Raw genomic sequence first — 144,179 nt, 5'->3', positions numbered from 1 at the left:
ACAAGTGCAAAGTGCAAAAAATATCGTAAAAGTAGAATCTCCAAGATTTGACAATTGATTGGCTATGATATGGGGTGAGGTATGGAGGCAATGAGAGATATAGAAAAATGGGAAATAATAATTTCAAAGTTGTTGTCCTGAACAAAAATAGGGAAGTCCAGAGACAGGGAAAATCTCATGAGAAAAAAAAAATAGTTATGTTGCAGACACTGTAAAATGTGTGTGTGTACATAGAGTGTTTACGTGTATGTGTGTATGAATGCATGTGTATATGTTTATATATATATATATATGTATAAAATACATATATATGCATATATGTACACATACAGGTAGAGGTAGAGCTATCCAACAGGCAATTGGTAATGTAGCACTGGAGTTTAGAGTGCAGTTGGAAGTGCGATCTTGGAGTCATCCATCAAGAGTTCATAATGGAATCTATGGGAGCTGATGTTATCAAGAGAAAAGGTGTAGAGAGAGCAGCGAAGAAGGACCAGTACAGAGACCTGAAAAGCACTCCAAGACTGCTAAGGAGTGGTAGGAAGGGAACCAGGAGAGAGCAGATTCAGGAAAACTCAAAGAGAAAAGTGTATTTAAATCAGAGTAAGGGCTAGTCAATAATGTTAAAAAGACAGAGCAGTTACAGTTGAATGGTGATATCTGACACCAGATCGAAAAGTGTTGAGATGTGAGTGGGAGGAGAGGAAATAGATGCAAGGAGTGAAGACAGATTTTGCTAAAAGTTTGGCTGTGACTAAGAGGGGAGATATAAGGCTATAGCTTCCTATTTGCATTATTTTTACTAGCTGGGCTGTTAGTTCGGCTATGTTTTACCCATCTAGTATAGACTGGGAGGAATGATACCAATATCTTCTCCACATGTCTCCTCCACAATTTCCATTCCTGTTTGCCTTCAGTCACATCACTTTTGGTACCTCTCCTTCCCTCCCTCTCTCTCCTCTCCTCATGCTCCTTTCATTTCCCTCCTCTCCTTTCTTCTTCTCTTCTCTCTCTCCCCTCTCTCTTCCTCTCCCCTTCCTTCTCTTCCTTCTCTCTTCCTTTTCTTTTTCTTCTTTTTTTCCTTCTTTCTTCCTTTATTCTTCTTTTTCTTCCCTTCTTTTCTTCTCTTTTTTTCCTTCTTTCCTTCTTTTTCTCCTCCTCCTCCTTCTCTCTCTGTCCCTCTGTGTGTATCTTTCTCTCTCTCTCTCTCTGTCTCTTTCTCTCCTCTTTTTTCCACTGATAGTGAATGAAACTCATTTCCAAGCTAGGGACTCTGTACTAAGATGAGATAGCAGTAAAAGTTGGAACTTACCTGTCAACCTGTCCCAAACCAAGCAGATTTGTGATGAAGTGGTCTTGCCTGTCAAATGAGATAGTTGCAAAGAGACATTATATTCAATCCAATCTGTGATTGTAGATAGCTTGGACCTGTTCTCCTAGTCTTAAAGGGAATGCTAGTTACATGGGAAAAGAAACTAAATATTAAAAGGGTTACATTGATAAATTTAGATCTCGAAGAAGTCATAGAGGTCATTGAGTTTGAGCTGGTTTTTGTTTTGTCTTGTTTTGTTTTTCATTTTACAGATGAGAAAACTGAGAAAGATAAAGCAACATGCCCCAAATCATATAGACACTAAATGACAGAACTGCAATTTGGAGCCAGGTCCTTGATTCCAAACCTCATTCATCTTCCTGAGACAATTCAGAAATAGAAGAGGAAAATACTGTCCCCATGTCTTTCTACCAGCTTCCAGTAACAATCTATGAAGAATCCGTATGGGATCTCTGGTCAAAGTCCCTCGACCACCTAGGAAAGCAGAAGGGACAGTGAGCCAAGTTTGCAGAACACCAGAGTCTTGATGAAGTCCAGTGATTGAGGATGAGGCAACTCTATGTTGCCCTAGATCCCTACTCCCTTCCCTGCATCCAAGTATTCAGTTTATCCTCTACAACCTCATCTTGAGTGGAAAGTGCCCAGAACTTTGAATCCTGTGTGACTTGAAAAATGGAGCTTTTTGCCTTCATAAGTCTTGACAAAAGGGTGGAGCCCATAGTGTTGATAGATCAACCATCTTCCATTACCTTCTATATGTTGAACCCCTAATCCCCAAACCCAAACCTCTCCTATCAATATGGTGGCCTTGAAATTAAATCAGAAAGAAGCCTATTTATTATTCCACATGGATTATGATTTTTCTGACAGGCCATTGGCCTTAATAGCCAGCACATGTTAGCCTCCCAATAAATACTTGTTGACTGGTTGATTCTTTACATTATAGTCTAATTACAAGGAGGATACTTAAGACCTAAAGAAGCGAATCGTCCAATTGGTAAAATAAAATTGTAATAATGAGTCTTTTTAGGTACTTTAGCAACTAAACTATTTCAGAGAGAGCCAAGAATAGACGTATCTTCCACACTGAATGCCATACATTTTTAGAAAGTTCCAATATATTTACCATCCAACATCTTTTATGACAGTCATTTAAAATTTGTAATATTATGAAGTCAAAAACACAACACTGATGTGTCACTTGGTATTGAACTATCTAAAGGAGATATTTCTCTCTTTCCTCTATCTAAATTATTCTACAATCAAAGGAAGACTTTAGACCATCTAGAGAATAAACAATCCAACAAAATTTCTATTGACATCTGAAGACTCAATCTGTAGCAACAAGTTATTGGATAAGAAAATACTAAAGAAGACTCTGTGGGTCTTGTGGTAACAGTATCAGCTTTTACATCCTGTCTACTACATTGGGAATTTCTTCAAGATAGTGATGGACGCCCAGGGTGATTTATGTAAATAAAAACTCTAGTCTGAGACCAGATTATACTGAGCTGCAAAAAAAGGATGATTTCTAAATGGTACATGGCATTAGGCAAAAGGAAGGAAAAGGAAGGGAAGGGAAGAAAAGGAGAGGAAAGAAGAGGGGAGGGGAGAGGAAGAGAAAGAAGGAAAAGGAAAGAAAGAAAGAAAAGGAGAGGAGAGAAGAAGAAATAAGGGAAGAAAAAGGAGGGGAAGGAAGGAGAGGGGAAGAGAAGAGAGGGGAAGATGGGGAGGCCAGGCCAGGTGAGACCAGGGGGAGGGAATTAAAGACTTTCTCCTGCCAATCTAACCCAATAAATATTTATTAAGAGCTTTTGTTATTTATTTGGTTTGGTTTTGGTTTATTTTTTTATGGAGGAGATGAAAGGCATTGTGGTACAGTAAACAGAAGACTAGCATCAGTCGGGCCTATCAGGGTTCAAGTTATACCTTTAATATATACATATTAGCTGTGTGATTTGGGGCAAGTCAGTTAAAACAATCCTCTAAAACAATAAATTAAAGAACAACTGATGACTTGCTCTACCAAAAAAAAAAAAAAAAAAAAAAAAAGCATTTCCACACATGAAGCTCCCCACTTAAACCAATGAAACCATCATTTTCCTATTCTCAAAAAAAAAAAAAAACTGCATAGTTAGATATGCTAGTCACTGTGGCAGCCAGGTGATACACCAGACAGAATACTAAACTTAGAGTCAGGAAGGCCTTTAGTTCAAATCCTGTTCCATACACTTACTAGATGTGTAATCCTGAGCAAGTCACTTAACTTCTCCTAGCCTCAGTTTATTCATCTGTAAAATAGGAATAAACATAATACCTACCTCACAGGATTATTGAGAATCAAATGAGATAATATATGTAAAACATTTTGGAAAATTTAAATGCTATGTAAATGTTATCTCCTATACGAAGACAAAATGAAAACCAGTTCCTGCCTTACCCCTCAAGAAAGGCAGCATGGTATACTTGAAAGTAGATGAGATTTGAAGCTAGAGCATCTGGGTTCAAGCCTCTCCTCTCTTGCTTACTATCTAATTGAATTATTACTTTGGAAATACTCAGTTTTCTCATCTCCAAAATGAGCGGGTGGAGTAAATGCCTTCTCAGGCTCCTTCTGGTGCTAACTAGATGCTTCTACATAGGAGTTCTTGAAATGTTTTGATTTTAACAGTGGCACCCCATACCAGATCATGGTACTAAGAAAGCAAACATGATAGTAGTAAAAGAGCCACAACATCATACAACAAATACTATTAAGATGGTTTAAAATCAGGGTCATTTCATTTCACTGGAGAAGCAGACTCACAGAACTATAATCCTCTATTGGGAGGTTATGTGCTTAATTAAAGTCTGAATTGTTCAGTATTCAATATGATGATTATGTGCTTAAGAAAACTGATTCTAATTTTTAATTTTTCCCCACTCTCTGTTGGATATAGTACCTTCTGTATGTATAATACTATAACCAAGGAGTATAAAAATATTTGCTCATTGGCCCTGTTAGTCAAGTCAGATCAGTTGTGTAGCTAATATAACATTTGGCTGAATAACAACCAAAACATATCAGGGCCTCTTCTCCATTTATGTCAGCAGTTTCCAAGCCCATCACTGAATCTTCATCTGAAATAACCATCTCTTTCTTTCATCTAAATAATTCTTATTTGCCACCAAGAAAAGTATTTCTCTTAAAGAATTCTGGGACCTAGAATCAGTCCCTCTTCTCAGTGAAATGTCTCATGGAATAGGAAGCTGGCCCTCAGAGACTCAAATTCCTTATCTCTAGTCTAGACGGTGACTTTGGGAAATTCCAGGAAGTCTGCTATCAAAACTCTCCAAAGTATGATTTAAAAATAAGCATGAATATGAAAATGGAATTCTGGAATGATTTTCTGTGAAATGTACTTCAGTTGGGCTAGAATGATCACAAATTTAAAAAATTCTTCATTATACATGTCATTCATTTTTTAACATGAGTCTGCAAGGGGCATTTGGTTTGGAATTGGAGGGTATGAGTTTACATCCCATCTCTGCTAGTTCCTATCTACGTAATTTGAATTCATCATTATCTTCCCAGTTTCCTTCCCTTCACTGGAAACCTGTGTGTCATCCTGAATTCCTCCTTCTCTCACCCCACCTACTCCATCCGTTTCCAAAGTTCATCGGTTTCCCCTTTATAAGGTCTTTAAAATGTATACCCTTCTTTCTTCTGACACTATTGCTCACTCTAGTACAGACCCTCTTCAGTTCATGGGTGTTATATATTGTTTTTGGCTGAGGCAATTGGGGATAAGTGATTTGCCCAGGGTCACACAGCTAGGAAGTGGTAAGTGTCCTAGGTCAGATTTGAACTCAGGTCCTCCTGACTTCAGGGCTAGTGCTCTATCCACTGCATCACCTAGCTATCCCCCCTATAATATATTATTATAGTTTGCTATCTGAAGGACACAAAACACAAGTTTTCCTAAAACACAAGTTCTGTCAGTCACTACCTTCCTCCATCTAGTCCAGTGGCTTCCTATTCTATCCAAGATAAAATACAAAGTTAATTTCTTCATAATTTAGTCATTCCACCCACTTCCCAGCCTTATTTATTTAGTGATGCAATTGGGGTTAAGTGGCTCACCTGGGTCACACAAGTTAGTAAGTGTTAAGTGTCTAAGGTGGGATGAATTCAGGTCTTTTTGGCTGCAGTCAGTGCTCTATCCTTGGCTCCTCCACCTAGTTGTCTCACCTCTAGTTTCATTATATCTCCTTCCTTCCTGTCCTCTTTGCACTCTTCAGATCTACGGGCCACTTCTGCACAGGACATTCTAGCACAATTCCAAGCATTTCTACTGTGTCCCTAAAGCTCAGGATCTCTCCTTTTCTTGTTTACCTTTTGGCATCCCTGACTTCAAGTTCTAGTTAAAATGCCATTTTCTATAGTCATTCCCAATCCTTCTTAAATTTGATGCCTTCTCTGTTGGTTATTTCCTTTTTATCCTGTATATAGTTTATTTGAGCATAGTTGTTTACATATTGTCTTTCCCCTAGTAGATTGTAGACTCCTTGAGTGCAGAGACTATTTTTTGCCTGTCTGTATTCCTAATGCCTGGTACATATGGGGTGCTTATAAATGTTTAGTAACTTATTGACTTCATCTCCCTAAGACTCAGTCTCCTTATCTGTACACTGACTAGATGATCTCTGAGATGCTTTCTAGCGGCTATTATGCTGTTAAATGTTTAACAACCTACCCTACAAGAAAAAAAAATGTATATACCCAGGAAATACTTTTGTGTTTAATCTGTATAATTAACACTTTCTCTATCACTTTCCTTTTTTTTTTAAAGTGAGTCATTTGGGGTTAAGCGACTTGCCCAGGGTCACACAGTTAGGAAGTATTAAGTTTCTGAGGTCAGATTTGAACTCAGGTTCTCCTGACTTCAGGACTCGTGCTCTATCCACTGTGCTACCTAGTTGCCCCTATCACTTTCTTAAGTCTAGAAATCACCAAAACAATAAATCAAAGTTACAAAGTTGTAGCCTTTTCCAGTCAGGAATATAAATGCCCACACTGAAAATTTAACAACTGGTTTTCATTGAGATGATAAACATTAGCTCAAGCACACCCCCACTTCTAGCTCTAACTGCTGTGTTCATATAGAACTTCCTTTAAAGTTTCCTCTGTGAATTTTTGGACATTTTATACCTGAAGCAGGCAAACAAAGGAAGAAAAATCACTTGAACTTTTCTTAAATGCTCATTCCAAGCTGTTATATGAGAAGATGGATACTAAAGAAATCTGGCTTTTTCTCATAGTAAATTGCATTATTTTAGAAATGAAGTGAGGAATAATGAAAAGTTCACTCTGCCATTTTTTATAGGAAACTTTGATAAGTTATTTAAATTCTCTTAAATAAAGTTTCCTCTCTTGTGAATTGGGGCTAATCATACTTGTACTACTTTACTAGGTTGTTGTAAAATTGCATTATGAATTCTAGGGCTGTGAGAATCAAGTTGAGACTATATAGCACAATAGCTGGCACATAGTGGGCACTTAATAAATGATGTTATTTTTGATCATCTCCGATGCTATCCAAAACGACATGGTCTTTAATACTATTGCCATAAACCACAAACTTTTAGAAACAAAATGCAAATCTAGGTTTGCTGGTTTGCTTGTTAATGTAGCAAGGATTCCCAGACACTTGTGTGGGAGATCTATCATTGATCTTTCTGATTGTGTGAGAATTCAGGCTTAAGTCAGGGAGGAGAATTCTAGTGCCAGAAGAATCCTTCTGGCTGAAAAGAAAGGGAAATTCTAGATTAGGAAGGAGGGTGAGATGGGGTCAACTCAAGAGCCAAGTCATCCAGATATAAAGAGAAGCAGGAAAAGAGAAAGAATGTGGGAAACTGGGCACAGAAAGCAATGGAGCTGGCAATATGAATTAAGTAATAGATTACCTGTGAGAAAAAGAAAAAAGTCTTGCTAGAAAATGAATGGTACCATGGAGGAGGTACTAGGGAGCACAGCCAGCAAAAGAACAAATCTCAAACATCTCCACTGTTGGGGCCCCACTTAATGGCAGTCCTTCTTTTGGCTTGTCTGCCCCTAACACAGGTGAACTCTGGGAACTTCAGTATCTGACTCATGATTCTTCCAGTAGCAATCGATCAGTCTTTCTACAAGCATTCAGACTAACAAGGCATCAAAAACAGAATAGAACTTGATTGAGGAATGGGGCATTGGAAAAGAAATAGTAGGCTCAGGATGGGATACTTTCTGTTTTCTTTAAAGTGTATATAAAAACTCTTCTATGCCTGATACTTTGTTAGCCTAAATGGTTGCAAAGAAGGTGATAGTCACTCTTCAAGGGCAAAATGGGCCAGATAATAAAATTCTCAAGTTTCACCTGGGAAGAGGAAGACCAACTAGGAAAAGAAGGGAAAGGTCCTCAATTTGACTCTCTGACATTATGGTTGCAGTAATATTTGCACTGAGAAATATTGGAACAAACTTTGTAATCCAGGATAAATTCAAGGACAAGATAGAGAATTTTTAAGTTGTTTTCAAAAGACAGAATACAAGAAATTCCAGGATAAATAATATTCAGAAGAAGCATTTTTTAAAAACCCTCAATTAGACCATATGGAATTCATCACCTGATATAGATTACTAGGAGAACTACTAGGAAAAATTTGATATCTAGAAAAGCAGAAAGGAGAAACACACTGGGGTAAAGGCAAAGAAGAATTATTACTCAGGGTGTCTGAGGTTTATTTGGAGTACATTTCAAACTTATTGAGAATGCAGACAAAAAGGATCTTGCTTCCACATTGACCAGCCATGATCATCAGTGACCTTTATTTGATCTGGGGCTAGAAATATAAAATTAGGAAGTAGAACCCAGCCTGAGTTCTGCTTTACAAGTTAATTTTCCATTTAGGTTTGCTGTTTTGTTAGGAGAGATTCTATTGCTTTAAGGAAAAAATAATCTATTTGTAAATCAGTTGGTGGGAGTTGCTATGACAAACTGTTAGTTGGTCATTAAATCAGTAACTTTAGTCATCTGTATGAAGATTAAGAAACAGGAAGCAGAGAGAATGAGAATTCTTACTCTTAAAAGGAACTTTTTTTTAAAAAGGTAGTTTTAAAAAAAAAACCAACCCATGACTCAATAATCTTAGAGACTGTTTCTAAAGCTTTCTAATATGTTTATCTGGAAGCTATTTTTGTCTTAGCAGAAGCCCACTCTGGAGAAAGAGAATAGCTGCTTTCTATAGTGCTATAGAAAGCATGGTGGTCCTGAAGTCAGAACTAAAAAAAAGTCCCATCCTGTTTTTGCCAGGATCCCCTGTAGGAAAAGATTAATAAGTAATTGAATATACAGATTAAAAAATCTAAGAGGACTGTCTACCATAGATTCTCTCCCCTAACTCTTTTTAAGGGGTACTAAGAATACAATGACTAATTTTTTTTTGTTTTATTCAAAAACTGAGACATAAGGTCTGGCAAGGGACAACGTTTTCTGTGATGGGTCAATGAGGAAAAAATTGAAACTGGGGATATATTCATGTCATCTATTTTTATCTTACCAGAAGCCCACTCTAGAGAACAGAGAGAGGTACTTTTTATAATGTCATAGAAAGCATGGTGGTCCTGAAATCAAAAATGAAAAACATTCATCCTACTTGTGCTAGGATCTCCTGTAAGAAAAAACTAATAGTAATTGAACATACACATTAGAAAATAGAAGAGGACTGTCTACAACAAATTCTTTTTAAGAGGTACTAAGAATACAAAGTCTATTTTTATTATTTTAGCCAAAAATTAAGACATATGTTCTGACAATTTAAGGAAAAATAATCTATATGTAAACCAGTTAGTTTTGTGTATAGGTCAATGGGGAAAAAATGAAACTGGGTCTATATTCAAGTCAGGTAAACAAACCTGTAATAAGTTTCAATTCTGTGCCAGGAACTGTGCTAGGGTATGGGAGGTACAAAGAAAAAACATTTCCTTCCCTCAAAGAGCTCACTTTCATAAGTGTAATGTAAGAAGTACAGCAGCCTCCCTTACAGACCCTGAAAAAGATAAAAACAAACAAACAAACAAAAAACAAAAAACAAGCCCGAGTTAATCTATTAGAGTAAGACAAGCAAGAAGGACCCCAAACCACTCAAAGTATTAATAAGCCACCAAGTTCCTCCCAAGCTCTCTCAATACCAGTCTTCAACCTTGATCTCCATCCCAAGTCCCAGCTGTCCTGACCCCCAGCCCACCACTTCGTCCTGCTTAATCCAGCTAAGAACTCCACAAAAATCCATACTTTCCCCACATTGGGCACCTAAACTATCCAGGACCTCAATGTATGCATTGTTCCTCACTGACCATATCTGCACTGATATAAAGCTGGCTTGTGGGATTTTCTCTCTTGGCCTTATCTTTTTTCTATCTGCATTTGTTTTATTTTTCTAGGGGAGAAAGGGGGACCAGGTCTTTCAGTCACAACAGTTCTCTTTTTAGAAGTTTAAACCATTGTCCAGGGTTGGCAATTTGAGAAGTCGCATCTGATTTCCAAGTCTTTTTATTTAGGAAACACAGAGAATAAGGACAGAATCGGAAATCACAGATCAGGACCCCCTCCTTTTCTCTGACACCAGAGCTGTGACTAGATAGGTACTCTGCCCTGAACCACATTCCACTTAGGATTTTCCCCTAAAGTGACAGATAAAGGAGAAAGGCACTCATCCCCTAGATGAGTTTTTAATATTTCAAACCTTCTCAAGTCTCTGTATTAAGACAGTTAGCCTTGGGATGTCTAATGTGAAGAAGTGATTAAGCAGAAGCAAAATGATGTAAACAAAAAAAGCTCTGAATTCCAAATCAGAGACAACCCAGATTCCTATCTGTCCTGGGTTTTGTTGTTCAATCATGTCTGACTCTTTGTGATAATATTTGGGGTTTCCTTGGCAAAGATAGCAAAGAGAAACTGAGACAAAGAAGACTAAGTGACTTGCCCAGGGTCACACAAGTAGTAAGTGTTTTGAGGCCAGATTTGAACTCAGGGAAATGAGTCTTCCTGGCTGTTCCTACTACCTGTGTAACATAGGTCCAATTATTTAACTTCTCTGGACCTCAATCTCATCTATAAAATGAGATTAGACCAGTAAAGTCCTTTTCTATTATTAATACTATAATGCTACAACATAAGATCAAATGCTGATTCTGATACTTAATTTTTCTACAGAGCAAAAAAAAAAAAAAAAAAAAAAGACAACCGTTCTAAATAAATAGGTTTAAGTAGTTTTAATCAACATATTTATTTAATTAATATATTTCAACATCTTTATAAGGGAAAAGGGCATGCTAAGCTCTGATTTCCAATGAGCCTAAACCTTTAAATGACACTGTACCATACAAATGTGACTCTTTGCCTGTAACTTGAAGATGGAGTGATAGGAAGAGTATGGGAAGATATGCAATTATTGAAGTGAATTAAGTCTTTAAATATCTATATTTACCACATTAGTAATGTGTCAACTGGGGGCAGCTAGGTGGTACAGTGGATAGAGCACCAGCCCTGAAGGCAGGAGGACCTGAGTTCTAATCTAGTCTCAGAAACTTAATACTTCCTTAGCTGGGTGACCCTGGGCAAGTCACTTAAATCCAATTGCTTCAGAAAAAAATAAAAGTGACAACTTAAAGAAAAACTTTAATCTTGAATTAACTCTTTAAATGTCAAAATTGACTATCTATATTTACCATATTAGAAATGTGACAACTTAGTGAAAAACTTTCATCTTGAACTATGCCAAGCAAGTTGAAGTAAAGAGAAATGAGTATAGAACATTTGGGTACCCCCTACCCCACAACTGGCAGAATGGTTCTAAAGGCTGCCCTGGATTTAAATTATTCTTTTGCTCAGAACCATAGCTCATGAGCACCCCTCCTTGGATTAACCTTTTCCATTTGGCCAGATAACATAATTAATTTAAAGCAAATGTGTTTAATGAAAGATTATAATAACAATAGTTACAATAAAACATGTCACCTTTAGAATTTTCACATAAATGCATACATAATCAAAGGAAAGTGTTCCTATACATAGGAAATCCATGTAGAAAGGTACACACCTAGGATATGTCACATACATGGCCAGGGAATCCATGACAAAAGGGACAATGGATGGAGAAGGGATAACTCAAATACGTGATCCATCAGGGCCATGGGTGATGTCTGTTTGATCTTCTGATTGTATTATCACCACACTTCTTACTTATCTTGTATGTCAAGCTGTCTTTCTGGACATGTACTGTGTGTCAACTTCATAATCTCTACAGGGTTTTGCTCTCTATTGGTCTCATGTAGCAGATGCTCAATGTTGCTCCAACGGGTCCATGTCCTCAGCTAATCACTATCAGGTGCAGCTGCAACAAGGATGAGGTTATAGGAGCTTTTCTCTGCTTCCAGTTTATGGCTTCAGCTGCCTGTAATCCTTAGTTGGGATGTAATCTCTTCCTCATAATGGGGAGGAGTAGGTTCTGATATGATTCATTTACCTTAAAGCCTTGAGGCTTTCTATTCCATAACTCTTTTAGAAAGCTGAAGCCCTAATATACCCAATTGTTTGGTAGGAGTTCAGATTGGATGGACACACTGAACACCAGAGGATTTGGAAGCAAATGTATATTACTTACAACTCAGGAGAGTAGAATGCATTGAACCCTCCTCCCACCAGTGTCCAACTCGGTCCCACTGGGCAAGCATGCTAGTGGGAGTCTGGATGCACAATGGGATAAACATGCTCTGATATTTGGGTTTTATGGCTAGTACGGGGAATAGGAATAGGATCGGCTAACATTAATGTAGGTCAATCAGCAAGGGAAGAGTGTCCATATTTAGAGAATTTTAATTGTGTCACAGCAAGCTATCCAGAAGGGAAAATTACAACATGCTGAGTGCTTTAGACAAACATGTATAGAAAAACAAAAACAACAACAAATTCTATAGGCCAGGAAGGAAAGTGCTACAACTGACCTCTGACTTATAGTAACTCACAAACTCCTTGCCTAAGGGGCAAAATAATCTTCTTTTAAAGAAAACATCTGGTTTGGATCTGTCTCTTTATTTTGAGATTTTGCTGGAATGGAGATTTTTCACCCTAACCTAAGACAGAGAGACTCTTGATAATCCTAATCATATGTTTTTGACCCATTTTTCCTGATCACTGAGGCCTACATCTCCATCATATCTATATAATTAATTGCTTAATATTAGCTTGCTAAATGATAGTCAAATAATTGCTATTGTAGAGATTGCTTGGTTACTACTTAGCAAGAGCTCTTGAGGTTCTCAAATTCTCAATTCCAAAACTCTTTTATTTTCCCAGTCAGGTAAGTAGAAAATGGAAGGGCCCTTGCCTAAAAATACTTTTGATCTTCACATGTTTATGAACCAGCAATATCCTTTTTAGGCTTTAAAAAAAAAAGTCACTTCTCAGTATATAGTTCTTGAAGCAATGTGGGATAGAATCTAGAGCTTTAGATCTAAAGGCAGACTACTTATATTTTAAAAAAGAACATCTACTACTTACTAGCTATGTAATGGAAAAAGTCATTTCACATCTCTGACCATAACTTCCTTAACTGGGAAAATCAAGAGAGAACATGTCTAGTTCTAAGAGCCTATGCTCTTCAGACATTGTAGTGAAATATTTTATACATGATAACCTGCCAAGGAGGTATTGCATTTAAGTCATTATTGGAAGGATAACAGGGAATGGAGGAGAAAGAAAAAGGAAGTCAAAGTCCATGGTCTCTAGATGAAAAATCCACTTTATTTCTTTGAATGGTGCAAGCAAAATGTATACCAGTGGTAACCAAAAAAGTGTCCAAATCCAATTTTATGACTAAAGTCCCGAGATTTGACAGCTGTATGATAGTTGGCTATAAATACTCTTTTAATCCCAAGAAGTTATCTAATTATAATTGTACTAGCAAATGCTTCCTTTTCATCCCTAAAGAATGAGAGTTTCTAATAAAAATCATTAATAAGACAATGATTGGAAAGATGCCACAAACTGAATGATTTCAGTAAATTTGGATTGAGTTTATAGTCCCCTGATACAAAGGGGTTCCCATTACAATGAATTAACTCCCAATGACTATTAACATTCCTCAACTTGGCAGAATTTCCTTAAACTTAAAATTGCCTGCACATCAGATATGACATATCGATCTGTTTGCTAAATGGAGATTTTCATGATTATGATATTTGTTATAATAGAATATGATGTGTACTTTATTTCCCTTGTGGAACAAATAGAACACAGTCTGAAAAGGGTATAAAAGAAGAACAAAGAAATGAATGTGTGTGTCTCCTGTCTAGCACCCTGGCCAGAGTCTGGAGGTAATGTTAATTTCTCATTTGTGTCAAAGAGGAAACTTTCAGACTAAGAACTACATGTTTCCCTTCTATTTATTTTTCTGGTAACCTGATTACTCAGAGATTATTTACTCTAAGACAATCCCTTTGCTCCTGGGATAAACCAGAATATTTAAAATTCTCTGGGAATAGAGCTCACTGTGTGAAAAGAAGTGACAATCCCCTATCATGAGATTCTCTCAAATCCAGACAAAAAGTGCAAATACTTGAGCATATCTCATCATAGTATTTATATAACATCTTAAGGTTTATAAAATACTCTGTACATATTATAAAATCTGATCCTCACCAAAACACTGCGAAGATAAGGAAACTGGGACAGAGAGATTAGGTGATTACTCAGGATCACATAGTTAGAAAGTGTCTGAGGGAATATTTGAACCCAGGTCATTCTGATTCCAATTCTGACACTTTTCCTGCCATTTACATCTACATAAATGTGGATATATGAGTCAATATGGCATAGCAGATAGAAGACAGGCTCTGTAGTGAAGAAAATGATTCAGGTTCTACTATACATTCTTGCTCTGTGATCATGGGCTTGTTAATTGAACTCTCAAGGACCAAGGTATTGTATAAGACTATTGATGGAGAATAAGTTACAATCTATGTAAGAGAAGAAAATTTCCACACTAGGAGTTTCTCTAGTGTCTAGACGGGGGGGAGAAAAATTATATATATGGAGATCACATATATAAAATACATTAGTTTTCCCTTTTTGTCCTTTCCCGTTACCATTGATAGAGTAATCCATGTGACTTTTGGGTCCTTTTCCATATGTCTATTATGAAATATAATTTCCTGGAGAGCAGGAATAGTGTTTGTTTAACTTTATTCACTCTCAGTACAGGGCTCCTGACAAATTTCTTTGTTTCATGTCTTGATTAGCACCTAATAAATACCATTCTGTGATGATGAAGATGGTAATTATGTCTCTATAATCACTAAGGTACCATTAAATGCCAGGGGAAAGGTAATTTAACAAATAATACCTCTGCTCTCTTTAACCTCCAACATGGAAACCAAAGTATCTATTAAAACAGCAAAATGAAAAGAAAGAGACCAATTTTTACTCCCACGGCCTCCACAGGTTCATGACATGACAATGAACAAGTTCCAAGAGCTCACTACCCATGATTCTCTTTCCTCCTGAAGTGGAGTCGAGATGAAAAACTCCCACCTAGCAGCCTAAATGCCAAAAAAAGTGCCAAAAAAAGACTCATCATGTTCTTTACCAGGAAGATAGTGTCTGGAACTCAGATACTATTTTCCCCCAGGTTCTTTATAGTTTGACATAATCTTTTCACTGAAACAATAGTCTGATATTTTTATTATAGTTCCTATCCTGAAGCATCCCTTCTTCAGGGCCCAGGAAAGTCAGCAGCATAATCAAACACAGTACTTCTAAAAGAGGGGATAAAAACTATGCTGGATGAGTAAAAAACAAAGTCTTAATGGAATCATTTTGTAGGCCCAGAGGCCTCAGCAGCTTTGAGCATAAAACTTAATTAGCAGCCACAAACACTTAACAATGAGCAATCAGAATGTCACCTCCCAAAAAACCTACTGGCCTTTAAAAATATTTATTGTAATTGTATCCATTATGCAAGGCTGCCTGAGAAAAATCCTGGCAACATCTGGAATTCAAATACATCTGCCCCAGGTGAACAAACAAGACAGCCAGAAAACCACTGGAGAAGACAAAAATGTTTCTCATTGGGTTGTGTGGCATTTTTATAAATGGCCTGTTCGGATTAGAGTCTTTGCTAAGACTCCCACACTCACTATCTGCAGTTCTCCTTAATAGGAAAGAAGATGAGCCGAGAATGAGCCATCCTCTCCCAAGTGGCTTTTGGTGATCCATTCTCTATGAACTCAGACAGACAGCAAATATTTGCCAAGGCAGGAGATGAAGCAGGTGCAATATTTGGAGAATCAGGTAGCTCTGTTCTGAGTCATGTGTAGCATAGTCAGGTCAGTGAATTCCCAGCTCATTAAGTGTTTTTGATCCTTATACAAGTAGGAAGCCTTTTATTTTGTCTTTTCCTACCTCCCTCAACACTCCCCAACACTCCCCCCCAAACACACACACACACACACACACACACACACACACACACACACACTCTTACATACACACAAACCATTCATACATCAGAGATCCATTACCTTCACAAACCACACCATTATAAATATAGAAAAAAACCAGGTGGGACTCACAGATTACAACTTGGGAAGGCTAGCAGAGTTGGATGATTCTGGGACTGTGGTTGGTGGCTTTGCTTCCAGTAGTTGAGGGATACAGTGTCTAGCATCTAACCATCAGATTTTTATGTAATCTCAGATTTACAAAATGCCCAGAGTTTGGAAGTGAAAATTTGAATTGGTCTGCTTTGCAAATATCTCAGCTTATGAGTAAGCTCATCGGGTTAAGTTCTTAAGTCCCAAATATGATCGTCCTCCAAAAAACGTGACAGCAACAGAGATAAGATTCTCAGTTGATAAGGAACATAAGACTTATAGACAAATAGCTTTAATACAAGGCAGAAAAGAATCATTGTCAGAGTGGAGGCTTAAACAGAGGGAATGTGGGATTGGGAATACAGAAAAGAGATACATCACATTGTAAAAGAGGAAAAGAAAGGCTTTATCAATATTTTGATGGCATTTGAATGGGTCTTGAACAGAAATGAACATGTTGAGTAGGTAGGATTGGTGAGGGAGGCTTTTCTGGTGGAACAACAAGGGCAAAGATGTAGAGGGAAAGGAAAAAGTGATACTTTTATTCATTGTCTCTCATGTCAATCTTTTGTGAGCTCTTTCAGGACAAGGACAATATTTCTGCCTCTCTTTGAATCACCAGTATTTAGCATAGGTCCTTGTATATAGTGTGATACTACTAAGTGGATAGAGCATTGGATGTGGAAACAAGAAAACCTGAGTTCACATTCTGGCTCAGACATCAGATGTATCCATAGTTTTGATATAAGCAATTATAACCAAATAATTCCCTGGAAGCATAAATTTGTTTTTTTCTTTCTGAAAAGGAAGAAAAGGATCATTACCATGTTTTAGCTGGAATGGAAAGAAGGCACTTGAAGTTAGCAGGGACTGTGTAAAAGTTCCTCTACAAACATCAGAAGAACTGGGTCTAGCAGCAGCTAGGTAGTACAGTGGGTAGAGCACCAATCCTGGAGTTAAAAGGACTTGAGTTCAAAGTTGACCTCAGATACTTGACACTTAGCTGTGTGACTCTGGGCAAGTCACTTACCTCTGTTTGCCTCAGTTTCCTTAACTGTAAAATAAGTTAGAGAGTGAAATGGCAAACCACTCCAGTATCTCTGTTAAATAAATCCCAAATGGTAACATGAAGAGTCGGACAGCTCAACAACAACCACCATCGATAAACATGGAATAACTTTTGCATTGGTAACTCAAGAAATTGTCCCTCAAGGTGTAGTCTGGGGGTTTAAGCAGATGAAGAAAATGTGGAGAGGACAATAGCATCCAATTTGAATTACTAGTTCTTGTGCAATCTATTTTCACTTCATTTGTTTTCTAGAAGCAGATAATTTTTGACTCAATTTTTATGCTGATTGAATTGTGTTTGCCTATTTGTCAGGATTCATTTGGCAGTGAAGTGCCTTTCATCTTGTTTATTTTCAATAAATTTATATTGGGCAACCAGGACTAGCCCTGGATAGAGCTGAAGAGCAATCAAAGTTTGTTTTGGGGCCCCTTCTCTTTCTTTCCTGTGTTCTCCCCCTGTCCTTCCAATACCCATCTTTCCTCACTGTTTCTTATTCTAGAAGTCTTTTATCCTTGCCCTAAATACTGCTATTATGAGAAGAATAACATCTAGATAATTGTTTTATCTGTTACCTCCCTTTGGCATATTCACATTTTAAAATAAAAAGCAGGGGGAAGCTAGGTGGTGCAGTGGATAGAGCACGGGCACTGACCCTGAAATCAAGAGACATGAGTTCAAATCCGATCTTGAATATTTAACACTTCCTAGCTGTGTGATCCTGGGCAAGTGACTTAACCCCAATTGCCTCAGCAAAAAGTAAATAAATAAATAGAAAGCCAGAAGGATGAATGGGGAATTTCAGGCAGTCTGGTGGGTAATTCTTTTCAATCTGTAGGGTCACATGAAGGTGGTGTGGTTTAATGGAAAAAAGCACTGGACCCATAACCAGCAGTATGAATCCTGGCTTATCAGCTATGAGAACATCAACAAGGTGCTAAAGTTCTCTGATTCTCAGTTTTCTCATCAGTAAAATGGGGGTAATAATACTCATACTATCGACTTCACTCGGCTAGTGGAAGGAAAGCTCAGACTTAGTAGCACATATTAATGTGAGTCATTCTTATTCCAGACCTCTTAAATCAGTTGATATAGGTGACTATCTCTTCTGCTGACACACAAGGACAAGTTTATTGTTAATCCCAGTCAGTTTTTTTTTTCTCAAATATGGTGATAAACACTCAAATATGGGTGCTGAACATTAGGTCAACCTATGAGCAACAGACAGACTGCATTCGTTCAGCCAGCTGCTGTCTACTAAATACCTCCCACCAAATCAATGAGCTAAGCCAGAGGCTTTCTCTGGTTCTTTAATCTTTAAGCTATGTGTGCCCAGCAATTGTCAAACAACATGCTATTAGACAGTCTGAAAAGAGTTTAAAGGTGTAGATCTGAGGCTCTTAACCTGGGCTCCACTGGTTCCTGAGGGATATAGGGATAGATTTATTTCTAGGGGTCCAGAATTTGAATAAGAAAAAAAATACATCTTTGTTTTCACTAATCTCTAATGTAAATTTGATACTTCCTTTGATTATTTTTTTTAAAAAACCATCACACAATATTCTGTCAGGGGTCCATAGGCTTCACCACACTGCCAGAGGGATCCATAATATATGCAGAAAAAAAGTTAAGCATCCTTGATGTAGATTTTTTGAATTATCCCAACTCCTTTCATTATTCATTTGTCACAGAACTTTCAGAGCACAGATGCTAGATTAAAGTTTTACCATCTTGATCACTATTTGCCCACATCTCATAGTTCAAGGAGATTCTCAGTGGGGAAAGGAACCCATGGAAAAGCAACCTTTACATTTTCCATGCCCTAACCCACTACTGTGACTGATCAAACGACTTCTTGGAAATCATCTCATCTTAGATGAGAGTTTGATGGCTCCCCTCCCATGTTGAAAGCTAAGGAGAAAGTGTTAACACAATTCACGAGTCTATTACCACCTCTGCTCTATTCAGATAAATCAAATGTGGTTCTGGTCAATTAAAAATGAATGGCTTGAAACCATGAGCAAATCTAGCCCATGGGACAGGTGCAGCTCATTGCTAGGGGAAAAAATAATTGATTCAGAGCACAGGACAGGACCTGACCTCTCTCCATTCCCCAAACTCTTCAGATTATGCTTTCATTCACCACCAACTGTGAAGATGACTTGATTGGCAAAGCAGTTAAAGCTTTGGCATTCTTATTTTCATATGTTCTGAGAGGAAAGTAGGTTTCCCAGGAATGCCAAGACTAAAGGAAAAAATACACAGCCTGGAAACTTCAGCTTCCTTCCAATCTGAAGCATGGAAAAACATACATCCTATTCACCAGGTGCATGGACATCCATGACACGTAAACTCTGGAGCCAGTGTTTGCTCTTGACCAGTGCTGAGTACCTAGGATTATCTTCTGTATATTGAGTATCTATGGAACCAAGTAAAGGGTACATATCATCAACAAACTCTCCTTTGAAAGGCTGTCTGCACTGTCCTCTGGAAGACTGCTTGCTCAAGACTGGGGCAACTCCCAATTTATTTCAAATGACTCCTTGTTTGCATGAAGCCCAGAGGCCCCCTGAACAAATTTGTTTAAACCCTCAAGCTCTGTTCCAAAGTTGCAAGGCAAAGGGATTTATGAGAAGTGGTGTCTGGAGACAAGAGGAAAATATTGAGTAATTAGAGCAGCAGCTTTAAGAAGCTGGCTATGTTTTCTGGCTAGACATCCGCCTTCACACAGGGCAGACAGCTGGATCATGTCACCCAACCACAGCATGCCCTCAGTCACAGAAACATCACCCTGGACCCCGAGAGCTGTAAGAGAAAACATTGCTGACTGCATCTTTTCCAGCAAAGACCCTTTGTTTCCCTGCGAGTGATGTCAGCCTGATGTGTAATCCAAGGTGAGGCAGGCCCTGCTTTATGGAGAGAAGATGAAAATGTTGATGTTGGAAGGGATCTAGAAGATCATTCAGGTGAACATCCCATCTAGTGCAAGATTCCCCACTATGGTATCCCTGACTAGTGGACTTCCACTTATACTCCTACGAATAATATTTAAGATAGTCAGCTGTAGTCATTCTGTTTTTATTGACTCCTTTCATTTGCTTGTTTTAACAGTCGTAATAATTTCTCGTTCTCTATGAGAAAGAAATCTCAGGCACAGATCCTGTCCCTACTAAGTCACAAGCTCTATTCCAGTTACTGAGGATTTAGATTTCCAACTCCCCAAAGAGGTCTGGGGAAGGATCCAAACTCTGATCTTACTGACTCAGGTTCAGCACCCTCTCCCACTTTTCATTCTAGCTGCTTACTATACCACCTTGCTACTCAAATAGATAACACAATTTCTGAGTGTGAGAGAGCACTAGCAATAGAGACAAATTAAATAGAAAAGACCCATGCAGGAAAAAGCATTGAATTAAGCTTTGAAAGAAGCTAGGGATTCCAGTAAGAGAATCTTTTATTCTAGGAGAAAAAAAAATTCCTATGAAGGGAAGCAGCAGGAGATGGACTAGGAATATTATGAACTAATTCCTAGTTCCTAGTCTTGAACTAGGAACAAGGGAATCAGTCTCACTGGAAAATACAACACGGAAAGGATAGTAGCATGCAAAAGCCTAGGAAAATAAGAGAAAACCCAAATTGTTTGTTTGTTTGCTGACTTTGCATTTTTTTCTCAGCAACAAGAGGGATTCACTGGAACTTTTTAAATATGAGGTTAACATCATCAGCCCATGTTTCAGGGATGTCAAGTTGGCTGTTGTGTGGAAGATACATTGAGGCAGGGAAACTAATTAGGATGCTTTTGTAATAGTAAATGTTGCCACCAACCTTCCCCCTACTGACTTAGAAAATCACAAATTAACATTAGGTTGTATTGTATGTTTTATTATGTTGCATTTTTATTTGCTAAACATTTTCATTTATATTTTGAGCAGCATTTGGGAGTTTACATTTGACACCTTTGGTTTTTAGATGAGAAGCAATTCCTGAACTGTAGTGATTGCAACAATAGAAACAAAGGGACAGATTTGAGAGATTATGGAGGCAGAATCAACAAAAACTAGCAACTAGTTGAAACTGAGGATCCACATTATACACTTCAACAACAATGCTATATGAGGATATATTCTGATGGAAGTGGATATCTTCGACAGTGATCAATAATGGACAGAATCAGCTACACCCAGAGAAGGCACACTGGGAAATGAATGTGGACTACCTGCTTTTTGTTTTTCTTCCCAGGTTATTTTTACCTTCTGAATCCATTTTTTCTTGTGCAACAAGAGAACTGTACGGATCTGCATACATATATTGTATCTAAGATATACTTGCTTAACACGTATGGGATTACCTACCATCTAGGGGAGGGGGTGGAGGGAGGGAAGGGAAAAGTTGGAACAGAAATGATACAAGGGACAATGCTGAAAAATTACCCGTGCATATGTTCTGGCAATAAAAAGCTATAATTAAAAAGAAAAGAAAAGAAAGAAATTGAGGATCCAGTGAAAATAGAGAATAGAGGATATCTCCAAAATTTGAAATCTGTGAATGGAAGGATGATAATGCCCTTGACAGAAATGGGAAGATTAGGAAGAGGAGAAAGTTTGAGAGAGATGGAAAGTAATAATGCACATTTTAAACATGTTGAGTTTAAATTATCTCTTGGACATTCAGTTAGAGCTCTACAATAGGCAATTATTGATACAGAGCTAATGTTCAGAAGAGAGTAGGGCTGATATAGAGATCTGAATGACAACTGCATAGGGAGCAATAGAACCTCTAGGAGCTAATGAATTTACCAAGAAAAAGGGAAATAGGACAAGACAAGATAGAGCCATGAGGTATTTTCATACCCCTGTGCTGAATGGGAATGGACACTTAGATTGAAAAGGGAAAAGACAGGGTTAGCCAGCATATTGCCTGACTGCAAGTCTTAAAGATCTCAGTTCTTTCTTTTTCTTTTGGTATTTGATATTTGTATGCTTTCAGTGCATCTAGATTTATGTAAAGGAAAGCTTTAGGGGAGCAAAATTACTAAACCATCTCTTTATCAGTAAACAAGAAATCTAGGCATCGGTGGGTGAAAACTTAGGTAGGAAATTAAATGTAGTTTTTCTCGCATGATTGCTTTGTTAGAATCAAAGCCTTCAGTGACCAAGGAGGTTAAGATTGAAGTAAATCTCTTTTTTAAAAATAGCTGTGGGAACTGGGGGTAAGGGTGGAGGTGGAATATTACAACAGATGAGCTATTCATTTGTTCTATTTCCATTTGGGTGATAGAGTTGGGAAATGAACAAATAGACCAATCTTGGTCCCTATCTCACCCAAGGCACCTGTCTGGTTTCTAAACAGAATTACCTACTTTAAGGCATTCCTCCCTCCGTCTGCTTTTTATAGTCATGGTGTCTGGTTTTTTGATTCCATACTTCCTCTGGCTCATTTCAGCTTCCCCCACTGCAAGCCCCTCACTTCTATTTTCACCTTCTTAACCATACATACCAGTCCTCTAGCTTCCTGACAAATGCTCTTACCCTTCTACATCTGAGGTTCTACTGATAAAAACCAGAAAAAACACCGCCCCCAAACTCCCCCATAATATTGAGGTATAGGTTGGTGGAGTTACTCTATTACTATTTTGAAGGACTTCTGTGCTTCTCTCTTGTGACTGAAGAGCACAACTAAATTAGACCAAGATTATGAATAGGTCTCTCCGGAATGAAATATAATCTTCCTGGCTCCAGATCCACTGTGTCACCTTACTTTGGACATGTTCTAATCAGAAGAAGGACACCAGCAAAGTAAATAAACTATCTTCTCCATCTTGAGACCAAGCCTTCTTCTTGATGCATATTTGTCCCTTTCATCTTCCTGTTATCTTTAATTCCTCTGATAATGTTTGTATGTTTAAAATAAGGAAACAAAGCCAAAGTTTTAACATTCCAGCTAGGTCTTGATCAGAGCAAATAATGAATCCCATGAAGTGTTTGCCCATACTTGAATTCTTTCTATTCCAACTTATATTACATAAAATATGGTCATTGGTTTCAGACCAATGGAAATACACAGTGTAAATTTGAATACAGCCATTATTTATTACTTGCATTAATTTGGACCTGCCTATATATTAGATTAGGCTGCCTGGATCCTCCCAAGTTCATTAAGTTCTCAGGCCAAACATTTGCATATTCTCATTTTCCTTTTTCAGTACCTGTTTCCAATGACAAAATTGGTTCCGTCACTTAGAGAGGTCTGTTTAGTTCATTTGTTCTGCCACCAGAAGACTTCCTTTGTTATAACAGTCAGATTTAAAAGGCCCAGCCAAAGGCCCATAAAACATTCCCCACCCCCACCCTCCAATACTTTACACTTTGCTGCAGGGAACATCTGCTTTTCTCAGCCACCTGAGTTGACGACTTTCCCTTGGAGCCAGCCTGAGGTGCAGGTGTCAAGTGAGGACCCAGACAGTTCCTTCCCACCACACCTCAAGAGAAGTCTGAGTTTATAGCCCATTTCCCCTGCAAGAGGTTACAGTGATATGACGCCAAATAAGAGCGAGGAAACTATTGCAGCTGTGGCTCATTATAACCAATCAAAGACCATTATTCTTAAAAAAGGAAAGGTTGCATTTTTGCTCTTGTTAATTGAGTCTGTGGCCACAACCATATGGAAAGAAGAAAGTTAGTCTAAACCTGGATAAGGAAATCCTGCTCTTTCTTCAGCAAGGAGCTCCCCTTTCCATTGCTTCAAAATAATTCAATTCTTCCAAATGCTAAGTGCTTGCCCAGACTACTAGATGGGGTTTTTTGACTTCTCTGGGTCAGAGGTTCTTTTTCTGTTATGTTCCATACATAGAATAAATGTCAGGGAATTTAAATAGTGATGACTCCTATTTATGAAGTATTTGGAGATTCTTGTAAATAAATAAAGCATAGAAGAAATTGAGTGTTCCTTTGTCTAACTAACTCTTTCCTATTGAAGAAGAATGGAAGCCCAGAGAGAAAGTTACTTACCCAAGACTATACATGATGATGGTGGTGACAGTGATCATAGCAGCAGCAGCAACAGTAGTAGTAGTAGTAGTGGTGGTGGTGGTGGTGGTGGTAGTAGTACTAGTAGGAGGAAAAAGAAGAGGTAGTAGTAATAATAGTGGGAAGAGGAGGAAGAATGGGAGTAGTAACAGTGATGTTGGTAGTAGTAGTAGTAGTAGTAGTAGTAGTAGTAGTAGTAGTAGTAGTAGTAGTAGTAGCAGTAGAAGTGGTAATAGCAGTAGCAGCAAATGAGAACTCGTATTTGCAGAGCACTTTAAAATTTGTAAAGAGTGTTACAAATTTGATACTCACATATCCCTGTCAGGTACATACTATTTTATAAAATAGGAAAATGAGACTAAATAGGTTAAGCTACTTCCCCACAGATCCTTAACTAGTAATATCTGAAGCTGGATTTGATCCTAGGTCTTTAAGTCCAGGATCCAGAGCTGGAATTTAAATCCAGTCCCCAAATTCAGTTCTCTTTTCATTCTACAATGCTGTTTTGTACACAGTAGGTATTCAATAAATGTCCACTGAAATTCTTACTGAAATTGAAGTGCCCATTAAACTTTTTGGAGCTGCCATTCATGTAAGGATCTAGTTAGCATCTTTTCAATATAACAAAGAGATTTTCTTGGCCCCAGAATCAGTCTTCACTTTTTACCTCTCATCTTTCCCAGTATCTAACCCCCTCCCCCCCCATTCGATAACTGATCTTTTCTAAATAGAAATAAAATCAATAAAGGAGAAACACATGGAGTTGGAGAGAGGAAATCTGTGTACTTTCCCAATGGCTAACCTGTCAAGATTTCTATCTGTCCTTTTTGTCAACAGTAAGATCATAAGATTTAGAAAAGAAAGGACCCCAGAGGTCATCTGCATTGAAACCTGGAGAAAGGAAACCCTTTTCTCTCTGAGACATAAAGGAACCTTTGGGGGCCCAAGTCTGCTCCCAGAAATGATCCAAGATGAATTGCAGCTGCTCTCTAATGGAATTGCATAGACACACACAATGAACAAGATAGTGCTTTTCCCAGTTTCTTTGTCTAACAATACAGGGGTTTGCATAGCTCCTTAATGCCCCAGGGAACAATAGTACAAATGGAAAATGGATCAAGAAAACAAGCTTTACATTCTTTCCTGGAATGGGATTTGCACACAGGGTGCTGTCTGACTCTGAGTCACTTGTATTGCTGGTCAGCCTGTAATTTTCCAGGACTACCTTCCATGAGTGTCCGACAAGCAGAGGGGCAACATCAAAACCAAAACAGACCTGGATGATCATAAATACCTGTATTCATTTGACTCCCTGGGCTTTTACTTTCAGACATTCCCTTCTTGCACAGTTTGTAGCAGACTTGCCAAAAGATTAAAGAAAAAAACTATGTGGCCTCCAAAATTTTATATGGTTTCACCCACATGTACCAATGTCACCCTCTTTCCTTTCCAATCACCCTTTGCTCCTATTTTTCACTGTAGTATTACTGTGCTTAGAGAATATGGCTCTTTTAGAGCCATTCTTAGAGAAGCCCCCAAACCTTGTGTCATCAATTGGGTATCCCCAACCTCAAATTTTAAAACAGAAAGAGTAAAGCAAGTGGAAAAGGAAGAAGAGGGAGAAGAGAGAAAAGAGCAAGAAGAGGAGGGAGAGAAGAAGTAAACTTCAGGTTTTTTCCAATATATTTCAAATATCTTTGGTGTTTGATCCCTCCACTTTGGTTTTTTTTTTTTTTTTTTTAAGGTTTGAACATAGGTACATGCTGCCTTTCAGCAATTAGATAGTGGTTAGGCATAAACAACAATAAACAATATTTTAAAAATTCATTCATTTGACAATATTTGTCAAGTCCCTATTCCCTGTATGCAGAGCACTGTACTTTTCTTATGAAGAGATAAAACACTGAACCTCCTTACTTTCAGACTATTGAAAAGGATATATATGTTTATATCCATCTTACATATGAAGAAACTGAGGCAGAGAAATAAAGATCACCCATAGGTACAAGTCAGGATTCTTCCAAGTCTAGGTTCAGTGGTGTTTCCACTCCACCACATTGCTTCTCTACATTTAGCCATAGTTTGTTAATTTTTGTTTTCTGTTTGTTTGTTTTCCTCTGAGTTTAGAGTATATGTTATACAATATTTTTCCAAGTCTCTATCTCTATTTCTATCTCTAGCGATTTAAATTATTGCTTTTTTATTTTCAAAATATATGCAAAGATAGATTTCAACATTCACCCTTGCAAAACCCTGTGTTCCAAATTTTCCTCCCTCCTTTGTCCCATACCCTCCCCTAAACAGCAAGTAATCGAATATATGCTAAACATGTACAATTCTTCTATAATATTTCCACATTTATCATTCTGCCTAAGAAAAAGATCAAAAAGGGGAGAAATGAGAAAGAAATCACATATGTGATCCATATTTGGTCCCATAGTCCTCTTTCTGGATGCAGATGGCACACTCCATCAACAAGTCTATTGGAACTGGTTTGAATCATTTCATTATTGAAAAGAGCCGCATCCATCAGAATTAATTATTGTATAATCTTGCTGTTGTCATGCATAATGATCCCCTGGTTCTGCTTATTTCACTTAATATCAGTTCAGAGCTCTCTGAAATCATCTAGCTGATCATTTTTTATAGGACAATAATATTCCATAACATTCATATACCATAACTTAGTCATTCTCTAACTGATAGACATCCACATATTTTTCTAGTTCCTTGACACTACTAAAAGGGCTGCTACATCCATTTTGCATATGTGGGTCCTTTTCCCTTTTTGATGATCTCTTTGGGATACAGGCCCAGTAGAAACAATGCTGGATCAAAGGTTATGTACAGTTTGATAGCCCTTTGGCCATAGTTCCAAATTGTTCTCCAGAATGGTTAGATCACAACTCCACTAACAATGTATCCCAGTTTTCCCACATCCCCTCCAACATTTATCATTATCTTCTGTCATTTTAGCCAATCTGACATGTGTGTAGTGGTACCTCAGATTTGCATTTCTCTGATCAATAGTGATTTAGAGTATTTTTTTCATATGACAAAAAAATGGTTTTAATTTCTGCATCTGAAAGTTGTCTGTTCATATTCTTTAACCATTTACCAGTTGGAGGATGGTTTATACATTCTTATTTGAGTCAATTCTCTAAGTAGTTTTAAAATGAGACCTTATCAGAATCCTTGGGTGTAAAGATTTTTTTCCCCAGTTTTCTATTTGCCTTCAAATCTTGTCTGCATTGGTTTTGTATGTACAAAACCTTTTTAATTTAATTTAATGTAATCAAAGTTATCCATTTTTGCATTTCATAATGTTCTCTAGTTCTTTTTTGGCCATAAATTCCTTCCTTTTCCACAGATCTGAAAGGTAAACCATCCTTTGTTCTTCTAATTTGCTTATAGTATCACTTTTTATGTCTAATCTATGAATCCATTTCAACCATATCTTGGTATGTGGTATTAAGTGTAGGTCAATGCCTAGTTTTTGCCATATTAATTTCCAATTTTCCCAATAATTTTTGTCAAATAGTGAGTTCTTATCTCAAAAGCTGGGGTCTTTGGGTTTATCAAACACTATATTACTATAGTCATTGATTATTGTGTCTTGTGAACCTAACCTATTCCACTAATTGGTTACTGAATTTCTTAGCCAGTACCAAATGGTTTTGACAACTGCTGCTTTATAATATAATTTTAGGTCTGGTAAAGCTAGGCCACCTTCATTTGCATTTTTCTGTAATGGGCTGAGGCTTGAGTTGATGCACTGAGGTCCCAAGCACATGAGGCTAAATAGTAATTGGACCATACTCTATTAATATATAAGCTTGGAGAAAGAATGGCCCCCGCCCACTCTTTGTGCAAGTCCTGATGTGTTGTATAGGAAATGATGATTTTGGTGGGTGGAGGCAGGGGAGTGGAAAAGGAAGGGGAAGGAGAGACTTTTGGGATTGCTATTGCTACGGTTTGCTCAGGTCGGATGGCTCTCTGTTAGCTGGCTTCCTGTCGCAGCTGCCCATATTGCTATAGCAATCTTTCTTGCCCACATTGCTATCACAATCTTTATTCACCTCTTCACTTCAATAAATATTGAAGATTTTTCCCTTAACCTGAATTCCTGACTCCGGCTGATTTTAAATACGCAGTCATTACATTTTTCCATTAATTCCCTTGAAATTCTTGATCTTTTGTTCTTTCAGATTAATTTTGTTATTATTTTTTCTAGCTTTGTAAAATAATTTCTTGGGAATTTGATTGGTGTGACACTGAATAAGTAGATTAATTTAGGTAGAATTGACATTTTTATTATATTAGCTTGGGCTACCCATGAGCACTTGATATTCTTCCAATTGTTTAGATCTGCAAGTCTCTATCTCTTGAATTATGATTTTTTTTTGTTAAGTTAAGGCATGAAGTATGTGATGATGTATTCAGTTCTAGATCATAGATTTAAAACTGGAAGGGACCTTGTAAATTGGGTCCAAACTCATCATTTTACTGCTGAGAAAACTGAAGTCCAGAGAAATTGAGTATTTGTGAAAGTCATTAAAAGGAAGAAAAGAAAATGCATTCCATAAGAGTTCCACAAAATCACCCTAGTTGCAGTGAATTTAATAATAATAATAGATACTCACATTTGTATAGTCTTCTTTAAATCCTCTTAATTACAATGCTTCCCCTCTCTTAATTATTTCCTATATATCATATATAAATATAGATAGATATAGATATAGATAAAACTTGCTTTGTATACATTTGTTGCTTGTTTTCTCTCTTCATTAGACCACAAGTTCCTTGAGGACAGGAATTATCTTTTGCCTCTTTTTGTAATCTCTGCACTTAGCATAGTTTAATAAATGTATATAAAATTAAATTGAATTGAATGTAGCCAAAATCACCTTGTTTACATGCCACACAGAGCTGAGAATCTTGTAGGATGATAGGGTTTAATTCCCAGGCTCAGAAAAGGTATAGGAAGGTAGTTGAGAATTGGGAACTCTGAATAAAAGAATGGAATAAATTCAAAAGATTTTCCTAACTAAACCATAAATTCCAAGCTATCTTGGTTAGAAGTAAGAGAGTCTACTAGTATTAGTAGGTTATATTCACAGAAAGATAATGTGGAACCTTGAATAAAAAGAGATTGAATAAGATACTTGGGGAGAGTAGGATACTTCTTTTTCGAATTTCAGGGAATTGCACCTGTTTACGCTTCCCCTCCAACTTGAAAAATGCCAAACCTATTCTTGTATCCTGGTTAATTGTTTTCTTTTTAATTAATTGGTCTTATTTGATTGTTTGTAATGCATAAAAATCTGCCTTCTCCTGCCTTAGGGTCTAATGCTGAAACTGAAGAGACCTGGATCTCATGTGCTGCGCAATTGGCATCCATTATCTAATAAATCAAATTCTCAGAAGCCTTTGTTTCCTCAGTCATTTCATCTTTCACTCCCCATAAAAGACTCTGTGAAGGAGCCTATATTTTAACCTAGAGGCAAGAGAGTACCACTGAAGCTTTAAACAGGAGACTGACAAGATTCTGTCAATGCTTTGGGAATATCAGTTTGGCACATGTTTGTGCCATGTTTGGAGGATATTTGGAGGATGAATGGAAATGAAAAACCGTGAAGATAAGGATATCAATGACAAAGTTATTGCAATACTCCAAGCAAGCTGAAATAAGAGCATGAACTATGTAGTGGCTATGTGAGAAAAGGGGACAAATATGAGAAATGCCATGGAGGTAAAATCAACAAAATTTGGCAAGTGATTCCACATGAGAGTAAAAGAGAATGAAGAATGGAGAATGATATCAAGGTTGCCAACCTAGTTGACTGGAAAAATGGTGTTGCTCACCACTGAAACAGGGAAGTTGGAAGGATGGGATTAAGAGGAAGGAGAATGGGTTCCATTGCAGATGTGTTGAATTTGAAATGTCTTTGAGTCGTCCATACAGGGATGTTCATCAGATAATTTGATGGTGCAAGATAAGAGTTCAGGATTTAGATTTGAGAAACACCTATACAAAGATGAACTGAACTCAAGGTATTTGATGCACCAAGACAAAGACTGAAAGGAAAGAAGAAAAAATGTTCTAAATCAAAGTCCTGTGGCATATATCAATGCATATGATTGAGACAGATTGCATGTGCTATCATATGCATATGAGATGAGACATATTGAGAGATATATGCTATGTTATATATTCTAACAAAGGGTGCTATGAAGGGACAATCAAGCAGACCTCAGAAGAGTCAAAAAAAAGTCATGAAGAGAAATAGCCAGGAGAATGGAGTGTTCAACAGGATCAAACACTTTAGAGAGGTTAAAAAAATATATCAGAAAAGACCATCGAATTTGGTTCTCAAATGAATGAAAGTCCTTTTCTGCTGTTGAACATAAAAGCTTCTTCCCAGAAGCCACACCTAGGAAAATACCAGACAGTGTGATGAAGCCCTCTGTCATCTGAAAATAAAATTATTTTTTGCAAAGTTTCCAAAATTGGTTAATGCTGCATAAGGTTCCAGTATGGGGTTTCTTTTGGTTTTTTTTTTTTTTTTTTTTTATGGGTAGGGGCATATTCGTAAAGAAGTGCTTTCCCAAGTTGGTATCCAGCCTTGCCAAAAAAATTATTTAAATATAGATCTAGTTAAGAGTAAAAAATAAACTGTGAGCACATAAGTATATAAGATAGTATACTAAATTATGATTTTTCTATATTCTGTTTTCCCATTTCTGCTTGAAGTCCTGCATACACACACACACACACACACACACACGCACACACATATAATCATTATCTTATTTCCATAGAGAATCTTTACATAATTTTTGTCTACCAAATAAGGAGATTGCTTCCACACTCCACATAGGAAACCTCATTATTTTATAGTTTCATTGCTTACATGAAATAATCATGTGGTAAACAATAAGGTATATATGCTCTAGAGTAACTTCAGAGACCAGTTAGTACAATCTTCATGTTTTATAGATGAGGAAACTGAGGCCCAGGGAAGTTAAAAGAATTGGGAATCAGAGCTGAAAAAGATGTAAAAGGTCATTTGGTCCAGAGTTCCTTAATCTACAATATATGTACTTGTTTCTTAAAAAAATTATAATTATATCTAAATATACTTGTTTTCTTTTGTAATTCTATGTATTTTATTTTATACATTTAAAAATATTATTTTTTGAGGAAAGATCCTTAGGTTTCAGCAGACTAAACAAAAAATCCCAAAGAGGGACTTTATGTAACATTAATCAATTTTGAAAATTTGCAAAAAGATCATTTTCATTTCAAAGATGACAGAAGGCTTCAACACCCCTTCTGGGGTTTCTAGAGATTGTGAGGTAATTGGCACAGACAATATTAAAAATCTCAATTTTTTCCAACGGTTCCATCTTACAGAAGAGAAAACCAATTGAGGTTAGATTTGCAGATTCTGCTCCAGGTCATGCAGACCCAAAAGGAAGAAAGATGCTGTAATGTAAGATTCAGTTTCACACGGCTTCTGATTTCATCTGCATTACATTTCCTCGGTTTCTTCATAACAACCAGGAGTTTCTCTAGACAGGCCCTTGTGTTCTTTGGGCTCCAGATGTCATGCATCAGTAGCCAGCAGCTATGGGTCAGGTGAACTTAGCAAACATGCTTCCCAACTTTCAGGAGCTCTAAACCGTCTTGATGGAATTTCTACTGCTGCTCATCTGATCCTCTCTTTTACAGCTCATCCCAGCCTTTCTCCACAGTACCTCCCTGGGGAGCCCACTGAACTGGCATGTTCCCCATAGCCAATCTCACATCTCAGAGAAGAAGGTAAAATTCCAGGAAAGGGGATTCCCATGGCTGTCTAAAAAGCACCAGAAACCCAGCCGTGCACAGACATTTGGAGGCACCCAGCAGTTCTGGTCCTCTTTACAACTAACTGTCAGCAGGAAGATGATTTTGCAATGGCCTCCACTGTTGAGACGAAATAAATTTTTAATAATAACAGCAGCAGAAAGATACTCTGGCCTTTTCCAAACTACAATTCTGGGAGGTTCCAACCTCATGTTCTATCAGTTCAAGCAAAAAGGAGCCAGTTCTATGACTTAAGGGAGCTATTATACCCTTAATCTCTTTTACAAAACTGCAAAGGATTCCAGTACTAAATGGTGAAGGCCAGGACTATTGCCAGGCAGACCAGAAATGAATGGCCCCAGAGGACTTTAGTCCCCTCTCACGTTCTTTCTTTTATTTACTAGTCCTTCTTTGATACCTTTCACATTGGCATATTCATTCTGAATAATTTCCAGAAAGTATAACTTGCTCTTTCAACAAAAAACATTTCTCATACTCCTACTATGTGCTTGCTGCTGAGGAAAACATGGATTAAAAAAAAATTCTAGCATCAAAGATTCTCAGAGTTGAAGGGAACCATACAAGCTTTCTAATTCAATTTATACCTGTATAAGAATCCTTCCCCTCAAAATTTTAACAAGTTAAAAGGAAAGATAAGCAAGGAATGGACACAAATAATTTTAAATTTAAATTTGATTAAACTATACCAAGGGCTACAAATATGCTAGAATCTTTATAGCAGCAATTTTTTGTTGTAGCAAAGAACTAGAAACAAAGTTGATGTCCATTGATTAGGGAAAACTAAAGAAATGGTGATATGTGAATGTGATGAATATTCCTGAGCTATCAGAACTGATGAATATGATGAACACAGAGAACCATGGGAAGACTTATGTGAACAAATAATTCAAAGTAATACAAGTAGAACCAGAAAAGCAATAGACGTGACTATAGTAATGAAAACTGGAAAAGCAAAAATATTTGGATGCTATTAAATTATAATGATGAAAAAAGTCAATTAAAAAAAGAAGAAGGCATTTCATCCTTCTTATATGCACAGGTTTGAGTCTATGTCTGTGAAATATTATATGAGACTTTTTAAAAGGTTGAGTAGTTTTGCTCATTTGTTTCTCCCTTTCTTTCCTATTATTTGTTACAAAAGATGACTTTCTGGGAAAGAGAAAGGATACATTGAAAAATGTAGGCTTTGGACTTCTGGACAAGATAGCTCCCTGAATAAGAGGCAAAATACACACATTTGCTTCCATAAAGCCCTGAAGTTTACCCTAGATTAAATAATATATTTTTAAAAATCCAGCGTGAAACTATAGTAGTGAATTTTCCCATCCCAGAACTCCTAAGAATGACAATCTTGGAAGACATCTACATTAAGGGGCTGAAAGAATGGGGGGAGGGGGATGCTCTAAAACACTATTGATTAGAAAAATGCAAAAACAGCTCTGATCAGATTGGCTAAAATGGCAGAAAAGGAAGAAAAGAATGAATATTGGAGATGTAAAAAAAAAAAATTGGAACACCTATGCATTGTTGCTGTTGTGAACTGAATTCTGGAGAACAACTAGGATTTATGTGCAAAGGGCTATGAAATTGTGCATACCTTTTGATCTGTCAGTCTAAATCTGTATCCCAAAGAAAAGGATCTATTTGTTGAAAAAAATTAAATTATTGCAGCTCTTTTATAGTGACAAAGAATTGAAAATTGAGGGGATGTCCATCAATTAAGGAATGGCTGAACAAATTGTAGCATCTGAATGTAACACAATACAAATGACAAGAGGTATGTTTTCAGAAAAACCTGGAAAAACTTACATGAACTGATACAAAGTATGAGCAGGAAAAGCATTGTACACCATAACAGCAATATTGTATGATAATCAACTAAGTTATTCTTAGTAACACAATGATCTAAGACAATTTCAAAGAATTGTAAAGAAAAATGCTATTCCCATTTAGAGAAAGAACTGATAGTCTGAATGCATATCAAAGCACACTATTTTTTCCATTCTTTATTTTTTCACTTTTTCATCTGCATATTCTTTTGCAATATGACTAATATGGAAATATGTTTTGTACAATTGCATATAAAATTGCTTACTATCTCAGGGAAAGGAGAAAGAAAGAAGGAAAAGAGGGGATTTGAAACTCAAATTTTTTTTAATGAATTTTAAAAATCATTTTATATAAGGGCAGCTTAGGTGATGCAATGGATAGAACACCGGCTCTAAAATCAGGAGGAAATGAGTTCAAATCTCGCCTCAGACATGTAACACTTCCTAGCTGTGTGACCTTGGGCAAGTCACTTAACCTCTATTGCCTCAGGAAAAAAAATAATAATATAGATATAAATGGGGAAAATAGAATATTATTTTAAGAAATAGCAAAAGGTACTAAAAACCCATCAGAGAATGATGAGAAATGTGATGCATGTAGGAGGGTGCAACATTGAATTGTTGATGATCAATATTATCAAATTGCTTAAGAAAGGCTAAGAAAAATGTAGGTAGAGGAAAAATTACTGGATATGGCAGTTAGGATATTACTGATGACCTTACAGAGAATGGTTTTAGGAGTAGTATTAGCACTGTATGTGTATTTATATATAATTGGATCATATATTATATAAGTATGTTTAACCTTCTACTAGACCTTAAGCTATCTCCAAATAATACTATGGAATATCACTTAATCTAAACTTTGTATGTCTCCTGGCAGCTAATATAATGATTATAAGTACGTAATAAATGTTTGTTGTTAAATTGAGATTTGGCATTAAAATGGCACATAGTATAGGAATCAAAGGAGCATTAGATTTAGAATTGAAAGAGTCACTGATGTTCATCTGGCCCAATATCTTTTTTTAGGGATGATCTGGATGTAAATCTCTGGAAGATAAACCAGAGAAAGTTGGTTTTTGTTGGTTTGTTTTCTAAAAAATTTGAAAATGGATAAGAAAGAGCTAATTAAGAATGGGAGATAGAAGAAACAGGAGAAGTGATAATGGATGGAGAGAAATTCTGGGGACAGGGTAGAGACAGGACCAAAGACTAAAGTTAGAGGGAAAATGTTAATCTTGACTAGAAGGAAGGTCAAATATTTTCTCCTTTATATGAGGTAAGGAAAAAAACTTTAAGTGAAGACATAGGGAAGTTTTGAAGTATTGAAGAAGGAAACTGAAGAAACTCATTTAGAAAATGACATTACTCTTTTTACATAAATAGAAGCCAGGGACTTAAGTTTCTGAATCTACAAATTCTTCAGGCAACTTTATAGTAGTCATTCAATGTATTTCATTCAGCTTGATATAATGAAGCCTTATTTACCCTCTATAATCATGTTCCTTCAATGAGGGGAGAACTATTTAGATTCACTGGGATTACTGGCTTCATATTTTTATTCATTCAGAAATAGTCCATTTTATTTTATTTTGTTATACACATAACATACACAGAAAAAGCCTGGATTGATTCTGGTTTGCTTTTCCATGGAATGATACCTTCTAAATCAGTCCATTTGTCAAAATGATGTTCTTTGTCCTTGATTAGATGAATACTGTCTCAGGATCATTGATGAGCAAAGTGAGGTATTTGTGTTGAATGTGGAAAATAAGTGAGTTATTTATTTTGTTGAGTCAAGAATAAACCTTTGGGAGATAGTTTCCATTAGTTCAGCAACAAACTGTTGTTTATTAATGACATTTCAACTGATTTCTCCTGAGATGCTGCTCTTGTTAGCTTTACAATAAAATGCAGCTAAAAAATAATTCTCCAATTTTAGTTGACTTTGGGGGAAAAACAACTTTTAGCAAAAAAGAAAAAAAGAAAGAGAGGGAAAAGAAAAAGAAGGAAAGAAGGGAGGAAGGAAGAATAAGGAAGGAAGGAAGAGAGGGAGGGAAGGAAGGAAGGAAAAGAGGGAGGGAAAGAAAGGAGGGAGGGAGGGAAAGAAGGAGGGGAGAAAGGGAAGGAAAGGAAACAAGAAGAAAGGAAAGAAAGAAAGAAAAATTCCTCCAATGACTTCTCAATACTACATATATATTTTGCCTGGATGTTTATTCAGTTCCATTTTTATACTTTTAAACTGCTTCTAAAAGTGAAGGTAACCTTCCAGGTATCCCAAATTAATGGTAAAATCATAACACAGTTATTATGACCACAAATTATGTCTGGCTTTCAGAATTCTTGCTGTAATTTAACCCCTTTAATAGTCACAAAAATGGAGCATGTGTCTGACCCACAGAAACTTAGAGCTAAAAGACATCCTAATTTAATCCAAGTCCCTCATTTTGCAAATGAGGAAATAGAATCAGAGAGAAGAAGTGACCTGCCTGAGGTCACACAGTGAAGTAGTGATAAAAATTGGGTTTTAATCTTGGATTATTTTGTGGCTCCATTATGATTCTCCTTGCTGTCCTGCTCCAGATAAAAGAATGTTTCTTTCTCTTTTCCCTCTACAACAATATAACTCCAGCTCTTCAATAGAGGCAGCATGGTACAATGAAAAGAATATTGGATTTGTAAATAGAGACATAGGGTTCAAATACCAACTATGCTACTTATTACCTGTATGACCTTAGGCAAGTCACAACCCCTTTCAGTTTCCTCACCTATAAAATGAAGGTATTCAGTTACATGACCTCTACAATTCCTTTCAGCTCTAAATCTGTCAACAAAACTATCAACTTACTTTAAATGGATGGATATATACAAAAATATAAAATATCCAGCCTGATAGAAAAAGATATAAGTAACTTAAAATAACCCATTTTCAGAAAAAGAAATTGGACAAGCCATAAATGATCTTCCAAAGAGAAAAAGCAAGAATCAGATATGTTTATAACTCATTATATCAAGCAATAAAATAATGATTCATTACAATAATATATAAGCTGCATACAAAAATAGGAAAATAAGAAATCCTACTAAACTATTATTATATAAATATAGTCCTTAATATCTACACTAAGGAGAGACAAAATAGAAGCCAAAAACATAGAAAAATGTCCCCAATTAATATGATCATAAAATATTAAATGAAATATTATAAAAGAGGCTGCTACAACATATTAAAAAGATAATATGCTATGACTAGCCTGGATTTAGGCCAACTTAATTTAATGTGAGAAAAATTATAAACATAATATGCCACATTAATAACAAAAATAATAAAAATGAAATGATTTTTCAATAAATGTAAAATTAAAAAATCTTTTCACACCTATTTGTTTAAAAACATTGAAAAGCACAGGAATAAAATATATCTTTTTGTAAAATATAGTAAATAGTATCTAGCTAAAATACAGATCCAAGACTATATTTAGTGGAGAAAGATAAGAAGCAATACAAGGATGTCCATTACCATTGATGTAATCCCAAAAATTAAATTATACCAGAAATGACAGCTATACAAAAAGATGAGAAAAATAAATTGGAGGAATAAACATAACCAAAGAGGAAACAAAACTCTTGCCTTCTGAAGATGAAATGATGATCTATTCATAAAACCCTAAAGAGTCAATTAAAAATTAATTGAAAGAATAACTCCAGCAAAGTTTCAAGATATAAAACAAATGCACATAAATCATGAGCATTTCTTCATGTTACCAACAAAATCTTGAAGGAAGATCTAGAGAGAGAAATTCAATTCAAAATATTTACAGACGGGGAAAAATATTTAGGAATCTATTTACCAACAAACTCATAAAAACAATATGAATAACTACAAGAACTACAGAAAAAAAGATGAACATGAATCGTTAGGAAACTATGAATTACTCATAGGCACATAAATTCAATGTATCAAAAATAGTAATGCCAGCTGTATTAATGTACTTATTCAGTGCTATGAAAAACTACTTTATAGAGTTTGTAAAATAATAATAAGATTCATCTAGAGGAATACAAGGTTGACAAAGCCAATGAAAGTAATGAAAAATATAAAGGAAGAGGGCCTAGCAGTACCAAATTTCAGCTTTCACTTTAAAGCAGTAAACATCAAAGTTATTTGGTACTAACAAGTAGAAAAGTTGATCAGTGGAACAGAATTGGTATATAAGACATATGAACACCTTAAATTAATTTTCAATATTATTAAAGACTTCAAATACTGAGACAAAAAGTCTGACAAAATCTATTGGAAAAATGAAAAACAATCTGACAAAAATTAGCTTAAGATCAACATCTCACATTCTTATCAAGATAAATTCCAAATAGATACATGGCTTAAGATATAAAATTTTACATCATAAATAATTTTGAAAAGCAAGGAAGAAAATGCTTTTGGTTGAAGAAGAATTCATGATCAATTGGAATGGTAGTTGCTGTCTGGTAGTTTCAATTATATCTGATTCTTTGTGACCCTCTTTGGGGGGTTTCTTGACAAAGAAAGATACTAGAGTCATTCACCATTTTCTTCTCCACTCATTTTACAGATAAAGAAATGGAGGCAAACAGGATCAAATGACTCACCCAGAATCACACAACTAGTAAGTGCTGGGACCATATTTAAACTCTGATCTTCCTGACTCCAGGCCCAGTGTTCAATCCACTAAACCACCTACCCATCTCTTAATTGGAATTAAGATAATCACAAAAGATGGAAGGCACAGTTTCTCTTTTTTTTTTAAACACATAACATTAAAACACTTTTTTCATCCTCAGCATATAGTTCAAGTTAATTTCTAGTAATAGAGATAGTTTGTGATGTCCTACAAAAGCAGCAACACTTTGGTGTAAGGATTAGGACACTAGTTTAACAATCATTTCTTTAGCTATCTCTTCCATAGTCTTCTCAGATGTCTTCTTGCCCTGAAGAAATTTGTAACTGATTGTCCCCATCGTTTTCTAAATAGTTATTGCCTCTCCTGGACTTTTACATTAGAAAAAGCCCAAGCCATGCTTCATCTTGGACTATTCAACCACTTCCTCCATAATCTTGACAATTCTCCCCCTCTACCTTTCTGGAACCCTAAATCAAGATCAAGTAGCTCTGCCATCATCCTTGAATAGAGTATGGTAATCTACCCCATTATATCTCCACTCATCATCCCTATCCCTTCCCCCCATTCAACATCCTTATAACTCTCTGAATCAAAGTGCTTCAACCTGGTCCTATTTTTCTTTATTGCTCCTCTTACTAAAATGTAAGCTCTATGAGTCCAGGGATTGTTTTTACTTTTGTTTTTATACACACACACACACACATATATATATGGATGTATACATATGTACACACACATACATACATATATTCATCATATATATATATTATCCAACTCTCATTTGTGGCTCAAAGGAGCTGTGGCAGGTACAGCAGCCACACCCCAATAAAACTCTCTCAGCAAATGGGCTAAATCAGATTGAGGCTAACAGGTCTCAAACTTGTTGGTGAATTAGAGAGAGAGAGCGAGCAAGTCAGTAAAAACTTCTCCCAGAAAAAATAGGTGGATGAGAACAATTTGTTCCATGACAATAAAAGCTGCTGAAGTTGATGTTATAGAGCACTTAGAACTAGATCAGTCACCAAAGATCCCAAGGTCATCCACTGTTAAGGACCATGCCTAAGTGAAGGGGCAGGTCAATTCTCTGAGAGCCTCCACAGATGTGAATTATAAACTTGAAGGAGTTAAAAAGCAGCCTTTACTAACATAGATGTTCAGAATCTATGATTGGGAATGAAATAAATTGGAGGCAAGAGGGATGAGGAGAGAGGTAAGAGAACGCAATTGCCTCTCAGTCTCTTTGTATCATCATGTATCATCCTCTCACATGAAGAGATCCATTCTACAGATCTGAGTTAGACCTCCAGCAGCCACTGGCAGGTGGCTCCTGTGTCCCAACAATCCACTGCATCACAGACAGATGACTTTGTGAAACTGTTTCACTTAAATTCAATTCATTCACAAACCAAGACATTATCCATACCCCCAATATCTTGGTGTTATTGGTGACATCTTTGAAAATTAAAGACAAATAACAATTATCTCTCTCTTGCTCGCTCTCTCTCTCTCTCTCGCTCTCTCTCTATATATATATGTGTAATATATACTTATATATATTATATATATGATATTTGTGTATTTTATTATGTTATATAATATATGTTATATTATAAATGTATATTTATATATGCATGTATGTATATATACATATACATATATATTGGCATATTAGCTTTGGAGCTCTAAGTCATGTAAATGGTCATCATTCATTTGTAATCTAAGGCTAATAATAGCAACCATATTATTTGCTTCATAGAATCATTTAAAAACAAAATAAATGATATCTATAAAGTGCAAGGGAATGGGAAAGGGAGTATGCTGAGGATAGCCTGTTTTGTACTGAGCAATCCTCAGGAGAGGTTCTAGGGAAAAGAAGTCCAGAGGAAGCCAATAAGATGCTGAGTGATGCAAAAGAGGTAGTACATTGGAGATTTAGAGATGGCAGAACACAGTAAGATTACAAGGGGAAAGAAAGTATGGTTCCTGGATGTTGACACTTAGGGACAAAGCCCCACTCATTCCACTCTAGTTCTGTCAGACAACAGTTAGCAAAAAAAAAAAAAATTTATTAAATTCTTACTATGTGCTGGCACACTAAGTTAAGTTCTGAGATTATACATATATATATATATATAAGCAAAAAAGTAAGACAGTCCCTGTCTCTGGGGAACTTACATTCTAATGAGGGTTTGGGAAAAAGAGAAGAGAAAGGGAGATCCTGGTAAGAGTAATGATGGAGAAGTCCTGAGTACAGCCTGATGACTGTATGACCATGAAGAAATGACCATTCTGAATGTCTTCCTTAAATAGAAATTTGTAGAACAACTGTCCAATCAGAGAGAGAGGTTCTACGGATGCAGGGCACCTCTGAGGTATGAATTCTAGGACTAAAGCCTTCAATGATGAAGAAATTTCTAGGCATGGTAGAAAAGTCCAGAGAGCAGCCTGGTGAGAACATTTTAAAGATAATTCCAAACATTTGTAAGGCTGTTTCCTAGAATAACATTTCTAGCCTCTAGCTATGTTACAAAGCTAGCTGGCTCACAGAGTGATGATGATGATGATGATGATGATGATGATGATGATGATGATGAAGAAGAAGAAGATGGCAGCTAGATAAACATCAATTACCTATTATTTTATGATATGTAAAATACCTTATAAACCTTGTCTCATTTGATCCTCACAACAACCCTTTAAAGAAGGTACTATTATCATCTCCATTTGGCAAACACAAAAATTAAGACTGATTGGAGATGAAATTTATTTTCCCAGTTTATTACAGCTAGTAAATATCTGAGATTCCAACCTAAATTTTCCCAACTCCCTATTCATTCTCAATTCATCTTGATCACATCTTGGTCTCACTAGCACCAAACTCCCACCCATCCAAATCCAACATAGAACTGTACATTTCTGGACATAAAGGGGATAGAAAAGAGATCCAGAGATAGAGGAGAATCCAAATACCCCACCTAATCTAATGCCTTGTTTTTACAAATGAGGACAGGGAAACAAAGATGAAGTCATTTGTTTACCCAGGGTCCTCACATAAGTGGTAAACAAAAGAGAAAGGATTTGAATTTAGATCTTCTATAAAGTGTATTTTTCTCACTGTACTTCATTGCAAGGACATATGCTTTTCAAGGCAATGAACTTAACCCAAAATTATAAAAATAAAATTCTAAATTAGAGGATAAAATAGAACTAGTCACTTGATTTAGGGGGATGTCTTTTGAGACAGAATAGCTTGGAGGAATTCCAATTCTCCAATTAAACAACATGAAAAATTCCTCTTCTTCACCCCACCACCAAGAGATTTTGGAGCCCTGATTCTTCAAAAAAATAAAATAATAATAAGTTCATTCCCCTGTTTGTTCTTTCTTTTCAATTGCTCCCACTTTCCTCAGCCTTTCAACTTTATATTTCATTACAGTACAAACAACTCTACATGTTTCCTACTTCTTCCCTCAGGCTAAGCGGACTTATTCATGCTCAAGGTTTAAAAGGAAGATCAGCAAGAAGAATGAAAAAAAGAGACTGAGGAGTGAAAACAAATTAGCAGGCCAAAGGACCAGAACCATATCCTATCCCCTAGCCCCTTCCATCACAAGAAGGCTTTGGAAGCTTGGAGCTCTGTTGGGCCTTCACTCCAAAGCTGCCTTTTATTCATGTCTCATGTCAAAGCCACTCTGTGAAATCCATCCATTCACATCAAGGCATTCTTCATATAGAGAAAGCTGTGGCTTAATGTCTTCCTTGCATTATCCCTTCTGGAGGAACATCCAGCTGGAAACATTTGTTCTGTCTTCATTCCACTCTGGGCTGCATTCTTGACTCTCCAGACCTTCTTACCCTGGAAATTTATTCCATCCCTTTGGTCTCTTCCTCTAATTAATTGCTTCCTTCCAAAACCTCCATTTCAAGGAAGGGTCTGATAAATTTTTGCTAATTTAACTTGAATTCTATAGTTTCCTCCATTTCCACAGATGAAGAAAAAGTGACCAAAAATCAACCTATCTCTCCAGCTACACTTAAATTTTACCCTGGTAGAAACTTCTATGAGGTGCAAAAGGTTAGAACTGATACTTAAAATCTTGGAAGGGTACTTTTTCTTGTCTAATTCTTCCATTTTAAAGAAGAGCAAATAGAGGTTAAGGGAAGTTACATGATTTGCCTTAAATCACACAAGTTTTGCCTAAGAACACACAAGTGGCAGAAGCAAGATTTGAATGCTATTCCCTTGACTCTTTAGCCAGGGCTTATACTATGTTGCCTCAGTTTTACGATACCTTCTCCTCTCCTCTTAGGGAGATAACAGGGATAGAATCAGAGCTATAGAAATGGAATATATACATACATATGTATTCTGGCAAGGGAATTGGGTTAAATGACTTGCCCAGGGTCACATAGCTAGTAAGTATTAAATGACTGCAGCTGAATTTGAATTCAGAAACTCCTGACTCCAGGGCCAGTGTTCAACCTGCTGTACCATCTAATCACCCCAACACATTGTATTTTACAAAAGATATCCCCACCTCATTCCCAATAATCCCATGAGTATCCCCATTTTACAGGTCAAGAAACTGAGACTACATGAGAGCACAAAGAAATAGATCAAGAAGATGTCTTCATTTAAAAAAAAATTCTGAGTAAGAAGCAGCATGAAATAAATGAATAGAGAATTGGCCATGGAGTCAGAAAGATGTGGTGACTTTGAATACAATCTTGGATTCACAATGGATGTGTGACTCCCCAAAACAAGTCATTTAGCCCAGTTAAATCCTGAAGACCATAAATTACTAACAAGTTGTCCATCTGTATTGAAAGAGGAAAGAGGGACTAGTGGGAGTGGAGTTTCCCACACAGATGAAGTCATAAGTACTGATGAAGTTCCCTTTAGGATTTTTAAAAGAATAAACCACAATTTCACTGATTTTACCCTTTCCATTTTGTACTTGTCTTATGAAAAGAGAAGAGATTTAATTCAACCAGAAGGGCTCCTTTTGTGGTTTACACAGAAGTGGACAAGTCCTCATCTTTCCCCTCTTTACCCATACTTTCCATGATCACCATAGGACTGACTGTATAGGCCAGCTGTTCTTGAGCAGACCTTTAGGAAAGACTGGAACATGCCTGGAGAGGAAGTGAAAAGTATGTTCATGTCTGGCCTCAATTGCCTCATCCAGAAAATGAGGGGGCTGGACTAGATCATCCCTGGGTTTCCTTTCAATGCTGTGGTCTGGATCTACTGCTACAACACATGTTCTCCAAAGTGTCTCTGACTCCATAAATGTCCTGCTCCCTTTCTTGGTCAGTGCCCCAAAGAAAACTCTATATAAATTCATTACTTACTCAATATTCAAAAAGAAAAGAGAAAGAGTTAGGTGGCAATTGCGGTATGTAAGTAACCAGGATCTTCCCTTAAGAAAATAAGAAACTGGAAAAAGATTTCTTTTTTCATGGAGGTTGAGAGAAAAATTATGACATCCATAATAGTGACAATAAATTCTCTTTTCATATGATCTTCTTTATAATTAATTATAATAAATTATAATATAATATAATATGATTATATAAATATAATATAATAAATCCTTTAAAATGCCTTTAATTTTTATTCATTGATCTGGGAAAGGTTTCCTTATTTCTCTTTCCCATCACTCTGCTCAACCTGAGTGTCTCTGCAAGGGGCAAAGATAAGTGCTTTTTAAAGACTAATCCTCTGATTTCTTTCTTTTTTAGCTCAAGTATGTCTCTGATCCTTGAATTCCAGAAGTATACTGCATTTAGCAAGTGCTTTGAGTACCTACTACGTGCCCGGCACTGTGATAAACATCATGTAGAATACAGGAGACATATAAGACACAATTTGCTGCTTATAAGAAGTTTGCAATCTGATTGGCTTTTTCAAGAGAATTCCTTCAATGTTTCACTATGTGAAACTTTATAAGATTGCCTTGTATCAGAATTATGTTATCCTAGTGGTAAAGGAATTGTGATTTCATCCCTGTAGGGAACTCCCAGTGTGGTAACTGCCTCTATTAAGGTAGACTGCAAACCATTTATGATTTAGTAAGTAAGATCGAGAAGAGCGATTCTTAGCTTTTTTTGTGAATCATGGACTCCCTCCAGCACACTAAAGTCTATAAACACCTTTCTCAAAATCATGTTTTTAAATGCATAACATGAATGACATAGAATTATAAAGGAAAGTATCATATTAAAATTACATTGTATTAAAATGCAGCTATCAAAAGATATTAAAAAAAAAAAAAAGTTTATGGACTCCAAATTGTGATCTAGAGTTGAATGAGAGATAGAGAGATTAAATCAGGATTATTCATTCAATAAACATTGAGGAAGTAGCTACTATGTGCTTTGGAACACAAAGGCAAAAGTGGAACAGTCTCTTCCCTCAAGGTATTTAACATTTTATTGAGGGAAAACAACATAACATATGGGAAGTAAACTGAGAGGAAGGCACTAACAATTGAGTCCAGACTTGAATTTGAACCTGGTTCTCCTGTCACTAAATCCATCATACTTCCCATTACCCCTAAGCCAGTTCTAAGGTCAATTACAATAACAAAATTAATGAAACAAAGTCACAAATATCCAGCCACAAAATAGCAGTCTTCTATTTGTTAGGGGAGCGCATGAATGTACCTCTACTGCCATCTTCTGGCTCTGGCTCTGAGTCTCTGGGACACCCATCTGTCACATAAAGCCAACATAAGCAATTTGAGAATTATGCTCATAAGGAAATGAACTTTGAAAAATATTAAAGCACAAATCACTATAGCTGCCACATTAGTAAACAGTGGAGAGCACAGATAATAATTCCTGAATCTGCAGGCCTTTTAAATGAATGCAGCCATAGAGGGGAAAATTCCAAAGGCTATTCAGCCCATGAGTCAGCAGCATTTAGTGAATAGATACCTGCCAACGGGCCATGCTGTTCTATAGGAGGTATTTAGAATCAGACAAAGGTTGCAGAAAAGCCAGTCCCTGCTCTCAAGAGGATGATGAACATTTCCAAGTGTCTCTGTTTAGGAGAGTTAGCAAAAGACAAAAAGGTAGGATTAGGGATTCTGAATCTAGAACTTCAGAGGTCATCCAATCTAATCCCCTCATTTTTCAGATAAGAAATTAGAATAAGAATTAGAATTCTTATATAAGAATCTTATAAGAAATTAAAATAAGAAATAAGAGATTTAAGGAAAACATGTTGTTTGCCCCAGGTCCTATATATCAGAGGTGGGATTTGAATGTGGGTCTCCTGATTTCACAATCAATGCTTTCCTCTGTGCTTGTCATTAAAAAGAATAATAATTACTCTTTCAATGGGTCTTGGACCCCCTCAGTCCCTGCAGCAGTGCAAACTGCAGCCTCTCCCTGTCTTTGCAGCCTGAATGAGTTTTAACTATAGCTTTCCTTAAGTCATCCAGAGAGGATATACTTTCCCATTAAATGGCCTCTTAGTTTTGGTTTTGGTTTTGTTCTTTTTCTAATTTTTTTTTAAAATAGCACAGCAATTGAGTTGTCTATCTCTTATTCCTTGCTTTTAATTCTCCTGCTTGAAAGGAAAAATCATGAATCACCTTGGAAATATAGTGTGCTTTTTGCCCTCTTCATGCATGGGCAAAAGCTCCAGCTAAGTGATCTCCTTGGTAGGGAGGGGTGACCCAGACTGGTTAGAAGATCTGTAATAGATCCCAAAGGTCCCAAAGATGCTGCAATAGGCATGGGGGCAGACTTCCCACAGAAAAGTCATCTGATGAGACCATACAACTACCAGCTAGCAAACAAATCAGTTATAATATCAACCAACAATTACTGAATGCATGCTAAGTACAAGGCCAGTCTGAAGTGTTGTGGAAGTTATAATGAAGTGAAAGACATGGTCATGCTCCCAAGAAGTTTACAACCTGACTCAATTAATCTTAATTCAGTTAAGAAGATAGGTAATGCGAGAATAATCCTATAAAATATGTTCCATATCATTAGTAATCACAGAAATGCACATTGAAACATCTCTGAAGTTTTGTCTCCCAATCTAAACATTGGCAAAGATAATCAAAATAGAGCAATGTGGGAAGGGTTGTGGGAATAGAGGCACAATAATATTTATTGCTGATTGAGCTATAGAGTCTTGCAACCATTCTAAGAAGCAATTTAGAAATATGTAAGAAAGTTGAAGAAGCATTTCTCAGTGAACAATGAGATGTTCCAGACTCTCCTCTTTGGGAAAGGTATTTTGATGGGTAGGAACAAAATGTAATATATAACGAGGAAGATATTTCAAGGAAGAATAGGAGCAAAAGATGTCATGAAAGAATGAAATAGATGGACTAGTTATGAGACAAAAGTGAGGGATCCCTAAGTGGACACCAAAGTACTCTAGTGGTATCATTTCAATGTCAGGAGAAAGGTCAAAAGGCCTACAGAACACTGGGTAGACTTCCTATGGAATACTTTAAACTCTTGGAAAAGTGTCACAGAATGCATTGCACTCTGTATTGTTGGAGTGAATGCCCAGAGCACCAAGAGCCCAGATCCAGTAAGTCAGAATCCTTGATAGTAAAAGTTGGTGATTGGTGAAAATTTGACACAGATTAGAGACTGGAGAACACTGATATTCCTTCTCATCTTGCAGATGAGAAAGCTAAGATCCAGAGAAATTATATGATCTTTTCCAGATCACACAGTACGTTAGGGGCAAAGCTTGAATTAGAGTTCAGCCCTCCTGACTCCTAGTACAGGCATCTTACTACTCAATTACCTGTGCTTTAAACGAGCATTCCATAAAATATACTTACCACTAAAACTGTGTGGAGCCCAATCTCTGCTCAGTGATTCACGAGGCACTTCAGAAACCTGCCATGCCTCAGAATCATATTAGGAATATCAATTATCATTTGCTGTGGATGTATAGAAGTAGCTGGCAATAGCTCGTTCTGGCTAACAGAATGAATGATATCAGTAGCTTCCTAGGACTATACTTAACTGATGCCCAGAGTATAGAGATGGCTGAATTTATGGCCATGAAATGAGAATCTCCTGTATTATCATCTGTCATTCAGGGAGTGCTAAAGCTGTGCATAATGCAGAGAAAACAGTTATTCTAGTAAGAGCTTTCTCTGTTGAAGAAAATAAGCAGAACTACAGCTAGCAATTCTAGTGCCCAACATAAAATGTACCCCCCACTTTCCCTCATCCCAAGCAAGCAGACCCCCCCCAAAGGGCACTTATATCACTCTTTTAAGACAAAGCCAATTAGAGGGGAGGGTTTAAGGCCCATAGTTGAAGACAACCCAATAAGAGAGGGGCCCAGAACAGATCTAAGACATTTGAGGGTAGCTACCAGAGGAAAGAAGAAAACCTTCTGGTATTGTGTCATATTGTAGAGCTATCCCCTCACCCACTTTGACTAATTATTCTTACTAAATAAGATCTCTTATGTTGATTCTACCTACTGAAAGACTGCTGTCATTTACCCTTTAAATTTCAGGACTGAAGCCAAAATCCTAGCTGTCCCACCCTAGTTACAGTTCTGGAAATAAGATATAGGTAGAGTGGGAAAAGGATACATTCAAATGAATGCTATGTTAGCCCTGCTTTTAGATTGTACTCCAAAGCAGAATGGGAGCCTCATCCTCATTCTAAATTGATTGAGTAGACAAATCCTGAGTCATTGTCTCATAAATCTAAAAGAATCCATTCTTTTAGCATATTAAAAAGAACAGGGTGAAAGAGGACATAATTAGTTCCCATCTAATGGAAAGACATGTCAATTATAAAAAGAAGCAAAAACACCAAAATTGGAAATATTCCATTATAAATACAAAGTGTCCCCAACTTAGAAATGGACTTTCAAAATTCATTTGAAAGTCAAATATCTAAAACCTGGAACATATTTTCCTCCAGAAACTATGAGATAAGTATTGGCTATCACACTTGCCTTATTTTAAACAGGCACTAATTCCATTTGATTTTAGTCCTGCATTATGAGGTTAGACCACTGACCTAATTCTTATAGACCTAAGTTTTCTCAATCTAAAATGGTGGAATTAACCATTTGAGAGTAAATCTACGATCCTAAATTTACGGAAACATAAATAAAAATGTTGCCAGTTTTATAATGTAGTAATTATGAGTATTACATATTCTGATAGAGTAATGAGTGTATGAAGTGAATCCAAGCTTATATTCCAATATTTAGTTATTACTCCAATGAACCTCTGATCTCACCCATGTAGGAGTTACTCTCCAGTGATCATCCACCATTGATGCATATGACAGCCCAGCCATATCTACTCATTCCATACAGTTCTTGTTTTTATCCTCCCATAGGTTTGTAAGAAATGATTCATCCAATGTGCCAGAAGGCTTACTTACATTCTCTTGGCATAGATTTTAAAAAGGATCATGTAAGATATCAATTGAGTATTTCTGGCTTTTGCTATGTGACTGGCCCATCTTGTCTCTTAGGCATAAATTTCTTTGACAATATCTTTTATACCAATTTTCCTGCCAAATACCTTATTTGTCATGGTTTGTGATCTGCTCACATCTACCATGCCTTTTGGGTTCTTCTCAACTTCGGCTTTTTGGAGATTATAGTCTTCTATGACCTACAGCCAAATAACAACCCTGGAAGACTATTAGTGCCAAAAAAAAAAAAAAATTAGGCTTTTAATTCAGGGAGAATTGGGAGACTATGAAAATAACTTTGTGGCTGTTCAAAGATTGTGAAGTCATCAAATTAATTTAGAACTGGGAAAGACCTTAAAGATCCTTCTAATATAAACTTCTCACTTAAAAGATGAGGAAGGTGAAACCCAGAGAGGGAAAAGATTTATCCAAATAGTAAATAATATAATAGTAAAGAGATTAACCATAGTAAATAATAAAGCAGAAATATGAAACCTGATTATCTAAGTGTACCATTCTTTCTACTTTACCTATAAAAGTAATCACTGATGAAAAATGAAGCCATTTAAATTATTAATTATACTTTGTTATTGAGGTAATCTACAAGTATAGCACTATTAAAATATGCACACAATAGTGGACCAAATATGTAGCTTATTTCAGCATTAATTGTAAATTTTTTAAAATCTGTTTTGCAAAATAACTGAAAAAAATAACTTGAGGAATAAATAGGATTTCTGGTCCCCCCCACAAAAGATAAAACCACATCTATTGTAAAAGAAACTGTCAGGATAACAGAAGGGAAAAGAGGTTTTGGTCATTGTTTTGTTAAAAAATAGATGGAGAATGCAGGGTGTCCCCCCCTAAGGGAAGCATTGAAGATCCTTCTTCTCTCCTCCTGCCAACCAGCAGATGTTCTTGGGAAGAAGAAAAGTGTTTATCAAAACAGACTCTCTAAATCAATCACCAATGGGAGGTGGAGGAAGAAATCAATAGAATATTGTGTACTGACTCGGGCCTTTGGAATTATTCCTGCTTTCAAATGGAAAAAAAATTAAGACTGACTCCAGCCAGAATTCAGCATGAGTCAACAGTGACCTCTAGTGTTTTACTAAGATTACAACAGCAGATAAACTTTGTGGCTGATATATAGAAATATCTTTGAGGTTTCTTGGCTAGAGTCACTATAGTGTGAACACTTCTCATGGTAGGTTAAAAGAAAATGGCGTGGAATGTCTTGTTTATAAGGATATAAGAAATCATGGAATATGATGATGAATGGAACCTCAGGTCATTATTCATTCCCTACTTCCTGTCCTGTCCAGATGGCATGTGAGCCAACCATCCCAAATAATAATGTCTTCAAGATCCCTATGGAAAAAAATTCCTAACTTTGTGTTACTTAATAGACTCTAATCTGTAAACTGTGTTTTTGCTAATGGAGTTCATTTTAATTAGCAAGAACTTTTCTATTAAATCCATAGAAGGAAAATTCTCTTCAATTTCCATTTTTTTTTTGAAACTTCATGTCCCACATTACTTGGGACTATTGGCTGATCCCTAAGTCTATCTCTGTATTTGACATTAGAGATGGAAAATCAGGTATGCCTGAGCAAGAACTTCCTCCCTCCCTATAACACTCATAATCTTTACCCATATTATCAAGCTCCCCTAGTGTGGAGGTGACAAAAGAACTTGACTGAAAAAAGTGAAGAAAGATTGGGACAACCTGAGTGGGCTGAATTCAAAGGGTAGCTTCTCATAGAACCATTTGGCCCCTTTCCTCCTGCTACTGCTGCTATTCCCTTAAGATTCTTGGTGACTTACCGAATTGTATTCTTGATTAACTGAGCCCCACTTCTTTGGGTTTCAAGTTAGGCTTTGAAACTTATATGAACTGATACAAAGTGGAATAAGCAGAACTAGGAGAATATTGTATAATAACAGCAATATTATTGTAAAATAATTAATTGTGAATGATTTAGCTGTTCTTGGCAATACAGTAATCTAAGACAATTTTCTCGTGATAAAAATGTTATCCACTTTCAGAGAAAACTGAAGTTTCTGAATACAGATTTTAAAAAAACACTATTTTGCATTTTCTGCATTTTCTCATAGCTTTTTTTCCCCTCCAGGCCTATGTCTTTTTTAATATGTATAACCTATATCAAATTGCTTATTGTCTCAGGGAGGGGGAGAGGAGAAAATTTGGAACTCAAATCTTTAAATGAATGTTTAAAATTGTCTTTACCTACAGGTAGGGGAAAAATATTATTTAAATAACTTTAAAAATCTGACTAAAAAAATCTAAATTTTGATATTTTTTCCATAGGTGAATTAAAATCCTCTATAGTAAAGACATAAGTACTACTAATCTGCCAGATTCTTTTGTAAAACCAACCCTGCCAATCCCCAATTTTCTACTATGAACTAGGAAAAAAAGAACCTTTAAAATTACATCATCTCTAGGACAGATTACTTTTATTTATATTTGATTAGATCTAGGTACAGTTCCTGAATTCATCTTGCTAAATATCATTACCTTACCTTCTCACAGTATACTGAATACAGTACTGGGATAACAGACTAGAAATGAGAGTTTCAAAATTATCATAAATGAGAATAAAAATATTAGAAGATCTATTACATTTCATATCTAAAGTCTAATTTCATTTTTTACTAAAAAAAAAAAGTATTATTGGGATGATGTTAGTTGGATTTCACACTGCAGTCTTTTGTGGGCTCATTTTCTTTTCAAGCTGTTTTGGTGATGCAGAATTACTCAGTCTTCCGTTATTCTTCTCTGTAATTTTGTTCAAATGAGCAATGCTATCCTTAGCTGCTTTATTTCTTTATTTGGCAAAAGAAGAGTGATTTTTATGTTCTTTTAGGTTTTCTCCATTATAGTAATTTGGCTTTATTCTTTAGGCTTCTTAAAATAATTGAGACAATGTCTTTGCTTTTGTCTATTTTTCACATTTTGAAGCTGTTGGATCTCAGGGATCAAATGATCCAAACTATCTCATTGAAAGTTATGAAAATGAATTAAGACTCAAAGGTTGGGAATACCAAAACTGGATTCAAATCCAAGTTTTCTAACTTCAAATCCAGTGCTCTCAGCACTATATCAGACTGCTCCAATATATAATTGATTGGACATATGACTAAAGTATCATGACGATGGATTATATAGTACTTTGTAGTTTGCTAAGTATTTTCCTACAACAACCTAATAATGTAAGCATTGCAAACTTCACTTTATGGATGAAGAAATAGGGCCTCAGCTACATTAAGTAACTTGCCCAAAGTGACTCAGCTGAATCAGAGAAGATTGTACCTGAATCAGGTAAAAGTTTTCTTAGTCTTTGTTGAGTTGATTTCTTTGCAATTCTTTTCAAAAAAGCAGTATCCATGTTGGCACAAGAATGTTGCTATTGGCTAGTCTAGAATAATATTCTTTCATTTTTATCATATATTTTCCAGCAATTTTTTTTGCTCTCCTTGTCTATGATCATCTTTATATTGAAACCATTATCTATAGGTCCATTTCATTTGGAAGGATTCTATCAACTATTTCACATAATTCTTCACCTTTCAGATATTGGAACATGACAATTTAACCTTTCCAATAGGGGAAAGGAACAGGATTTGAATTCACATCTTCTGTCATCTAAGGCAGTGTTGTTTCCCCTACATCAGGCTGCCTCACAAATAAATAATGAAACCAATTATATAAACTTCTTTATTTTTCTGTGGAAAACCCAGGAAAACCCAGCTTCCATTGAGCTGAAATGTCTTACAGTTTTGTTTATACAATGTCAATATGTCCATGATTCAATCCCTCCAGTGATGTGTCAAGTCAGGAATCGTGGAACAACTAAAAGATCCCACAAGATTAGCAACAATTACATTCGACTTTTTTCCCACCATTCAATCACCATCATAGAATTCAAAAAGGGTCATCCTGAATTGGGAGTTGTTTTGCATTTTTGTCCATTTCAAGAGTCTACAACCAAAAAAAAAGTTTGTCACTTAGCAGTCAACTTTCCAAGCCTCTTCATGCTTTCCTAGGTTCATCCTTGAATAACAAAGTCCATTCCTGAGCCATTCTCAAAGGCTGCCCAATTATGTAGAATCTGTCAGTTTACACTCCTTGGACCTAGTTTTTAATGATCCTAAATCTTCTCTTTTTTGTGACACATTGAGTCACCAAAGAAACTTTTTTTGCGATAGTTTGAATTGAGTCTCCCTAAATACTATATTAGTCCTAATATAGGTCACACTTTACCCACATTTTACTTGTTTAAGATCTGATTAGTCTAAACACATATATTTAGTATATATTGCAGATTAATTGGCAAGAGAATTATAAAGACAAAATGAAATGATGTTAAAATGGATAAAAATCTTTATTTGAATTCAAAGAAATGTATAATTACTTTTCTCAGTGTTTAAATGTATTGTTTTGCTTTCAAAGAGATGACCTATCTGAATCTCTTTCCTCTTTTATAAAATGAAGGGATTGAAGATTAAATGACCTTCAAGTTCCCTTTCACTTCCAAGTCTGCAATTTTAAAAGGTCCTCTACAGGTTTGTCCAGTTCAACCAGTATTCTATAAACAAAGAACATGATAGCAATCTGAATAGTAGGTACCTAGAAACATATCATAGTGTGTCTTAAAACAAAATACAGGATGCAATGAATGTTCATAAGATCTGTTTTGCACAGTAAGAATGATATATAGTATATATTATGTAGCAGCACTTTGGAAAATTCTACAAATGGAGAAGTACTCCCAAGAGTTAACCATCCTGGAGATTACCACCTAGATATTTTTCTAGAATTATTTGTATTTTTATTTGCCCCAAGACCTCTTCCAACTCTGAAGATTTGTGATTTTGTAGAAGTTCCAGTTCTAAATGACTAATAGAGAAAAGTGTGAATTGAAATAACTTAACTCCATACAAATTCAATTTATTACACACAAAATGATAAAAAATTTTAAAAAAAATAGTTAACAGTCAATATTGAAGGGATTGGGGAAAGTCAGGACATTCATGTACTGTTGAAGGACTTGCATTTTGGTAGAGATGAAAATAGTTGGATCTCCAGAAGTTGGGTAATCTTAAAATATCAGTCATCTTGTGATTTGCAATTGCAGATGCAATATGAAAGAAAACTCCAAGAAACAATATGTAGAAGGAAAGAGTACCTTCCTGCCTCTCTACAAAATAGGCCCAAAGAGTATTCATTAGTAATTTCCTTTAAAATTCCCTAGTGCTCCCAGGGATCTAGGACTTGTACTATTAATATTTGTATAAATGATGTGAATTAAGGAATGCTGAGTAAGCATTCTTTAAATTGAATAAATTTTCAGATGACACATGTCTGGGAAAGGATAACGTACACACTGGGTAGCAGTCAGGATCCACCAAGACTCCAACAGGGGGTTCCATATCAGCTAAAAGGAAATTTAAGAATAGGGCCAGGTATTGGACCTATACTTTGGGATACAGGGAACTTCCAGGTAAGGAAACTTCCTCCACTAGCTTGCATCAGCATCTTCTTGGCAACTCAAAAAACTGCCTAGCATACTTTCAGTTTGAGTGATTTATCCAGGGTCAGAAAGCTAGATGTAATTGAAGAAGAATAAATATCACAAATATAAGATGGGAAAGAAATGGCTAGAGATAAAAACTATCTGAAGGATTTTGTGGATTGTGTAAGATCAATATGAATTAATCATGATGGCTGTCTTTAAGAACTTGAAGGTGTCAAAGGGAAAAATTAAACTGGTTCTTTTTGGCTGTAGAGAACTGTGTATTATACTAGATAGGATATGTGAGCCAGGAAGTGTTCAAATCACAACTTACTTCCTAGTTGTGTGAGCTTTAGTAAATCATTTAATTGTTTTCTGTCTCTTCGTCTTTAAAATAGAGATTTTGAATTTGATGATTTCTAAGATCCCATCGAACTCTCAATGTCTGCATCTAGAAATAATGGTTAGTGGTTATAAAAGGGAAAATTTCAGTTTATATTAAGTAGAAATTTCTTAACATTAGTTCTTCTAAAATAGAATGGGTTTTCTCAGGTAATCATAGGTTCATACTTTAGAAGTATTTTTTTTTGGGGGGGGAGGGGGAGGGTGAAGCAATTGGAGTTAAATGACTTGCCCAGAGTCACACAGCTAGTGAGTATTAAGTGCCTGAGGACAAATATGAACTCAGGTCCTCCTGACTTCAGGATTGGTTCTCTGTGCACTGGGCCATCTAGTTGCCCTGAGAAATTTACTTCAAGGAAAAGTTTAATGCTCACTTGTCAAGTATATTGTAGAAAGGTTTCTTTTCCATGTATGAATTAGACTCCATGACTTCCAAGGTCTCTTCCAACTCAGAATCTAAGATTTGCTCTTTTCTGCCTAGTTGTCAGTGACTTTATTTTTCAGTGTATTAACCCAGTGATATTTTGTATACTCATCACAGTCTAATAGAAGTCTAATAATCTTTATCCAAGAATTTAAAAGTTTACTTGTAGAATCTCAGGTGCCAAGGCAGTCTGCTGAAGTTGGAATAAAAGAGTAACATTTCTGGTATCCCCCCCAAACACATGCTGTTCAACTTATTCCCATCATAATTCACTCTCTAGATTACTCTACTTCACCTACTCCTTTGCCTAACTACTATCTCAGAATGAGCTTTCCAGACTGATGAATCTCTGGTTGAGATCACCATTTCTTAAAGGCATACTAGTCATGCCTTCACTCCCAGTTTAACTCTGCAGCTTCTTGTACCAGCCCTCCCCAACTGCCTTCTCCCTTTGTGACCATATTGTTCCCTAACTTTTGCAGCTCCCTTTTATGTTGTGTCTTCCCCTATCACAATATAAGTTCCTTAAAGTTGTGGATTATCTTGGGGTGTGTGTGTGTGTGTGTGTATACGTGTGTGTGCATATTATGCTCTTTTCCTATTTCCATGAGCTGTACAGTACCTGCACTAAATATTTAATGCTCTATTCTCTCTATCCAATACATACATACATCTATTCAGCTACTTCTTTTACCACTGCTAATAACTGACTAAACTGTGATGTTTGTCAGTTTAGTTGAAAGTACCAGGAGGCTTGCATATGTTAAGCCTGCCACAGACTAGAAATCATAGATAAAAGAGGAAAGATCTTGTTGTTAAAGTAATGATACCCAAAAAAGAAAAGAAAAAAGCATCAGTGAAATCATTTTTTTGAATACACAGAAAAGTACAAGGTAAAGTAGTAAAAGGATGTAGACAAACAGGGAAGTGCTGATATGACTGTTAGAATTCATATATATCATTTTTAAAATGTATGACTTGTGTCTTCATGCATAGATCTCTTTTCCCACTATTACGTATATAGTAAGATGCTGAAGTTTATTGTTCGCAATTATAATTAAAAAATAAAAAATACTTTTCATTAGCACCTTAAGAGTTTATAAGGCTATTTTTTCACAGTCACTGTATGATATAGACCATGTAAAAATAATCATCCCTATTTTCTAGATGAGGAACATCAGCCTGTTGCTTGGTCTGAAATCTATAATGCTCCCTTACAAAGACCAGCTCATTCCTTTAGTCATATGTCCTGCTGGTCTCTTGATGTTACTGTTGCCCAGCCATCCAAAGTTAGACCATTGTGCCTGTATCTTTTTATACTCCTTAGTAAAGATGAGGTCACTATTCAACAGCTGCTGATCCTGTCTGCTTTAAATACATGTGAGGTGTGCTGGAACTAGCTCTAATCAGCTTATAGTTTGCAAAAAAAAAAAAAAAATTACTGAATTTTCTTTGTGAGTGTTTAAAATCTGTAACAACTACAAATCAAGGCTGGAATTACTGAGAGGTTTTATTATCTAGGCTTAGAAAGTATTAATAAATTCGTTTAAACAACTTGAGTGTATGTGTGTGTATGTGCATGTGTGTGTAAGAGCTCCCATACAATTCCCACTACACAAACATCCAGAGATCCTGGTTATTAAACATTTACCTGTACGTTCTTTTTTTTGTACTATAAACATTTCTTGAGCTCAGCAGGAGTGCAGGAAAATGCTAAAGTGATGATGTCATCATCAGACTAGAAACCTAAGGACAAGAGTCTGATTGAGGATGATTTTGTGATGATGATGATGATGAAGATGATAATGATGATGACAATGAACAGTGATGACAACATCTGGCATTTACATAGTGACTTCAGGATTAAAAAATGCTTTTATATACATTATTTCATTTGAGCCTCAACATAGTCCTAATTGTTTGACCCAGCATCTTCTGTCATTACTAGAATCACTTTAGTGATACAGAAGTAAAAAAGGCACAAAACAAACAAACAAACAAATAAACAAGTACAAAAGTTCCTTTGTGTGGCTCTGGCTACATTCTTGTATTTCCAAGCATCCAGTAGGATAGGTCTTAGTATCAGTCAATCTTTAGATTATATATAAAGCTGAAAAAACACAAAGTCATGCTGTTCGCTTTTCTTTCCTCGACAGTGACGACATTTGGACCTTATTGAGCTACATGGGAACATCTGGCTTATGGAGCAGCTGCATCAGTATTGCCAATAAGCCTCTACTGAATTCCAGTTCTGGCCCTTGATTAATGATGGAAGCTTCCTTTGTGGAACTACTTTTTGTACAGTGGGGTGACTGGGAAGATGGTCTAGGGCATTGAAATTTATTAAGTACTTACTCTTGATGTTTCTCAGCAGGTAGAAATAATAGATAGCATGAATGATTGGTTAAAACATACATGACATATTTTCTTTCTTCTTTCCCAAACTCCAGGTGAGTTTCTCTTGAAAAGCTCTACTCTCCTTCCTAAAATGCACACACATATCCTTCTACTCCATAGTAGACTTGCAGTGTCCTAGACTCCCTATTCTGTCTTCCCTTCCTCTAGGTCACAAATGAATGTCTATTCCAATAGACTTGGAATGGAAAATGCCATCTGCATCCAGAGAGAGCTATGGAGACTGAATGTGGGTGAAAGCATACTATTTTCACCTTTTTCTGTTTGCTTGTTTTTTTCTTGTGGTTTTCCTCCCTGATTTTTCTTGTACAACATAACAAGTATGGAAATATATTTTGAAGAATTGTATATGTTTAACCTATATCCCCTTGGTGTAGGGGAGAAGTTTGGGGAGGGGGGGGGTGGGGGGTTGGAACACAAAATCTTATAAAAAATGAATAATGAAAACTATATATGTGTTTGGAAAAATAAAATACTATTGAGAAAAAACATATAAATTTGTCTGAAGAAGCTGATTTGAAATATTTTGTGCATTGGCCTTGTGTATATTTTATTTTGCTTGGTCCAGGTACAAAAATAATAGCAAGTTATGACTCTCTCTTTATTTCTGTATCTATATCTAAAAATTATGGAGTACAATGGAAAAGGAAAGGAGACTGATATATATTCTCTGCTGTTGTGTATTCCACAGAAATATCATGAAAATAAATGAGAGGTATATATAAAAATCCATTAGCATCTTGGAGAAAAAACAATTGTATAATTTAGCGTGTTTTTATAATCAGAGTGGCATTTCATTACCATAAGTAAAAGAATATTTACTTAAAAGCCTTATGTTTTCCATAAATGCAACCAATCTCATCTATTCAGAAAACAAGAAGACAGAAAGCAGAAAAGAGAAAATCAAGGACTGAAATAAAAACAATTTGCTTTTCAAAGTCTTTTTTTCCTTCCCCAAATAAGCAAGCCTATGTTGGAACAACACAGAGACATGATGAGAAAGTTGCCTTTAGAAATATATCTAAGTTGAGTTCTTAAAGAAGCAAATCTTCTATTTTGCTGCTTATTGAACCATGAATTATATTTAACTGATATATCATTTCAGTGGGTCATACAGCAATAGTTTCTTAATTTCTTCTATAAAATGTATTGAATTGACGAAAGAGAAAGCTAGAGTAAAAAAAAAAAATCAAGACACAATCTCTTGGAGAAACTAAATAGGCAGCATAGTTTAAACTGGGGTCAACTATGTGGAAGTTGAATTTAAAATAAAAAATTACAAGCACCACAGTTTTACACAGTAATCAGCTAATAAATCCCAGATACTTTTAAAACCTTTAAAATAAAATGCTCTTATTTAAAAGGGAGTCAATGTAAGGGGCTCACTTATCTAGGCAAAGTGGGCAATCAGATTTCAAGGCTCATTTCTCAGTTATCTAAGGAGCATTTTAAATGTTGGTGATTGAAAAGGATTTTTCAGATTGTATTATTGCATTGAGCATCCCTTCAAAACAAAAGACAGAACAAGGTCTCAGACACAGCCATGGCAGTTAGGCTGCAGGCTCCCCAGGTCAAGGGCAGCCCATGCAAGTAAACAAAAGTACTCTGCTTCTTCCTTAGGGGACAATCATTGTCTATTAAGCGTCACTGCTAAGAAAAAAATAAAAGAATATGAGCAACGCACAAAAAAGCAAAACAAAAGCTAACAATCTATTTCAATTGACAGATAGCAACAACGATTTATTAAGCACCTCTGATATGGTTTCTGCTAGACAAAAAACATACATATTTGCTTTCTTGGGGCTTACATTCTATTGGACATGAAACAAAATGATTAAATTTGCTTTTTAAAAAGGCTTTTCATTAGTTATCTTTCTGACTTTTATAGATAATGGGGAGAATGAGGTAATCTGATATCATTAAATTCAAAAAATTGTTCTCTCTGTATTCACATATAAGGAAGGCCCAGATTTTTCAACTCTCTAACAGTAAACTCAAGCTTTCTAGCAACCTAGTAATTGGGAAGGATAGAAGATCAGAGTTGGAAGGAACCTCAAAGTTAATGTATTCCTGCTCCTACCCAAAAAGTAATCCCCTTTATACACTCCCTAACTCTATTTGAGTATCTCCAGTGATGGGCCATTCACTCCTCTAAGCAGCACTTTTGGACTGACCTCACTTTGGAAACCTGTTTCCAAACCAGTATTTCTATACATCTCAATAACTGGCTCAACATTCTTTCTGCGTAAAAAAAGTAATGTTAACTAGTTATAGTCTTGAGGCACCATGAGGAATATTTTCTGAATGACCAAAGAAAAATTAAACCACATTAGGTTTAGATTTATTGTTGGGTTCAGCAGATTTTATTGTACACTATTTGAAAATAGTTCATCCTGCTATGGCTTAACCAGCAGCTTCCTATCAACTAAGATTCATTTACTTGGTCTATTGCCCATCCCCCACTAGACTGTGAGCTATCTGAGGGCAGAACCTAAGTCTTATTCATCTTTGTCTCTACCAGAGCCTAAAACTGTACTTTGCATATAGGATGCATTTATTTTTAATTCAGCAGAGTTTGAAGTTCTCCAAAGGAAGAACTGAGACTATGAGATCTCCCTGATGAGTTCAACACATAAAGTGAGTCCCCTAACTAAGGATTACAATCTTTAACATCTCCTAGAACAAGATCCATACTAGGGCTAGTTTTAGTTCTTTCTTAGAGCTGAGCAGGGTTCCACATCCTTCTGCACACAGATAAGTGAATTAATCACACCACAGATATTTTTCTAATTCTCTCCCTTCGTCTCCTTCCTACTTGTAATTCTCCAAAGAAAATCCATGGTACTTTGGCTGGTTGCCCTGATTCCCCAGGGAAAAATTCAAGTTCTGTTCCAGGTTCATCTCTTTAGGGACTTGGAAACGGAAGATAAGGTGATTCCTTATGGCCATCGGCCAAGTAGGTCAGTCCAGGTTTTTTGGGATAAATGAGGCTGGCCATTTTAAAAAACTCTTCTGCAGCATCAAGAATAATAAGACGATCCTGTTAAAGCAAAAATAGAGGCATGAGGCAGGGCTGTTTAGGGTAGTGGGGAAAGGCTCTCAAAGACACAAAGTCAAACTGCTTGATGGTGACACCATTTGTTACATAAACTGACACAAAGTGAAACGAGCAGAACCAAGAGAACATTGGACACAATGATGGTAACATTGTACAATGATCGACTCTGAATGGCTTAGCTATTCTCAGCAATACAATGATCCAAAACAATGTCAAAGGATTCATGATAAAAACTACTATATACCTCCAGAGTAAGAATTGATGGAGTCTGAAGGCAGATCAAAGCTTAAAAAAAAAAAAAAAATCATTATTTTTCATTTTGTTTGTTTGTGTCTTTCTTTATAGTGTGACTAATACAGACTTGCATGAATATGGTCCTGCATGACTACATATGTATAAACTTTTATCAAAATGCCTGCCTTCTTAAGGAAAGTAAGGGAAGGAGGGAAAGAGATAATTTGGAACTCAAAATTTTTTAAAATGAGTATTAAAAATTGTTTTTACATGTAATTGGGGAAAACTAAAATATTAATTAAACATTTATCTTTAATCAATCAATACATAATTAACACTTAAATTTTATATTTAATTTATTATAATTTAATATTACAATTATAATTAATTATTATTTTATTTAAAAAGCTATCATCTACAATGCATGAGCAACAAACCAATGAACTCTCTTCCAATTATCTGACCAATGAACCTCTATCTCCATAATCTCTCCATAAAACTAGGTCTTGCCCCATTTCACTTCTTAATTTTATTAAGTACTTTCCTTAGTTGATTATCTCCAAATTTATCCTGTATGTAGTTTATCCATACATTGGATGTCATTTTCCCTATTAAGCATTGAGTTCCTTCAGGAACATGTGCACATGTATGTACATATATCCCATTAGTACGTTCATAGTTAGTAGAATATCAGGGCTAGATGTGACCTAAGAGATCATTTAGCCCAAGTTCCTTTTTTTTTCCCCCCAAAGGAGAAAGCAGAAGTCTACTTTCCTATTTAAGTGTCTTTTCTTTTGTTAGTTCATTGCTGTATTGATAATGAATGAATTGATTATCAATCAGTGATAAGCAACCAGTAGTTATTAAACATATTAAATTTAATTTTTAATCAAAATATAAACTTATTAAATCTGATTATTAAAATGATGACAGTTGCTCACCTATATACACAGTGCTTCATGGTTCACAAACACAGTTTCCTCACAACTCTGGGAGGTAGTGCAAATATTATTAGTCTTCTTCCCATTTTACATATGAGAAAACTGAGGTCCAGGGAAATAAAGTGATTTGTCAAATATCAGCCTTGGAAAACCTCACAGATGAAATTCAAATCTAGATATCAAATTTGACAGGTTTGTCCTCTGAGGGCTCTGCCAGCTCTGAGCTTCTATGATTTAGTGGCCCCAAGACCATTACTGCCTGACTCCTAAATGCCCTGACTAATTCATAGGGTCCTTATGAATATCAAGGGAGGTGAATAATGAATGAAAAAAAATTCCCCATGACCTTAAAGCTTATATAAATGTTAACTCTCATTGTCATTATCTTTCATGAGTAGGATTTCTCACTTGTTGACTATATTGTAAAAATACTAATTATGAGATAGTGGAAGGAGTGTTGAATCTGGGAGCAAAACCTGGAGTCAAATCCCAGTTCTACCATTTAAAACTTGTGTCATCTTGGAAGTCACTTAGCATCTCCTCTGTTTCCTCATCTATAAGCCACCTGGAAAATAAGACCGGACTGATCTACTTTACAAACACATTCCCAGCATTTAGTTCTTCAGCCTCTACTTGTATATCTCCTGGGATGGGCAATTCATTACTTAGCAAAGCAGGATCTCTTCCAGATGAATTCTAGACCTGCTAATTGCCACCTGTGTAACCTTTATATTGCTGGGTTTCTGTTTCCTCATCTATAAAGTGAGGAGAGGTGGGTAAGGTGAAATGATTTTTAAAGTTATTTACTGCTTGAAAATTCTATGATCCTATGATGTGATGAAAAGTGTATTTAGAGACCTAGGTATTTGGAGATAGAAATTAATGCAAAAATCCTCAATGGAGTCACATATAGGAGACACAACAAGCAAACAAATACATGCAAACAAGCTGTATACAGGATAAACAGGAAAGTGTGTTTTAGTCAGGGAAGTCATAGGTCTATGATGCTGTGCTCTCTACAACCCCTTCCTAATTGTTCTAAAATTCCAAGACCTGTGGTCCATTGCTGATCTCCCTGTCCTATCAAATATCCTGTTATTTGCCCAATTACAATCTTATCAGAAATATCTCAGAATGTTTGTATAAGGGGCAAGAGGGAAACCCAGGGGACAAAAATCTATCTGCAATGAACTATTTTATAAGTTTATGGCCAACAAAAGGAGAACAAAAGTAGATTTATCTCTAAATCTAAGCTGAGGTGGAAGAATTGGTGGAAAGAGTTATAATCTCTCAACAAGTCTTGATTTAATATAAATATTAAGGCATATAGGCAAATACACATAGCCAAGACCAGAAATAAGGGAGGTGTTGGAGTCAACAGGCCTCCAAGCCTGACTCTAAAGACAAAAATTTAAACTTAGTCAACCTAATCATTATTATGTCCATCACCTTTTCTCCATCTGTTGACTATCAGATTTCCAAAGAAATGTGTGCTTGGATTCCACTGGCACATGTCACTTTGAATTGAATCTAAAAATATTATTGGATCTAAAAAATATCAAAATCCTTTTTTTCATGTGCTAAGCAGAGAGTTTGTGGTAATATTAAGTTAAGAAAGAGAAGTCATCCACTTACCACCACAAAGAGGTACCTCTCTGAGAGCTCCCAATTTGTTGGAAAAATATTTGTCTCTTCAGCAAGTTTTAACAATATCTCTCGTGCTTTCCTCGTATTTTGAGAGTCACTGATGGTGCTGAGTTTAGTCACTGATAACAAGGAATCTGCTTCCTTCTGAAAGCCTAGAACAGAAAAATTCCCCATTATAAAGCAGTGATTTGACTAGGAAATTATTTCTTTGCAGGGAAATGACTGTTTTCACTAGAATGTGTTGGCAAAGATGGTGAAATCTGTCTTTAGTGCCTCCCTCTCCCAGTTTCTTTCAGCCTCTCTTTCATAATCCTGGGTATTCATTTTCCCATTCCTTCCTCTATGCTTTTTTCTGGGCACCCAAAGCCACAAATGAAAAAGTCTACCCAACTCAGCCTGCCCTCTAAAACTGTGAACTACCCTGCCCTCTAAAACTGTGAACTCTTCTTCCTTCTAGCCTCCTCCCAAATCAAGCTCCCACATACTGCAGTGGAAAGAAGTACTAGACCTGGACTTAGGAAACCTAAGTTTAGACCTCAGTTGTACTACTCATTAGCTGTGTGTGACTCTGATAAAGGATTTAAAACTTAGTTTTAATTCTTAGCTTCTTCTTTTGTAAAAGGCAGAAAACAGAGTAGTGGCTGCTTCACCAGCGAGAGAACTGTATAAATGTGAACTATTGTTATCATTCCCTAACAACCTAATTAAAATAATTCATGCTAAAGTATGAGTTGTATGGTTCTCCAGAAGAGTGTTCACATTTTAAAACAGGAGTTCTAATATGTATCTCTAATTAATAAGGCAGGCAGAACCCCAAGACCAAAAAAATATAGTAGAATCACTCAACTCTATGATGGTAAAAGATTGTAATCCATGGTCTAGCATTTTTCTGCTTCCAGAAAGGAAGACTTGTCCCTTTGAAATTTCATAAATCAAGAGTTAGAAGGAACTCTGGAAGCCATCAGGATACAACCCCCTAATTTTACAGATGAGAAAACTGGGACAGATGTTATATAATTTTTCCCAGGGTCACAAAGTCAATAAGAGTCTGAGGCTGGATTTAAATTGCTGACTCCAAACCCAATGCTCTATCCGCAATTGATTGGGATAAAATTATTTATGCTATTAAGCATTTACCTCCTAGGATTATTGTGAGGTTAAAATAAACAATTTATGTTAAAAAATATAAAATAAAAGTGGTTTTGGAAACTTGAAAGCAATATATAAACACCATAATTATTACTATCATTATTAACAAATACATCATTTAAGGTACCAAGAATTTTTGTTCCTATTTGATAGTCATGGAAGGTGATAAAGTTAGCAAGGTTTGCAAAGTACCTTCTGTGTTATTTCATTTGATTCTCCCAACAACTCTGAAAAGTAGATGCTATTATCATCCCCATCTTACAGATGAGAAAACTGAGGCTCAGAGGTTAGATTTCTTGTCCAAGTCCATGCAGCTAATAAATGTCTGAGCAGGATTTCAACTCATGCCTTCCTTACTGTCAGTCCAGCAGTCTCACCCACTATGCATGCTAACAACCTTAATGGAATAAAAATATGGAACCTAACAACCAACGAGTATATATATATATATATATATAATTGAGACATGATGAATTATAAGATAATGGGAACAATATGACTTTAAGAGAGAAAGAAGTGAGTAAATAATCCATACAGAGTAATCATGCTGTTACTGGGACATTTTTAACCAAAACAAAAAATAAATCAAAAAAAAAAAAAAAATCAAAGAAAGGTAGAGGAAAATGTTTTTCTATTATCTGAACACCTTTGTGTTCAGATAATAGAATGTATGCACATTCTGTTATAATAATATATAATAATGGGGGGGAGGGGAGGAGGAGAACATGCACAGTAGGAAAAAAAATCCTGGTTAAATAATCATAGCTCCTCATAGTAAGACTTTACCTAAATCTTCCAAAATGCGTTTCCATCTGTTTCTCACTTCTCTTCGAGTTCTCCGTAAAGTGTAGATATCGTAGTTGAGTTTTTGCCATTCCTGTAGGATAATCATAAAATAAAACGTCATCTTATATTTCCCAGAGCATCCCTTCTCCTTGCTTGTAACTTGTACGCCAAATATCTCTTCCTTGTTCTATAAAAACCAACTGCCATAGGTTGAAGCACATTATTAACAAACCCTATTAAGGCAGAGCCTTGGTCAGCATTGATGAGGAATCATCCAAAAGGCTGCCCTATCTTCCCACTGCAGGGGAAATGGAAAGCTTATACATTGAGTTAGAAACTCCCCTCATTAGATTATTTCCTACTTGAGGAATTTGTATAGTAGCAAATGAGATTTATAAAACCTAAAATTCCCAGATAGGGAAAAGGTAGGCTCAATGTCTAGGAGATTTGATGCCAACTTTAAGCTAATAAGGGGAAAGAACATTAAACCTATGATCCTATGCAATCTGGCCTGCAAGCAAAGTCCTCCCACCTTTGTAGGAATCAAATAGAACTTATGTTCCCCTGGTGTAGCATTTAAGAACCCTGGATCATGCCCTCAGTTCCATGCAGAGACAATAGGGTAGAACTTTAGTGGTAGGTACCTCATGATAAGAGCAGATCTAAAAATCAAACCCAGCTCCTACCTGAATTAACTCTGACTTTCTTGACAAACTCAAGCATTCAACAAGGATCCAGAATTGCCCAATTCTGCAGGCTTCCTGTTCAGAGTTTTATGTAGGAAGCCACCTTGTAGGTCATAATTTTGAAATCTGAATCCTTCCACTCTCTTCAAAGGGAACTTGAGAACTAAGTACTTTTTAAAAGGCCTGTTACTGGAATGTGTTTTTGCAAGGCCCCTAAAGGAGTCACATTATAAGTGGTTATTTTCATACCTCCCTGGTTTCCTAGAGCTTAACAGAACAAGGATGTTGGCAGTGTGTATTCACCATAAAACTCTATTCCAGTGGTTCTGCCTAAAAGGACATACTTCTAACGATCTATTTAAGGGGCAAATCTCATGACAACTTGGCTCCTCCAATTTCATGGAAAACTCCTTTCAATGAAGATCTTTGTTCTTCAAGCTAGTTTACTATTTCAAGGCTGACCTTGCTCCTTGCTTATAGATTTTTGTGGCTAATTCAGATAGGCTTAGACTGGGACAAGGAGTGACAAAGAGGGATCCCTGAATGTTTTATCATAACACATGTGCTGATTAGCATTTGTGGCCCCAACTTTGGTATTAGAATGTATAGGGAAGAATTGACAATGAATACAAATTCTTGTACTGCTATAATGTCCTAGAAAAAATACTGGCTTTGGACCACAGAAATAAATAAGTGTGCCAATATATTATTTATTCAATTACCAGAAAAAAAATAAGTTATCTTTAGCCCCCATGCAATAGTACACATTATGAGAAATATAAAATAGGAAGATAGTGACCTGTCCCAGACTTATTCATATTAAATTCCATCAAATTTTCTGAGATGAATCAGATAACAATGAGTATTATTATTATTGTCATCATTGTCTTCATGAAACACCTAAAGTTTTCAAAATGCTACATGTGTATTCATAAATGTCTATTTTCACATGCATATAAGTATATTATTTGACCCTTACAATTATGTGAGGCAGACATTATAGATGGTTTTAGTTTTACTTTAAAGATGAAGAAATTGGAGTCTGAACATGTAAAATACATTTATTACTTAACCCTGGGCAGTCACTTCATTTGTAAATGCCCTAGCGTTACTTGGTATTTTACATTGCCAGTCTCTCCTAATTCCCAGGGCGTGAGAGAATCCTCTGGCCACAGAACTTTGCAGTGTCAACTAACTTTACCTGGCTCTCCTCCTCTGAGGCATTCAGAGATCTCTCGTAGTTTAATAATCGATAGCGCACTCAAGAACAGCCATGTACAAACTTAAAGTTTACTCACATAGAGTCTATGTACAAACATAAAGTCTACTCCTGTTATCTCCCAAATGAACACTTGGTCTACGAGAGACCCACATGTTCACTATCAAGCTCCTTACCTCTCTTGGCTATCCATCCACGTGGCTCAGCTACCCCAGGATAAAGATAGCAACCTCCTGCTGCGGTGGCTTATAAAGGGTCTATGAGGTCACACACACAGCCAATCAGAGAGGGAGCCGTCTCCCACTATGTAGCTATCTCAATATGGCCAGGATCCCATCCATGGGGCAGTCCCTAGCCACAGAAATTACTTCCAGGCCACTCAAACCTCCAGTTTGCACTGTGTTGACTTATTTAAAGGACCTTTACAGGAACAGTTTTCAGAAAGTCTAAAAGTCTTAAAGGTTTAAAAAAGCCTTTAAAAAGTTATTTTTTTTTAATTTAATAACAACTTATGATTTAAATTTCAACAATTTCCAAGTCAAAAAGATGGAGGATTAGACATTTTCTCTGACCCTGAAAACATCTTAAGCTTCTTCAAAAATAGAAATTAAATGTAAGCGATAAAGCAATTTCCCCTGTCTAGAACACCCAGAAACCAAATGAGATAACTATTCAATGAGCTAATAATAGAAAAAACTACTCTTTAATTCCTAGTGTAATTATCCAGCAGCCTCGCCCCCACTGCCCACCATGCATATAAACCAATCCACAGGTTTGCCATAGAAATGAATTCTGACCCCCAAACTTCATGCTGAGGGAAAACAAAAGGTAATGCTTGTTCTGGCTGGAACTACAGTTGGCATCATAACTATATCAGAGCTCAGCCAGAGAACTAAGAAACATGGGGCAGAATGTCAGCAAGGTTGGCACTCCACTAAGCTTGAGGGAAAGAGCCCAACATCCAGTCAGTGCCACTTGGGAACTCAGACTCATGAAACATGAGTTCCCTGTTGTGGTAAAGATTTATTTAGTTTTGAGTTCCCAGAGAAATCATCAAAGGGGAAAGAGTAAAAAACTGAGCAAAGGGGAAAAACTTAAATTATTATTAACAACAGAGGGTAATAAGCCTCTAATCAAATAAACATAGACAAATATAAATAAATATTATAAGACAAATAAATGAAAGCAACAACTGATGAGAGAGATGAAGATACATTCCCAAAAGACCATGGAACCACAATAAGATATTCTAGAATGATAGAAAAGAAAAATAAGAATTCTAAACACAAAAAACAGTGCCTGGCATATAGTAAGTACTTAAGAAATGCTGATTGAATGATTGAATTTATGGTCTGTATAGCAGAAATAATTGGCAGAATAGAAAAACTTGAATTCAAGGTGGCTAACCTCAAAGAAAATAATTGATTGGTAATGCAAATATACAGAAACAACAAACAACCTGGAAGAAATTAAGCAAAAAGCAATGTTCAAAGAAAACAATCCCTATACAAGCAAAACACTGACTTCAAAAGCAAGATGCATGGACAACTTAAAAGATTATAGGTTTCTCAAAAGAACATGAAAAGCAAAAAAGGGTAAAGATCATAAGGCAAGGAAAAATGTTTTTAAAATCACTTGGAATTTCTGAACATGGAATACAAAGTGCCAAGTAAAGTAATCCACAGTTTGTCTACAGGGAAAAAAAATGTATACTACAAAATTCTAAGACACAATCATTTGTTAATTATATAAAATAATTCTGTAGGCAACCAGAAGGAAATATAAAGGAAATTATTAAAATTATTCTGCACTCATTACAAACCATAGGAGGGAAAAGGAAAATGGAATACAAATAGCAAATAAGCTCAAGATGCAACCCAAAATGACATACCTGAAAACCTGAGCCTAAACAATGAAAGAAATGCTTTTAAAGCATTCCTATTATGGGACAAAACTATCCCCTTATCTTCTGTAGAAATTGGTATTTCTAAACATGAGACACAAAAATGGTACCAAAAGCAAGAACTGTAAGACAGAAAACTCAAAATGGCTATCTTAGAAGTTTTAATTCCATGAGAAATATAGAGGACTAAAGAAAGAATCAAGAAGTATAAGTTCCATGAATCAAAGAGTAAAAAGTCTAAAAAAGACAAAAAGAAAAGAAAAATAATGAAGGAGAAAATTCCCTTTTTAGAAAAAAAAATGGCACAGAAAATGAAAATTTTAAACTTAAAAATAAAAATGAGAAAAGGAAGGGATTTCCTTAACTACTTAACAGAAAAGATAAAAAGGTTTAGATTATTAGATAAAAGTGCCAAAATTCTGGAACCAGGAAAAGGAATAACAAATGGAGGGAGAAGGCTTTGAGAATAAGAAAAAAAGAGTTGTTAGAAACATGTCTATGTTAATGTATATTAAACTAAAATAACTAGAAACGTGTCTTTACAGAAGGGGGTAAATCATTAGAGAAATGGAGGAAAATCCAAACCTCTCACAAGTTTAAATGTGAATGGATGCCAATAGAATTTTAAAAATGATCACACAATCCATTGCTTAGAAGAAACACAGCTAAAAACCAAAGACTAAATAAAAAAAGACAGAATAAAATTTAATGTGTATAACAAAATTTACTATACCATCAAGTGAATTTTAAAAATCAGGAATTGCAATTGTGTTTATCATACAAAACAAAAACAAACATTCACAACATAAAAAAGATAATAAAGGGGCAACATTTTGCCAAAAAGAGCAATAGGCAATAAAATGATATCAATATTAAATTTACAAAGAAAAATTAATTGAATTATAAAAAGACATAAACATGTAGTTCTCCATCTTGCCTTCTTTCCCTAAGAAACTTATCATTAAGAAATCTCACTCTCCTGAAGCAAGACTGAATCAATCTTGGTACTATTCATATTAGTATCGTCTGGTCCTCTGATTTAACTCAGTGACTAGAAGACAAGGATAGGGATTTCAGGGCCTCCATTTAAGAAAGGGGCCCAACACAGTCTTCTCATTTCCCACCAGCTACTCTGCTTTTGGACTTTTTTAGATTTCTTCATAATGCTCCCACTCCTGGTGTTTTCTCCCTGTTGTCCTCTCTCCCTCCTTTCCCTTACCAATCCTTCCACTTTTCACCTTCTTTTTTATGTGATGTTCCCCCATTAGACTGTAAACTCTTTGAAGGCAAAGACTGCCTCTATTTTTAAAAATAAAGGATTTGAGCTGTAAGGGACCATTGAGGTCAAAGTCTAAGCCCTTTCAGGTTACTGATGAAGAAAATGAGACTCAGAGACGTGCCCAAGACCGCATAGACCCAGAAATAGGATTCAAGTACAAGCCATCTAATTCAGTGCTCTCTCTCCTAAAGATAAAATACAACCCACAAAGAAGCAGTAATTCCATATTAAATTCCCAGCTCTGCAGTTCTGCCTAATTAGTCAATTATTAATAGTCAAATAGTCAAAAATCAATAGTAAAGTCATAGCCCAAACTAGAAAAATACTCAGGAATATGCTAATAACTGTTAAACAATCAGATCTCTGAAATATATCTATGATACCCTTTTAAATTTAATGTGCAAAATTAACATTTTCTTCATCACTTTCTTAAGTCTAGACAATCAACAAACCAAGCCCTGATTTTGTATTGTTTGGTTGATTTCGTAGGTGTAAATGTACAAACTGAAAATTTAACCCATCAATAACTGAAATGAATAAGCTATCAAATAACTGAAAATTTAGCATAACCTCTCAAGAATTCTTATGAGCTAACTCTAGCTCATCTCAGAAGATATTTTCAGATTCAAAGAAAGTGAGCATAAAATTTATATATCTCCAGACTCTACTTAATGTTCTTAGCATGCATGGCCACTAAGCATATCGACTCTTGGATTCTCCATGGCTATTGGCTGTACTCACTCATTTTGCCAAACTGTTGACTTGGTTTTCATCTATTATTATTAATCAGCTTAAGAGCAGAAGATAGCACATTACAATTGTTTTAAATTAAAAGGTCATTGATCAAATGTTGGCCTGGCATCATAGAAAGTGTAACCTATTTTTTTAAATGTCCTTCTTTGTCATGCACCATAGAAACAAAATGAAGGTAAACATGACTTTTTCATTACTTGTTTAAATAGTGCCATATCAATTCAAACTTGTACTAAAGGAAGCAGTTAAAATGTTGTAAACTCTTTTGAATTTTTTAGAACTTCAAAAATTAGTGATTAGTTAATCTAGAATATGGACTACTCAGGGACCTTAAATTTGGGCTTTTAAAAACATATTTTTAAAACTTTTTCATTATAATTAGTTCTCTTTGTTATCCCATGTATGTTATTTTATTTGTTTATGAATATTATTCCAAAAGGGGGTTAATAAGCTTAACAGACTGCCAAAGGGGTTCATTATACAAAAAAGCTAAGAACCTCTGATCTAGAAAAATGTTGCCTTAACACAAGGACTTATTTCTTTAACATTTTTAAAAAACACCAGCAGGTTCCAATATGAAGGTCATAAATTAATAGGATTATTAGATAACGAGTTAGAATGGAATTTGGATGCCATCTGGTCTAAACAAATTTTTTATAGATCAGGAAAAGTCCATAAAGTTGTGCAATTATAACTCAGGATCATACAACTAAACACAAGTGTAAGGACCTGAACCAGTTCTTTGCCACCTAATTCAGTACTTTATTAACCATACTAATATAAACATGGTCCTCAAGATGGGAAGGAAGAGATGCTTATGACAAAAGGAGCAACTTCAATATGATTTAGTGATGGATTAAAAGAGGATGCAGATTTAGTATTTTTTTCATATTTCATCTGCAAAGAGGTAAAAAGCTTAAATTTTCTCAAGTTGCTCTTTCAGGGCTCTAAGAGGACCAGGTGATTTATCAATTGAGCATCTCCCCTGGAGATTAAAGATGTGCTAATTCAAATAGATGTCCACCTGCTTGCCATCTTGGGGGGGGAGGAGGGGTGGAGGGAGGGAGGGGAAAAAACGAAACATAAGTGAGTGCAAGGGATAATGTTGTAAAAAATTACCCTGGCATGAATTCTGTCAATACAAAGTTATTATTAAATAAAATAAAATTTAAATTAAAAAAAAAAAAAAAACAAATAGATGTCCACCCTGACTTCATTTCCTTTCACCCCAAAGCTTGCTTAAGAGAAGATGCTAAATAAAGATCTCATAGCACAAATGCTGCTTTTGAAATGACTAGGGCACAATCTCATATGCTACTTAATTAAACCCAGATTAGAGGAGCTAAAAGGAAGATTAGAGTTTAAAGAGGGAAAAAATGGGAAGGAGGCAAGAGGATTTGAATAACTAGTGCTATCCCTTCCCCCAGCCACTGCTCTTTTAATTTATAACACTTTGTACCAAGACCCAGCACTCCAAACAATGGGTACTTTGTACTTTATGCAAAAAAAAAAAAAAAAAAGTTCCTAATGAAAGATTCTCAAGTATAGCAAAAATACATCTAACTCAAGTGTCTTAAATAAGAAACTGTTCCAAATAATTCTGGATTTGCTAGATTTCTACTTGTGCTTTCCACTTTTGGTATCAAAAAATATGTTCATATGTCTCTGTCATTAGGCCAATCTATGACTGCAAACTAAACAATCTCTTGCCCCAACCCTCAAGAGAACTTACATTCCCAAACATAACACTGATCAAGAGACATTTATTTTATTTATTTTAAAGGTACTAAGGTAGACTTATAAAATCGTAGTTATAGACATAAATAAAAACATCTGCATCAGGAAGATGTATGCTGGCAGATTACCCAGATCTTCCAGAATAAAGGTAATAGTTTCTGCATGAGTTGTAGGACACGGTATATTGAAACCATTCAAACTTTTTCTTATGGTTTACTTTATATCATTAAATAAAGAACACCGAATAAACACTTAATTTGTGTTTCCTAAGAGCTCTTAGACCAGTTCCTAAAATAAATGGCTGCTGTTATGTTTTGTGTTTTTTAAGAGGAGAAAAAGTTTTACACATTCTCCTTTGGTGTCTATTTTGTTTATTTTCCTCTTATCCCTTTGCTTCAGGGAATCACACACTTCAAAAATGTGTCTTCCCGCGGCTCTGAGGGTATCCAGTGCAGTGTCTAAACAGAAAAGAGAAATTCCCTGTAGTTAGGGAGGATGTTTACAAATCTCCTGCTTGCAGGTGATATTGAGCTGATGGCAAAAAAAGACATGAAAATTTCAGAGCTTCTTTAATGAGATCTAAAGCCACTTAAGAAGGGGTTAGCCTAATAACACACTTACAAACAGAGAGAGTATGAACTGGATTAGCAATTCATAAGTTCTCATCCTATATCTGCCTTTATTTATTGGTTGCTTGATTTTTATTTATTCTGGAGAACAGTTGCCAAACACTTACATGATAATTATTAAGACAGGGAGAATAGCCTAAGGATGAAATAAGCTCATATAACACTGCTTTCCCACTGGGGGGCAGCCCTCTTCAAGTCTACTTGCTTCCCCTATCCACCAGCATGAGGCTTTAGAGCCAAAGCTCAGGTGGAAATTGAGAATTCTAATCCATAAACTATCTATACATCACCTCTCCAAAAAGGAAAGGATTTTTTTTTTTAATTAAAGAATGAAGCAACTCAGAAACAGCCTCATGGGGCATGTAGATCCATTGTGGTAAACCATCTAGCACTTGAGGAAAAAATTAAATTCTTTTTGTCATGCTGGTCCACTCATCTTGAGTGACTGATCAAGTCATGTAAACTTTCAGTTTCCACATCTCTAAAATGAGAAGAGTGAACCAGATGATATCTGAGGGCTACCCCTTCTAAAAACTCTGGTACTAGGATCCTAAATATATAGGAGGAGAGATAGGGACAAAGAGGGAGAGAGAGTTTTACTTGGTAATAAACATTTGCATCCTCCTCTCTCTAGTATGTGTAAAATGTTCTGTGTCCTTAAGAGGTATTTTTAAATTCCAGCGCTTCTGTTAGGGAACAATTACATTTAAATGACAAATTTTTTTTAGTTTGGTTAAAACTATGATTTAGATAAACTATCATTAAGTTTATCTAGGTAAGTAATTATGAGTGCCAGGCCTGGAGACAAGAAGACTCATTTTCCTGAGTTCAAATTTGGCCTCAGATATTTGCTAGGTAAATCACTTAGTCCTATTTGCCTCGGTTTCCTCATCTGTAAAATGAGCTGGAGAAGAAAATGGCAAACTATTGCTGCTGCTTTATTACTACTACCACTGCTGCTGCTGAAAATAGTACTGCTACTACTGATGGTGCTACTATTACTATTATTACAACTAATACTGTTGCAACTGTTACTACTACTACTGTGAATAGTATTACTGTTGCTGCTACTATTATAACTGCTGCTACTGCTCCTACTAATAATACTGTTGCACAGCCAGAGGTCAGCAGAAGCTCAGAAACTCTAATAACCTGAAGTCCTTGACCTAATTCTTTATCTAATTTTTATTAGCTTTAATCAAGAAGCATTTTATAGCGATGATGCTGCCTCTGCCAGCAGAGCAGTAAGGGAAATTAAACTGGGAAGCAGGTTTCATTTTTTTCTTCCAGATTTAGAAGTTCCAAACCACTTCCAAGAAGCCAGATGGGTAAATCTGATCTGGCTGCTCCTACTGGATGGCAGGATAAATTGAATGATTCTCTTGTCATCCTGAAACCCTAATTTGCCATTAGGTGGTTATTTTCTATGCCAGTACTGTTCAAGTATTTGAAGGACTGTCTCCGGGGGAGGGAGTGGTTAGGTTTTTGATAGAGTAGAAGTTCTAGGAAGACAGATTTCAATTGAACTAGAGAGCCCCAGCACAGAGAGAAAAGACCCTGGGTCAAATCCCAGAGCACATGGGTCAATTTCTGTCTCTGCCTCTTACTAATGATCTTAGCATATTAACTGGCTATTTAGTGAGGTAATAAAATTCATATATAATAAGGGAATTAATTCCTCTGAATGATCTCTATAGTCCCTTCCAGCTCTGACATTTATGAATCTAAAGAAAACCTTTATAACAAATGGGCTACCAATAGAGGAAGTGAATGGATTCCTCATCACTAAGTCTTCAAACAGACCACTTCAAGATAAGCACTTGCTACAGATGCCTAAGGGAGGATTCTTGTTCAGGTAGACTAGATTAAAGTTCTCCCAAGTTTCCTTCTAATTGTAGAACTGGTATCCTGGGACTTGTATAGCTAAATCCCCATATGGCCACCCGTTCTCTTCAAGAGAAAAGGACAGGTTTGTTGACTGGCTAGAAATGGAATATTCCAAATTTCCATCTCAAAGGAAGACTGCCTTGTTTAAAATAATAACTGAAATTTATAGATGTCTTGTTCAAGCTTGCAAAGGGCTTTATGCATATCATATCACATAAACGTCATGATAACCACATGAACTAGGTATAAGAGATATCATTAGACTCCTTTCTTAGGATGTCAAACCTAGGCTCTAAGAGGTTATGCTGTTTGCCAGTGCTTGGAGAGCTAGGAAATGTCAAAAACAGAATCTGAACCCAAGCCTTCCTGATTCCAAGTTTGACACATTTCTCTTGTATTCAAGGATTCTTAACCTAGGATCTATAAAGTTTAAAAATATATATATTCTTACTGGAAAATGAATGGGTGCCCATCAATTGGAGAATGGTTGGGTAAATTGTAGTATATGCATGTTATGGAATATTATTGTTCTGTAAGAAATGACCAGCAGGATGAATACAGAGAGGCTTGGAGAGACTTACATGAACTGATGCTGAGTGAAATGAGCAGAACCAGGAGATCATTATATACTTCAACAAAGATACTGTATTGTTGGGGGCCGGGCCAGGTCACAGGAAAATGGGAAACCACAATAGTGACTGCCTCTTCCAGCTTCCCCGAGCCTGACGGGGCTTCGAACGTCTCCGGCCCTCCTCGTGGAGACGGGAGGAGGGAATCACCAGACAGAGAGCCGAGGTTGATAGAACATAGTGATGTTTATTGATGTTACAAGTCAGCCGTGTCTCCCCGAACCGTCCCGTGCCCGCTCTTTTTTATAGCTCTTTTCCTTCCTCCTTGCTGTACATCAATCGGGGTAGAGAGTCCTCCCCAATCCCTCCCCGAAGAAGGAGCCCAACCTTACTGTTCCTCCCCTGTCCCCCAACCAGTCCAGGCTCCACCACGCCAGCAGTGCCAGCAGTCCAGGGATCCGGGTTAGGGTGGGCCTGACACAAAGGCATCTCAACTCACTCCAGGAGGGTCAGGTCCAGAGCCTCTTACACTGTATGAAGATATATTCTGATGGAAGTGGATTTCTTTGACAAAGAGACCTAACTCAGTTTCAATTGATCAATGATGGACAGAAGCTGCTACACCCAAAGAAAGAACACTGGGAAATGAATGTAAACTGTTTGCATTTTTGTTTTTCTTCCCGAGTTATTTTTACCTTCTGAATCCAATTCTCCCTGTGCAACAAGAGACCTGTTCGGTTCTGCACACATATATTGTATCTAGGATATACTGCGACATATTTAACATATATAGGACTGCTTGCCATCTAGGGGAGGAGGTGGAGGGAGGGAGGGGAAAAATCGGAACAGAAGTGAGTGCAAGGGATAATGTTGTAAAAAACTACCCTGGCATGGGTTCTGTCAATAAAAAGATATTATAATTAAAATATATATATTCTTGATAACTGTATTTCAATAGAATTAGTTTCCTTTGTAATCCTTTGTACTTCAATTCATTCACTATTTTATGTTTAATTTATGGGATAAAACAAGCATTTCTATAATGTAGTGCAATAAAAAAAGATCAATGCTGATAAAACTGCAAATCTACTTGCTATTCCTTTCAAATATTAAACAAATTTATCATGCAATTTTTCTCCCTTTTTTACTTCCCTTCCTTCCTAAAAAAGGTGATTCTGAGGGGGCACCTAGATGGTGCAGTAGATAGAGCACCAGTCCTGAAGTCAGGAGGACTTAAGTTCAAATCTAGCCTCAGACACTTAACATTTCCTAACTGTGTGACTTTGGGCAAGTCACTTAACTCCGCAGGGGGGAAAAAGGGGGGATTCTGAGAAGGGCTCCTTGGGTTTGCCAAAGGGGGTCTCTGATACACATAATAGGGTTGGGAATTCCTGATCACTACCATAATGTTTCTATTAATGAAAAGTCAAAGCATCTTCTCTCTGTTCTTTATACATATGTATATGTATATATTCATACATATAATATAATCATATGTGTATATACACACATATATGTGCCCATATATCTATATGCATATACAACTATTCACATGCAGGCATGTATGTGTGTATGTATATATATGCACATGTATTGCACACCAACAGGTATACAGTATATGTATGCATGTGTGTGTGCATGCATGCATGCATAGACACATGTGTGTTTACCCTTATCCTCACCTAACTGAAAAACCTTTTATTTGGAGTTCGGTAAAATGTAGGTTTGTTTAGTATTTGACATGGTCTTCAGGGAATGTGAGTCAGAAAACAACAGCACATGCAAGAAGCAGAGCACAGTAAAGACAGGAAGGGATGCTGGAATATAAGGAGTGACTCAAAAACACTGAAATCATGACCAGAGTTGGAGAAGAATAGAGATATGTAGCATAATTGGGTAGGGAGGGGAGAAAAGAAAAGGAAAAAAAGGAAGGAAAGAAGGGAGAGAATTGAAGGCTTGCGGTTCAAAATCTATCCCAACTATCAAAATCAGGTAAAGAACACCTTCTCTGTATAATGTAAGGAAGAGTTTTTCAGCTCAGTAGGATTTGAATCTAATGATGCAATTTTGATGTCCCAGGCTTTTCCTTAAATTTTCTTTTTGTAATAGAGTTAGCCTTTTCCTCCTCCTCTGACTTTTCCTTTTCTTCCTCCTCTTCCTCCTCCTCCTCTTCTTTTTAGGAGAGGGCTTCAAGTTTTATTTAAGCTTTATAATCCCCAACAGTGACATGCAGAGTGTCCTCAACTTAGTATATGCTCAATATAGCCCCTTTCTTCTACTAGGTTTTGAAAATTAGGAATAGCTTATCATCAACCATCTCACTTATAATTATATTCTCTACATTTGATGTCTATTATCAAAGATCCTTTTCTTCTCCAGGCCAACTAATTCCAACCCTTTTCACCTTTCTTCCAGAATTCTATATTCCAACTTTTCCATCCTTTGTATTATCTTTTCTGAGTTCTCTCCAAATTACCATTTTTAAAATAGGGGGCTCCAAAGTGACTCAATTTTTAAATAAGCCTATTGAAAGATTCTGCATACTAATAGCAAGATTTCAATGTCACAAGAGGTTTCAAGCAAATATAATTGAAAATAGACTCAAAGGGTCTTTACACTCTTAAAGCCATCTTGATATAGTAGAAAGTGTGCTAAACTCAAGATCAGTAAAACCTAGATTTGAATCCTGCCTCAAAAGTTAAAGTTTTGCGTGACTATGAGGTATTCACTCCCTTGACCTCAATTTTCTCATTTGTAAAACAGGAATAAGTATATCTATTTCACATTATTCTAAAAGCCAAATGAAATAATATATAAAATGCTTTGCAAACCTTATAAAATTTTCCATGAAAATGAGATTCCTTGGGGCACCTAGATGGCACAATAGATAGCCTACCAGCTCTGTAGCCAAGAGGACACGTGTCCAAATTCAATCCCAGACACTAGCTATATGACCAAGTCATTTAAGGTTTAAAAAAAAGGGGGGTCTCCCCCAAAGATCTGGATTTTCTCATGGCTTCAAAAGAAGTATTCTACAAGGTTCCATTGAACTTTTAATATTCCACAATGAGTTTTATTTCATTCCCAGTGATCAAGTATGTTTTCAAATGCTACCTATTCAAGCCAACAAATGTTACTCAGTGTCTAGGATATTGCAAAGTACTTTGCTAGGTTCTGGGAATACAAAGACAAATATGAAATAATCCTGACCCTAAGGAATAATAATATCAAATACATAATGTCTTACAGTTTGCAAAGTGATGAAGTTCTTGGTTCTTCTGCATTGAGTGGAAATTGACAGAGAGAGCCAGAATTATTATAAACAATCTGGAAGTCAAGCTAGTAGAACTACTACAAGCAGGGAGAAGCACTGATATGATTATGAGTGGATCTCTTAATTTTGATTTGTTACCATTAAATGGACATTTATTACAGTCCCACCCCGTTGAATTCCTAGCTGAATTCTTTCATACCATCATAACTCCACATTATGTATCCAATCAGAAAATTAAGTTATGGTGTCAATTTGCATTGCCTTTGTAAAAGAACCTACTAAATACCTCAATAGTTTGCTAACTCCTCAGAGTTACTCTGCTTGTTTCTCAAGTTCTCCAGGAACTTGCCATACCCTCTTTCTCCTTAATAAAGTCTTCCCTTAAGTAACTTAGCTCTTGTCTTTCCTCTTATTAATTGCTAAGACCCCTTTTCTTTGCTTAAAAAAAAAAAAAAAAAAAAAAAAAAAAAAAAAAACCTTTGTAGATTCAACCTGCTGCTAACAATGTGATAAAAGCTTTACCTCTTGACACTTTGGGGGCATCATCTCATACCTCATCATTTGGTAGCAAAACCTCATCATCTGAGCACAAAGTGCTTAACAAATATTATCTTATTTGATGCTACCTTATTTGAAGGTAGATGCTATTATTATTCCCCACTGGGTTTTGGGGGGGAAGAGACAAAGTTGGATTTTATTTTTGTTTTTTTACAGATGCATTTACCCAGGACCACACATATAGTAAGTATCTGCAATTTTAATTCAAGTTTTCCTCACTCCAGGTGAGGTGCTTCACTACCATGCTCTAATATGTTACCTTCTATAATATGTACACAGAAAAATAAATACAATCAAATTTCAGACTTAAGAGAGTGCTAAAACTAGGGGGATGTGCAAATACTTCCTGTAAGAAGTGAGACCCAAGCTGAGCTTAAAGGAATCTAAAAATTCTAAGAGAAGGTGAGGAGGAAATACAAAGCAGGTGTGCCTTTGCAAAGACAAAAATGAGAGCTGGATGTTGATCAGTGGTTCAGAATTCTCTTGACTTTTTGGAAGAAGCATAACCATCAACAAGAGTCTAATGATTGTAGATAGTTCAAAGACAGGAGGCTGAACTGAGAAGAAAGATTTAATAGAATGTAATACAATCTGCCCTTACTGAGAGTAAGTTCAGACTCCTGAGGTACAGACTTGGTTTTCTGTTTGGGTTTTTTTTTTTTTTTTCAGACTTGGTTTTCAATAGCCTTTCAGGTTCCATAGAGTACAAATTCAATTGCCATCATTTTGAGGCAATGCAGAATAGAAAAGTAAAACATTTCACAGGAGATAGTTAGGTAGAGAGAGGGAGGAGATGGGGAAAAGGGGGAATTTGGAGAATGCAAGCAGCAAGATTTAAATTAACTGAGAAAACATTCTCCGTTGAAGGACAGGATACTTTAACAATTATGAAAGCAATCCTCTCAGATAAAACTTGAGAATCTCTTATCCAAGGTCAACAAGTATTTGCTAGAACAGTGCATGAGTCCATCCTATTGTGATCAGGGACTTTCTGATATTAGATCACAAAGTGGTTAGGGGATTTCCACATTTTTCAGATGTATTGAAATGATGTGTTTCCTTTATTCTCTCATAAATGCATGAAGAGGAGTAATGTGAAGTAAATTTGGAAAGATAGGTTAAAGTCAGAGCTTCAAATGCTATAAGAATTTGTATTTTATCTTAAATGCAAGAGAGAAAAACATAATTTTTCAATAGGAAAGTATTATAGTACAACTAAACTAAACTAAAACTTTACATTTGGATACTCTTGGAAGCTGGGGATACCAAAAATATTTGGAAATTATTTTAATAATAGCATAAAATAAAATGTCATGGTTACCAAAAGTAAAATACGCCTTAAAAAGTAGCCTTTTGTTAATTACCTAGAAATACAGGTTACTCCACTTGCCCATAATTAAACACCAAATTTTATTAGGTGTTGGTTATATAGGCACAAGCTAAGACTTGTGGCCAAGTCATCACCTCATGAGTCCTGAATTCAATAGTCATTGTCATTTTTGAAGACCAATTATATTATTATTTACTTGTTGGATATCCTGTCCATTAGCATAGTAGGCTTTAATTCATCCAAATAAATCTCTAAAATCATTTTGAATGGAAGTCTAATAACATGACTAGATACCCTGTAAAATGGCTCTTTGTTTTTTGTTGTTTTTCAATCATGTCTCTTTTAGATTTTCTTGGCAAAGATACTGGAGTGGTTTTCCATTTCTTTCTCCAGATGTGGAAATTAAGGCAAACAGGGTCAAGTCACAAGCTAATAAGTATCTGAGCCCAGATCTGATTTCAGAAAGATGAGTCTTCCTAACTTCAGGTCCAAAGTTTTATCCATAAACCAGGCAGAGTTATTGACTAGCCCTAATCAGTAGGGAAGCGCCTTTTATGTTATGGTACCACAAGAAGGCAAGATGCATCAAAAAGCCCAGAAATACCAAGAAATGCTTTAATGTACATGGCACTGGCCACTAAAATAGAAAAACTAAAAGTGGGTATGAAATGGACTGAAAACAACTGCTTTCATTATGTGCTTGGTATCAAAAAAAACTGGAAAAAACCCAATAGTTTATAAGAAAGTGTTTCATCACTTTTTGTCACTAAGAACATCAGCTCCAAGTATGCATTCTTGACTAGAGCAGGAGAATCATCACAAAAAAACTGTATCTCTAAGTCTAGATTAGACAAAATGAGAGATGGTACTGAGGACCTACTAAAATCTGAATATGGAGAAGACCTCAAAAATCATTGAACATTCCCACTTAATACAAACAAACAATAATGACATGGAAGACAAAAAGAACACAGATATCTCCAATGATTTTGAAAAAGAGTTGCTAGGATTAATACAGAGAGGCTTGGAGAGGCTTACATGAACTGATGCTAAGTAAAATGAGCAGAACCAGGAGATCGTTATATACTTCAACAACGATACTGTATGAGGATGTATTCTGATGGAGTGGATTTCTTTGACAAAGAGAGCTAATTCAGTTTCAATTGATCAATGATGGACAGAAGCAGCTACACCCAACACCCAAAGAAAGAACCCTGGGAAATGAATGTAAACTGTTTGCATTTTTGTTTTTCTTCCCGGGTTATTTCTACCTTCTGAATCCAATTCTCCATGTGCAACAAGGGAACTGTTTGGTTCTGCACACATATATTGTTTCTAGGATATATTGTGCCATATTTAACATGTATAGGACTGCTCGCCATCTAGGAGAGGGGGTGGAGGGAGGAAGGGGAAAAATCGGAACAGAAGTGAGTGCAAGGGATGATGTTGTAAAAAATTACCCTGGCATGGGTTCTGTCAATAAAAAGTTATTTTAAAAAAAGAGAGAGAATTGCTAATACTTAGAATTTTTTAAAGTTCTTTGTGAGTTTAGTAGCATGAATCTAATTACCAGACTAAGTATAGCAAAACAGAATATCAAAAAATCTATTATAACAATTGTGAACCAATGCATTTTCCCACAGTATTTGACAGAAAGTATAAAACCATTTCAGGACCTGCAGCCACTGACGTGATAATCTAAAAAGAATGACAGGAGGAAAGGTGAAGCTCTGAGCATCCCTGAGGTGATAAATCAAACACCACCATGGCAGAAGTAATTAGAGAAGTCTATTGAAGATTTCTTTAGGACAGGTAGGTGGTACAGAGAATGCAGGCTGAAGTCAGTAAACCTGAGTTCAAATCCAGCCTCAGACATTTACTAGTTGTGTGATCCTGGACAAGTCACTTAATCCTATTTGCTTCAGTTTCCTCATTTGTAAAAATGAGTTGGAGAAGGAAATGGCAAACCACTCCAATATCATTGCCAAGAACACCCCAAATGGAGTAACAGAGTCAGATGTGACTGAACAACGATCGTATTTTTATATAAATAAATGGTCGTTTTAAGCAGCTCAGACTACATTGTACTTAACATTCCTAGGATTTTTTGTTCCTCAGACAATGTGTTGTTTTCCTGTATTTAGAAAATATATATTTTCATATCGTTAATAGATTTTTTTTTATTGCCAAGTGGTATTACCAAGTGGTATTTTAATACCATTAACTGATATAGTTTAATGTTTAATAATTCAATTTTTATGTCTAACACTATTAAAAATATATCTACAAACAACCATCATTTATAAATTTTGCCTCTGTAGATTATTGCAAAACTCACTTCTGCACTTATGGCTTTACTATCTCTGCTGATTTTCTTCGTGTATTTCTTTTCCTTTACTGATTATTTAAATCAGTTTTGCATTCATGGTTTATTCACATCCTGAATATATAAAATAGACCCAAGTATATAGTGAAAACTCTCCAGTATTTGATGTTCATGTTGAAGACTGTTCAATTTAAAACATTCCATCAACATAATACCAAGGAAAATTTATATAAAATGTGGTGACTTGTTATAACACTGAATGTAAAATAATATAGCAGGATAGCAACTTGTCCCAGGATTGTTTCTATTTGAATTCCATTGAAAAAGTAAAGCATGTGATAATAGTAATAGTAATAGTAGTGATGGTAGTACTAGTAGTAGTAGTAGTAATAGTAGAAGAGGAGGAAGAAGAAGAGCAGGAGCAGTAGTAGTAGTAGTAGTGCTAGAAGTGTTATTGAAACCAGAGTATTATCACAGATAAAGCCATAATTACCCACATATGATATGGACAAATAAAAACTCAAGAACCACATTTTTATTAGATGTTGCCATACTAAACACTCATAATATCTAAAATAAAATAAATGAAAAACTCTCAAAATAGAGACAACACAAGAAATCAAAATTATATGGGGACATATTCTCATACTGTATTAATATCAAGTCTCTCCTTGTGTTAGATCAGTTTCTCTTTTTGACATCTGCAGCTAGACATAAGTAAAACTATGAAATGGTCCTTCAATACCTATTCACAGCTCAGGTGACTCACATGCTCGGAACCCTCTACTACAGAGATTCTCCTGAGTAGCAGTAACCCCTAGTCTACATTTATTCCTGCCTATCCTGGACATTCCCTCCAATCAAAATTATCCAGTCCCGATTCCCATATCCTAAGAGATCTGTTCACAGGCAGATAGTCAAATAACCAAATTTGTCCATTGTAGCAGAAAATAGTTTTTAAATTATTATTCCTTCCCAGATAATGATTTATCTTTTTAATCAGGCTTCCAAGGGCTTAAACGAAAGCAGTGACAAGAGGTATATATTTCAGCCAGTCTAGCAGGGCCAGCAGGAGAGATATTTTGAGCATGCAAGAACTAGTCCAGACTATGACTCTCAGGAAATGTCAGCTTGCTAAACTGGGGAGCACTAAAACTCAGAGGGCAAGAAAGAAATTAGGCAAGAACAAAGGACAGATATCCCTTCCCAGTGCCACACAACTATGAGATTCACATACAATTCAGATTTTATTCATCTTCAAGAGTTATATATAATTTATTGATACTTCCAGTAACTTTATTAATATTAGCTAGCAATTGCTGTTAGAAAGTAGTCCAAGATCGAAAAGACAATTTGCTATTTTCAGTTTGGCTTTTTTCAGCCAAATAATGGCAAGTATGGTAACAACTATAAATCAGTCAAATAATAATAATTATTACAATGATAATTAACTATTACATGTGAAGATGTCAGTGAAAAATGAATAATGCTAGATAATAACGAAAAAAATCAATGAAAATGATATTTACATACTGTATATTATATTGCATATATCCGCATATAAAATGTTGAATAAGCATTATCTACTTTGATCTTCCTAACTCTGAAAGGTGGGAATCTAAAGCTTGGGAATGTTAAGTACAATTGAGTCAATTTTGTGCACTTCAAATACAAGAATGTGTTTTACTTTCTTTTAAGCACTATTTTGTGAGGACTGGGGCAGCTAGGGAGTAAACAGAGGGCCTGTAGTCAGGGGATGGTCTAAGATACTTAGTAGCTGCATGATCGGGACAAGTCATTTAGCCCTATTTGCCTCAGTTACCTCGTTGTAAAATGAGCTGGAGAAGGAATTGGCAAACCAACAAGAAAATCACAAATGGGATCATGAAAAGTTAGATTTAGCCTTGTTGCCTCAATTTCCTCATTTGTAAAATGACTTAGACAACACATTCTAGAATCTCTACTAAGCAAACCCTAAATGAAGTCACAAAGAGTTAGACAAATCTGAAAAAAAAAAAAAAATGACTGAACAGCTTATAAGGACCATAATCTCAGTTTCTTCATCAGTAAAATAAAAGAATTATCCTCCTTGTCTTCCAAGATCTTGTCCAGATCTGAATCCATTACTGAACCCATTTCTAATAGATTGAATTCAGAAGCAAATATAAAAATCCAGCTATATTCTATTAAGCCAGACATTTAAAATATTTGCATAATTATTTAAAGCAATATAATTCCTCTATTTTGGGGGGAAGATTTTGGAAAATATTAAAATTTTCATAAAATACTATGTAAGCATGACTATGTTATTTTTAAATGATTTAATAACTATTTCTAAATGTTCAGTTTTTCTGTTAAATATTGATAGATATAACCCACAAAATATCTCTTTTGGGTCCTCAGAAATTTTTGTGAAGAGATCTTGAAACTAAAAAGTTTGAGAACTGCTGTTTTAAATTACATCTAGTGAACGTTGAAGTTAGGAGACGTGTAGGTGGGAAAGAAATTGGAAGCAGTCCACAACAGGGTAAGGATAAGATCTCCAAAAACTAGGGCAGAGAAACAGATACTAGAGGGTGGCATGAAAGCTAGTCTGTCTCCATATTCCCTTGAGATGCTACCTTTCTCTGTAGCGTCCTAAAAAGTCATTTTTAAAGAATCTCTTCCTGGCTCCTTTTTGTCCTGCCTTCTTCCAAACTAGCACAAATCTTGGAGGACTGCTTTCGGGTCCAGAACACAGAGGAGAATAAAAAAGTAGGAAAGAGGAGGATAAAAAACGGATATTGGGAACCCAGATTCTCCATATCACCTGATATGCCGCTATTTTAAAATGAGAAACTCCGTGAAAACCCTGTGTTCAAAACAAAATAAAGCTAGAGTTGCCTAGAGTTTTCGAGCTCCATGTCCATTGTTTCATAGGCTTGGATTAATTACAACATAGTTTAATGACTTTATCTGCAATCTCACATTGGGCTATGTGCCCATGATATCATCATCATCTGGCATCCTGAGCCTGCAAAACCTCTCCCTTCCTCACCAGGTTAGGATGAGGAGGTGAGGCTTCTACAGGACCTGCACCCTCCTTTCTCCAGGTGTCCCGTCATCTTCCTGGCTTGTGCCCAGTGACTTTTCCTACCTTGGCTCCCAAGAGCCACTGACCCCTGACACTTTGTTCTTCTTTAAAGCAGAGAAAAGGGACCTAGCTCCCTGATGGTTGGGGGAAGGAGGTGCAGGGAGAAGTAATATTCCTTCCTTTCCTTCTATTTAACTCTTTCTTGAGATTTCCTAAGGTATTTGCAGTCAGTTAGCAAGCTATTTGCTAAGGCATTATGCTAAGCACTAAAAATACAAATATCCCTATCAAGACACCTCAAGCACTCTGGAGCAGACAGGATCCAGGATCACCTACCCAGCTAATAAGTGTCTGAGACAGGATATTCCCAAATCTAACTCTATTCACTGTCTAAAAACCTGTCTAAAACACAGCAATGGGCCTGAACGTGTGATTTTACTAGTTCTGAACTCTAGTGGGTTTCAAATTAAATATTCCAACTGGATCTCTAATGGCTTCAACCAGTTACTAGAGAGTTATGGGTTAAGAAAAACTAGCAGTTAGTAAGCATTAATTAAGTGTGCTAAGCAATGGGTATACAAAGAAGGAAAAACAAACTGAAAAGAGCTTACACCCTAATGAAGCAACATTTACAACATGTAAATAACTAGTGTTGTTATTCAACCTTTCAGTCATGTCTGACTCTGCATGACCCCATTGTGGGGTTTTCTTGGCAAAGATATTGCCAATATCCATTTTACAGATGGATAAACTCCTCCTCCAGCTCATTTTATAGATGAGGAAACTGATACAGGCAGGGCTAAATGACGTGTTTAGAGTCACACAGCTAGTAAGTGCCTGAGGCAAGATGAGTCTTCCTGATTCCAGGCCCAACCCTAACTATACTTAAATGACATAGTAGGAATCAATATCTGATACCCATAAGGCAATCTGAAAATGGAGAGCATTATCCTGAGAATCCCCAAGCAAATCACATTCATCCTTAGTCTATTAGGTGTTCCAATTCCAGATTTGGGAAGTCCTACACTAATCTAAACTCAGTGGACAACTTAGAGGATATGCCCTTCCAAGTAACCTAATACACTCCAACCAGAGGGTAGTCTGGAGTTGGGAAAGCTGTCTGAGGCTGCCAATGAAATGGTTCAGTCTTTACCCCACCACAAATATCAACAGGCACAAAATCACTTAATTCCAGAAGAAAGTATTCATCTTAGAGCAAAAAGATGTTCATATTCTCAGGAGACTCAGCACTGAAATATTTCCTAATGGATAGGAGGCTATGGAGGTTCCCAATCCCAACATATAAAAGTCCAAAAGAATATGTCAGATTATCCTCTGGGGAAATCCAAGCTGGAAATGGCATCTACTAAACTGAGAGAAAGCCCAACTAATCAATCAACCAGTATATGAGCAACAAACTACACACTGGAAGAATCCTTCAGAACTACCTCTCTATCTACAAATAAATTTCACTTACATACATTCCACCAACTATAAAATCCTTTAGGTTAACAAAATTCTCTTTTAAAATAAAAAATCTCCACCTCTACTTCCCTTAAACCAATCAGCCATTTACATTTTAGTGTGAAAATACTATGATTTTCTTCTAACTCCCATCTGTCTCCAAAAGCACCAAGGTGCCTTAGAAAGAAATAAAATTGTTTCACATCATAAATCTAGAGCTAGAAGGACTTGCCATGTAATCTAAGCCTCTCATTTTACTGAGTCCCAGAGAGGTTGACTTCTCCAAATAAGATGGGATTTCAACCCAATTCCAGTGCTTTTCCTACCATATTGTTCAGCCCTTTTCAGTAGAACCTCAGTGCTACTCTAATCTCTACTGACTTCTTTGGCAATTGAACCAAAGTTAAAAAACTGAAAAAACCCTTTAGGCTTAAAGAGACAGGGATGTCAAGTATTTATATGAGGACTATTCAGAAGTAAACACAGACACACCTCTCACTGACTCAGTAGAGACCTGTCAGCACACCTGAAGCCCAGATTTTGTTATTCATCACCCAGAATTCAATCTCTCAAAGTGGAGACAACCAAACTCTGCCCTATAGGTTAATTTCCCCAAGTATATACAACTGCCTGATAAATGATAAAACTATCATTTATCTTGTAGGAAGCAGGCCAGTGAAGGGGGGAGGGGGGAAATCATAAGAATTAAATGGTTGATTAATAATAGAAAACAATCATAACAAAAGGGAGAGGCACTATTTTATTTCTCCAGAAACTACTTTATAATTAGATGTGATAACCACAGCAAATGGGTGCAACCAACTTTTGACATAAGCTGCCTGGCCTGTCTTATATTGCGGAATACAAAAATGGACCATCATCCCCAGGTCCCAAAATGCTGACAGGCTTCTAAAACATGACCAGTCCTTCTGATGTTCTTAACAATTCTAAATATATATTATTATATGTAACAACTTGGACACCATTTATGGCCACGGAGCCAAGATGGGAGAGCTGGTTAAGGTTATTGTATGTTGGTTAAGGAATTGTATCTGGAGGAGATGCTCAGCAGTTTTTAAAGAAACACTAACAATTAGCATTATTATTAGTATTAATGATGGTGAAGATAGAGATTTACAAAGCACTTTAACATTTGCAAAACATGAAAAGGACGGCTCAATTTCTTAAAGCAATAATTATAATTATTATTAATGGTGAGAGTGGAAATTTATAAAGCACTTTAACATTTGCAAAATTGATTGTATTAGGTATATCATTTCAACCATATCTTCAGGATGTCCAGGATTTGCCCTCCTTGACTACTTCTTTCCCATGTGGTCACCCTTCCTTCTATGAAGCCCTTAATTAACTTAGACTCCTTATTGTAGCAGAGCACAGCCAATCAATTCAATCATTAAGTATTTATTAAGCACTTATTTTGTGCCAGGCACTGTGTTAAGTGCTAGAGATACCATGAGAAGCAAAAACAGTCCCCGTCTTCAAGAAGCTCACCTTCTAAACATGTAAATAACTAGGAGCATATAAAATATATAAATGGTCATAGAAATTATATGACAAGTAAATGGAAGGTAATCTCATAAGAAAGGACACAGAAGGTGGAGGGAGGGAAGTGGGAAAGGCCTCATGTAGGAAGCAGGGGATGAAGCAAAAGAGGGCAGAGCTTTCCACATGTTGGGGACAACCAGGGAGGTTCAGAATCAAAACTTCTCTGGGCTCCATGTAGCAAGAATGGATGATTTCTGTTTATTGAAAGTGGAGTTAGACTCACCAAACAAATGGCTGCACTAGCCAAAAAAATTTAGTTAATTATCATCTATAGTATCAGGCATTTTTGAGGGGAAAAACCAAATGGATTTGTAAGCAGGAAAATTGATCTAAGTTTAGAAAGATAAATTCTTAAAGCACAAGGTACATTCTTCCCCAAATCAATAAAACATGGATTATTCAGACACATCCCACAATCCTTATGACCCTGAAAGGATTTGTTAAGGACAGAGATGTTTACAAAGGCCTTTGGCAAGAACAAAAAATGTATGTGCCTGAAAATAAGAAAAGAAGGCAAGGTTAATACACTTTTGACTTTATTTTAAGGAAAAGTTTTTTCTTCTATATATCAAATACAGCATTTTAAAAGGTGAGTCAAGCTCAGAAAATTTTGCCAGGTGCACTATGCTATTATCAAAGAATGTTGGCAGACTGTTGATTGTTTTTATTAACCTCCCTAAAAAGCCAACTTCTTTCACTGAGAGGAGAGTGAATGCTCTGATTTTGATTATGCTAATATGTTAAATCAGGCCAAGGTCAAGATAAGCTCAAATTTACCTTCTACCTTCTCTTTCTCTCTTTCTCTCTCTCCCTCTCCCTCTCTCTCTGTGTGTGTGTGTGTCTGTGTGTGTTTGTGTGTGTCTGTGTCTGTGTCTGTGTTTATTGTTTCATTGTTGTATTTAAGGTTGGATTCCTTTCCCCCTATTAAAATTCAAGAATAGCAAAACTGGGCCTCCCTGTGAATTTTAAATCAGTGAATCATTGACTAACTAGGTAGTAGGTGACCTGATTCAAGTTCTGACATTTCAAATCCATGTGATGGAGCCCTATTGCATCCATTTCCTATATATCCACCTAAAATCATATTAGAGTTTGACCTTTAGCAAAAGGCCATCATCTGTATTTTTAAATGCAGATTTCCATGAGGAATAATAAAGCAAAAAAAAAAAAAAAAAAAAAGCTATTTAAACAAACAATTATATATATTTTCAGGCAATAATTATGCAAAGTTATTACTAAAAAGCCTCCAAATTATAATTCATTTCACTATCTTCTACCAACTGGTTTAGTGTATGTAGTTAAAAAAAAGAAACCCACTGAATCAGAAGATTTTCTGGGTCTGCTCATTCCTCATGAGAATAAGATTCTCTGGTCTCAAATTTTCCATCTATAAAGTGAGGGTTATGTTAAATCAGTTCTCAAACTTTTAAATCTCAAAACTCCTTTTATATTCTATTGACAGAATCAAAGAGCTTTTGTTTATGTGAGTGAATATCAATATTTACCACATTAGAAATAAAAATGGCTATAATTTCACATTTGCTAATTTATAAATGCTAAGACATCCATTGCATGATATAATAATTTTCTTCTATTTTCCAAAACAAAAACATTTGAGAAGAATGGCATTGTTTTATATATTTTTGTAAATGGCATCAATATCTGGCTTAATACAAAACAGTTGGATTGTCCTATCTGCTTCTGTTGTCAGTCCCTTGCAATATATTATTTTGTTTAGAATATATCAGGAAATCTGTCTTCACACAGATATATAGTCTGAAAAGGGAAGATTATTGTAATACTATAGTAGGTTAGTATTTTCATGAAAATGGTTTTGATCTTGACATAGAAAGGTCTGAGGGATCCCCAGGGGTCCTTAGGCCACCTTTGAAAATGAACTAGATTATCTAAGTTCCCCCCCCCCCAATTCTACCTATACATAGGATCTTATGAACATCAGTCCAGTTTCCATTTTTAGAAGACAAATACTAAAAAGAAGGCTGCTAGGAGAAAAATCTCAGTTCTAAAAACTCATTCAATCCAGTTATTTTTTTGAGAATTTATTTTAAACTTTGTGCTCTGAAGAATATCAAAAAGCATAGAATATGATCTTTGCCCTCAGGGATCAGTCCAATTGTGTAGAAAAACCATGAAGTTAATTAGCAATATAAAACAAATGAGTTCAATTAAGATAGAAAAAATATTACAAGGCAATTCTACTTTATCATGCTACCTCATAATACATAACAATATTTATTAGCATTTATCTTTGATGATGAAGTTAAATGCTAAAGTAGCTAGAGGCAATTTGTTGGTCACTTTACATATATAATGAGTATCATCTTGTTTGCCTTCTCAGTGGGGAATTTGAACTCAAAATTTTAAAATTCATACTAAATAAAGTAACTAGAAGTATATATCCCAAATTCTAGTTAATATTAATATGAGCCCACTAATTTTCATATTATTCAGGGCTTGTATTAAATCTTGAAAAAATAAAAATAAGTTATCAGAATCATTACTGATCAGTTTAAGAAGACCCAAGTTCAAAGCCTCAGACGCTTACATCCTATGTGACCTTGGGCAAGTTTTGCCTGTTTGTCTGTTTCCTCATTTGTAATGTGAAAATAATAATAGTACTTACATTGCAGGATGATTGTGAGGATCAAATGGCATTTTTTAAAAAATCTTAGCACACTACCATCAACATAATTACCATCATTGGGGGGGGGGGAGGGGGTAGTCGGTGGGAAGAGAGGGTAAGGCAACTGGGTTTAAGTAACTTACTTAGGGTCACACTACTAGTATTAAGTGAGACAAATTTGAATTCAAGTTCTCCTGACTCCTGGGCTGGTGCTCTATCTAGTATGCCATCTAGCTACCCCTAATCATCATTATTACTATTACATATACATATCAAAAAAGTTGTATAAATGATATCTAGGTTATAATGAAAATATTGCAGTTAAATATTGATTATATCAATAAAACTGCATTATGTTAACAAACTTATTTTTACAATGGAGTCTTCATTATAATATTCCAAAGAAAGATGGAATACCTCCACTATTGTCTCTTTCCTCTTTCCTCCGCTTTCCCAAAGAGACAATAGTAGAAATATTTCTTGGAAGAGACACTTGAGGAAGTGTCTCTTTCCCAAAGCTCTCTATTTGGAAGAGATTCAAGAGCAACAAAAAATCAGGACACTAGGATTTCGAATATTATCTTGTGTTAGACTTAACTCTCCAACTAAATAGAAAATTTTTTGAGCTCAGGTAAACTCTGTATCTTGCCATAAATATTTCATCCAATGGTTTTTATCTAGTAAGCACTTTATGTTCTATTGAATTAATTTAAATCATTACAAGATGACTAATCCAAAATTCATTTTAATGATGCAAAATCATAATATTCTTAACTCAAAGAATGCTTGATGAATCATTTTGTCTGACCCCATCTACTTACACATAAGGAAACTGAGTCCCAATTTCCAGAGGTCACATGTCCAATAAGTGTCAGAACTGAGATCAAAGGCTAAGGTATTCTTTCTCCTACTCTTTACGCTATGCCATATTAACAAGGCTCAAATAAATTGGACTCTCTACCATGTTTTTCATTTCTTCCCATTCCACAGCATCATATTCAATCATCTTTGCCCTACTTCCTCCTGTTTTCTAATGTTTTTCCTGCTATGTTTTTGTGAGGTTTTGCTGTTTGGGGTTTTTGCTGGTGTTTTGGGGCAAGGTAGAGGGATAGAGGAGTAGTTTGGTATCGAGTCTGGGCTTGGGTTTTTGAGATGGAGTCTCCCTATCTCTCCCATAATGGAGGTATAACAGCCACTTATGGGCCCAAGTCCACATTGGTCTACTCCATTTTTGGCCTGGCCAGTTTAACCATGCTCAACCTTAATAGCCTACCACCCCACTTTCTTCTGGACACCAAATTGGCTTAACCCCACTCCAGCTCAGAACTCCCAAACCTTAGCCTCCCCTGGTAGCAGGAATTAGAGTTATACCAGTCTCCTCCCCCGACTCCAAGTGTAATCTCTAATTTCCCATGTGCCTAGCTCATATTAATTTATCCAACTTTTAACTTCCTCTACCCTGATGGGTGAAATGGAACCAAATGATGCTATTTACTCAATAAACATGAATTTAGAACAGCATTTTTTTAACCCTGAAATATTCCCAAAAAAAATCTAGAAATAAAAGGGATGAAGAAAGCGTGTCAGAAAAATTCATTTTCGTGTGCTTTTTTCTTATGGAATTTAATATCTAATAAGCATGCTCTGTGCCTAAGATATTCAATCAATATTATCTTATAACATTGGATATAAATATATAAAATATAAATATAACATTAAATGTAAATTCCCACAAGAACATTGAGGAAAATATATGTGATGCCCAGCCTATGTCAGTACCAAGAAACCAACCTTTAAGCCAATCTATAACTCATTCATCATGGAAAGAAAAAAAGAGAAGAAATCAGGATTCCAACATCTGTTGGAGTTTGGACAGAAATAAAAAGGACAAGTGAGAATAAGCAAGATACTCCAGAAAAGGGAGAAAAAAACTGTATGTCCCTGACCAGATCACTTCCCTACCCCGGGTGTCAGTTTACTCAGCTAAAAATAAAGGAAATAGACTCCAACCACAGGTTTCTAACCTTGAATCAATGCTTTTATGATTCTCAAATGAAGTCATCTCAGGGCTTAATTTCAAAGAAATCATTTTCAAGATAAAAGATGATTCCTACAAGTAGAAACTCTTATCAACTTAAGATCAATATGAAAGAAATGGCCAAAAATGAGAACTAGATGAGGGTCAGTCAAAAATTATGCCTCAAAAAAGCAAAATGGAGTATGCTCTAAAAGGAAAAGATAGTAACTGAAGAAGGAGAGAAGGAGAGGGAGGGGAAGAAAGGAGGAGGAGAGAGAGAGGGGAAGAGGAGAAGAGGCACAGAAACAGAAAAGGGAGTGAAGGGGAAGGAGAAAGAGAGTGACAGACGGGACACAGACAGATATAGAGGGGGAAAAGGCAGAGAGAAAGAGAGGAGAGAGACAGACAGATGGAGAAAAGGCACTGAAAGGAAAAGAGGGAGTGAGGGAGAAGGAAAAGAATCTCCAAATCATTTTTCTGTCTAAAGAAGTAAAAGAAAAGATGATTTGGGGAACAAAGGATGTAGAACATTACAGATGATTGCACCCTTTTACAGAGAAGAGCAGGTATCAGATTAATGTGAGTTGAGTCAAGCAAAAAAAAAATTATAATAATAAAACTCAAGCAGAACCCAAATAAACACAGGTAAAAGAAATACACCCACACATATGTATGCACTCTTTAGTAGGACAAAATGGACTAGGTCAAAAAGAATGTCTATTACTATTGAAAACTGCCTCTGGCACTGCGATGAGCTTGCCTTACAAAACAGATCTGATCCCTTTGATATGCTTTGAATACTGACTTGAGACAGAAAATGACTATTTTGAATAGTGAACTGAATATAAAAATGCTTCATTTTCAGGCAAGAAGACTTTCTATCCTCCCCATCAAATCCTATGAGGCCAAAGATGCTGTAAAATGAAAAACTGGGCCAATATTGGTCCAGTGGAAAAAAGCTTTGAACTTTTGAGAAATTGTGAAGGGATCAGGGGTTCAAATGTTTGTTTTTCCATTTAATATTAAATCCTGGAGCATGACCCCTAAAGGCACTCCCAATTCTGGAATTGATATCCTATCATCTAGTGATATCTAGAAGTAGGAAGGGGAGAATGTGGTGAAAAGGAAGGAAAAAGAGGAAGAGAGGAAAGTGAACACTGAACTATCTGTGAAATACTTATAATTCTGTTCTTGCTATATCTTAAGAGTTGTTCTATTCTGTGCCATCACCCATTGTAAAAGTTAGTTTTAATTTAACTGGTTAAATGGACTGAAGGAAACTTGGTGCCATTAATTTATAAATAGAAAATAGGACCTGGAAGAAGACACAGTTGAGTTCTAACCTTTAATAACTGTATGACTTTGTATGTGACCTCTGCCTGCCTCAGTTTCGTCATCTATAAAACAGCACCTACTTCCTAGGATAAAATGGGGTAATATTTGTAAACATCATGTAAACTATTACTCTAAATCCGCTATTTTACTTAGCTTTTTTACATTTTGTTTGAATAACCACAACACAAGTGAAATATTCTATTTATACAATTGTAGGAAAATTAAAAGTTACTGAAAGACTACCAGAACTATGCATGTGAATCATTAAAATGGTCTTGCTTAAGACAGCCTTTTGAGTCATCATGACTTGTCAAGCTACACAAATCCATCACAGTAAAATCTGCGACTTAAATCTTCTGATAAACTCTGATGTTAAGAGCATCCCCATGAAGCTCTGCCCTGATGTTCCATAGCTGCATTGATTTGTAAAAAGAAGAGATCAGTCAGAGGGGACCACGGCCATCCCTCTCCCTCCATGTCTTTACATGGGTGAGTCTCCAGGTATGGAATTTCATTCCTCTTCACCCTTGCCTCACTGAAACTATTTCTTCAAAGCTCAGACACATGCTGCCCCCTCAACTCTGATGCCCCTATTTCATTAGTTCATTTTATCTTGAAATTAATTACCAGTTTACATGTTGTGTTCCCTCATAAAATAAACTGGAGGGTAGAGATTGTTTTGGGGTTTGTCTTTCTGTTCTGGTACTTAATAAATATTTGCTGGAGTTATTAGTCCTACTAAATGTTTGCTGAAATTGTTATTTTGTTATTGCTATTAATTATTAGTCCTACTAAAATGTTTGCTGGAGTTGTTAGTCCTACTAAACACTTATTAAGTACTTAATAAATATCTTACCTGTGGAAAAGGGAACAATAAATATCCACATATAATGGAAATTATTTTTGAAAATCATGCACAATAAAAAGCTATGATAAAAAAAAGTCATGCACATATTTAACTTGGATTGTGTGCTGTCTTGGGGGGCAGATGGGAGGAAGGAGTAAAATTTGGAACACAAAGTTTGCAAAGATAAATATTGAAAACTATCTTTGAAAAAATAAAATACTATTTTTTTAAAAAGCAAAGTTGTGGTTTGGTAGATTTTACTAGATAGATCTTTAAAGAGGGAAAAAATGTAATGGTGGTAAGAGTAAAATAATTGCAGATTTGGATTTAAAAAACTGATACAATACTAGGGAAAAAACAAAATTCCTATTTTTCTGTTGCTTTCTCAATTTACCGCTATACGAATTAACTAATTCATTTCAGGATGAGAAAACTCATAAATATAAATAAAACAATAAATATACATTAAGCAAAACCCAAAAAAGTCTCTACCATTAGTCAACAACATGGATGAATAAGATATTTATTTAGTTATAGTTAATTTCCTCAATTAGCTTATTTTCTAATAGAATTAAGCTCTACAAGTTTTAAAGGGGGCAAGGAGAACTAAGAAAATACTAGCAAATGTCCAACATGGATTCAACCTTGTGGATTAATGGGAAAAGCACAGGACTAGGAGCAAGAGGACCTGGGTTCTAGTCAAGCTTTTCTCCTAGCAAAGAGAAGAATCCACAAACAGACCTAGAAGCTAGATTTCCATTGAGTTTTCACAGCATATAAAGCCTCCTATACTGTCTTTTTAAAATTAAAAAAATAATCTTATAAGAAATGAGACAATATGACAATGGGCCTCTTGGTCTGGTCTGCCCTGCTCACCACATAAGCCACAAAGGGGAATGTTCCTCTTTCCTAGCTCAGGTACTAGGATACACACGGGGAACTGAGAGCTGCTACATAAAGACTTTCTTGCTGCTTCTTTGGTAAGACATGAGAGACAAAAGAGAAAACACTAATTGATCTTCCCCAAGAAGAGGTACTACAACGTGTTCCTCTTTGTACAAGGGAAATACACAAATACACGTATACCTAATTATTTCACTGACATAGACGAGAATATAACAAACAAAGCTAGAAGGGACTTTAGAGATCATTTAGTTCATCCCCTTTCATTCACAGATGGGGAAACTTTTCATAAAAGTCAGTATCTACCAATGCCTCCAAGGAATCTCAATAAACTTTGGATAGAAAACGCCATCTGCATCCAGAAAAAGAACTATGGAGATTGAATATAAATCAACACATTCTATATTCACTTATTTTTCTGGGTTTTTTTTTTCCCGCTCCCTTGTTCTGACTTTTCTTTTCCAACAGGATTCATAAAGCAATGTGCATTAAAAATAAAATAAATACTTTTTGAAAAGAAAAAATCTTCAGAGGCATCCCACTGCCTAATTCTGTGTGCCAGTCATTTAGATTTCCCACAAGCTGACATTAGTCTAGTCACAGGTCACAGGTTCTGGGCCTTTATTCAAACTGTTCCTTATTCCTATAATGTAAATCTATATCTAGATATAAATATAGGGTCAAGGACATCCAAGTTCTTGCTCTTTCCAGCTATATAACCCTGGATAAAAATGTCTATCTACCTCATCTGTAAAATGAGATTAATAAGAGCATCTACTTCCCAGGATTATTCTGAGAATGAAATGAGAAAATATTTGTAAAGTACTTTGTTAACTTTAAATTGGTACATAAATGCTAAGCATTACTATTATTTTTATTTGTATCCACATCATAGTGTAGAAGACATGCTAGATCCTAATCCTGGGTCCTAGATAAGTTTATGAAAATTACTAACATAAACATTTTCTAAAATCATTAAAATAAGTATATTTAGACTTGCTGGGCTCATAGAAGTAACACTTGCCTGTAAACTATTACTTAAATCTAGGTAACCAAGTTGCTATTTTGGTTAACACTGTTTTTAACAGATCTTGTGGCTAAATTACAGCTTTAGTATTCCTAATATGTCTTAGACTAAAATTATGGTATATAAGCTTTCTTCCCCCTGATCCTAATTGCCAATTAGTTACCCATCTGGCTCACCCACTTTGGCAAAATAAAACTTTGACTTTATTTAAGAGAATCCTGTCTGTCTACCAACCAAATGTTCATCGTAATAAGCAGGTAGGGTCTAATAACTAATAATAGCAACAGTTTCTGGTACACAATAACCATTTAATAAAGGTTTATTGATTGATTGATTTTAAAGTCCAAAGATATTTAATTACTAAACTCATGCACTTATAATAAAGATAAATTTACCTATCTACCAGCTTAGTCATTCACATGCATTATATTCCTTAGCCACATAAAAAAAGATGACTAAAGTTTAGGACTGAGCTTGGGATTGAGATAGGATCTTCTGCCACCATAAAACAATAAGAAAAATAGCACAGGGTAAATAAAGTAGACATTTTCTTCTCAAAAGTCCCTGCATATATCAATGTATGGGGGGGAGGGGTGTTTAATAGCCAAAGTCCAAGAAGTAAGTAACACATTTTCTGTTGTTCTCATTTATTCTAAGAAAATTGGAATTCTGCATGTATAATCTATGTCATATTGCTTGCCTTCTCAATGATGGAACAGACAAAATTGGGAACTCAAAATTTAACCAAAAACAAATATTAAGCATTTTTACATGTAATTGGGGGAAATGTTTTGAAAAAAAAAAAAAAGAAAGAAAATGGAAAGTCTACATACTCCCTCGGGAGATACATAGACATATCTTGGTCATGAAATATTGGCAAATGTTATCTACAATGAAGCCTTTTCTTTTGAATGGAGAAAATAGTCAAACTTCATCATACTCAGCTGATTGTACTTTCAAAACACTAATTCTTCACCTTCTGACCTATGTCTTAATGTGCCAATAATATCTTTAAGGACTTAAGAGCCTCCTGAAGTTACTTTGTGAAATCTCATTAAACTCATTCCTGCCAAGGGCAGGAACTGCTTTGATGTGTACTAAAAGTTGCTCTTGGAAATCAGAGTTCGGGTTATGTACAAAATCAGTGACTCTAAAGTGAAAATTGTCAAAACCTGACCAATAAAACCTAATTTGGACTTCAGAAGTTCAGGAATGATGAGATGATTCAATCCAGGATAGTTAATTTTGTATTATTTTTGTATTAAATTTTAATTTTGTATTAAAAAGGGCATGCCAAAAAAATTAGGCAATATTTCTGGTGGAATATTTGCTCTCCAACACTTAAAAGAGCAAACTATTTTCAAACACTTTAATGGCATAAATTGAAATGATGTAGCAAGTCATAAATTTGTGGTAATGCATTACATATTAATTTTAACTATTTGTTCAAGTGAGTTAGTTAAGGTCTTTCCTTGGAAATCCCTGAATGATAGAAGTCATCTTTTTCCTCTTCCTTCTCTTCTTGTTTTTGTATATTCTTCTCCTTGCTCCTCTTCTTCCTTTTCCTGACCAATAACATTCCATTTCCTATCTCTGAGTGCCTAGCCCCAATGCATGGAATATACTCCCTCCTCATTTCTGCTCTTAATTACTTTCAAAACTCCACTCAAATGTCCTCGTATTTGTGACTCTTCCCAATTTCCTTGTTTCATATATATTTTATATATATGTAAGATGTATATACTATCACTTCCAATAAGTTTGACATATATATATGTCCTATATATATATATGTATACATATTGGATATATTATATATTATGTATATATATTAGATATATTATCCAATAAGTTATATATAGGTTATAATATACCTAAGAAAATCCAGACCATTCTCTTTTCTCCTATTCAGTTCTGACAATCTATATGTCCTATTTGTTTCAAATGTATGACATATTGGAAAAGGTCTATAAAGTATCCATTCAAACGTATGCTTAAATATGAGCAGGCTTCAACATTTGATCTTTCCTATGTGGATAAATGGACTAAACAGATGTTTACAGGTTTCTTCAAGGAGACTCCATAATATCTTGAAGCTGAAGACTCAAACAAGCCAAATATATGCAAGCATCTTCACCTTCACCATCCACAGACAAACCCTTGTCTTCCTCCCATCCTTGAATTTGTTGGTATAACTTTTCTTACGTGGGTATCTCAAAAAGATTTCTTCAAACAGGTTTTACCCTACATTGCTTTTCTCTGCTTTATGAGAGAATAATCCATTGTCCTTATAAATAAGATATAAACATCCTACAAACAAGTGTATCTACTCCCAGTGTTGACTTTGGCAGCCATTTCTCTCCATTTGGCAAGTAAGTCAGATGTTTGTTATGGTGTTTACTTCCTCTGGGCTCTTTTGATCGCTTTGTTGTAGCAATTGATTTACACTGGACAGACTTCTGGATAAAATTATTATATTCAGTGTTGTATAACACTTCTGATTTTCCATTTCCCATTTTTGATTTCCAATTAATTTTTCAGAGTTAAGTTATTTCACTTGTGTGCCCATCTTTTCCCATTATTATTCTTCTTTCTTGTTTTATAACAATTCTGAGTCAACTTTTGATGAATGCATGATTTGACTGTACAAAGGTTGCTGACCATAAAGTAACTTCAATATCACTAATATCATTATCAAGTCTTTTTCTTTCTTCTGTTATATAATCTATTTTGCTCTGCTGCTTGCCATGTTCAGAACCTCCCAATTTTTAAAGTGTTATTGATATGGAATTGAAATTTCTTTCCAATTTAAAAATTTTTGGTTTCTTTCTTCTCAAACCTTACTTTCCAATATATTTCTCCCCAGACCCAACTTTTCTCACTCTTGCACTTATCATCCAATAAAAGAATAAATGTTGGTTTGACTTATAGCATTTTATCAAGTTCTTCTTAGAGAAATTCTATCCCTTTATGTATATGTATAGCCTATAGATTGTAATCTATTTGTAATTATTTTCATGGTGATCTTTTTGTCAATACCCATCATTAATACTACAACATGGGATGACCAACGTTCCATAAATGTTTTTTTCTGCCTTCAAACAAATGATAAAAACTATTGTTAATTCCTTTCTTCACCTTGCCAAGGAATACCAATGGGCCATCCTTCCATCTAGCAGCAGCTTGCTCCTTCCTTCTAGCTTTTTTTATAACAATTATAATATGGCAAAAATATCACCTTCCTCCAGCAATATGGGAATATAAAATCCCCTGCTCATTTGGATATGGCTGTTTAGAGTACCAATAATCAAACTAAAAGTTTCTTGGTGATCTAAAAATCTGTATGATTCTTAGTACCTTCTGCCCTTTCCCACTATTCTGCCACTATCACTGTAAGAGCAGAAAATAGCAACATATTTACATATTTGAATACAAACTAAAGTCATTTCTCTTCAAAGTTGATTATTTATACATTCCACCATGTAGATCCAAATTATCAAGATTTTAACCATACCTGATAATGTGAAAAATGAGATCTCCAAAGATACTTGCTATATAACTTACCTCTGAATCTTTGGGCTGCTGATTCCGAATGACAATCAAATTATACAATATCCTATCATCATCTGCTTCTGTATGGGATACATCATGAGGAATGCTCCATAAATTCTTCTCATCATCCCTTACAAGAGTTGTTCCAAAAGAGGAGTAGGGATTGTTGTCACTAGAATTGAGGGTGGGGGGAAAGTGGGAGGGAGAAATAGAAAGTACAATAAGCTTAGAGAATGATCCTATGTAGCACCTTTCTTTCTATGACTTAAAATTTTCAGGAGTAATTAGATGACAAAATAAAGTTGCAAAAAGCAAATCAACAAAAATTTCTGTGACTTAGACATAGCATCTTTGAGGTAGTTAAGTCTACTTGCTATCAATTTCCCAAATTCAAAATGGTTCTTTGATGGCTTAGTTCAAATTTCTGAGGTACAATAAAGTGTCAAATAAGGAGAAAAAAAGTATGCCAAGGAAAGCCAGGTAAGGCTTTCTCAGAATCAGAATTTGAAAGCAAAAGGGACCTTAAAAGCCAACTGGTCAGTCCAACTAATACATAAAAAGGATCTCTATCATTATATACCTCAACAATGATATTGTTTGAAGATGTATTCTGATGGAAGTGGATTTCTTTGACAAAGAGAAGATCTAACTCAGTTTCAATTGATCATTGATGGACAGAAGCAGCTACACCCAAAGAAAGAACACTGGGAAATGAATGTAAACTATTTGCATTTTTGTTTTTCTTCCTGGGTTATTTTTACCTTCTGAATACAATTCTTCCTGTGCAACAAGAGAACTGTTCGGTTCTGCATACACATATTGTATCTAGGATATACTGCAACATATTTAATATATATAGGACTGCTTGCCATCTGGGGGAGGGGGTGGAGGGAGAGGGAGAGGAAAAATTGGAACAGAAGTGACTGCAAGGGATAATGTTGTAAAAAATTATCCTGGCATGGGTTCTGTCAATAAAAAGTTATTATAAAATAAAATAAATTTTAAAAAATAAAAAATAAAATAAATAAATAAAAAGGACCTCTACTGTAATATATTGGACATAAACCTTCCTGAACCCATCTTCTGTGTCCTTGAGGAGCTACGTACCAGGACAAGGTAAGCTAAGTGTGAACTTTCCTTGTCCTGGGAAGATAATCTCTTGCTCTTTTAAAATATCATAAAGGATGCTTCTTCATATACCTGGGCTATACACTTAGTCTTGACCAAGGGAGAGATTAGATGCAGATTTTTAAAAATTAGACAAAAAAGCCACAAATGCAAAAGGGACTGTACCAGAAGTTCCCTCAAGGAAATTACCTAAAAATCATTCAATCATTTTTTAAAAGTAGTATTAAAAGGGCAAGATGACAACCCAGGGCCAAAATAGTCCAGCCTTTATCATGAATTTAACTTTGTCAGGCGGTTAAAACAATTTAAAAGATTTGAGAAAGATTTAGGAGAATCTTGCCAAAATCTTCTCTTAGATTTATCTTCTAAAACTATTCAGATGATTCAATTTTAATATTCGCCATTTTTTTTCCTTCAGGTGAACTGTTTCATGAATTACTTCTCCAAGGGGCAGCTAGGTGGCGCAGTGGGTAGAGCACCAATCCTGAAATCAGGAGGACCCAAGTTCAAATCAGAACTCAGGCATTTAACACTTCCTAGCTGTGTGACTCTGGGCAAGTCACTTAACCCCAATTACCTCAATAATTAATTGACTAATTCTCCCAGATTCAGGGTTTATGGCTTATACCTAATTATAAAATTCTGTCTCAGCAATGCCCTTTAATCTCCTGGTCACACTTTTAGTGCGGAAATGAATCAGCTGCAATTCCAACAGATATATCCATGCTGTGCAGCTGCTAAAAAGAGATTCCCTCATCCTGGAGCTCCCATGGTTATTTTTCTGGACCAGAGCTAATTGCTAACATTGCTATCTTTACATATATGTATGTATATTATATGATCATATATAATATGTACATATATTATGCTGGGAAGTAGTTGCTATTATAGTCCCCATTTTACAGATAATCTTATCTGTAAGATAAGAGAAGACTGAGGCTGAAAGAGACCCAGATTCACATAATTAGTAAGTAGCCTGAAGCAGGAATCATACTCATCTTTCTGATTCCAAGTGCAGCATTCTAACCATTGGGTAGAGGGGGAGAGAAGGAGGAGAGCAATTCAACTCAACACATCTGATGATATTTAAATCTTGGCAAAATAAAATGCTAAGCTATTTTCTGTCACTTCATTAATATAAATTTAGCCATCTAATATTTTTAAGAAAAACAAAACTAGAAGCCAAATAAACATCTTAAACGTCTGTGCTAACCATGATGTTTGCCAAGTTGACAACCACAAAAAGGTCTTATGGAAGACTTTAGTTCGCAAAAGATCTTGTTTTTCCATTAATCCTAAAGCTCCACCAAGACAGCAACCATATCATTTTTTTTCCCAGGAAGACCTGAATTCAAATCCAGCCCCAAACTCTATTTAGATGACATTAAGCAACTCATTTAATCTGTTTGCTTTAGTTTTCCGGATTTATAAGTGGACATAATAATAGTTCTCATGTCCTAGGGTTGATGTAGGGCTCCAATGAGATAATATTTGTACAGATAGCACTTAGCATAGTGCCTGGCATATAATAACTGCTATATAAATGTTAACTCTTATCTCTCCCAATGCCTAACAGAATACTATGTATACATTTGGTATTTAAGCAATATTTGGTAGATGCTTTTCTTTCCTATCTCCTTCAACACTAACATCATGGAAGATACACAATAAATACTTATGGAATAACAGTATTAATAGCTAATGTGTGTATGTGTGTGTGTGTTATCTTTAAAGTTGGCAAAATATTTTATAAGAATATCCCACTAATCCTCAAAAAAATTATATGATGTAGTTGCCATAACTATCTCCCTTTGGGAGATGAGAAAACTGAGGCTGAATAAGTTTAAATGCGAAGTTCAGAGGTACACAGATATTAAATATGAAGCAAGTGTTGAATACAGATATACTTGACTTTAGAGCCTGTACCATATTCACTATATTATTTATCTGTATCACTATATCACATCTCATGATCTCAAGAATTGAGAAAAAAATTGAAGAAAACGAGAAGATCAAAATCACTAAAGAAGATAAGAGGTATTTAGCTTCACCACCTTTTTAAACAGCAGTCGGAAATCAGCCAGGACCTAGGTTGGCTCACTAATAATAGCATCGTGACCACTCTCTTTGTCAGACCACAATTTCCTTTACTCTTCGGGGTAAAATACCAAAATTCACAATCTCTTCCTCCACACAAAGAGTTCCAAGAATTCTTGTGCATCCTCCCACTGACATTGACACTCCTAGCCCTGTCCTAACCAATTGGTGACAAAATCTACTCAGAAGTCATTGAATTGTTTTCTAACTAGAATCAACCCCTATCGGTTCAAAACTAATAAAACAAGGCATAAAGCGAATGGCCTCCAACATGACACTGTTGTCTATGAACTCTTGCTAATATTCTTGAACCTACCGGCCCCCAGATGTTGTCTACTTGTCTCTACATTTTTCTGTTTCTCCATGCCCTGGCTGACTTTTCTGGATAGGACCTTTCACCTGCATAGATTTTTTTCTTTCTTTTTTGTTACATTTGAAGTCCAAGCTGGACACTTCTGGAGGTGTATATTATTTTTCTTCATAGATCTCTTGAAATTGATTTTAATATTCATATAGCCTGCCCGGATTTCTGAGGCCCCATCATGCGCAATCAATTTGTTAGATCATCACCAGTTTGAATTGGCTTCCTATTAACTGAGTCCCACTGTTCTCTATATCCTATAACAGATATTCACTCTTTACTTCTCCTTCCCAACATCATGCAGAGCATCAATCCACAAGGTAAACCAAAAGTGAAAATTATCTTATATAATCTGGACCATTAGGAAGCAAGAACGAAGGACTAAAAACCCTGTACCAAAAGGATGAAAAAGAGAATTGTCCAGAGTTTTCTGATAAGGCTTTGTAAGGCTTCTTTTTGCAAAGCAAGCATGTAGTATAGCCACTGGAGTTCAGGGTTTCAAAAACCATCAGACAGATTAGGAAAAAGAGAGTAAAATCATGCTAGACAAAGAGGTCGATTCTCCTCTCTGCCTGAGCCCTCCTATCTACCCCACCCCCAACTTTATCGCCTTCTTTCCTCAATCTTTCAGAATTTTTCTTTCTTCTAAATCTGTCTAGACCTACAAATGCCTTCCCTAAATCTCCTTTCTCTCCCTCCTCAAATTTTCCTAGAAGATTCTGCCTAGTTTTTTTTACCACCAAGGGCCATTTCCAGTCCTCCTGATCCCACTGGACCCAGATAGCTCTGGAGGGGAAAGTGAGGCAAGTGATCTTGCCCAGCTTGCTTAAATCCAATTCATTTGCATGTTATGGCATCACCTCCCTGATATCATGGTCCTCTTCAAGAACAAAGGACAAACAACAAACCTTTTCTCCCATTACTCCTTATTTATTTTATTTTATATTTCCTCAGTAGAACATAAGGGACTGTTTCCTATCCCAGTTCCTGGAATAGATGGGGTACTTAACAAATGTGTGGGATTCAGAATTGAATATATATAGTTCCTAAAAGGTCCTAAAGAAAAGGAAAGTTTCTATTACTTCACTGCCTCCCCCTTACACCCACTGGTCCCCCCTATAACCATCCCTATAACCATCTGCTAATAATAAATTTTTTATTAACATCAGGCCTTCAAAGGCACAGTGAGAGGCCCCCAAGACATTATATACTGAACAGATGCTTTTTGCTCCTATGGAGAGGATGAGAAAATCTCAAAGATTCCATCCCCCAATCTCCCCTAAGGATCAATTATCAATTTGATCTTCTGTATTTTACTATAACCACATCTCAGCTGATAAGATGTCAGGACAGTTTAGAAAGGCCCTGTTAGGGACTCTGGGACAGACATTATATTGTCCAAAGCTTTAATCACTAGGGAAAAAAATTCTCTAAGGAAAGTTTCAAAGAGAATTCTTACCACTGACCTTGAGCTCAGGGAGTATAGACCTTCAGGGATATGTATCCCTGAAGGTCCCACACTCATGAGCTCAGGTTTTCTTGTTGATGACAAACTCCAGGGATTTTACTGTCCACCTCCAAAGGTCACATGGCTGTATTTATTTTCATTGCTTAAGACTAAAGTTCAAAGGAACATGAAGAGACTTCAAAATAATCAACCAAGAAAATCTTCCATTCCCAAACTACTTCATATCTACCTTTTTATCCAAATACTTATGAAGCTTACGTCTTTGAAAGCAAAAATAAATCCACAAAATAAACTTACCTAATTTTGACTATCTTTCAGCATTACCTTGCATTCTGTTCTATTAATATGAAAACAATTTGCTTTGCTCTTCTGGGTAAAATACCATAACCCACACAGCAGTATAGCCTCATAACTACACCCTTGACCTTGAAGTTGGGAAAGGGAGAGGGAACAAGCATTTTGTAAGTGCCTGCTATGTACTAGACAATGTGCTGAATGCCTTACAAATATTACCTCACTCGATCTTCACAAGGTCCTTGGGAGAAAGAGACTATTATCAGCCTGTTTGACAAATGGAGAGTTGGAGTTGAGAGGGAATAAGTTCTTTATCCAATGAGCCATGCACCTAAAGAAAGCACCACAACCAGACCAGTGAAGGGGATACTTAGGAACAGAGGCCTCAAGGCACATTAATAGAGGCTATAGAGTGTGAAAATTATGATTGGATGACATTACTAACAGCATATCACTTCAGAGAATTTCCTCCTGGCTAGTTTGCCTCCAGTTGATATAAACTCTTAACAGATGGTGTTTATACTACATTCATGGCCCATATTTTACATATCATGTGCCTTACACCAAACTCCAGATAAAGTCTTTGTACTTTTCACTTGTTTTCTTTTTAAATTATAAATGTAACCCTTTATTTCAGCAGTTAAGACAAGAAGAGTTTCAATTTACAAAGCACTTTAAGATTTCAAAAGTGATTTACATGTATAATGTCCCAAAAGTTTTAAACTTTGATAAACTAAACACTTTTGGAACAACCTATATTATTTCATTTGAACTTCATAATAACCCTAGGAGATAGGTTCCACAGGCATTATTAATCCCATTTTGTCGATGAAGAAGTTGAGGTTCCATAGGGTTAAGTAATTTACTTATAGTCTTGTAAAAGATTTTCCAGCTTCTATTGTCATTTTACATAATACCAAAAATAGTAAGAGACACAGTAAATAAAGCTACTGATTTACTACAGGCTACTGGCCTGAAATCAAGAAGGCCAGAGTTCAAATTTAATTTCAGATACTTACTAGCTGGCCTTAAGCAAGTTATTAAGGTCTGTTTGCTTCAGTTTCCTCAACTATAAAATAGGGATAATAATAACTACCTTCCAGAATTGTTGTGAAAAAATATTTATAAGGCACTAAACACAGTGTCTGGCACATAGTAGGTACTATATAAATACTATCAACCCTGATTCCATTCATCCATAATATTCTTCATACTTTCAGCTATGACATATTTCAGTTTCTCCCTCTCACACAGCGAAGTATTATTCCCATATTTACAAGATCAAACCAACTAGTAAATAATCAGCACCAGAATCTAGGTTTTCTAATTACTAGTCTAGATCTCCTACCATTAAACCACATTTATCTTCCAAAATGGTTAGTTATATAAATATACCCATTTCTACATATACATATTCACGTATGTAATGGGTATGTGTGTGTGTGTGTGTGTGTGTGTGTGTGTGTGTATTTCTACATATACATAAACTTGTGTTCTTTTTTCCAAGCAAAGAAATATTCCCTTTTCACCTGGAAGCTGGATGCTATTTGCCTGTTTATTTACTGCTAAACTATAGCTTTCCTTAGAACCTAGAACTACCCCACTGCCAGATTTGCTTACCAAAAAACTATGGATAATTAACTTAATGCAAAACATTTTTGGTGGCTATATTACTGCTTGCTGCCAGGGATAAGATGACAGACACAATCTTTGAATCTTATTGAGGCATAGAGTTGCCTACTGAAGCTTACAATATAGGTTAGGATGGGAGGATGGAGAGAGAGATGAGGAAGCTAATGAGATAAGTACTTAAGTAACTTGAGAACAAGGCAGAATGCAATAAGTCTCAAGGGGAATGGGGGGAACCTACTATTCAAGTTTCCCATCTGGCTTTTGTGGAAAGGAAGAAAATAAGAAAAGGCTGGTTGGAGAGTTGGTCCTTGAAGGATGAGCAGAATTTCAATAGGCAGAAAAGTAGAGAAAGAGTCTCTATTTAGGAAAAGGAAACAGCATGGGTTAAGATGAGGTGGGGAAATTCAGGGGCTGCTCGTGCATGAACAGGGAATAGCAAGCATCCTTTTAGTTAGATATCACCATCTGCTTCTTCCCACATCCCACGGCATAGGTCCGTTCCTCTGGAATATAGATTTCTGCTCCTCCATTCCCCTCCCCCAAATTAACTATGGAAAAATCTAAGAGTCCAGCTTCCCTCTTTCTGTATTGTCTTCGTCCTATAGATTGTAAGCTCCAAGAGGTCAGGGACAATCTTGATTTCTTATATGTCCTCTAGAGCTTGAGTTGAGAAAACCTTTAGAAATCAAACCTAACTCCTCTTTTGCCCCCCCCCAAAAATATGCATAGATAATTTTCAACATTCAAACCTCATGTTCCAATTTTTTTCCTTCCCTTCCCCCTTTCCCCTAGAGAGCAAGTTATTCAGTATATATTAAAACATGTGCAATTCTTCTATACATATTTCCACAAATATCATGCTGCATAACAAAAATCAGATCAAAAAAGGAAAAAAATAAGAAAACAAAATGTAAGCAAACAATAAAATAAGTGAAAATATTATGTTGTGATCCACATTCAGAGCCAACAATCCTCTCTCTGGCTGCAGATAGTTCTCATCATCACAAGATCATTGGAACTGGCCTGAATTACCTCATTGTTGAAAAGAGCCATGTCCATCAGAATTGATCATCGTATAATCCAGTGATTCTCAAAGTGTGGTGCTGTGAATCCTGGAGGGTCTCTGAAATCTTTTTAGAGGGTCTATAAATTCAAAATTAGGGTTTTTTTTAAATTTATGATAAATATCTATTATGTAATCCATATAAACAAAAACTCTTTGGACATATTCTCAATAGTTGTTAATACTATAAAGATACTGAGAAAAAGAGTTTGAGAACCACTGGTATAATCCTTCTCTTGTCATGTACAATGATCTCCTGGTTCTGTTTACTTCACTTAGCATCAGTTCATGTAAGTCTCTCCAGGCCTTTCTGAAATTATCCTGCTGATCATTTCTTATAAACTAATAATATTCCATAATACTCATAACTCATTCTCCAACTAATAAGTATTCATTCAGTTTCCAGTTCCTTGCCACTACAAAAAGGGCTGCTACATTTTTGCACACATAGGTCCTTTTCCTATTTTTGTGATCTCTTTGGGATACAGGCCCAAGAGAAACACTGCTGGATCACAAGGTATACATGGTTTGATGGCCCTTTGGGTGCAGTTCCAAATTATTTTCCAAAATGGTTGGAATGTTTTAGTGTCCCAGTTTTCCCACATCTCCTCCAATATTTATCATTTCCTTTTCCTGTCATCTTAGCTAACCTAAGAGGTGTGTATTGGTACTTCAAACCCAATCTTTTCACTTTGCAAATGAGGAAACTGATCTAGAGATACTACTAGAGATACTACTGCTAGCTGCTTCAGGATCATAGATTAAAAAGTGAAAGGACCTTTAGAAATCAATTCAAATTCTCTCATCTTACAAAGGAGGAAACTGATTCCTAGAATTCCTAGAATTCCTAGAATTAGTGGCTTGCCCTAGATCACACAAGCTAGTGAGTGTGTAAGGCAGAATCCCCCAAGTGTATATTCTTATTCTCCTGGATTTTGGTTCTGTTCTCTTGATTCTCTAGCATTGGGCCAGTGATGGAGTCCATCTTGTAGAGTCTCTTCCTAGCTTCCCATCTTGTTTGTCTCTACTGCTGCTGACTCCTGGCTTCTCCCTGACTTCATGCTCCAGAGTTGCTGGCTTGCACCAATTCCCTTCTGCCTAGACAAGGAGAGCTCATGCTCTTGGAATCTGGGTAGGGGCAACAACTTGTGGACACAGGGAGAAGAGATTAGCAAAGAAGGTAAGATAAGCAGTATTCTTAAGAATGAAAGGGATAAATTTAGTCTGGTTCCTCCCCATCTCAATCAGAAATAATGCAATACAATAGAAAGTACAAAATCTGGATTTACAGACCATCTATCTATGTGAGCTGGATTAAGCCACTAAATTCCCTGGGTCTCAGTTTCCTCATCTGTAAAGTGAGGAGGGAAGGATAAACTAAATGATCTCTGTAGTCTCTTCTAAATTTATTATCTATAATCCTATGAAACTATGATTACCTCTGACCTCTTCATAAAACCATCTCCATCTGGATTTATTTCATCATCTGTGAAATTAAAGGGTTAGCTGACCTCGAAAACCCCTATCAGTTCCTTGAGTCACACACCCACACATGCACAGTTGTGCTCACCCATCTCTTATTGACTCCATTTAGGAGTTTTCGTGGCAATAATAATAGAATGGTTTGCCATTTTCTTCTTCAGCTTATTTTACAGATGAGGAAACTTGAGGCAAAAAGGGTTAAGTGATTTTCCCAGAGTGAAACAACTCTTGATCAGATCCAGATTGGATTAGCTAGCCTCAGAAGCACCTTCTAATCAGGAAGATTCCAGTGATTCTGGGACCCTCAAAGAGGCCCTCCAAGGTTCTACAAGGATCAGAACGGGACAGCCCAGTTTGCCAGTGCCATTTCTGCCTTTGCTGACCTCCCAAGATTCTGATTTCCTGCCTGGACCTTCAACAACTTCATACTCAGCCCTTGGCTGCCAGGACTTTTGGTTTCTACCAGACCCTTCCAGACTCCTCTGGTCTTAACTGTCCTGGGCCATACAAGCAATTGTACCATGCAGCCCAACACCAAACAGAACAAGAACAAGATCTGCAAATATTAGCAGAGTAACCTTGGGCATAACACTTTATCAATGTTCCTTATCTTTAAAAATCAGAGCACTAGACTACACCACCTCTAATATAACTTTTCATTTAAATTCTATGGTTACTGAAGAAAGTTTGTAAAGCAAATGAAATTTGGACATAAGAGGCCTGAGTTCTAATTCTAGTTGTCCCACTTACTTACTAGATGTGTTATTTTGCTTATCCTCCAAAGGCAGGGAGGGCCGACCTGGGTAGCACTGTTTATATGCTATAACAATGTTGATTTGTTTCAGTCCTGTCCATCTCTTTATGACTCCATTTTGGGGTTTTCTTGGCAATAACAATAGAATGAGTTATCATTTTTTTCTTCTGCTCATTTTCCAGATGAGGAAACTGAGGCAAAACGGCTTAAGTGATTTACCTAGGATAACACAACTAATAAGTGTCTAAAATTGAATTTAAACTCAGAAAGATGAATCTTCCTGACTCCACACCCAGCTCTTTATTCACTGCAGTACTTAGCAGTACAGGTATGTGTTTTATATGTGTGTGTGTGTGTGTGTGTGTGTGTGTGTGTGTGTCTGTGTGTGTGTCTGTGTCTGTGTGTTTATGTATTGTATATGTGTAATATATATATCATAACATACTAGTACATATATAGATATATAAAATGCAAAATACCAAAAATGAGGACATAGGAAAAATACAAAATGTAGAAAAAAAAAGGAAAAAATTGAATTGCTTCCCTAACCACCAACAAGCATCTGGTGCTAATAAATGTTTCAGAAACACTAATGAGTCCCAATCTGTGATTACCACATCCAAGATCTTGATCACTTCACAGGCAAATCTCTGGCTGGTTATTTAACTGATTTCTATTATGTCACTCAGAAGAGCACACACAGAATAAGTGCTCAAAAGTTAGTCAGAAAAAGTGATACAAGGACACCATACAAAGACACTATCAAGATCTTTCTTAAGAACTTTAGAATTGAATGGATGACATGAGAGACACAGGCACAGGACCACCCAGCATGGCATGCCCTCAAAGAAGATGCTGTACTCTAAAGGCAAAGAAAATTGAATTAAAGAAACTCTAAGATATGCAAAGTTAGAGAAACCACCCCAAATGTTCACGGAGACTATTTATGTCCAACCTGTGGCAGAGCACTCCAAGCTCATATTGGTCTGATCAGCCACAGTTAAACATACTATAACTTGGCTCTTACTGTTTTTTGATCCTCTTCAAGAACAAAGGAAATCAAACACTTATTAAGCTACTATGGTATACTGAGCAATATGCTACAAATACAATGAATCAGGATTTACATTCTAATGGGGAAGGTAACAATCATTTATCAATTTGAACTCAGCAAAACTAGGAGGTAGAGAGTGAGTTTTACTGATTCCACATAGCATCTACAAAATCTACAGCTATAAAAATAAAATAGGTCTCCTTATGATGATGTTGTCACAGAATATATTCTAATATGGCTAGAAATAAATATGCCCAACCAAATTCTATCAAATAGTGCAAATTCCTGGTTTCCTAATATTTTAAAAGGTATTTGAAGATGTAGCATGGTACAGATGAAATAGTATTAAGACAAAAAAATAGAAAATCTAAGTTCTTAACATATATGGGCCATTTAGTATGACCTTGTGTCGTGTGACTTCTTAATTTTCCTGGGCCTCAATAAAAAGAGAGAGATGAAATGACTTCTAAGGGCTTTCTCAATCCTACATCTATTCTGCTATGATCATAGACAATCTTCTAATAATTCCCATGGGTTTTGCACATGATGTGCTAAACAAATATTTGTTGAATTGAGGTGAATTCATGTTGTTGTTCAGTCTGTTCAGTTGTGCCCAGCTCTTCATAACCCCATTTGGGATTTTCTTAGCAAAGATACTAGAGTGATTTGTCATTTCCTTCTCCTACTCATTTTACAAATGAGGAAACTGAGGCAAATAGGGTTAAGTGATTTGCCCAGGGTCACACAACTAGTAAGTATCTGAGGCTACATTTGAACATAGGTTTTCCTGACGCTAGGCCTAGTACTCTATCCAATGTGCTACCTAGATGGAATTGATCAAAACTTGATAACTTGTATTATTCAATCATGAAGAATTTAGGAGCAGAAAGAGAAAAAATAGGCATTTATTGAGTGCATATAAGTTGTTTTTTCCCTCAATTATGAAATAAGTTCCTTGAAGTACTTATTAGTATTACACTACTACTCCATCTCCCATATCATCCAGTATAGTTCTGGATATATAGCTGTGACCCAACAATCTTGCTAATCCCATAAGGATGCTAAAAATCAAATGTGTCCAACTCTGAAATTCCCAACTATGGAATGTTTTTTAAATGAAAATGTAAGGAATGCATTGTTTAGGCTGCAGCCTAAATAGTCACAAGGTTTACTTTCTGCTGATTCTAAGGATTCTTTCTTATTTTTAGTTATTAGACCAGCTATTTGTATTTGGAGCCATTTTCCCACATGGATCAAGCTGAAATATAATATGCTTTTTGTCTCAAGGTATGCCATCCTCAGGACTAGTGGTGAGGTAGAAGCACTGAAGGAGGCAAGCAAATTGCCTTGACTGTACTTGCTGGGGTTTGTAGAGAGCACATGCCTGAGTAACTCAGTAGAGCACTTGAGATGCCAGATGCCAGGGCAACAGCATGTCGGGAGGTTAGCAATGGCTTTCAAACAAAGCAAAAAGCCCTTCCAGGTTGAAGATTGAAGAAACAGGAGAACACAAAGGCTTCCAAGCTGAAGGTTAGCCTCTCCCCAGGAACTGAATTCCCAAAGACCTAAAGGTCTATGTTTTATAGATGTGGAAAGTGAGTGTCACACATTTACAATGTCTTACTCAGTGTCAGAAGGTCTACAGCAGAAGTTTTTAACCCTTTGAGTCATAGATCTCTCTGGCAGTTCAGTGAAACTTATGGAGTGTTTCTCAGAATGATATTTTTTAATGCACAAAATACATTGATTTAAAAAGGAAACTGATTGTATTACATATCAATTTTGAAAAGAGATGTAATATTTCAGGTTAAGAACCCCTGATCTAAAGAATGACAAACATAGGTAATGTTTTCCTTAGTATCCTTGATTATGGACTGTTTCTCAGAATGGTATTTTTTAATGCACAAAATACATTGATTTAAAAAGGAAACTGATTGTATTACATATCAATTTTGAAAAGAGGTGTAATATTTCAGTTAAGAACCCCCTGATCTAAAGAATGACAAACATAGGTAATGTTTTCCTTAGTATCCTTGATTTGGCATATTGAAGAAGGAACTTATTTTAAAATAAGGAGACTTAGGCTTGATTCCTGGTTGGGCCACATACTAGCCAAGTGACCCTAGGGCAAGACACTTAACCTCCATCTAAACCACAACTTTGTCAGAATTAGGATGAGGATGACAATACTTGCACAAGATAGTAATGAAGATCAAATGAGATCATATGTGCCTAAAGTGCTGGATGAGTGTAAGCTCCTATTATCTGTGTTATATAAATGTCAGCTATTATTATCCTACCCTTGAATCACCAAATAATACTGCCACAAACAGGGTGATTTTCTGGAAGCACAGTGACAGGGCAAGCCAGTTTGGCCGCCTACATACTCCCTAACCACGATCTGCTCTTCCCTAAAACAGCTCTTGAATAGACATGGCACAAGTCATCCATAGCAAATTGAGGCTTTCCTAATGTCTTGCCACCAAAGTTTCCAGGCAATGTATTGAAAATGAAATATGTCACTTTCTTTTGTAGCCCAAAACTAGAAACAAAGTCAATTCCCATTGATTGAAAATGATTGAACATGGTGATGTGTGAACATTAATATTAAAGAATTAATGTTAAAGGATAGTAATGTGTACATGGGAAGATTTCATTGAACTGATGCACAGATGAAGTAAACAGAATCAGGAAAATAAGATATACAATGATTTTAGAAATGTAATTGGGGAAAAAAAGATACAAAATGAAACAGTAACTTCAGCAATGTAATTGGAAAACAAAACAAATTGAGTGCTACAATATTATGATCAAGCCTGGCCCTAAAAAAAGAAACAGGAGACTTCTTTCCCCTCCCTTGCAAAAGTATAATTGTATGTTTCATGTTGTATATATGTATGTATGTGTATGTATATGTGTATATACATACACACGTATGAAATGGGAGATTTGGTTGATGTGTTGGTGTTTTTTGTTTAACTTTTTTGAGGTTTTTTATACTTTCTTTTTTATATTTTGTTACAAGGAATGACTTTCATGGAGTAAAGAGAAGAAGTTACATATTAGGAAATGAAAAATGAAAACAAAGGTGATGAAATAAAATACAAAAGATAAAAATAATTTATTTAAGTAAAAATATTAGAAAAAAAGAAGTGAAACATGCTTGAATAGGCATGAATTCATTCATTCATTCAACAAACATCTATGCTCCATTCAGAATCACAGCCTTGCATACTAATAGTATATACATGGGAACTGCAGATGGACCTTGAAACAAGAAAAAAAAAAAAGAAAGCAAGTCATACAAGATAAAAATAGAAAACTTAAAAAGGAGCATAGTCTATTTAGGGAGCTTTGAAAAATTGTAAATTAGATGTTCATTTTGATATAGTACTGAGCTTAGAGTAAGGAAGATATGAGTTCAAATGTTAATGTTGACATTAACTGTACAATTTTAGGGAAGTTTCTTCTCCACATCTTCAGTTTCCTTACCTGTAAAAGAGGATAATTTATGTCTTCAGTGCCTACCTCCTGGGACGTTATGACCTTCGAATAAGATAATGAGATAATGCTCCCTCTCCCTGACTGAGTTCAAATGCTGATTTTGACATTACTGTCCAATCTTAGGGAAGTTACTTTCCCACATTTTAAGTTTCCTTAACTATAAAAGAAGATAATTCATGCATTCAATGTTTACCCCCTGGGATTGTTGTGAATCTCAAATGAGAAAAAAAAAATTTGTAAAATTAAAGGAATATATAAAAGTCAGTGGTCTTTGTAGTTCTTTTTATTATTATACCTTCACCTAACTTCCCACTCTTAAAAGTTGTGGAAGGATAGATACAGCAAGTAAAACAGTTAAGTGCTACCTACAGATGAATCTTCCTTATAACAACCACTAGTATCAGCAATATGTTTCCTTCCATCTGGTGGCAGCATTCATAATTAGAAAGGAATGATATTCTTCTGAAAAAATCACAATAGCACCCATGAGTCCTGTTTTCCTTTAGTGAAAGACTAAGTGAAAAGCTCTTTCAACAATACCTCAAGGCTCCCTTCTTGAAGATCTCCAATTTCAGCATCAGAATACGATGTTCCGGACATCTCAGGAGAATCACGTGGTTCTCTTGGTCTCAGATGACTACAGAACAGACTTCAGAGGTTAGAGAATCTCTTACCTGTGCACTGGTGTAAGATACAGAAAAGAGCTCTCAATGGAACATAAGGAGACTTCAGAGTTATAGTCTAGGACTTATACTCCAGGAAAAAAAGCCCCTGAGTTCAACTTCTGATTCTACTCTATTCAGTACCACTGTAATTTTAGACAAGTCACTTAATCTGTCTGTCTCATAGTCTCCTCATCTATAAAATGAGGTGTAAGGCTGAAGTCCAGCTCTGCCTCTAAGATACTTTGATTCCTATACGGCCAGATAATTACAAAGTGGCAGAATTAGTAATCGATGAGCATTTTTCTTTTTATAATTCCACATAGTCAGATACCAGCCTTGGATTAAGAGAAAGCTGGGGTTCAAACCCTTTCTCTGATATTTATTAGATATTTGATCATAAGTTTCTAACCTTCAGTTTATTTGTGAGATGGGGATAATAACACCATCTGCCTCACATGGCTTTTATGGGGATGAAATGAGTTATGCTGTATGAATTTTAAAAACACTATATAAATGTCAGATACTTTTAATATTATCATCATCATTATTATTATGTACATTTGAGGTATTCATCTTATGTAACATTTTATGTGACAAAAAACTTTCTCTTGAAAAGGCAGAGAACTTGTTTTTTTCATTTATCCATGTACCCCAAGAACCCAATTAATCATTTTGCATGAATTCCATATTTAGTTATATTTGAATAATTGAATATTTTCTTCATAGATAATTATTCCCAACCTCTCTTAAAGCGATCAAGTAAATAAATGAAAGAATAAACCAAAGGGCTTAAACCTGTCTCTCACAGTAACTATAATATTAATTTAATCAGAAATACAAAATTTTATCAGATTTTCATTTGAATCAAAAAGGTTTCCTCTTCTTTTTTTATGAAATATCATGATCTAGGCATCAAACTATATAGTACAGTTTGTTCCTTTCCCAGACTGAAGTCTTGTTTTGACTTTATATACTATGGCTCAGAAATTTATTAAGTTTTAGGGGCAGAATGCAATATGCAGGATCCCAAAACTTAAAATTGACCAAAAAAATCTTAAGAGAGCCAAGCATAAAAGGCAAGACCAAAAAGCAGTGAGCATAATTCCAAGATGAAACAAAGCATGTGGAAAGCCAAGTAAACTTCCTTGGCCAGTGGGGCTCATAGTCACTCATAAGTCACCAGAATTAAAAATTTCTTTTTCATCAACTGATGAAAGGTTCATCAACTTTGAAGGGTTCAAGAATAGAGTCAAGTGGGAAGATTTATAGACAGTGGACCTTCTTGCCCTTTCCTCCAAGACTAGATGGATTGCCTGGCCACCATGATATTAATTCATAAACACCCAGGACAGCTAAAACAAACTAAGAAGAAGCCGTGGAGATAAGGAATAGAGAAGATGGAGAGTGGAGGGAATAGACCACAGAAAGGATACTAAAAGGAAGGATGCTTATAAACTCTACATTAAAAAAAAAAAAAACAGATATGTATCAATCCAATCAGCATTTATTAAGTTTATACTATGTCCAAAGCACTATAATAGCTGCTAAAGATCCAAAGACAAAACAGAGGTATAACTATTAATATCTGCCCCTGTGGAAAGCATCAGGAAGATTGATCTGACTTCAGTCAAATTAAAATAACTATTTTATTTTAACTCTTTACAAAATAATTGCTAACCATTACTTTTTATAGGGGCAAGGAACTGGAAAGTGAGTGGACACCCATTAGAGAAGGATGGCTAAATAAGTTAGGGTATATGCAGCAGGATGGTTTTTGATTGATAAACTCTTTTGGGATGCAAAATATTCAGTTGATAGAAATCAAATGCTGGGCAAGAAACTGCAAAGTGAGTGGATACCCATCAGCTGGAGAATAGCTGAATCAGTTATGGTATATGAATGTTATGGAAGGTTATATGTTCCATAAGAAATGATCAGCCAAATGATTTCAGAAAGGCAGGAGATCAATGTACACAGCAGCAACAATATTATACGATGATGGATTCTGATAGATGTAGCTCTCTTTAACAATGAAATGATTCACAACAGTGGTAAAGAGAACCATCTATACCCAGAGAAAACTGTGGGAACTGTATGGTTCACAACATAGCATCTTCACTCTCTTTTGTTGTTTGCATTTTATTGTCTTTCTCATTTTTTTCCATTTGATTTTATTTTTCTTGTACAGCAAGATAATTGAAGAAATATGTATGCATATATTGTATTTAACATATATTTCTACCGTGTTTAACATATATTGGACTACTTATCATCTAGGGAAAGGGGTTGAAGGAGGGGAGGGAATTGAAACACAAGGTTTTGCAAGGGTTAATGTTGAAAATTATCCATGCATATGTTTTGAAAATAAAAAGCTTTAAAAAAATTATGGTATATGAATGTAATGCAATATTATTGTTCTGTAAAAAATGATGAGCAAGCTGATTTCAGAAAAGCCTGAAGAAACTTTTATGAATTGATGCTAAGTAAAGCAAGCAGAACCAAGAGAACATTGTATACAATAACAAGATTATGTATTGATCAACTGTGATGGACTTGGCTCTTTACAACGATGAAGTGATTCTACTTATGATAGAAAGTGCCATCAGCACCCAGAGAGATAACTATAAGACTGAAAGTGGACCAAAGCATAGTATTTTCATCTTTTTTATTTGTTATTGGTGGTGTTTGTTCATTTGTTTTCTCCTTTCTCATGTTTTTTTTTTCTTTTTTCATCTTTTTTTTTTTTTTTGCACAGTATAACAAATATGGAATCATGTTTAGAAGAATTACACATGTTTAACTGATATCAGATTGGTGTCTTGGAGAGAGGGAAGGGAGAAGAGAGGGAGAAAAATTTGGAACACAAGATTTTATAAAGACAAATGTTGAAAACTATCTTTGCGTGTATTTAGAAAAATAAAATTCCATTAAAATTACCTATTAACATATTATTTAAAAAATTAGTTGTTAGTCCCAATTTTTACAAAGCTACTGTTGTTCAGTTAAGTGATGCCTGACTTTTTGTGACCCCATTTTTCAGTTTTCTTAGCTAAGATACTGGAGTGGTCTGTCATTACTTTCTCGGGCTTATTTTACATATGAGAAAACTGAGGTAAACAGGTTTAAATGACTTACCCATAGTCACACAGCTAGGAAGTGTCTAAGGCCAAATTTGAACTTGGGAAGAGTCACCTTCCTCATTCTAGGCCAGGCAATCTTCACCTCACTTCTTACTTAAAAAGTACTTACTTAAAGCTTCTCAGAGTTTCAATACTCAAAAAGCAAAGTCCTAATCACTTTGATGTTATTAGCAGTTAGAGATAAAATGTGAAATCTTAAAGGGGCCAATATCTTCGCTAATGGTACCTAGGAGCACAGGATTTCTAAATCTTGTGCTTTGTACTTTTTCACTGTCAGGGATTTTCCCAATGAAGAAGGATCCTCTGAGCTGCTCTAAATCAAAGAAACCATTGCTACAATACTAGATCAGCTCCTGGAGATACAATGCAGTCAATAGTAACAATACAGATTTACAAAGTACATTCCGAACAACACCCGATGAGATGGAATCACAGATTCACAAATTTAGAAGAGCACTGAGAGGCCATCTAGTCCAATCTCCTCATAGTTTCAAATAAAAGGGATCAATCCTGATCCCTACTTAGAGGTTGAAAGGGTGGTTGATCCTTGAGATAGTCTGAGGAGTCTTGTAGATAAGGAAACTAAGGCTCAGATTAAGCTTAAGTGATTTGACCGGCATCACACAGCCAGCAATTGTCAATATTCAAGTCCAGGTCTTCCATCTCTGCACTGACCTATTTCCCACCACAAAACAACATCTCCCAGGAGATACCACACCTAACCCTGGGAGTGAGGGAAACTCTACAAACCAAAAGGAGAAAGTTGTTCATGGGTGGACAAATAAAAAGGTAAGAACAAATGAAATGTGTACAAATGAAACTTAAGATTCCATTAGAGAAAACAATAGTATAGCTATTCTCCTGCAAAGAAGTTCTCCTCCAAAGAATAGCCCATGAGTCATGAAGGATGAGTCCAGAACATTGGCATTCCAAAAGGAATTTCATTCTAGAAGTCTGCCAGTAAAGAATGTGTAAACTCCTTCAAAATCATCCTCTAAGCATTATCAACTTTGACTAGGAATCCAAGCCTGTACTGTCCCAGAACTGGGACATTACACCCAATTGACACTAGTCTAGCATTACACAGCTAGTTCCCTATCACCTTGGTAAGCCACAAGCTCAGAAAGATTTGCCAAGGGATCCTATGTTACTAATTGAATCACATGCTCAAACCCTTAGATTTCAGTGTCTCTTCTTAGGGAAGTCATGGATTTAAAATAAAGACAACCAAAATAAATCAAGACTATTCCTATTGGCCATGTTTAAAATACCCATGGTTCACAAGTGGTTTTTATAAAAACTTGGATTTTATAAGATAAACTACCCGATGATTTTTAGCAAAGAAGGAAACAAGCATTTATTAAATGCCTACTATGGTCTAGGCACTATGTATGCTCTATGCTTTACAAATATTATCTCATTTGATTCTCTCAGTAACCTTTGGAGGTAGCTGCTATTATCGTTGAAGAAACAAGAGGCAGAGACTTCGGAGGGTCATAGTGTCTAAAACTGAATTTGAATTCAGGACTTCCTGACCCTAGATCCAGGACTTTACCCACTTAGCATCTGCGCAACTTACTACCTAAATCTTTTCCTTTCCCCCGCTTTTTAATGTTACAATCTCCTTATGGAAGAAAGACTAAAGTAGTGACTCAGGCATCCCATACAGGATACATTTACCTGAGCATTTTTACTGACCTGGAATTCTCTCCCTCTTTACTCCATCTCCATCTCCTAATTTCCCTGGTTTCCTTCAAGGCCCTGAACTTCTACAAGAAACCTTGAGATTTGCTTTTCAATGCCTACATGCCTCCCCTGTTGATTATTTCCTATTTATTCTCTATTTTGTTCATATGTAATTGTTGTATATTAACTGCTTCTTTAGGCTTTGAGCTGCTGATGAACTGCTTTCAGTCTTTCTTTGTATCTCCTGCCCGTAGCACACAACAGGTGCTTAATAATTGCTCGCTGACTTGATTTGATACAAAAGCAACCACAGCAGCTACCACGGCCAGTCACTGCTATCATATGACCTTAGATAAGAAACAAAACTCTTCAGGGCTTTTCCCTCTGGTAGGGAAATTGGATTAGAAGGCTGGGGGGAGGAGTGGAAGGGGTGTTGTACCTAACTTTCAGCTCATCCCCTCCAGTTGCCTTGGCAGGGCCAGATCAAATGATTCTGCAGGCCTTAAATGGCTGGGCAGGCTGCATGTTCTTTACCCCTAGTTTTTAAAGTCCCTTCTTAATTTAAATCTAGATTCATCTGCTCCTAAATCACAATCTCTGTGCCTTTAATTTTCTCATATGCAAAATGGGGATGGCAAAGTTTGCAATCCCTATATCATAAAGTTGGTTTGAAGAAAGCAATTTGTAAACCTAATTTAATTGTGACTTATTTATATGGTATGTATGGGTGTGCATAATTGTAGAATAGAAATTATACACATTGTTGATTGTCCTTCATGCCCAAAGATGCCCATGACATCAGGGAGATCATGCCATGACTTGCAAATAAACTGGATTTAAATGAGGGAGGGCTGGGCAATGTCACCAGCTTCATTCTCTCCTTGGGAATTATCTGGGTTCAGTGGTCAAATTAGGGATCAAAGTGACTGTAGCTCATCCCAGAAATACAGAATTCAGAAGAGAAGAGAATTTATAAGGGCTAGAGTAGTCAAGAGTGGCTTTAAGAAGGATGTATGGCTCATGAGATTTGCTTTGAAGGATGGATAGGAGACAAATACTAGGGTTGTAAGGAGGGTATTCCCAGTAAAGAAAACATCATGCAAGAAAGGTCCAAGAAAGGAGCAAAATGATTAGAACAAATTACAGGAAGAGCTGGAAGACATGAAAATGAAATTCGCCAGGTAGGTTAGGGTAAAATGACAAAAGACCTTGGAAACCAGGCAGAAACAAGTGTTCAGAGTTGATATGAATGGAAACACTGAATGCTGGGAAGCTATTATACAAATAAAATTCATATTTTTGGAAAGCAGCAGTAGGACTTAAGTTTCTTTATTTTTATGACACTCCTTTATATATGAAGCTATTAATGCTATATGAACTTGGCTGGTTTTAAACTACAGTATGCCACCAAAATTCTGTCTTACTTTAAATGTACTATTTCTAGAAATAATAATAATAAAATTACTATTTCTAAAATTTCTATCAAAAGATAGATATCTTTATGAAACAAGCGTGTGTTTGTGGTATGAAATAATAATTTATACTTCTAGATCCTCAACCTATGGACAATTCATACATAGAGACACAAAGATGAAATACCTTATAGATCATGTTCCAATTCTCCCATTTTATTTAAGAAACTTAAGAAACTGAGGTCAAGGGACACAGTTCACGGAGTAATAAACATATGCAAAATGTCTAGTTAGGTTTAGTATATCTTTAACTACAGCATACCGCTTATTGAAGAGAACCAATCCATTCAATTCATGGGATTTGGGTTAAGAGAGGTAACTAATTTCACACAGACATTAAGAGGCTGAATTATGACGATATGAATACAGACTAACTCCAAAAGCACTATATCTTTTCAAACTAAAAGAGTACAAAAAAATGCTGTACTAAAATCATAAGATTGGGGTAAAGCAAGACCTAGTCTGGCATAATGGGTAGAAAGCAGGTGAGAATAAGGATATGCAGTAGACATCTTAAAACTCAGCATGTCCAGAACAAGTCATTATCTTTCCCACTAAACAGTTCCCTCTCTTCTACCTTCCTTATTATTCTAGAGGGCAATGCCATCCTCCCAGTCCCTTAGCCCAACAATCTAGGAATCATTCACTCTCACCCCTACTCGTACAGCTATTGCCAAAACAAGTCGATTTCATCTTCTCAATATGCCCCCTTCTCTCCTGACACTGCCACCCCTCTAAAGCAAACTCTCATCACCTCAATTATTGCAATACCTACTGGTGGGTCTATCTCAAGTTCCTCCCCTTCCAATCCACCCTCCATTCACCCACTAAAGTGAAGTTTTTTAAAGGGCAGATCTGACCAGGTCAGTCCCCTACTCAATAAATTCTTGTGACTCCAAAATCATCTCCAGGATTAAATGCAAATATTTTGTTTGGCATTCAAAGCCCTTCATAATCCCCTCCTGCCTTTTCATTCTTTTTTTTTTTTTTTTTTTTTTTTTTTACGCCAGACAATTGGGATTAAGGGACTTGCCCAGGGTCACACAGCTAATAAAAGTCTGGATTTGAACTAAGGTCCTTCTGACTTCAAAGCCAGTGCTCTTATCTACAGAGCCATCTAGCTGCCTCCTTCCTATTCTTCTTATGTCTAACACATACTCTTCAATCCAATCCAATGACACCAATATCCTGATTGTTCCACCAATAAGACACTCCATCTCTTCACTCATGGCATTTTCTCTGCACTCTTTCTTCTGCTCTGGCTACTGATCTTTCTGGTTTCCTTTAAATCTCAACTAAAATTACTTTTTATAGGAAGCCCTCCCTAGACCTTCTTAGTTCTAGTGACTTTCCTTGGTTAATCATTTTTTATTTATCCTGTATATAGCTTGCTTTGTTTATATTTGTTTGCATGTAAGCCTCCCCCTTGAGATGGTTAATTCCTTTTGCCTCCTTTTATTTCCCTAGTGCCTAACAGATAGATAATGATTGACTGGATTTAAGTTTTGCTGGATATTTGTTGATTGGAAATTGTCAAAAATAATATAGGAGTAAAGAGAGTCTCTTACAAATTACAAGATCGTAGAAATCATTTTATAGATGAAGTCCTGAGGCCTAAGGAGGCTAAGCAGCTTGACCCATATAACACAGCTAATAATTGAGGCAGAATTTGAACCCAAATGTCTTACTTGCCCCGCTAAAAAATGAGAATCCTAAAAAGTGTATTTCTTGGATACAAAAGACCTGTAGATCTTAAAATTTTGCAGATGAGAAAATAGAGAAGTGGCAGGTGGAACCTCAATAGAGCATTGGGCTTGCAATCAAGACCAGTTCAAAGCTGGCCTCAGACACTAATTTCTGTGTGATACAATAAGCTCCTACTTCCCAAGATGTTATATAAACACTGGCTATCAGTATAATTAATAATAGCATTTTCCCCCAGGGTTGTTGTGAGAATCAAATAAGATAACATTTGTAAATCCCTTAGGACAATGTGTGGAGTGCTATATGTTACTCATTAGTGTTTAGTAGTAGTAGTAGTAGTAGTAGTAGTAGTAGTAGTAGTAGTAGTAGTAGTAGTAGTAGTAGTACTTAGAGTTGTTGTGAGGATCAAATGAAATATTTGCAAAGCACAGTACTTGACACATAATGAGTTCCACATAAAGATTACTAGCTGAGGCCTGGAGAGATTAATCAGCCCGAGGTAACACAACTAAAAAATATCTGAGGCAGCCAGAATGCAAACCTAGATTTCCTTTAGTTCCAAATAGGCCCCTAGGTCTTCCCCATTCTGATCCCTTTATTTTTAGACTGACCCTAATCTGAATAGTTAAGATGCGTCTTCCCTCCCAGCAATTTTCTTGGACTTCAAGTTATCCAGAATCAAAACTTTATCTGATTAAACAAACTGTCCTTAACAAAGAAAGCATCCCTCCCCCACTCCCAGAGTAAAAATGAGTGAAATGCTTTCCTGTAGTAACTACAATGAATATTCCTTGTCGACTTCGTTAGGCAGACGGCTGAAGCACAATGCCCACTTCTTTTCTAAGGGAGAAACCAATCACTCGCAGTTGCTCTTCCAGAACGATAACTCCACGATTCTCCCTCTTCCAAACTGGAGCACTCTACTCAAAGATCTACAAACACGGACGCATACTGCTCCCCTCTCAAGGCATCTGCTATCACTCAGGTCTTCAAAAGCCCCTCTGTGTGCGCCCGAGTCACAACTTCACAGCCCAGAAAGTTCTGCTTGCCCGAGCGAACCAAGTATAAAGCCAAAGCTGAGCGCAAAAGGATCTTCCTTAGTGTGGTAAAAAAGACGGGCAGAGACACAGACCCAGAAACACACACACACAGACACAAGCACGGAGTCAAAAGCTGCAAACACCAGGCTGTAGCAACTGTGTCAAGGGCAGCCGACTCTGGACCAGAGGTCCGCCAGGACCGACTTTCGCAGCCGATGCCGGCCTGACATCCTCCAGAGCCCAGTCTGCTGCTGAGTGGCTCCCTGACATAGCCCTTACCTGAGCAGGGGCTCCTTCTCAGGCAGGTCCGGGTCTTCCAGGCATTTGCACCGGCAGCAGCAGCACAGCGTCCTCAGCCAGGCCCGCAGCCCCATGGAGAGCTGTCCAGGACCGCCTGGAGACTCAGCAGGTTAAGGTGGAAAAGACCCTAACCGCTCCAGTCCCCGCCCCCCTGTGTGTATCCGTATGTGTCCGCGAGGAGGTTCCGAAGGGCGGCTGGATGGCAGTCCAGCCCACGGCGGACAGAAGCCGGCGGGACTGCTAGGCGAGTCAGTGTTAAGGCATCGCCGGGCCGGGCTCCGGGTGCATCACGCTGCGGTCACGGTCACCAGCCCCCAGTCTGGGACAGCCAGCGCGAAGCTTAGTAGAACTCGGAGCCCCAGGATCTCCTCTCTCATTCCCCTCCCTGAACTGTCTTTGCCACTCTGCAATAGCGAAGTGGGAGGTTTGAAGGCTCGCGGACGCGGTTTTTTGCTAGTTGTTTTTCCCTTTCAATTCCCCCGAGTTAAGTGGAGCGCATGCCCCGTGCGGGCTTGGGAGCGTCTCCGGGCCCGGGGAAGTCACCACTGCTGCCCTCTAAGGAGGAAGGCCGGGATTCCAGCCAGATGTGAAAGCCCAGAGTACACTGTCAGCGCGCGCACTTTGTGCACGCCGGCACAGCTGGCCCTCAGGGCAAGAACCCAGGACCCCACGCAGAGCTGAGACAGGAGCCCCAGAGCTATTCGAGGACAAAGTGGCGTGTACGTCTATTTATACATTTTTATTGGCTTCCACCCCTATTGCCTTCTCTCCCTGCTTTGTTTTGTTTTTCTTCCTAAAGGAGACTGAATGTCAGTTTCTTTTGCCCAGTGTCTTAAAGAGTCGTAGACTTTTGTGCAGCATAAGAAACAAAGAAACTGGAAGAGACCCTAAAAGTCACCCTGTCCAGCCCCTTTTGCGGGAGATAACTCAGCAGCAGAGAGGTAAGCTGATTTGCCCAGTTACACTTTTATTTACTGGGAGAACCAAGTCTTCGGATCTTCCCGACTGCAAAAATTGCCCTTTTCCAAGTCCTCCTTTCCCCTCCTCCTCAACCTATGCAAATATTGTACTGATAATGTAGTTCACGGGACAATGAGCTATGATTTCCTGGTGAAGAAATTAAAGCCAGGAGACTTTTGAGGGATTTGCACAATCTTAGAAAGTACTAATTTTCGATAAGCTATTATGTTGATAGGACAAGAAAGAGAAACAAAGAATTTAGTTTTAAAGTCTACTATGGTGATTGTTAAGTGTAATTGGTCTGCAAAGAAGGGACAAGGTCTTTGGGTAACCACCCCGCCCCATCTGAATCATTGGATTTACTGAGGACCACCAAGGTGTCAACAACTGTGACAAATGTTGCACGGAGTATAAAGAAATAGAAGAGACACTTCCTCATATACAGTCTTCCTCCACACAAGTGCCTGCAATTTAACTCCCTCTTCACCTCTGCCTTGTAAAATCCCTGACTTCCTTCAAAGTATAAATCAGGAGACATACACTCCTCCTCCAACAGCTCTTTTCTTTATTATTATTATTATTATTACAATATTTTATTTTCCCCCAATTACATATTAGAACAATTTTTTTGAAGTCCCTCCCTTTCTCCCCTCCCCCTTCCCTGAGATGCTAGGCAATCTGATATAGGTTATACATGTGTAATCATATAAAACATTTCCATACGTCCACCAAACTTTTAGGGGGGAAACACTCATGATTTGACAGAAATTCCTGAGAAAACTGGACAATAGTATGGCAAAAACTAGGTATAGAGCAACATTTCACAAGGCAGTGGTAGAAGAAAAGATCAGGTCAAAATAGGTGCTTGATTTATGGATAAAGGGCAATAACATAAGCAATTGGGAATTCATGGAGTAGTTCCCTACAAAGAAGGGAAAAATTTAGGACCAAACAAGTCATAGACTTTTCTGGATTATTTATGTCCAGCTTGTGGCAGAGCATTCCAAGATCCTATCGGTCTGATCTGCCACCGTTGGACACACCAACTTGATGCTAACATAGTAATGTCATTTTGATCATCTTCAAGAATAAATGACAATGCTAAGTAAAATGAGCACAAGCAGGAGATCATTGTACAGGACAACAACAATATTATACGATGATCAATTCTGATGGACGTGACTCTTTCCAACAATGAGATGATTGAGGCCAGTTTCAATGATCTCCTGATGAAGAGAGCCATCTACACAGAGAGAGATGACTGGGACCTGGGCAGAGATCATAACATAACATTCTCACTCTTTTTGTTGTTCATTTGCATTTTGTTTTCTTATTCATTTTCTTTCCTTTTTTAATCTGATCTTTCTTGTGCAGCAAGATAATTATATAAATATATTTACATATATTGGATTTAACATATTTTAATATGTACAACATATATTGGATTACTTGCCATCTAGGAGAGGGGGTGGAGGGAAGGAGAGAAAAATTTGGAACACAAGGCTATGCAAGGATTAATGTTGGAAAATTATCTGTGCATACATTTAATAATAAATGAATGAATAAATAAATAAATAAATGGCAACAACTAGCCAATCTTCTAATCAGTAACATTCTCTCTGTCCTGAAGATACTTTATCTTCCTTTTAATTTACTTACAAAGATTATGAGGGATGAAAATTTTTGTTTTTATAACCACATGTCTTGTGCACAGTAAATGCTGAAAATGTTGGCTGAATTTTTAAAAGAAAAGAAATAGAAGAGATGACAGCATAATAAAGTAAAGAGAATGGATTTCCCAACTGCAAGAAGGTTAAAATTCAGATTCTGCCATTTACAAAGAATAGGCTTTGACCAAGGCTTTCTCATCTTTGGACCCCCTGTAGAAAATGATACAAATTAAACTAGATAATCTTTGTGGTTCCTTCAAGGCCCAAATCGATAATACCATGATCCCTTAAAGCTTGGCTTCTGCCCTTAAGAAACTTTCCATCTACAAGGGACATTCATGAGAAGATGAATCCTTCTGAAAAATTAAATTGCAATTTAAGACAACAAGAAATATCACACTATGAATAGCTGTCATTTATAGACACCATACATATTTTATCTTAGTTATCCTCAACAACAACCCTGGCAGGTAGGTGCTTTTATTATCCCTCATTTTACAGATGAGGAAACTGAGTCAGAAAGGTAACGTGATTTGTCCAAAGTTATTTGGCTAATAAGTGCCTGATTTCTGAATCAAGTTCTGACTTGTATTTCTATCTCCCTGACCCTACACTCAATGCTCTATGCATTGCACTACCTAGTTGGCACAAGAAAATACCTAGAGCAGAATCATTTGAAAGAATACTGTACCAAGAGTCAGAATCTCTGGGTTCTCCTAGTCATTCAGTTTGTTAATGGAGACCTTGAAAAAGTCATATAAGTTTCTTGAACCTCATTTTCCTTGGATGTAAAGTGAAGGATTTAGATAATCTGTAAGGTACATCTCTAAATTCTATGCTGTGATGACAGTTATATGCAATATATAACTATAGCACTAAGCAAAGCACAATAGCTTTCAATGTCCCACCTCCATATATATCTCTATCTATCTCTGTTTATCTATATATCTATATCTTTACATAGATAGAGTTGTCCATAAAAACTTGTTCTTATTTATCAAAGATAAGCAACAAAAACTAAGAAAAATAGAAAAGATGACAGCATAACAGACCAAAACTATTCCCTATAATAGTGTTTGTATTTTTTTTTTTATGGAGAACTCACCCAGGGCAAGTGATTCACAAGGTGATCAGAAAAATGATAGAAGATTACTCTCAAGGCTTCTCCTAAGAACTTTAGAATCAATTGTATGACATGGGAGACACTAGCATAGGACCATCCAACATGGTGTACCCCACATAAGAGAAGGTGATGTACTCTGTGAGCAAAGCAGAATTGAATTATTCCAGAAGAAACACAAGATACACAAAGTTAGAGAAGCTATCCCTAATGTTCTTATGCACTATTTGGGTCCGATCAGTGATAGAGCATTCTGAGTTTGTATTGGTCTGATCAGCCACAGTCAGACACACTGTAATTCTACTCTAACATAATGATGTCATTTTGGTCCTCTTCAAGAATGAAAGAGAACAACTAACCAACAAACTTGTTCTTATATAGAATATCAATATTTCATATAAAATTTGTCCTTTTGCACTGTTGGGGTACCCTTCTATAAGTGTTTACCTTAATGAAAACTTCCAGAGAGAACACATTTCTCATCTGTGAAGTGAATAGATTATATTAGATCATTTCACTACTCAGTCCCATAATACCATAATCTTCAAAATATATATATATATATATATATAATTTCCTCCATTATGTTAAAACAATTTTTTAAACTTTTTTAAGTTTCAAGTTCCAAATTATATCCCTTCTTTTCTCTCCTTCCCCATCCTGGTTCCCTCTTTCTTTTCCCTCCTCCTTTCCCTGAGATGACATTGTTGTTATTTCCCAGTACTCACCCACTCTAATGATTCTCCCCATTATGTATTTCTATGACATTTTTTCCTTCCAAGAACTTAAAGGATTTACTATTTGTTCATGTTCTGCAAATCAGACTCCTGTAAGTTAACATGAGAGCGTCATCATCTGGGTACTTGAGTTTGGAATTTACCAGTGCCTTCTTCCCTATTCTGATGTCAGGACCAGGAGAGTACCACAGTTTCTTTTTTACTGAAAATAGTTAAATTGCTTTGCTGTTCCCATTCTGTGTTCTTGAAACCAGCCCCACCCACCACCACCAGCCACAGCAGAAGCTAATACTTAGGAAGGTCCATTGAGCACCTGACAGTAGAGTCATCAGTGACTCACTAGCATAATTCCTCATTTTCAAAAGTTCAAGCTGACGTTTCCAGATTCCTTAAGACAGGGAAAACTTCCAACTCAACTTCAAAAATAGTAGCATCTACATAGCTTTGTTATTTCCCTTCTCAATACTTTCTTTAAAAATCACAGATATAGAGTAAGAGATATTATAATAAAATTATCTGACATTTATAAAGCATTCCAAGAGATAGCTGCTATTATTATTCCCATTTAACAAATGAGGAAACTGAGGTTCATAGGATTTAAATGATTTGTCTAGGTTCAAACAATTAGTAAATATCTGAGGCAGGATCCAAACTCTGGTCTTCTTTATATTAGTCCAGCACTTTTATCTAGTACTACATGCTAATTCTAAGGTATGTGTAGATGTCCAATATAACATGTGTGTACACATGTATAGACACAGGTATGCATGTGCTATATTATGTGTATATACGTATATACTTATATGTGTTGCTTTCCCTTTTTTAACTAATTTATTTAAAACAAATAAAATAATAGAAAAAGAAGAAAAAACATTGCTATGTGCCCAGCAGAACATGAGAGGATTCAAAATCTAAAACAATAAATTTCCACTTCAAGAAGCCTATATAATAAATACTACACATTGTGTTCAGAACTGAATATCTTTTCTATGCTTCCTTGTAGGTTTTTGTTGTTGTTGTTTTCTGTTGTGAACTTTTTACTTTATTATTTTTCCCCTTTTCCATCCCCCCTCTAAGGTTTTCTATTTTTTTCTAGAAAAATGAGTATATATATAAATACACACACACACACACGTGTGTGTACATGTCCCTGGCAAAAAAAAAAAAAAAATAGAAAACCAAAACAAGCTGGAGTTTGTTGTGTTGTGTGACCCTTCCAGCCAGTTGTTGAAGTTTATGAATTTCTTCTTAGAAAAGTATTTCTAAATTTATTTAAAAAAAAAAAAAAACCACAGGATTACAAAGGAAACCAAAGGCTAGTGAAAATAAAGATGGCTCCTCCTTTCTTCTGGTGCCAGACAAAGCAGTACCCAGAGTATAACAGGTCCCTATAGCCTTTTGGTTACCTAATGGCAAAGGTTTGGAAGCTAAAGAAAACAAGTGTTAAGTTTTCAGTGTCAGTATTTAGACTCCATAAATTCTACAAATCAAGACTTGATATATCATTTTCTTGACTGTCTAGACTTAACAACACTTAAAGAAATGGATACTGTGACATATTTAACATATATAGGACTGCTTACCATTTAGGGAAGGGGGTGGAGGGAGAGAGGGGAAAAAAATCGAAACAGAAGTGAGTGCAAGGGATAATGTTGTAAAAAATTACCCTGGCATGGGTTCTGTCAATAAAAAGTTATTAAAAAAAAAAAAAAAAGAAAGAAAGAAATGGAGAAAATGTTAATAATGTAGTTTTATTTAAAAATATAGCATGTGCATTTTTTTCCCAGAGAGTTTAGTTGTTAAACTTTTACCTGCATACCAGTGCTTAAGGGTATTAAAAATTACCACCCAGGTTGGGTTGAGGCCTTTCAGGCGTGGTGAGAGTCCAGGACAACACAAGTCACCATATGCTGCTCCCATGACCTGCTGACCAAATGGATTTGGATTTGGATTTGGGAGAGGTTATCTATACCAAAGCTATGTTAGGACAATTAAATTTCTTTTTGTTAACTGTTCAATAACTAACAACTACCCATTTCATCCTAATGTTGAATCTGAATTAAAAGAATATTCACCTTAGGCGCAGCTCTAATACCATCCATATTCCTGTGACTCTAAGTAAGGGATGCTATGCTACAGAACCTTTAAGATCATCTAGTCCCTCCCTCTTGTTTTAAGATGCTGAAACTAAGGCCCAGAAAGTCATACTGACTTGCTCAAAGTTACATACTTAGGAAGTGATCAGTCAACCAAAAGCATTTGTTTATGAAGTATTTACTATGTGCCAAGCACTATGCTAAGTTCTAGAGAAAACAATGAAAAACAAAAAAATAGGCTGTGTGCAAGGGGCAGCTAGGTGGTGCAGTAGATAGAGCACCAGCCCTGAAGTTAGGAGGACCCGAGTTCAAATCAGACCCCAGACACTTAACACTTTCTAACTGTGTGACCCTAGGCAAGGCACTTAACCTCATTTGCATCAGGCAAAAAAAAAAAAAAATAGGCTGTGCTTTCAAGGACCCCACATTTGAATGAGGATATACTATGTAAAGAACAATGTAAACAAAAGATATATGGATAATGCAGTGATTAGAGAGCCAGATGGACTCAAAAGACCTGAGTTCAAATTCTGTCTCAAATACTAACTACTAATTGTGTGATTTTAAGCAAGATACTTAACTATTTGCCTCAGTTTCCTCATTTGTAAAATGAGCTAGAGAAGGTAATGGAAAACCCTCCGTGGTCTTTGCAAGAAAACCCAACTGAGGTTATGAAGGGTCAAACACAATGAAATGACTTAACAACAATAACAAAAGATAGATAGATGATAAATGGGTAGATGGATGGATGGATGGATAAATAGATAGAGGATAGATAGATGGAGTATATCTAGATGATAGATATATGTATATAAGTATATATACATAAGAACCTCATGATATGATAAATATCCATACATACACTGTACACACACACAATGTCTTGCCCTCTCTACAAAGGACAAGACAATAGTAGGTGGAAGACCAGGAAAAGCCTCTGGAAGAAAGTACATTTTGAGATCTCTTAGCTTTTCTATCCATCCATCCATCCATTATGTGCTTTAAAAGGCACACAGAGAAATTTGTATTTAATCTTGGTGTTACTATGGGGCCACTGGAGTTTATTCAATAGGGGATAAGGGGTGTGACCTTTGAGAAAAATCACATTTGGCAGTGACTTAAAATGTTTTCTTCAGTTCAATTCAATTCAACAAGTTTATTAAGTCCCGATTATGCACTAATCAGGTGCTAATCATTGGGACTTCCAAAAGACAAAATGAAACATTTTGCTGATGTAATCTGAATCATGTTTTGTTTATACTGCACCTACTGGCTCCACACTTGTGGTATCAAAGGATATAGAGAAAATGAAAATGAAGGACCTTTTGTTTTTGTGTTTGTTTTTGAAGAGAAAAGCAAGTAACATCAAAATGTGATGTGGGCCACTTAACACCATATACCAAGATAAGATCAAAATGGGTCCATGACCTAGGCATAAAGAACAAGATTATAAATAAATTAAAGTAACATAGGATAGTTTATCTCTCAGACTTGTGGAGGAGAAAGAAATTTGTGACCAAAGATGAACTAGAGACCATTACTGATCACAAAATAGAAAATTTTGATTATATCAAATTAAAAAGCCTTTGTACAAATAAAACTAATGCAAATAAGATTAGAAGGGAAGCAACAAACTGGGAAAACATCTTCACAGTTAAAGGTTCTGATAAAGGCCTCATTTCCAAAACATATAGAGAACTGACTCAAATTTATAAGAAATCAAGCCATTCTCCAATTGATAAATGGTCAAAGGATATGAACAGACAATTTTCAGATGATGAAATTGAAACTATTACCACTCATATGAAAGAGTGTTCCAAATCACTATTGATCAGAGAAATGCAAATTAAGACAACTCTGAGATACCACTACACACCTGTCAGATTGGCTAAGATGACAGGAAAAAATAAAGATGAATGTTGGAGGGGATCGGGAAAACTGGGACACTGATGCATTGTTGGTGGAGTTGTGAACGAATCTAACCATTCTGGAGAGCAATCTGGAACTATGCCCAAAAAGTTATCAAATTGTGCGTACCCTTTGATCCACTAGTGTTACTTCTGAGCTTATACCCCAAAGAAATACTAAAGAAGGGAAAGGGACCTGTATGTGCCAAAATGTTTGTGGCAGCCCTGTTTGTAGTGGCTAGAAACTGGAAAATGAATGGATGCCCATCAATTGGAGAATGGCTGAGTAAATTGTGGTATATGAATGTTATGGAATATTATTGTTCTGTAAGAAATGACCAGCAGGATGAATACAGAGAGGCCTGGAGAGACTTACATGAACTGATGCTAAGTGAAATGAGCAGAACCAGGAGATCATTATACACTTCAACAACGATATTGTATGAGGATGTATTCTGATGGAAGTCGATTTCTTTGACAAAGAGATCTAACTGAGTTTCAATTGATCAATGATGGACAGAAGCAGCTACATCCAAAGAAAGAACACTGGGAAATTAATGTGAACTATTTGCATTTTTGTTTTTCTTCCAGGGTTATTTTTACCTTCTGAATCCAATTCTCCCTGTGCAACAAGAGAACTGCTCGGTTCTGCAAACATATATTGTATCTAGGATATACTGCAACATATCCAACATATATAGGACTGCTTGCCATCTAGGGGAGGGGGTAAAGGGAGGGAGGGGAAAAATCAGAACAGAAGCGAGTGCAAGGGATAATGTTGTAAAAAAAATTATCCTGGCATGGATTCTGTCAATATAAAGTTATTATAAAATAAAATAAAATATATTTTTAAAAAATGTGATGTGGGCTAGTACAATTATTATTTCCATTCCAATGCCTGGTAATAATGTAGCTGCCTGGGTTCCTAGTTCTCCCTGAAGGTAGTCAGACCTGTCTTCTTGGATTCATTTCAGCTCAATCAATATTTTTTCTAATATTTGCAGTTTCTATAAATCATACAAAACACATTCTAGTCATTTATATTGATCTTACTTAACTTAGCTAGTCAGTCAATATTATTATTCCTCACGACAGATCTTCAAGGAAAATCTTAATGAATAAATTCATTGCTCATTCCTTAGGTACAGATCATAAATAACCTAGCTCCTTTCCTAAAACAGAATGATTTTCCTTTTTTTCCTAAACCCAATAAATATTGGGTTGAAAGATCAGATAACCACAAAAGGAGAAGCAATGGATATAAAGTCAAATGATTCAATCAACATTGCCTCAGAATTCTGACAACCTATTCAATAAGTCAAACAAATTGACTTTGTTGCCCAATGCATAAAGCTCTGAAACTGTAGATATATCCTAAAAATCATATCTTTGGCTCATTTTTGTCCCCATCCCAGAGTTTCCTCCAGGAATCTTCAGAATATAGACCATGTCTAGACACCCATTAATATGAATAAAAGAATTCACCATTTCCCTTGCAATCAGCATAACAATGAATATCAAGTATAGGATAGCTTTTATTTTGCTCATTGATTAAATGAAGAAAAAACAAAAGACTCCCATAAGACATCGATATAGTTCTCTTTCAACTATCCCAAAGGGATTGTGCAGTTCTCTTGAACTTATAGCACCAATCTGTAATTTGAATATCCCTCAAAAGAGATGTCCAACAAAGATGGCAGACTGGTGCTCTTCTTCATACCTACTCTAGCAAAAACTTGGAATTAATACTAAATCTAATAATGATCAAGATATCCAATGAGAATCTATAACAAATGATTTAATCCTCTGCAAAATTACATAAAAACTCAGTCAGCATCCCACTAGTAATAGAAACAATGATCATAAGCAGCCTCTCAAATTTTTGAACCAGAGACACATTGTAGCTTGCAAGACTGTATCCGTTCAGCAAAAATGGAGGGCTTTGAGAGAATGGGCCCAAGAAAATCAAGAAGCCTCAAGGTGGGAATATTGAAAACCTTGAGGAGAAAAAGCAAACAAAAATATATGGCAGTACTTCACAAATGTCCAAGGATTTCATGACCCTAAAATTTTGTCCTTAGAGGTCACTAGAAACCCTAACGATCATACATTTTAGTCTTCAAAAATTGTGGGGGGGGTGAGGAGGGCTAACTCCCTGAGATTGGAAATCAGCACAAAAATCCATGAGACTTAGGATGAAGCCAGTCAGAGTCAATCATCCCACATGATTGTGGGAGAATGTGGGAGAAAGCAGAGCCCAGTCTTGACACAAAGCCCTACTTTGGGAGTTAATGCTGGAGAGATGAATAAATCAAAGAAAAATCCCATAGTTATAAAGAATTGTAGATCCAGAGCTATTTAAAAAGGAGAAAGTAATTCTATAATTACTATAAATATTGAATCATGGGGAAAAATGGATTTTTCCATAAGAACCATGTGATTACTGAGAAGAAATTAAGCAAGAAATATTTTTTAATGAAATAAAAAGTTTACAGGAAAGAACTAAAAAGATATTATTAATATGTTGGAAGAAAAAGGGATAAATCTTGCACAAATAATGGATCCTCTGAAAATTAGAATAGAAGAAATATAAATTAATGACCCTGTAGATCAGCAAGAAATAGAATAATGATTTTGAAAAAAAAATTGAAATGATGCCATCTAATATTAAAAAAAACTGACCTGAAAACCAAGTTAAGCAGAGATAATTCAAGAATTATGCTTATTTGTTACAAAGGGTTTTTTATTTCCTCATTAGCTTTTAATTGGGCAGGTTTTGGGGGTATGGAAGAAGTGTTTAGCAATTTTGATACCAAAAACAAAAGAAGTTCATTCAAACATTTAAAAAATGCACAGAAGAGACAAATTAAAGAGTTTTGAAAATATTGTTAGAAGGGGATAGCTAAATAATGCAGTGTATAGAGCACAGGAGCTGGAATCAAGAGGACTTCAGTTTAAATTTGACCTCAGACACTAGCCGTGTGACCTTGGGCAAGTCATTTAATCCTAATTGCCTAACAAAAAAAGCTAGAATTATATACATACTCATACACACATATATTAAAAACAAGTGAATGAATTAGAAATTCATAGTTTCATATACAATCTATGATGATGATAATGATGATACCGTGTATATGGAAATTTTTATGTTTTCGGTGTTTAAATTCATAATAAAAACATTCTTTTTTTTTTTTTTTTTTTTTTTGCTGAGACAGTTGGGGTTAAGTGACTTATCCAGGGTCATATAGCTAGGAAGTATTAAGTGTCTGAGGTCAAATTTGAACTCAGGTCCTCCTGACTTCAGGGCTGATGCTCTATCCACTATACCACCTACCTGCCCCGCAAAAACATTTTTAAAGGAAACTTATTTGGTTGCTATAAAAAATTAAAGTATCTCCTTGACATTCTGGTGAGTCTAACTATATTCCAAAATTACAGGTCAATCAATCAATCAAAAAATCTTTATTGTGCTTAGCAAATGCAAAAATGAAAGAAAGTCCCTGCCCTCAAGGAGTTTACAATCTAATGGAGAAAAAAAAGAAAAAAGAAAAGCAAACTGAACAGGGAGAGAAGGGAGTATCTGACTTGGGGTGCATGGCAGAAAAGTCAGAAAAGATCCAAAGTAGTTCAGTCAGGTGAGAAGTAAGGAGCTCTTTAGTCTACTATAATTATAAAGACTTATTATACTCCTCCTGGAAAGAAAATTAACTTGAGTTTATTGGAGGGGCCCTTCCTATTAGACCTATGTTATCTGAATAAGACATGGCAGACTTCAGACTTAATCATCATAAGTGTCCAAGGATTTCACGTCCCTAGCATTCTGTCCTTAGAGATCACTAGAAGACTTGAAGATCAAGCACTCTGCTCTTCAAAAAGTGTGGGGATAAGGAAGGCTAACCCTTTGAGATTAAAAGTCAACACAAAAAAACATGAGATTTAGGATGAAAAGAAGGTAAAGAAGGGATGCCCACTGTCCTCATTATTTATTTCATACTTTCTTAGAAGGAAGTAGTTTAGTAGCCTTAGATAGAAATAGTCAGCGACCTTAAATATTTTTTTTTAATGAAAATAAAAAACAGTTCTGCAAGTTGTATAAATTTGCACTTTACATGTACCTTTTCTTCTTATATGTGAAGCAGATCAAACAAGACTTTTTTGTTTCTTATACTATAAAACCTTTTTGTAAATTGTTAGATTATGATCAGTGTAAAGAATACAAAACAATAAATAAATTGGAGGAGAGGTAAAGTAGATTTTGGGTAAAGATTCTGTTTTTACCATAGAGAGAAGCACAAGGAAATCTATCTAAAATATAGAAATTCTAAAGAACCACTTGAAAAAGCTGTGAGGCAATAACATAATATTAATAAAGAAAATTTCAAAGATTAAGATATATGAGGACTACTAAATTTTAAGTAAAACAACATACATCATATTACAAATTCATAATGGAGTGAATTTTCTGCTTCAAAGTCTGATTAAACCAAAAGACATGACAGAGAAAGATAAGGAGAAGAATGCTTTTATTTATTTGGTAGTATTCTACCAATTTGAGAGCATCCCCCATGGAATCTCATCCCCACTTTTCAATAGAACATGAAGAAATCAGTTAGTTCCTCCACTCAAGTCCTTCTTACAGGACAAGTCCTACAGAACTTTAAAGACTTCAAATGCAAGCCCAGTGGTGGACTGAATATTATCCAAAGACTAATCTAAGCAGATTTTGGGGTGGGGGAAAAAAACCTCATCCCTATGATGAACATAGATGGAGTGATAAACTTCCCAAGCCATCACAACTTATGAAGATTCTCTATTTAGATATCAAGAAACTATAAAGCTACAATGATGGAGTGAGAACCTAGAACAACACAATTCCAGGTCCATCAAAATATATCAAAATGTAATGGTACACACATGCATATATAGATACACACACGTGTGTGTGTGTGTGTGTGTGTGTGTGTGTGTGTGTGTGTATGTCCCTAGAGAAATTTATCTGGATGATTTCAGTATAAGTTGGAAAAATATAAGAAGCAACTCCTAAGAGAATTAGCTCAGCTGGTTACTTGCTGATCTAAAACTTTCAATTATGAAAAATTTGGCAAATTTTGCCTAAAGGGCCAAGTTTGATGCCCCAAACTAAAGGAAGGTAGATGCCTTGGCTAATTATGAACTAATCATGTACTGTGAATTCAGCCAAAGACAAATAATGTGGATATAAATACTCCATCCTTTGGATCAGTGGTATCCCATATATAAAGAAACAATAGGCACTAATCTGTACATAAAGATGTTGGTGGGTCACATATTGACTTAGTTTTTAAAATGTAATATTATCTATTTTTTAAATTTAATTTGTTAAATATTTCCCAATTACATTTAATATGATTCAGGTAGCATTTGGAAGTTTTTCCATATGATAGAATCTATACATCTAAGACCTTTCCTAAAGACCCCAGGCAGCAGAGATCATGGAGATTACCACAGAAAGGGCTAAGATAATCCATGACTTTAAGTGAGCAGGACACCTCAAGAAAATGCAACAGGGAGCCTGAGACTTCTTCCAAAGAATATGTCATTTGGCTTTCTTCAACAATGAGATGATTAAAGTCAGTTCCAATTGTTCAGTGATGAAGAACTGACCAGCAGTCTCTGTGCCTCTCTCTCTCCACCCACCAAAATTGTCTCTATGTCATTTCCTATACAACACATCAAAACTTGCACAGAGAGTGGGCAGGGCCATTCTTTCTCCAAGCATATATTAATAGAGTATTGTTCAATCGTTAATTAGCCTCCCGTGCTTGGGACCTCAGTGCAACGACTCAAGAGCTTCAGCCCATTACATCCCCCACTTTCTTTTGTTTTATAACACAGGGGGTCACGCCATCCCTGACCTCTCAGGGAGGTGAGAGCCCCCAAGGAGAAGTAATCACACCCTCCCTGACTTCTCAGGAAGGGAGATGAAAGCACTAAAAAGGAGATGATCACACCCTCCCCGACATCTTGGTGAAAAGCACCAAAGGGAAGTGGAGATTGCTAGAGAGTTTCTGGGCTGAAGGGTTTTATTAGAAACAAGTATGCACAAACCCATCAGCATGGGAGGTATTACACAAACACATAGCAATAACGCAGAGGCTATTAGTGATGACTCTCCCCACAGTCAGTGCAGGCTCGATGTGGTGTAACAAACATGAATTGTACATGCAAGTAGCAGTATAACAAACAATATAAATCAACATGGTGTTGTAAAAGATTTCCAGAAGTCCTAGAAGGAGGGTTTGTAAACAACATTCACACATACGCCTTCTTCAGCAGCCAAGAGGTAGTCCAAAACCAATTTTTTGTCCATTGCTTCACATGTCAGGGAATCCAATGATTCACTCAAGTTTTTGAAGTCCTGCAACAGTCTTGTCATTTCTCAGAAAATCCAATGATTCCTGAGGTTTTTCAAGTCCTACAACAGTCCTATATCTCAGAGAATCCAATGATTCCTGAGTTTTCAAGTCCTACAACAATCTTATCATATCTCAGAGAATCCAATGATTCCTGAGAGTTTTCAAGTCCTACAACAATATTATTATATCTCAGAGAATCCAATGATTCCTGAGGGTTTTGAAGTCCAACAATTTTTGATGTCCATGAGTCAAATGCCATAACTGCTATGCTCTTTCAATGGTGGGCCAATCAGCGATGGAACTACCCAACATTTCTTGGGTCTTCTCTTTCATTTCAAGGGTCTGCTCTGTCTCCATTGGACAAGGTACCCATCTGATTCCTTCTCCATCTGTGGAGATAAAAACAAACCCTCTCCCCCAAACAGTTAACCTATTTGGTCCTTTCCATTCATCACTTTCTAGATCTCTCCACATCACCTGGCAATTATCTAAAGATAGTGGAGCTGCTCATACTGATCACTGCTCTTCCAGTGGGTTATAAAACCTGTCTGCCAGAGCCAGTGAATCTTTGTCAAAAATCAAGAAGTTAATAGTAAAAAGGGCTAGATTTAGAAGTTCTCTAGGGTTACCTGTGGCTCCCCCTTTCTTTTGTTTTTGGAGGAGGGTCTTAACGTCTGTTTCTCCTCTCTACTATAACCTGTCCTTAAGGATTAAAAGGTATGCCAGTAGTGTGTAAAATCTTAGACTGTGCACAAAAGTGTACAAAATGTTTAGAAGTATATGCAGGTCCATTATCTGTTTTTATTGCTTGTGGCACACTCAAAATGGCAAATGCTTGGATAAGGAATTCAGTGACCACTCAGGCTGTCACTTTTGCAAAAGTGAATCCTGAAAAGGTGTCTATCACAATGTGGATAAAAGACAGGCAACCAAAAGATTTATAATGGGTCACATCCATTTGCCACATTTCATTGGGTCTCAAATCACGAGGGTTCTTTCCTGGAGGCAGTGTAGGAACATGGAAAGGAAGGCAAGCTGTACAGGCTTTTACTATGCTCCCTCTCTTGTTATTCCAAAGTATAAACGTAAAGCTTGAGCAGTCTGATGATATTTAAAATGAGATTCTTGGGTTTCTTGAAATAAAGGAGTATTGGCTAACATGGTTAGAAGGCTATCTGCCTTTGAATTACCATCAAAAATAGGACCTGGAAGTCCACTATGAGAGTGGACATGTAAAATATAAATCTTACCTGGATGCTTTCTCATTTGCTCTTGAAGTTTTTTAAAGAGCTAATATATATTAGAGGCTACAAATTTTATTTGGGCTGTGGCAATTCTTTGTACCACACCTACTGAATAGATCGAGTCAGATATTATATTTATATCTCCTGGATAATAAATAAGAGCTAGAATGATTGCATACAATTCATTCTGCTGAGTGGACTGAAAAGGAGTTCTGACTACTCTCTTTATAGTTAAGTCACAAGAGTATATAGCACAAATATTATGTTTGGATGCATCTGTAACCTTTTCTTCAAGAATCCATCGCCAATTATGTAATAGTCTGGTTATCTTTAATGGAGACCCGTGGGTAAAATTTGGAGCCATGGCTAATAAAATTTGCCACTCTGGGATGGTCTCACAACACACATTAATTTGTGTATTAGTATAAACGTTGTATATCTTGTCAGGTCTTATCCCAGATAATTGTACTGCTCGCTTAATGGCCTTAATAAACTTCTAGCCACAAGCACTGGGTAATGAGTAAGGGTTTGTTCTGGTTGTACCAGAAGGTTCACCCACTCTATCACATTGTCTTCTTGATGAAGGACTGCTGTGGGTGCCTTTTGTGTAACAAAAACTGATATTTCCAAGGGTTTTTGAGTGACTCTTTCAACCACATTGGATAAAGCCAGTTCAACTTCTCTCAAAGCCTTTTGAGCTTCTTTTGTAAGCTGATGTGGTGAATTTAAAGCACTGTCTCCCCGTAAAATGTCATATAACACTTGCAATTGATAGGTAGTCCAGCCTAACACCGGTCCCATCCATAGTTATTGCCTATCAATTTCTGAAAATCATTTAAGGTGTTTAGCTTCTCTGGTCTTAAGGACAGTTTTTGTACTGTAAGCACCTTAGGGAATACTTCATATCCTAAATATTGAAAATGAGCATGTCTTTGAATTTTTTCTGGAGCTATGTACAATTTGAAGTCCCTTAGTGTTTCTATGGTCTTTTGTAGACATGTTTCTAACATTTGTTCTTCAGGTGCACATCCCAATATATCATCCATATAATGTAATAACATTACTTTTGGAAATGTTTTCTTACTGGAGTAAGAGCAACAGTAACATACATTTGACACATAGTAGGGCTGTTTT

The 144,179-nt window shown here is 36.2% G+C and overlaps 1 protein-coding gene across 2 annotated transcripts; it reads right to left on the bottom strand.

Moving 5' to 3' along the window:
• Window positions 1-24,082: 24,082 nt before the first annotated feature.
• Window positions 24,083-126,987, bottom strand: MREG (melanoregulin). Of its 2 annotated transcripts, none has more exons than XM_051983594.1 (5): window positions 126,893-126,987; window positions 102,082-102,241; window positions 65,492-65,582; window positions 63,545-63,708; window positions 24,083-24,176 (listed from the first exon to the last, which is right to left on the bottom strand). In XM_051983594.1, exons 1-5 carry the CDS (start codon window positions 126,985-126,987, stop codon window positions 24,084-24,086), a joined length of 603 nt encoding a protein of 200 aa, XP_051839554.1. In that variant the 3' UTR covers window position 24,083. The 2 variants fall into 2 exon arrangements, with proteins under 2 accessions (XP_051839554.1, XP_051839553.1); XM_051983593.1 differs by lacking the exon at window positions 24,083-24,176 and adding an exon at window positions 59,386-60,716.
• Window positions 126,988-144,179: the final 17,192 nt, after the last annotated feature.

Source organism: Antechinus flavipes, chromosome 3, assembly GCF_016432865.1.
Source record: "Antechinus flavipes isolate AdamAnt ecotype Samford, QLD, Australia chromosome 3, AdamAnt_v2, whole genome shotgun sequence".
Lineage (NCBI taxonomy): Eukaryota > Metazoa > Chordata > Mammalia > Dasyuromorphia > Dasyuridae > Antechinus > Antechinus flavipes.
Note: the sequence above shows the minus strand (reverse complement) of the source record. Positions and strands in the feature narration are given on the sequence as shown.

What these genes read in the sequence shown, in the direction of transcription:
- MREG (XM_051983593.1), bottom strand. Translation starts at nt 126,987, where the DNA reads ATGGGGCTGCGGGCCTGGCTGAGGACGCTGTGCTGCTGCTGCCGGTGC. An exon ending in GAGAAGGAGCCCCTGCTCAG is followed by an intron (nt 102,242 to 126,892) that starts GTAAGGGCTATG and finishes CCTCAATTCTAG; the next exon opens with TGACAACAATCCCTACTCCT. An exon ending in AGCAGCCCAAAGATTCAGAG is followed by an intron (nt 65,583 to 102,081) that starts GTAAGTTATATA and finishes ATTATCCTACAG; the next exon opens with GAATGGCAAAAACTCAACTA.